Source organism: Neolamprologus multifasciatus, chromosome 22 (genome assembly GCF_963576455.1).
Source record: "Neolamprologus multifasciatus chromosome 22, fNeoMul1.2, whole genome shotgun sequence".
In the NCBI taxonomy this organism is placed as follows: domain Eukaryota; kingdom Metazoa; phylum Chordata; class Actinopteri; order Cichliformes; family Cichlidae; genus Neolamprologus; species Neolamprologus multifasciatus.
In genome coordinates, this window is record NC_140459.1 from 15,943,131 (window position 1) to 16,067,063 (window position 123,933).

Consider the following 123,933-nt stretch of genomic DNA (forward strand, 5'->3'; position numbering starts at 1 on the left):
TTTCATGTTGTTTATGCCAAATTCTGTTTCCAACTCCTGAATGTTCCAGTAGGAACTTTACATAGCAACTTCTGTAAATCCTTGAGATGGTTATGAGAGAAAATCCCAGTAGATCAGCAGTTTGGGAAATACTCAGACCACTCTGTCTGTCCCCAACAGGCAGGTCACAATCAAAATCACTTAAGTAACCTTTCTTCTCCATTTCTGTAGGTTATCTTGAGTATGTCCATCCATTCATTTTCATCTGCTTATCCAATTCAGGGTCTCAAGTTCTCCACCCTGTACAGGCCAACAGTCTATCACAGGACTGTGTGTGTATGTAAATGTAGTACATCCATATTAGCGATCGCTTTGTTCTATTATGGTCCATATGAACGTAGGTGCTTTAATGTTGTTTTTTGTGCATGTGCTCTAAGCTTTATCAGATATCCGTTTAATTTATTAACTAAAGAAGCTTGGTGAATCTGCATTTCCTGAGGCATTGTGAGTGAATTTAGCATTCCATTAACTGCTACATTTTACAGCTGTCATTCAGATTTACCTGTGGTTATGAACAAATATGCTGCTGCTATTGTAAGCCTTATCCCAAAGCAATAAACTGTATGTTCATGCAAATTCAGAGGCGTTCAGTGGTGATTATGATAAGTGCAGTAATCTCCTTATCTCATCACAGTCTCTTTGGTTACTGAAATGTGCTATGAAATGCATCAATACACACAGAAATTGAGCAAAACTGCAACTAATGCCACAGTCTTTCTTCCTTATGTTCTCCTTACAGCGTTATGCTGATGGTGTGGAACTACACCAACTACATCAATCACAAAGTTGGAAATCTGCTAAAAGTGCAGTTACCGGTGCAGTTATTTTTCGCAGATGCAAAAGAAATGTGGAAGCCTTGTTTCACACTTGTTTTACCAGCTGGCTGCCGTACCTTTCCATACGGCATCAGATTTGACAAAGACTTGCAGGTCACGTTTCACCAACCGAAGGAGCCCTTTGTTCAGAGTCGGTCATTCCCGGTATTGCGTGATGAAGACAACAACAGCAGATCTGCCCGGCAACAAACAGGTCAACATCAATATTTCACAGCATTTCAGTCACAAACTTCATATTTAATAGCCTGTCAGTCAGTGCTAATTACATGGTGAAGTAACTCTGGCCTGTTGTTCCAACAAAAGGTTGTGATACATTCTGTTGTTTGCTAGTAAAGCACAGCAGTGACCCTGATGACCTTGCAATAAATTACACCTTTACTTCAATATGAGCAGATATCTGTTATATCATCTGCGCAAGGACACGGGCTACAATAGCAGCAGAGTGACAGACACAATAAATAACATTTAAGGACTCAACATGTCACCTGTAAATACCCATAAATGCCATTACCTCACTTCATAGCATGTAGCCATAAACGGGTGATGAATAGAGTCTTCCAGTGCATCAGTACAACAGGTTTCTAAGAGCCCATTGATTTTGGATTTGAAAGTGAGCGTTAACGCTGAGCACTTACAGCAACTTGCTGACAGTACAGCAAGCACTCCCACAAAAGCTATTAGCACCTTGTTAATGCTTTCAGCGCCTTTTCACATAAGCCAAGGTCACATAGCCTTTTCAGTTTTGTCACGCGTCACAAACAGTCTGAGATTATATAAATAAAAGCATATGGAGATGGGCGGGGGGAGAAAAAAATAGAAAAGTTTTGTGGTTAATTATGCCACATAATTCAATTTTGATTAATAATTAATGTCTCCTTTCCTAACTAAATATCTATAATTAATCAACAAGTCATAGCAAGAGAGTAGGCTAATTGGTTTGAAAACACAAACCTGAATACTTAATTCATAGAGGAGGCTGACATCGCTAATTGCTGGAGTAATCAAAGCTCCACCCTTTGGGATTTGACGAAGAGATTGGTAAATGGGGGTTAGCGTGATCCTTCATAGCATTATCATGACAGCTCCATTTATAACCAGATGAATATCATAGATGACAAATACAGTAAATGGCGAAAGGCTTGCTGCATTAGGCTGTCTGAATGATAAACTCGACTGATTGAACCATTCGAGGGGTTTCACTTAAGACTGACTTGTAGCTGTTACACACACGCCTCCTAAGTAGCACGCGGTGTAATAACTCAGTCAACGCGAGAGGACCTGTGTCTCGCTGTTAGTAAAAGGGCAAAAAGATGGCTTCGGAGTTCAAAGCGACACCGGGACGAGACAAACATGTTTGCTGGAAACTCGTCTGCATATAAGGTAAAAATGTAAAGGCATCATTTCGAACGTATAAAAATCAATTCCATGAAAAGCCTGAAATAAGAACTTCACTATCAGATCGTTATCAGAAACTATAAATGAGACAACATAACATGTCAGTTGAAGATCAATTAAAAGAAGCCAAAGTACTGAGATAACATGTTGGCCTTGAATAAGTTCAGAATTTCCTCCACATGTATATAAATGTGTCATGCAATCTGGCAACTCAACTGTTAGGACCACTGAGGTATAATCATAAATAATAAATCAATCAATAAAGGAGCGGTTTCCTTCCAGGATTTCCTTTTAACGGACAAATTGTTTATACTAAGTTTTATATTTGTACCAGCTGTAAAAACTTGGGATTGGGCTCAGACCACAGATGGGAAAAATTACAGATGATACAGAATAAAATACAGTATAATGAGTGAATGATGAATAGTTGCAAGTCCAGTAGAAATGGTAAGAGGTAAGAAGAAAGCCCAACAAGGAGTCTTTGATGATGAAACACACTAGGAATATCTGCTAAACACACTTTTTTTTTTATCCAAGTGAAACGTGGTGTAAAACAAGAACTAGATTTGTCTTGAAAACTTAGAGTTGAAATAACACATGACTCCTGCTAAAGGCTCATTTGCATGGAGTGTGTCTCGCAAAGTTTGAAGATGGGACTGTCATACTCCATTATGTATTGTTATCGCACTAAAACGCTGCTATCCGTTGCACATGACCTCCAATGAGGATACACATGAATGATAACAAAGCTTCAAACAAAGAAATGTTGCAGAGTTGAGACTTTTGGTGTGATCTCAGTTTGAGGTGAAAGCTGATTTAGAGGTGCGGCGTGACCTGCTGGATCGCAGATTACCGATTTGGAAAGTAATGTGTCAAACTTTGCTGACAATCTCAGGACCGTTACTTCACAGGAGACCGGTCGTGCCTCGGTTTATTTTTATTGAGCCTGATTTTCTAAGGGCATTGGCGCAGAGACTTTGTGCAAATTCCTGCCACCTCCAACCACCTCTGGCACTGTTAAAATCATCAAACCTAAAAGGCACTGTTGCCTCCTTAACGACTTGTGGCACACCTTTTCTTATGATCCTGATTTGCTTAATTCTAATTTTCAACATCTCACACTATTCTTTTTAGAAAAGGTATTCTTTCTTCATCTGCTGATTTGGTTTAATGTCAATTTCTACTTAAAATGGGCATCTATTTTTGTCACCAGACAAGATTTATTACCACCACACAGGTGACAGCGAACTTGGCTGAAATTAGAATACGTTTTGTCCATGACATGGGCACATCCATGGAGGGGCTGCAACCTTGTAGGCTGTTTCCTGCTCAAGGGAAAGGCGCCTGTGAGTGTGTGTGCATGCTCTGAAGGATACTGTATGCAGACATATATAGTATATAGAAGAAGCGAAAACCCGTAAGAGAAGAAGTCAGAATGGGAAATGCAGGTGAGCTGGGGAATTAGGGATATTCTTGGGCAGAGTTTAGGGGACACTTCACTGATGTATCTCCACTGGCCTGAATTCACAGTTGGGGTGTTTTATCTGCTTAACGGTGTCACCTTCAGAACCTGGCAAACTAAATTTCCAGTGAAATGTAGCAGTAACATTAATACGCTAGCCTTGCTTGATTTAATGCTCCTGGGTTAGACATACAAATCAGTTCAAAGCAATCTTAAGAATTTCACTACTAAAGCGTCTTTTTGTCCTTTGATTAGTAAGTGCTGAAAGGGCTAAAGTGGTAGCATTGCTGAGCTACTAATGCACAAAAACTGGCTGAGAGTTGTCCATCATTGGTCATGATGCCCATGGGTTGCACTTAACATATCATACTAATAGAAGACAAAGTATAGTTGCTGCAAATTGTTTACGAGGTAGTAAAATCTTTCCCTTGAGAAGTGATCTGTAAGAGATAACGGCGATATATTTTGAGGTGACATGCTTTGCGTACCTAGTCTTTTGCAGGCGAGCCAGGAAACCTTTTCACACTCTTTCACGTTTCCTCGCAGGCTTCTACAAAATAAAAGCGACAATCTTTGGAGATGTTTCCTCTCTCACCTCCTCCGCAGGGGTCAGATTGCTTTCCTTCACACTGCTCGCGGAGCGCTTCCTGGGGGTCAAGAGGCTTATTTTGTTAATTGATTGTAAGCGTTGTATGACAGCTCCCTTGATACTGGTGAACAAGTCTGACAAAGAGCCTGGTCACCAGCAGCAGTGATTGATCTGTGGGATCGATAGCTAGCGGTTAGTGCAAATACAGAAAAGGTTCACGTTGGCTGCTAATGGTGATGTTTGCGGGTTTCCACCTGGCCTAATTATTTTCGAAGGCACTGACAGCTGGTAATCCTTTGCTGTTTATCTTTTTTTGTCGCTTATGGGTAAAAAATGGCACTTGGACTCATCAGAGAGATAAAATTTCCCCTAAATTACATAAAAAAAGGTTGTTTGTTCTGGGGAATTGGTTTTGTTAATGCAACTTTTGTCCCCTTCGCAAACCGGTCTGTTTTCAGCTATGCTGTTTACAACCTGTAACCTTCCATCAGGGCTGTGAGAGGAAGTTGATAAAAGGACAATGAAGGAGGATGGTATTACGATGGAATGTAACAACGCCATAGAGTAACCATTAATCCGCTCCCCTTTTTCCCCCTTCACACTCGACTCATTTGACCATTTCCCCATCACTGCCAACTTCAGGAGCATCAAATTACAAACAAAAAAATCAGCCTTCGTCACAGCTGAGGCTCACACGCGCCAAGTTGGCAGGCTTTGGCGGCGGGCATCATTCGAATGTGTCTGCTTTGATATTTCCCCTTTATCTCCCATGACCTGATAATGTGAACCCTCTAATGAAGCTATTGTGTGCCTGTCCAAAGCCATTGTCTTCCAGAGGGAACTTTCTTTTCTCTATTCGACATGTGCTACCCTCACTGATGAGCACACCTGTAATGGCCACATCTCTGGCTTCTGACTTTGTATGCCTTATCATTGTTCTCAGTTTTGGTCAGTCTCCTACTATCTGCACAGGCAATTTATTCTTCTCTTCCGACGCATTTTCTCAGTTTATCTTTGTAATTGTGGTTGTTTGATGCCCAAACCTGCTAGGACAAAAAGGTTACAAACGCTGATTGAAGTGTTAATAGTCAATGTTTACCTAAAAACAGGAAGTTTATGCATCTATTAACACCTTCATTGTGCAGTAGATTTGTTGTGTACACACTTGGGATAAGAAATTATCACGAGATAGAGCTCACTCTGAAATATCGTGCATACAGTACAGCATATTTACAAGTTGATCAATTCTAGCATGTTGGTTAGATGTCCTGCCTCTGGCATGCTCTGCCCATATCTACACAAAACGGATTATTTTCAGCAGTATGACTGAACCAGACTACTCCTATGGTTTGCAGTATGTTACAAAGGCTAATTTCAGACAATGGCTGATTGTTCTGACATTATCCAGAGTGTGAAAATGGTGAAACAAAGCTCGCATATAATATATTTGGTTGAGATGTCTGTTGTGCTTTAGCCACTCAAAATGCTGGGCTGACTGTGACATACTTTAAACTGGACAGTGTTTTGATCATTGTGATGAAACCAGCTGATTTATTTTTGTCTCCAGAATGTAAAAGAATGTACTTTACCTCCACCGGCACTCATTTGAGTCGGTGTCTGTGATGCTGTTATCGCTCTGCGTACTTTTTGTTACCCTGTTATTGCATGCACAAGGAAAACGTATGTGAAGGTGATTTACATTTATGTCTAACACACTTGTCAGAGACTGAACTGACTGCTCACGTTCATGTTTAAATGTCATATTCCACCGCATTCCCCCTGACAAAGTCAGAGATATTTCTTCTTTATCCATAAGAAAAATAAAACACAGGAGCGTGGATGAGTATGTGACTGCCTTCTTTCATTTTTCATTTCCTTATGTAAACATTGTTGTGTTAGAGGAATATCATTTTTCTAAGATGCAAGAGTAAATTTTTCTTTCATGCCAAGATTTCCTGAAACTCATACCAAGAGTGACACACTCAGTGTGCTCGCAGACAGTGAGAGCCAAGCAACGAAGACACCTTTGATGAAGCAAGCAGAAAAGCCTTTGATGTAGTGTGAGTTTATGAGGCTGATTCCAGCTGCTTTGTGCTCCTCAAGGCCGTCCTCCTACGACTTCTCCCACCAAATTAGAAATGGCACCTGTACACCTCCCTTATTCTTAAACAATCAGCGTTCGCTGTTTTCCTCTTGTTTGTCTGCTGCATTGCCACATAACATATTTGTTCTATTATGTACAGCTCACCGTGGAGGTTGTACAGAATTAAGCAGTGGCAAAAAGAGAACCACGTTAAAAGCAAGTATGGGACAAACATTCGTCTGTCTCTTTTCTTCTATTTTCTTTTCATAAATAGCTTCTAGCTAAATATAAATAATATTGGGAAATATTCTGGGTCAAATTTGACCTTTATCTTAGCCCAGGAATTCTAGGCCCCCCCAAAAAATCCCTTATAATAAGTTTCACTATCAAATTTGGTACCACTGATCTATTCAGAATGCATAAACAGCCTGTCTGACTTTGATAACGGGATGATTAATCCTCAAATAATGCTTCAGAGATCTATAGTGATCAATATTCATTAATATTAGTTGGTACTCAGAACACAAAACATAAAAATGGGTTATTGCTAAACACTCTGTCTATTAAAAGCAGTGGTGGGCAACCTTGCATGTGTGGGACTTGCACATGTGTACTCCACACCCACTGAAATGGCAGCTCAGATGCCTTTATTATTTTCAGCGATTTAACATACAGATAAATAGATAAAAGTCAAATTCAACATAGGGCAGCGTCAATATTTTTTATTTATGTGTGTTTTGGATCGCTTTGAGGAAACATTCTAAGTATATAAGCGTCAACCACTTACCCACCTCTGGGTGCTGGGTGGATGTGTCGATGACCAGCTGTCTCAGTGTGAGAGGCGGGCACACAGTAGACAGACCACTGTCCATCACACGGCCAGTTTAATTATGATATAATTGACCAAGTGGATATATTTAAATTACAGTGATGATACCAAAGTTTAACTAATACGTGTCAACTTAAGCCCTTTTCAGTATTTCATATAGATATGAACTATAATGTTTAGCCATTATGGAATGAGAAACTTTAATTTTTTCATAACATGACATAATTATCATATTTAATTTATCAATATTTATATTCAGTGAAATGCATATGATAGTCTTTTTTGTATTCTAAGTCTTGTCAAAACAATATTAAACAATAAAAGGTTTAATATTGGCCCCTAGATATATAAGACTAAATGCATATAGAACATAAATTTGGCATTTAGTACTTACATAAATGTAGTTTGCATTTGCCACTGATTATATTTTACATCCTTATTAAATGACAGAACTCTGTGTATTTAATACTGTAATTTTCAAGCATGACAGTGCTGGTAAATATTTCTTAAAAGTATAATTGATGTTTCAAAAATGTCCCGTCTTACTTAGTCTATGCTGTTGTTTGTTTGCACAGCAGAACAACATAGTGCGTACAGCGTTGGAGCATTTTATATTTTTCAGGTGTGCCTGCTTATGATGAAGCCACTACAGAAGTCTCATACTATCAGGAAACAGCTGTCCAGCTCTAATCTTTTTATGAGCGATATGCTGTTTTTAATGAAAGCCCTCGCAGCTCTCCACAATCAGCTGGCCATATCAGAGCTTATATTTCATCCTGCTATTGTGATGTCATCACCAGGCGCAGGCATAATACATAATTCCCTGTGTTATGACAAACTGTGGCCTCAGGCCAGAGAGGTATATGAACGCTTTTGGGCCCATGTCAAGTCCATGCCATTTGTGCTGGAACAATCGCTCTCGGCTTGTTGGTTGATCATATGAAATAAGGGCTGGCATCAAACAACAAATAGGTCAGGGCCATTTGAATAAAAAAGTGAGGAAGTCAAACGAATACCTTCTCTCTGTCTCACTCCTTTCCTGCGTAAATGCAGTAGGCTTCATTCTCAAAATAATAAAAAGCAGTGGCATAGTTTTTCTTTCACAGATACCCTGAACAGCTTCAGTCAAAATATAAATATATATTGATATATTACAGGTATATGTAAGTTATATTTTAATTAAACATTATTTGGGTCAACATATACACCGCTACCATTTTTTGTATTTCTATATTCAAGCCTTTCAGAAACCTTGCATCAAAGCATCAGTGGAGCTTTGTCTGGAACAACAATATGCTTTTTATTCAGCAGTTATAGTATTTATTTTACTGTATATATCTTTGTTACTGTCAAGGCTTAAGAGACTGGAGGGAAAGTACTTAATTTTGACAATATGTACAAAAAACCAAAGTGAAAATGTGATTAATGCTTTCACTGTAATTACTGAAGTCATTTGGGGAACATAAATGTACCGAATGGGGTTCATTCCTTGGGCACCGTGAATGCCCAGGGAAACCATCAATTAGAAATACAGTTGTTATTTTTTTGTACTTGTGAATAACGACTGATCCACTAGCTAAAACCAGTGGGTAACTTGTTTCTCTATCTTATCTCAGGTTCTTTCCGTGGATAGAACTCAGCTTCCCCATCTCAGGCTACAGCTGGAGGATTCCCTTACAGCACCTACAACCAGAACCTGCACACGGACAGCTGGGTTGTGTATCACTGCTGAGCTCACAGAGACTACAGAGCTGAAGAAAACAGTGAAGCTGGAGTCCATCCATGAGAGGAGAGACAGGTGAATGATACCCAGGACCTCAACAAGTCTTGGACATATGTCCATACACTACTTTCATATGAAGATTAAATTATAGAACATGATTTTTCCAAACTGACTGCAATCCTAATGCTGAAGATTTGGGGTCCCGCCTTGTTTGCTAAAGCTCTTTTCACAAGCGGGCGAATTAATGCTGCATATGAAATTCTCACTATTGTGATAAAATAACAAAAAATCCTATTTTAAAAAATGAAATCTATCAAACTCTCAAATTACTGTTTGGAAACCTGAGCATAAACACAGGCTGGTAGTGAATTCAGGGAAGCAGAGTGTTTGCTGTTGTTTGCAGTGAGCCGGCCCCACCCTCCACTGGCTTGCTCTCAGCCCCCAAAATCTTTATCTGCTACATGATGCATGAAAGCGCAGTGCCTTCTCAAACAACTTTACATGACCCCTGACCCCATCTGCACAGATGCAATATGGCCTCGCTGCCACCATCCATTTCGGCCTGTGGAGTAGATTCAATGAATTTTTATTATGCTGCACGTGTATGTCACTCGGTTCGACTCTTTCTTTTGATCCTCATCGCCACCAATGTGTCTTGGAAATACATCACTTGAAGATGTTAGATGTTTGTGGCTTTTGCAAAAAAAAAAGAAGAAGAAAAAAAGAGCTCGAGTTTCACGTTCCATCTTTTCATTTGCTGAAATCTAAAGTAAAATCTGCACAGTAGGTAGTACATATTGGTTTTTTTATTTGTTTTCTTACTTCAGATGACAATTCCAGCAGGATTGTGACAGGCAGATTTCCAACCAGGCTTTCTGGCAAACACCAAACTGAAGATAGATTTGAAATTCTGTCCTTTATAAATTTTGGCTATCTCCGTTGAAAATCTGGCATTGTCGTTTATTAAAAGCTTACATGTGTTCAAATTGGTCCTGTCCAACAATTTTTGCTGTTCTGCTGCTTTTGGGCGCCCGGCGTTGGTTTTTGAGTTGGACTGATATTTCTCTGTGTTGAGAAACTTTTTTTTTTCCATGTGAATATTTGCGAATTGAATATATTTCAGGACTGCAACAGTTTGCTTTCTGCATCAGCAGCCTGCAAACTGAAAATGGTGATTTGGGGATCGTGTTTAAATGATGGTTTTTAGGGCTGTCACTCAGTCTGCACCACTGAGAAAAGCCTGTATGTTCATCTACCTTATTCAGTGTCTTTTTTTGTTTCCTTCTGAAGCCTCTCAAATTGTCAGTGCCAGGCAACAACTATATGTTCCCCAGAGGGAGCCCAAATATCCAGGGAATCAGGCGTCATTTAGCCTGTAAGAGCCTTTTTCTTTCCCTGACACTCTGTATTGCCTTTTATTTCTCCCCTCTCTTCTACTCTCGCTATCCTCTCTGCCTCCCAGCTGTACAAACATTCAATCTCATTAGGTGGTCTCATTCATTCTTCCCTCAGCCTCCTCACTTTCCAGCCCACTGTTTTTGATGAGTTTTTAATCTTTTGCGCTTTACTGGACGCTGATGTACAGTATACAGCTCTGTCTGTGTTTATTTTCACTGTTTTTTTAATTTTATAAAATCGGCTCGCAATGCATCTAGTTTTTGAGAAGGCAGAAATCTGAATATAATCTCCGTCCGCTTCTTCACGCCGCGTCTTTAATCGTCTTCCCTCTAATTGCACCATATAACACTTCCTACCTTCCTGACTGTCCTCATCCTCTTCAGCCTTCTCACTAAACTCATATCCATCTCTCTTACTACACTGTCCTCATTTACAGGGATCGAAATCAAAAAAAGAACTTTAAGTGTCACCCTGCTTTCTAGCCAGATTTCATAAGATTTCAGATTAAGTGCTATAGTAATGGAACACTAGCCCATTTATTTTACAGTGATACTATTTTTTAAGAATTAGAAATGATGGAGTTGTTGAGTTCGATTTTAGCGGTGTAATGAAACGCTTCTGAGTGAGTGCACTTTCATTTCGAGATCATATTGGACCATTTGCTCCCTTTACAATTCACAGCCCTGTGTTTTGGGAATGAAACCATTTATATCCTTGCTGGTGGGCCCCAAGCAGATACATTGTTTAACTGTCACAGATGACAGGGATAAAGCAGGGATAAGGACATAGTACTGTAACATGGTGCCGCTGTGCGTATGTGTGTCATTGTAAGCGTTTATACGGCTCTACTTATGAGAGTGACTGCATAGAGTACCGCAGATAAGACTGTCTTTTTACTGCACAGTCCCAGAGTTGTGCAATAATGCGCACAGGGACAATAAAGATTTAAACAAGCACACATGCTGTTTGTGCTTCTGTACCCACAGAACACTATGTGCACAAAGACTGAGTGAATTGAATTGGGGGATTTTTCTTTTAATATATGAACAATAATCTTTCTCAACTGTCCAATACATTTTTTTTTTACAAGAAAAGGGGAGAAAAAGGATTATTATTGTCTGGTAAGTTAAGAGTGAGCAGAGCACAAATAAATGCCATTGCATTGATGTGTGGAGGTAGTTTGAAGAGGATTTAGAGACATTTTAATCGAGAATTCACATCAAATTTACCTTAACTTTCAACGTTTGAAGAGCATAAATGATAGAGTGAGTCATAAGCTACTCGTTTAATTTTCTGGGGTAACTTTGTGGGCTCTTCTGAGCAGATGTCTATGTCTTCATTAGACTTTGTGTCTAATGACGTGCTTTGTCTCTGGGTCTGTGTTTCTACAACACTGTTCCATTATCACTAAAAATAAACTGCTAACATCCAGCAAGGACTATTTGTTTATCATACTATAAAAATGGCGTACTTTATATCCCTGTACATCTTTTTTTTATATCAGTGCTTATGTAATACATTCATACATGTCCTTTGTATAAGCGAGTGTGCGAGAGGAAAGCAGCAGCTGCCAGGATGTGATGACTCAATTTCTTGACAACCCTGGCACTGAGCAGCTATTTGGAAAAACTGAAGGAGATACTGGCTGATGAGGAACTGCAACTGCCTATTAATTTGAGCAAGGGGAGGGCGTGTGGGAAGAAGAGGTCGCACAAAAAAAAGTCTTTGCTAGCTTGAATGTAGAAATCTAACAGAGATAATATTCTATTGCTCCATTGTTTTTTGGTTTTGCTATGGTGTTTTTTGGGGTAATTAAATAAAAGCACCATTTGTTTGTCAGTTTTCCCACAGCAGTATTTTCGCCTACAGCCTTCCCTGATTATCTTAAACTTTGGGCGGCGGAACAAATTCTGTTAGCTAAAATGTGACGTGTAAAACAAATGACTAGCTCCAGGTTGTTCTTCTCCAGGAATGGTGTACCCACTGATGCAGAATGCTGTATTTACATTAAAAATGTATATCACTGTCCTTCAGCTGTTTGTTAACACAGATATCTACTTAGCCAATCACATGGCAGCACCTCGATGCATTTAGGTATGTAAACACGGTCAAGGCAACCTGCTTAGAATAAGGAAATAAGTACTCGACTTTGAGCATGGCATGATTGAGAATGGTCTGGGTGGAAACTCTTTGTTTGAGGTCAGAGGAGAATGATCTGACTGCTTTCAGCTGATAGGAAGGCAACAGTATCTCAAATAACTACCTGTTACAACCACAGTATGCAGAAAAGCGTCTATGAATGTACAACACTTCGATCCATACGGGCTTCAGCAGCAGATTCACATCTGCCAAGAATTGGAAACAATTTGCATGGGATCACTGAAATTGGACAACAGAAGATTTGAAAAACATCGCCTGGTTCAATGAGTCTGTTTCTGCTGTGACTTTCAGATGGTAGCGTCAGAACGAGCAAGCATGGAGCTGCTGCTTTTGTGACATGTGGGGCTGTTTCCATGGCATTCTTTGGGCTTCTTTGAAACAACCAAGCATTGTTTAAATGCCATGGCCTGGTTGAATATTGTTGCTGACCACGACCGTGCTTTTTTATACCGATCTTCTGATGGCTGGATAACACATCATTGGCACAAACTATCTCAAACTGGTTCCATGAACATGTCAATGAGTTCCCTGTACTCAAATGGTCTCCACGGTTACCAGATCTCAATCCAATGGAGCACCTTTGCAATGTGGTGAAACGGGGGATTCATATCATGGATTTTCATCCAAGGAATCTGTATCAACTGGGTGATGTTATCATGTCAACATGGACCAAAATCTCTGAGGAATATTTCAGGTACCTTGTCGAATCTATGCCACGAAGAATCAAAGCACTTCTGAAGGCAGAGTCCAACCCAGCACCTGCTAAATATAACTGATAAGGTGAGTGTATGTACATCTACATTATTGACTCCAAGCAAAAAAGTCCTATCATAGACTCCACTGAGAACTGTTTCAAGGTCATTCAGTGGACATAACAGCTTCCTCCATATGTAGCTTATCTTCATCCAATCCCTGTATCACATCTGACAGAGAGAAAATAGCCACGTTCTATGTACAGTACAACACACACTCGGTAATCTAGTCGCTATGAGATACAGATAACCCCAGAAACCACAGGTAACACACAAACAAATCACGAGAAGTTCACTTTATCAGCAGCCAAAGGAGACCTGGCAACCTGTCTCCGTGCTATTGTTAATCGTTCTTCCTCTCTCTCTTCAGCCTCCATCTGTCTTTCCCCCTTTTCTTCCTCCCATGATCTCTCTCGCTCTCCTCCTTCTCCTTCCCACTTACTCCTTCCCTCTCTCACTCCTTCGTTGAAGCCCACAATTTAATAACCTCAAGTGCTGTCAGAGGAGGCATTGAAAAATGGCTTCTATAAAACATAACGGCCTTAATCAGAGTGCGCCGAGGATTCTCCCTGCTGCTGCTGATTCCACCCCCCCCCCTCCCTCCCTCCCCCCCCAATCCCCGCCTCTAATGAATTAATGTTGAAATATGCAGGGGCTCAGTAGTCATTAGATGTGCGCCGTGAGACGTGATTTAAGATGGCTGCCTTTATGTGTCTGCCAGGCAAGATGGAGCGGGACGGGCCCGGCTGGACAGTGATTGTCTTGACTGACTGAGCCAAAAATGCTTAAGATCACCCTTTGTTGAGGGTGATAAGTTACCGCGTATGTTTTTCTCCCAGCCTTTTGTAGGCCCAAATTGTAGGCCCAACTTATGTGATCAAGAAAAAAAAAAGGCGTGTTCTTTTTGTGTGAATATGACCGTATATCAAGTGGGAAACAGCGATGTGGGCTGATATGTTGAGGAGATTCATTTTCTTTATCCAGCAGCCAGCCAGATAAAGTATCCTTTATCCAGTTAGTCAGGTCTCTCTTGAAGGAGAGACTTTTAATCTCGGTGAGGTTTTTTTTTTTTTTTACGTGGATAAATAAAGTAGCACAGTGTGACATGCTTTAGCTATAGCATACAATCCAGTAATTATATGGATTTCCACTCCTCCCTCAAAGCATAGATTAACCCTTGGATCTGCAATCTTATGGTCTGGTAGTAGCCAGACTGTGATGTTCCTGCTCATAGCTGGGCTAGATCAACACATCGATTAGCTCAGTTTGTGAGGTCATGCATTCACTGCCATTTCTCTTAGCAGAAAAAGCAGGGATGCTACTAAAACAGCTCATCTGTTGACGTGTCCCCAAAAGTTGCAGCCGAATGGAAATCTCGTGACCCTGAAACTGAGAAGGCGACGTGGAATTTCAGCCATCATTAAGGTTTTAAGCTACATCTGTGATTTTCCTTCAGTCAAAATCTTTTCTGCGTTTGCAAACTACTTTCAACTTGAAGCTCGTGTGTATCAAACTGTAAAGTGAGTGATTTTGTGCTGTTTTGCTTACGAAATCTTAATCAGTGTCATCTGATGCTGTAGGATGAGCTATTTTGGTTGAACACTTGATGCATCAACTTAACAGCTGTCAACTGTGTAGAAAAAACTATGTTTTGAAGGAGGATCAGTAATACAATCCAGAAGCGATAACAAAGGAAATTGCTGCCACAGTAAACTGATTTAATGAAGAGAGAAAACCAAAATAAAACACTTTTGCCACGTTGCCGTTGAAGATTCGGGTCATGAGTGACCACAAGTGACAACTTATGATGATTTTTTTTTCAATAAAATAATCTAAACATAACAACAGAACACCAAACCTTGTGAGGGAGAAACATTTCCAGGAGCCACCTCATAATCCCAACACTGATTCAGCAGGTTTAGGCTCGGTGTCGCTCACTGATGTGGACTGAATGTTTTTTCCTTCTCACCAGGTAACGAGCTAGAAAGCCAGCATATAGTTTGTTACACCCTGAGAAGTGAGTGATTTAACGATGGATTGATGTGCTGTGCTACAGTCATGTACACAAAAATCGAATAAGCCAGTCACATGGCAGCAACTCATCTAGGCACGTAGACGTGGTCAAAACAGTCTCTTGAACTTCAAACCGAGCATGAAAATGGGAAATAAAGTTAATTTAAATGACTGAACATGGCTTGGTTGTTGGTGCCAGCCATGCATGTCTGAGTATTTTCAAAACTACTGATCTGCTCTACAACCATCAGAGAGTAGTGAGAAAAGAGAAAATGTGAGTGACCTGCAGTTCTGTGAGTAAAAATGCCTCGTTAATGTCGGAGGGTAAGAGGAGAATACCTAGACTGCTTCAAGCTTATAGGAAGACAACAGTAAGTCAAAAAAACCACTTGTTACAACAAAAATATGCAGAAGAGCATCTCTGAATGCCCAACACGCCAGAAGGCCTACAGCAGCAGAGGACCACACTGGGTGCCACTCAGCTGTCAGCTATGAACAGGAAACTGAGGCTACAACTCACCAAAGTTGGACAACAGACAACTCTTACCTGGTGTGATGTGTCATGATTTCTACTGCGACATTCAGTTGATTTATTTCAGGCAGAAAGGGTGTAGGCAGCTTATACACCCCTACCTCTCATACTAATAATATATTTTTAGCCAACCACAAATTGGCAATACAACAGAACATAGTATTTCATAATTACTTTAATTTCAAAACTTTAAACATTTAAACATGATGAAAGTTCCATTTAACTTCAAAACATTACTGTTGTTATTCCATAAATTTACTCGCGTAACAGGAAGCAATGCCAAAGTCTACCTGAGTATAGTTGATGATTGCTTCCAGCAAATCTGCAGCAACTGCGTTATGCCATTATGACATTGTTTTCAGCACCCTGTTGAATCTGTGCCACATAAAATTAAAGCAGTTCTGAAGGTTAAATGGTGTCTGACTAGCAAGGTGTGTCTAACAGAATATCAGTGGAGTGTATTTGCACTTAATGCAGTTTTAGGATTCATACGACACTGTTCTGTTGACTCTTACCTAAGAGTCACTGCACCACAGGCTGCCTGGACCTTGATTTGATAATAAAAGAAGAAATACTTTTTGAGCAATGATATTTTTAATGTAAATAATTTGATTAATGTAATTAGCATTCTTTTGCAAGTCTTATGCACTTTGCACACCGTGAAAGCCTGTGTAATTTTACGACTACCTCGCCTAACGAGGTAATGGCAACATACTGATACCGTAACATGTTCTCGAGGAGAAAACTAAAGATGTTATAGCTGTTAGTCATACACCTCACCGCTGTGCTCCACAGAATTCATGAGAGCCACGATACGTCAAGACAAGCCTTACCATCAAACGCTCTTCAGACAGATATTAAAAAAGGAACATCAAAGTGAAGATGCTGTAACTTTTCTGAGCATTTTTTTTGACAATGTTTCATTACTGCTGGGCAGGTCTATAATCTATTTCCTTTGAGACTTCCTTCTTAAGTCAAGATCACACAATTATGAGAGCTCTCATTCTGACGGCGGGGCGGAAATTAATTAATAAATAAACACTGGATTTTTACATTCATCAACATGCGGTAAGAATAGCTCTAATTATCACAGGTGAATTAACACTTTCATATTTGTGTCAAAAAATTAATTGTATCCCTTAACAGCAATTCCCAGGGGAAGTTAAAGAAGAGAATGGGTAAGGTAAGAAGGGAAAAAAGAAAAACAGTGCGGACCACCTAGAGTGCTAATTGCTGCTTTCAAAGCCTTGCATCAGTGTTACCGTCTTTCTACGAGAGTGTACAGTGTCCCACAGAGAGATGATGTAGGTAGAACCTTGTTACAAATACATAGATGTCAAGTCTTGATCTACAGTACCTGGCAGGGAAGTTCTCTTCATCTTCACTTAACCAGGCAAGTTGACCGAGAGCGAGCTGTATTTAGAGCAGCAGCAGCTGTGTGGCAGGCTTCCCCTCATTTTGGGCAAGTTATAAATCTTAGCTTTGAACGTGATTTTGAGTGTGTGTTTATTCACGGGTATATGTATCAGTTATAGCAGAAGCTTCCTGTCCCTGCTCCTTTCACTCGTAATGTAGGGCTAACAAGCATGACAGGGAATACCGAGTCTCTCAGTAACGAGCTTCCTATGGGGAAGCAGAGAACCGATAAGGGTCAGAGACATTGTAAGGGAAAGATTCATCATTTGAATTCTGCAACACCAAAAATAGTGGCTATATAACACGTGCCCCACCTCTGTCCACCAAAAAACAGTTATCTCCAATGTAACAGCCAAACCAGCCAAATCAGTCAGTTGTGCTGTTGCACTGCCATAACAACAGGGTACGATTTGACCTTACTCTTCTGTGTCCAAAGAGTTACAAATGAGACTGGGAATTTTGTGTATATTAATTCCTCCACTGAACTAGTTGAAGTTCACTAACATTACAGTGGCAGCAGGACTAAAAGACCGATTTCAGACCATCTGCTTTAGGATCACTCTGGTTCCTGAATTATTTTGGTTGGGATGGAAAAAAGCTGTATGTAAACTTAAACCTTAATCTTTAACACGATGCTAAAATGATCTGTCACACATTTAGAAAAGTTCATTGTAAACAATACTTCAGTAACTACAGTTCCAGTCATTTGTTTCCTCATTAGTCTTTTGATTTTTGCTTTCAGGTTTTCTGAAAATCAGTTTCCAAATCAAAGTGAGATCTGAGTAAGTGTGTAAACAGCAGGTACACAGCTCCAGCTTCACATACTGTAAGTGGGCAGCTCCTCTCTCTCTCTCTCCTTTAAATCTTTCAGAACAGAAAAGATGACTAAAGAAGAAGCCTGAATAACTATTTGACAAAATGCTTCAGACTCACTCACCTCTTAATGTCCCACCTTATACTGTTTTTTGTGAGTGACAGAATTGCTGAGTGGACATGCCCTATGTGGGTGCTTTTGACCGTTTTCCTTTTTGAGTGTTAATGTCTGAGTGAATATCCGTGTACCTGCGCTGTGACTGAATGACAGAAGGGGTGAGAGTGAGTGAGGGATCACGTCATGCATATAGTCTGCTTGTGTATATGCATGAAGTGTGTACGTGGTCAACCCACTGGTGAATACCATTGCATTAGCTAGGCCATTAGCGCATTTAGCTGTCTGTAATGCCCGAGTGTTAGTGACACGTTTGGGTCCCCCTTCCACTTAGGCACTACTTTTGACAGACAGGACTGACATGCCAGATGACAGTAATACTACTGTGTGGTAGCGAGCATTTTTCTCGTTGACATAAAATCCTATGAAAAGACCAAAGCCTGTGTAGTGTATTTATACTGACTGAGAACTGTTAAAAATGAACAAATGAGCCACACAGATTACAAAGCACATTGGCTCTAGAGCATATTTTAAGCTAATTCCTTATACACCGTTCCTTTGCTATAAAAATATTTACTAAAGTGCAACGTTTGCCAATAAAAAAAATTCCTAAAAAAGCACTACTGGCTGCTGTTTAGTAAAAAATCTTTTAAGTAAAAAACATATTTGTGAGTTATGTTTCCAACAAGAGTAAATGGGAAGTTAAAATGCATTCATACAGTATAGCACTGAGAAACATAAGTAGGCACGACGTGTGAGAAATTACATGCACAAGACTATTAAAAAGTAATAGCTGTCTTCCTGATTTTATATCTTATTTGTCACATTCACGTGTTTCAGATCTTCACACTAATATTATAATTAGACAACGATAAAAGATAGCATGTCCAAAATTCAGTTTTTCATTCAGTCAGTCTATCCAAACCTGGCCCTGTGTGAAAAAGTAATTGTCCTTAAACCAAACTGGTTGTGCCACCCTTGGCAACAAGAGGTGCAATCAAGCGTTTGTGATATTTCGCCCACTCTTCTTTGCAAAATTGTCCACACTAACGTTTTCAGTCGCTTTCACAGAGTTGCACGTCCACATTGAAACAGCCGAAACGCTTACGTTCCAGTCCTGTGAATGTGTGAAACGCAAGAAGATTTGATCTGCCTCATTTCTGTTTGCCGCTTATTTACTTTGCGGCTCTTTGGAACGTTGCGGCAAAATGTTGAGGAAAAGGACCGAGTTTTATAAATGGACTAACAATGAGGTGGAGTTGTTGTTGCGAGTAACACAAAAGTACAAAGTTGCAAAAGCGAGTGAGAATTAAAGAATTTGAAGAAAAGCTATCTGGAGCATGTACTGATATTAATCTTTAATATGGCTGTCAAAATTCAAAGCAAACAAAACAACTGCTGTATAATGCCCTCTGCTATCTTAGTTTAATTGGTCACATGACTGCATCATATGACTAACATGCATCATCGTTTTAGAAAGTCTCCGTTTTCGCTGTCCACACTGCGACGCGAAAGCACCGTTTTGAAATGTAGGCGTTTTCGAGAGCGTTTCCAAAACGCTGCGCTTTCCTTCAGCGAAAACGCCGTCTCAGTGTGGATGGGAGGCCAAAACGGAGAGAAAACGATGCATTTTCAAATAAAAACGCATTAGTGTGCACGTAGTCTGAGTCTAAACTTTAACTGTATCCTGCTGCTGTAATGAATAAGTAAATGCCCAAATGTTAGACGTCTGTGTGAAGTACCATACATTGACCTGTGAACAAACAATTTCTTCCTTTTTTTGTTTATTAAGCTACCAACTCCAAGGACACACTTTATTTAAGCACGTGTTAAGTTAAACTGTAGCTACAGTGGGGCAAAAAAGTATTTAGTCAGCCACCGATTGTGCAAGTTCCCCCACTTAAAATGATGACAGAGGTCAGTAATTTGCACCAGAGGTATACTTCAACTGTGAGAGACAGAATGTGAAAAAAAAATCCATGAATTCACATGGTAGGATTTGTAAAGAATTTATTCGTAAATCAGGGTGGAAAATAAGTATTTGGTCACCTCAAACAAGGAAAATCCCTGGCTCTCACAGACCTGTAACGTCTTCTGTAAGAAGCTTTTCTGTCCCCCACTCGTTACCTGTATGAATGGCACCTGTTTGACCTCATCATCTGTATAAAAGACACCTGTCCACAGCCTCAACCAGTCAGACTCCAAACTCCGCCATGGCCAAGACCAAAGAGCTTTCGAAGGACACCAGGAAAGAATTGTAGACCTGCACCAGACTGGGAAGAGTGAATCTACAATAGGCAAGCAGCTTGGTGTGAAAAAATCAACTGTGGGAGCAATCATCAGAAAATGGAAGACATACAAGACCACTGATAATCTCCCTCGATCTGGGGCTCCACGCAAGATCTCATCCCGTGGGGTCAAAATGATCATGAGAACGGTGAGCAAAGATCCCAGAACCACACGGGGGGACCTGATGAATGACCTGCAGAGAGCTGGGACCAAAGTAACAAAGGTCACCATCAGTAACACACTACAACGGCAGGGAATCAAATCCCGCAGTGCCAGACGTGTTCCGCTGCTGAAGCCAGTGCATGTCCAGGCCCGTCTGAAGTTTGCCAGAGAGCACATTGATGATACAGCAGAGGATTGGGAGAATGTCATGTGGTCAGATGAAACCAAAGTAGAACTTTTTGGTATAAACTCAACTCGTCGTGTTTGGAGGAAGAAGAATACTGAGTTGCATCCCAAGAACACCATACCTACTGTGAAGCATGGGGGTGGAAACATCATGCTATGGGGCTGTTTTTTCTGCCAAGGGGACAGGACGACTGATCCGTGTTAAGGACAGAATGAATGGGGCCAAGTATCGTGAGATTTTGAGCCAAAACCTCCTTCCATCAGTGAGAACTTTGAAGATGAAACGAGGCTGGGTCTTCCAACATGACAATGATCCAAAACACACCGCCCGGGCAACAAAGGAGTGGCTCCGTAAGAAGCATTTGAAAGTCCTGGAGTGGCCTAGCCAGTCTCCAGACCTCAACCCCATAGAAAATCTGTGGCGGGAGTTGAAAGTCCGTGTTGCTCGGCGACAGCCCCAAAACATCACTGCTCTTGAGAAGATCTGCATGGAGGAATGGGCCAAAATACCAGCTACTGTGTGTGCAAACCTGGTAAAGACCTATAGTAAACGTTTGACCTCTGTTATTGCCAACAAGGTTATGTTACAAAGTATTGAGTTGTATTTTTGTTATTGACCAAATACTTATTTTCCACCCTGATTTACGAATAAATTCTTTACAAATCCTACCATGTGAATTCATGGATTTTTTTTTCACATTCTGTCTCTCACAGTTGAAGTGTACCTCTGGTGCAAATTACTGACCTCTGTCATCATTTTAAGTGGGGGAACTTGCACAATCGGTGGCTGACTAAATACTTTTTTGCCCCACTGTAGATTTAATGCTGCAATCTGATATTCTTAAAGGAAACAGTGGAAACGCACACAACATGGTATAATTAAATGCAGAGGACGTCACCATTAAATGTAATGTTGATAATGATCATGATAAATGCATGTAGGCCATTTGTGCATATAAGTTTGATAAATTAATTCTCTGGCAAGAGCCAAAGCCTGTGCCACACCACGACACCGACACATCTTGCAACATCCCCCTTCCCAAGCTGCTCGATTGTTGTTATAACTTCGGGTATAAGGTAAAAAGAAATCTACACCAATGCCTTACTTCATAACACAGAATAGTGGAAAAAAATGAAAAAGAAAACTTAATGGAATTAAAAAAGAAGAGGTGACAGAAGACACTGGGCCCAAACTGCAGTCTGCTGTCTAGCCTTTGAGCAGCAATGGTGACATGCATGTACATTCCATCCCAGAAACCCAGCTGGATGTTTCTGGGATCTCTGACGTCAAGTTTAGTCAAATCTTCGGCAATGTGGTTAAAAGAAATATCCACACCAAAAGAAGAAAAAGGTGCCTTACTTCACAACAGAATACCTTTTTAAAAGAAGGATAAAAGAGAGGGAGCAGTTGAAAGAACTGTTTCAGAGAAAGTGAGGGCAGGTGCGCACAAGTCTACACAAAGGGGATGCAAGCAAATACTAAAAGTTGAGAAAACAGAGGAAGCTCTAGGCAATCGAAGAGGACACAAACAATAGATTCCTCCAAAAGAACATAAGGAACCCCACTTTGAAGTAACATCTGAAATCTATCCCATAAACCCATCCACTCCAAAACAATGGTTGTCTCATGGCTTGAGTGACTCTGCAGGAAGAGAACTAAATTAATGAATGAAATTAAATATTCGAACTAGTACAGAATACTTAATAGAGAAAGCAATGTGTAAATGGATAATTGAGATCTTCACCATTAACATGTGACAAAGCCTTAAACAGACAAGTGCATCTACAAGCAAGGAGGATATAAAAAATAAAGTAGCTAAAGATGTCATTTAAAATTGGTTATCTGCTGAATTGTCTTTTATCTGTAGACACAACACTGGTTCATCTGATGAGTTCTGTGTTTTTTTAATGCTTGAATAAAGTCTGTGGTTTAACAAAAATAAATAAATTCTTTGTAAATGGTCAGGTATAAGAATAGGACTAAAAAATCCAAAGAAAAACATTTTTTAAGACCTTCAGAAAGCTTGGAGAACGCTCAAGCGTTCTCTGGACTCCTTTCTCTGGGCCGATTGCTGCCATTGCTACACCTCAGCAACTAGATGTACCTAGGGGATAAATTTGAAAATCCTTACTTCCTTCTTAAGTTATTAAAGTCACAAGATGTTTATAGACAGGGGTGCACATAAGTGGTCCGCAGGTGCGCATTCGCTGTCAAAATAAAAGACGCGCACCAGATAAAAAGTTGCAACGCGTGTTTGTGTACACATAAAAGGCACTGTTTTTGTCTGCTAGAGTGGGATTTTCATGGCATATTCTGCACCACATCTCTGTGCGTTCATCATTTGTTTGAAGCCAGCTCACCTCCTGCAACCACTTTTCCGAGAATACGCTGTTCTTTTGCGGTTCGGACTCCTCTGACATTTCTTTGGAGGTGGAGGAACACCAAAGTAATTGCTTAAAGGAGCTTGCTTCTTCGACATCTTTAAGAGTTCTAAACAAATGTCTGTCCTCCTGAAAATCTTATGTACGCGCACCTGTGGACCACTTATGTGCACCTCTTTTCATCGAGCTTCACATCAACAGAGTTCTCCAGTTATCATGTTCATAAAATCAGGTGTCCATACCACTCACCCAGCCAGGCTTCCAACTCCTTGGAAGCACAATATAAAGAAATCTGGGGTGACTAGATTTTTGTACAGTACTATTTAGTACTGGACTTCTTGTTTTTGTTTACTTGCACTCAGAAATGAAGTGAATAGAATATAGGGGTTAAAGACTTCGTAAAGCAGCTGTTTGTGGCCATAACTCAAGACAAAATTTACACAGGTCTGATGGCATTTTAAGTCTAGACCCGGCTGCGTTTGGCCATCATTTTATTTGGTCTATTTTAGCGACTTTCACACAGCTGCAAGCTTCATTTGGCCCATTCCAAACAGGCACATTTTGATCAGGCACTGCAGCAGTTTGTTCCCCTCTAATGAGGGAGCCTGAACATCAAACAGGCAATATGTGAAGGTTTCATCTGATCACAACCTGATGATCCATCACTCAAAACAGGATTCATCCCAAGAATCGTGCAAAGAGTAGTGAGAGTGCTGCACGAGAAAACCAGAGCAGATCAGGAGCAAAAAATCTCAAATCACTCTCAGTGGGAACTAAATAGTACACTTGGCACATAAACCATGGAAACTGTTTTCTGTGCTTATTGTTAGCACAGGTTATAGGCATAATAAATTAAATACTATATCTAGTTATTTTTTACACATTCATGGCAAGAAGCGGAAAAGACAGAAGATGCCAAATATGAATACCAGCAACAGATAACATGCTAGGAGAGTATATACAGTATCTGTGATTTAAAAAATTCGAAGTTCAGGTGTTACACAAAAATATGATCCTTGTAATTCTCCAGCATCTGACCACATGTTCGCAGTGTCACTGTCAGATTAATTCTAAAGTGTAAAGTAAAACCATGTGTAGATGATGTCAAGTGCTCCTCAGTCTTGGTTCAATATACTGCACACTGTCAGTTCACCATAAATGAGGCCATTTGATGAGCTAAGTTTGGACACAAGGGCGTAATGGCTGCATTAAAGAGGAGACTTGGGAGAATGGATGGCCAGACATCAGTCACTTTAATCACCTTTTTTATTATTCAGTGGATGGGTGCCACCTGGTCATACATGAAGGGTGTCAATGGGATCTGGAGTCTGAAGAAGGGTGAGACATACCTAACAGGGAGCCGTGGAGAGTCGGGTACACTGAAACCTTTTTATTTTCAGCAGAAGCAGGAATACGTTTGTTTTGCTGGGCGACTGTGTGTGCCTTTTTTTTTTTTAAAGATAATAAATACAAGAAAAGCATTGGATCTGTGTCAGTGTAACATCATTATGATCAAAATCCAAAGAACCTGAAGTAGAAATCTGTACCTTCAGTTTCTTTGCTTTATGTGTTTTGTTGACCGGGGTCAACCGTGCAAATTTAAGCCCTAGTTTCTGCAGAAGAGATCTAACTACCCTGGATTTAGTTAAAAATGACCAGCTATGATGTTAAGAGATTATCTGCTTTGTTTTTTTGAAAGGCAGTGCAAGTAAAACTCACTTATGCCCCAGTTTAAACATTTGAATTCTGGCTAAATGTCAGTATGCAAGAAAGGTAACTCATGCCTACAGGATGATCCACACCCTCACATTTCAATGCAGTCCTACCGTCCACTTTTCACAGACACACACCGCAGAGGAGATAAGAGAGAGAATAAGCTGTCAGCAGGCCGAGTTCACCAGTCCCCTCTATATTCTTCACATTACTACAGAGGGAACAATGTGTCTGCGGTGGCAGGTGGCCATAGTTCATAATGTGCTGATGCTGACCAAGTGTCAGTTTGATCCATGGGATCGGTGAGTGGGACGGGGCTGTGGCTCCTGAATCCTTAAGCAAGCAACTGTGTGGTACTCCTATGGGGACGGTCGGAGACATGATACAGATGAGACCGGCAACTATCTGCCTAATGGCAGACAGATACAAGGCGGAGAGAGAGGGAAGGAGGGATGAAGAAGGAGGAAGACAGCATGCAGGACAGATGAAAGGTTGAGTATCACATTTGAAAAAGGCACAAAGGCAGATGCTGCACTTGTCGTTCTGTATTATTTGTCTTCATAGGCTAGTAACCCTTAAACTAATGTACTGTATCCGTCCCACAAACAGCAAATGTCTGCAGACCATTCTGTTTAAGAACAGCCGTAGCAGTTGATGTTGTATGTTCGAGTGCACGGTTGAGGCTGATGCTTTACCTCAATTACCTACAAGTAATTTTTTGCAAAATCCGGCACACCAACATAAGCTAGCAATGGATGGCTAATTTTTCTTAGAGCACTTTACGTCATGTCAACTTTGAGGATGTTACTACACACAGGTTGCTAGTTTCCAAAAAGGAAAATAAATGAATGTTTTTAGTGATTCTGAATGGTCTAGTGGTTTAAAATGTTGACCATGCACCCCACGCCTGTCATATAACACACAACCACAGATCGTTGCTAAGTCCGCTACTTAGTAGCTACCTGTGCTATCAGACTAATAATACTTGGATTTCTTTCACAAAAACTGAAGCACAAACCTCTTGGGTTGTCCCACACAACAAATCACATTATTTGTCAGATAATTCAATTAAAAGACTCCAAAAGGAACCAGCAAGCACAGTCGAGAGATTCATTTTAGTTGCTTGAATTTCAGGAGGCGGGGCCTAGCGGACAGCTATCAGCTACAACTCCTTGGTTCAGCATATCAGGCCTGAACATTACCCAAATATATGAGTCATAATACATCTACACATATACCAGTTCTGAGAGGGAGGGGTGTGGACTTATCCCTAGAGAGACAAAGAAACATTTTGTTGCTGTTAAATTCAAAATGTGAAGTGGTTTGCTTTTAATGTGAGTTTCAAGTTGAAACTCTAGCATGGAGAATTTTTGCTGGCTTAATTTTTTGCCCCAGAGGTTGCTGCTAGGTTAAAGCATTGATTCCAATCTTAAACTATTAAAAGTGATGCAAACAGCTCACACTAGTGCTGAGCAGTGAAAATGAGATCGCTCTTCCCTGGCGGCAAAATATTAATGCCACAAGATTTACACAGTTCATATCAATGAGATAAATGATTGCTTTGTTTGTTTGTTTTTTGTATGCAATTCTTAATGGTCATGTCTAAAGAGCTATAATTTGGATAATAACAATGTATTAACTGGCAATTTGAAGGCAACAAATGACGGTATTGCCACCAGAATATGTGGTTCCCCCGTGACTCACTGACAGAAATGTACTGTTTCAACTCAAAGCTTAGCTGTCCATCCTGCACCTTTAGTGTTTTCTGAAGACTTAACATAGACAAAAAAAATTGGCTAAAATATATTTAATAAATAAAGAAGTAAACTAACTATAAAGTCATCAGTCAGTCATCAGCTTTATTTGCCACGTGCAGGTTGCCCTGCAGTGGAGTGGACCCGCTACTGCTAACTGCTTCCTTCCCATACCAGCCATAGCCAAGATCCGAATGAATGGTTGAGTCAGGGAGGGAATCCTGTGTAAAATCTTTGCCAAATATAATATTATCAACAAAGAGATTTCCATACCAGCCCAGGTTCTGGGCCTCGGTTTGAGTGGAAACTGAAGCAGCAGAAAAAGAAGCTATAACAACATGAATTAAATTCAAATTTAAATTTAAGGTCTGTTGACTGGGCAGTTTGACTGATTAGTGTCTGCAAAAATGACATCCATCAGAATACATTTTTTTAATACGTTTGTATTCTTTTGAATCTATGTGCACAAATCAAATGATATACATGAACACTGTGTCACAGAGACCGCAGCAGGTTAGGTAGGGAGATGTACTTTTTAGCGCTAACACAAATAAACTGAACTTGGAAGGGGGGAGAGGACGTAGTTAGGACACAGTTGTTTACACAAGCACACACACCTTAAGGCAACGTCTGCTGTGAGCAATGAGCTGAGTGAGCATGATCAAAGCAACAAAGTACAGCAGAAGAGACACACACATCCACATATCTTGAGCAAAAAAAAAAAAAGTGTAACTCACACACACATTGACAGAGCTACTTTATCAGTCCCAGGATCTGACTCAACAGCATTTACATATTCAACAAACTGTCACATCCACAAATGCACACAGGAGCTCTGGGCATTTATTTGAAATAGATTAATATATTAAGTGATGCATGAAGTATGTGCAGAGTGACAATAAATTCATCGTTGAGATGATTCATTGTCATCTAAACAACGCACGTGTGACTGTGGATCTTAGAAAATATGCATGTAAAGCTTGCTTGTGTGATTTTTTTTTTTTTTTTTTCATTCCAATCTCAATTGCTGGTCAATGAACCGGTAATGAACATCAGTGTCTTTAGTTAGTCAGCGCCGGGAAGGTCAGACGATGACGTTGATGGCGATAGATAACGGGAAAGGAGGAGGAAAATCCCACAAACATTTAATTTTTAAAGAATGTCTCTGTACTGTTGCTGTTTACCCTCCGCAACATCCCTGACCCAGCTCATCGCCTCTCATTGTCGCCACCCTCCACACCCCTCCCGCGCTCTTCTTTCATTTCCAAATGCGCTCTCCCTCGCTCTCCCTCTTTTGGTCTCGCCATGCGATTTATTGCGCAGGGCAGGCAGACAGCAGAGAAACCTCCCTGTATGGAACGATCTGTCATCTCAACATTATCAGCCAAACACACCGCCTTCCATATTGTGCTACAAGGGCTTGGGCAAATTGCTATTTTTATGGGACATGATAAAGGAAATGCTACCTTATGTTCACATTTTTTACTGCCCCGATGTTAGAGCAGGACATGCAATGATTCACTATATTGGAAAGTAGTTTGTGTACTTTGTAAGGTGTGTGTGTGTGTGTCGCTGCGTTGGTGGATTGGTGGGTGGGTAGAAAGAGAGAAAATGAGCATTAATATGGCTGTAAAATTGTCAGCCATTAGGCAGTTCTATAGTTTGATTGTCGTGTCAGTCATAACAGCAAAGAGGCGCACGAGTCTTGCACGGCTGGTTTTAATTAAAGGAAAAATCAAGAGTGATAGATTAATCTCATTTACAAATGGCAGCACTACTGTATTCGGATTGTTTAATCTCAGTTTCAAATAGATCACACGTTTGTATGTGTTTCTTTTTTTTTTGTCTCATCTATTTTGGTCAAGTCCGGGTTGTCGTATATCAGCAAGTCCAAAAGTCAGGATAGGCAAGATAAAGAGAGGGGGAAAAGCAAATCTGAAGGCAACAAGCAAACCTATTACCATGTTCTGTGGGCAAGATGAGCGCATGTTGACTTCATCTGTCTGCTCTTTTTCTCCTCTCTCTTCTCCTTCCCTGTCTTTTCCTCTCCTTCAATCCTTCTCTCCCCGAGCCCTCGGCATGCCTGACAGCCAGCGCTGCACCAAACTGACAGGCCCTCAAACCGTGGCCAAGAAAGCGAGCGTTAATTAAGTCATTGCCGGACTGTAATTTCCTTGAGAAGTAAAAAAATTTCTTCACACGCGAAAAGGTTACCAAGACCTTTTCTGTGTCAAAATTACCATGCGTCATGAATATTAATGTGCTTAATGAAGACAACCTTTGGTTCATCAAGAATGTTCCAGTAGCAGGTGCCAAGCTGATAAACTCACTTGGTGAAGGCTGCCCCCCCCCCACCCCCCCACATCTTTTTCACTTTTTTTCCCATTGCTTTCTTCTTTTTGCAGTTTTATGTCAGATCCTTAGAGAGTCAGTTATTTAAATCAACATCTTCCTATCAGAATTTTCTGGCTCACATGAAAACACATACACATTAACACACATATCTTTCTTTTTATTCACTTTCAGGTGTCCTTGGGCTCGTCTCTCTGGCCTGCTGACTTTGGTTGTCAGATTTCCAATACAAAGATCGGTCTCAAAATGTTTATTTCTCAGTCTCAGTTGATTTCACACATCCTCTTCTTTAGTCAAATGTCTGAGAGTTCAAATAAATTTGATGTTTTCTTTAGCTGCTCAAGTTCAGTCGGGCCTTGTAGCAAGATAATTATACTCCGTCCTTGACATGTTTCAGACTGGCTTTTGCTTTCATCACTAAAGAATGTTAAAATAGTTTAAAACACAAATGAAAATTATTATGAACCCAAATTTCAGTGTAATAAAGGTTCTGTTTTTAGTTTTGCGGATTTTTTAAGATTGAGTCAGACAAGCTCATGGACGCTTCTTGTCATTAGTATTTTGCTGATGTTCAGTTGTGATCTTACTAAATATTAGATACAAAAAGTATTTAATACTCAAAACTGATGGGACTATAACACACTTGTTTTGGTAAAAAAGAAATAGATGTATACACTGAGCTAAGCCAAAACGCTAAAAAAAACATGAAAAACCTATTATTACTTAGCAACTTAGCATTAACTTAGCATATGCTAATGGACCAAGTTACAGACTGGCCAAACAAATATTTCTTTTGCGTTTTTAAGGAGTTATATAAAACTGTTAAACATGTTACTTGCTGAAATGTGCAGTACTTTGTATCATGCGTAACACTGCAAACATGCTGACGTCACATTAGCTTTCATTCTGGCTAACCTTAGCAGTGCTAGCAACCGCAGCCGTTGTAAAACGTGATTTCATCTAGCTTTGGTATAAAAATTCAGTTTATTCTGACACTATATACAAAAATGTTACCATACACTTTCATAGGACCAGGAGGTTTTTGGGGGGTTTTTTTTGCAACCACAGCTATAGCCATCTGGCGGACTTTCCTGAAAGACTGCAGGTTAAAGGGTCTTCTGCATTGACTTTATTCTTTCTGACCTACTAAAAGATGTCGATGTTTTATTTGTCTTTGGTCCAGACCTTAACCCCTCTGAGCATCTTTAGGATGTGCTGGAGAAGCAGTCCAAAATGAACACTTGGAGATTTTGGCGAAACTTAACGTTTGTGACGCTGCATAAGCTTATCAAAATGATGCCACAGCAAATGCATGGCATCACCACAGCTAAATTGACTCTAATAAAATATAACCTGTGTGTGATGTTTTTCCCCATCCAGATATATGCACATATGAAAAAAGAAACAGTTTATGTGTTATTTTACTCATGTGTGCTACTAATGAAACTTAAAGGCTATTTGCCAACCAAAATTAAAGATTAAAAAGAAAAAAAAAGTAACTTCTAAAAGGTAAAACAAGCTATTGCAAGCAGCTTTCGAGAGTAGTTTGTGGGCTGTGATCAAATAGTCTACACTGAGTGTAAAACGGCATTTTTGCTATACTTACCATTACCGCCTCATGTTCTGATTTAAAATGGTTATTTGACTCAAATACAGTGATTTGCATGGGTTGTTGATTTTTATTCAAGATACATTTAAGATACATCTTAACACATAGCCAGACACATGCACTAGCTCGTGGACAGTGACTTATCACTGGCTTTCAGCATCTGTCATTGCCCACTTTATCACTGAGTTGTGCCTAGTCGCTGTATCAACACACATTTATTCTCGGTGATTTTAAAAATACCAGTGATTTATAAATAGTAATGGCCATGTTGCATCTTACTAAGCAAGAGGAAGTCACCAAGTGTCATCAAGAGAGCGTTTGATCTCGCAGCTCTGTGGATGAGCTGCCCCTGCACTCCTCCTCCTCCTCAGCCACGCCGCTGCCTATTATTTCAGTTGTGTAATTGAGATGCAGAAACATTGACAGAACTCATTTACTGCGATGGAGAACTGTGTAATGTGGAAAGGAACACAGATTATTACATCAACCCGCACACACACAACAGCAGACAGATACACATGGTTGTAAAAGTGAATGTAATTTGGCACCACGTTTGAAGAGCTTCTTAAATTGTTCTGCGAGGATGTGAACTTGTAGTCGTACGTGTAGCCGTGGAGGCAGAAGTGCCAACGCGCTGGGCCACTCCTTCCATGCACAGTTTGAACTTGTACACAGGTGTTTATTATGAGACTCCCGCATCAGTATGTGTGTTAGCGAGCGGCTATTGAAATGGGATTACATGTTTATCCATCTGGAAATATCAACAGCATCTTTTCAATCTTCTTTTTGTCTCTCTTGAACATCCTCTCTCCCCTCTTTCTCTATCAGGATGACAAAGACGGTGGTTCATCCTCTTGAGACAAAGGACCTCAGTCACACACATGTGGACACACACAGACACACACATACACCAGAGCACCGAGGTCTGCTGTCATACACCTCTCATTAATTCCTACCTGTCAGCCGGCTCCCCCTACCGTATCGGCCCCCCGAAAGGTGACAGCTTTCCAATGACTGACAAAGGCTCTTTAGGTGATACAGAAGATCCCTAGCAACCGCTGGCTTCTGTAAAGTGCCCCTCAAATGTCACTTTTGCTGCTCGGAGACGTGCACACTCACACACCCACACACAGTATTTTTAAAAAAGAGGCCTGCTCTCAAGTCTTCAACCATCTTTGACATCCCGAGGCTATGGATGTCACAGAGGCCTCAGCTCTTAAAGCTTTTAACATCCGAGAGAGATGGCGTTGTTTGACAGCGCTATTGGTGGATGCCATTGTTGCGTGTCGTTTTCTCCCCAAGTGCATGGGATTTGCTTGTTTTTTCTGTTGTAAGAGGCAGATAAGGAAGAGCGAGAAACAGAACCAAACTTTCCCTCTGTGTCCATTCAGCTGTCATGAGTTGAGTGGCAACAGCGAGCAATATTGGTGTCGGCTCACACTAGCTGGTAAGGGGTCAAGTACAGAGAAATGCTGGCTTCTCGTATTGACGTCATTCAGCTGTCGAGGCTGATTCCATAGAGCAGCAGTGCCTGTTTCCAGCATTGTCTGTATTGCAGAGCTGATGATAGTAGGCTGAGGCATTTGAAATATACGACTATTGTAAAACTTCACACCTGAGACACTTGGAGGAGGTGGGTGAGAATAACTAGCTTTCTCAATGCCCAGCAAGTGAAAACGTGTCATTGTAACAAACAGGGATTACTTATTTGTCCAACATAATATTCAAAATAGTTTCTGCCTGTTATAGTGATTGTAGTTGAATGGAGATTAATGTACAATACACATGAATGGCTTGTTATGGCTTTCAGAGCGGACAGTGTGTGCAGACTTTCTCTGTGGTCGAGCTTTCTGAAATAAATGTTCTTCTGCAAGACGCTAGAGTAAACCTGGACCCATAAGATTTCCATTATGATTACAGTCTTGTCTATACAGTCATATCTGATATTTGATACCTTAGACAGTTTTAGGTGATCAGTAGCCGGTGTGCTTGCAGTTCTTCCATGGAAGCATCAAATGCTGCCATTTTCTCTGTCATCACAGAGCTGCACACAGGGTGTCCTTTGGAAAAGGTGTCTTCATGAACTAGCTGCTGCAATATTTAGTGATGAGAGGCACCAGTTCTCTTTTAAAGAGCGACTAAGTCTGTGAAGAACGTGGAATTCTGAAAGGAAATGGCATTAATGGCAAGAAACCGTTCTTCTTTTTCCAGTTTGTCCCAACCATTCAGTCCTAAGTCCATTTTGGATGGTGCTTTTGATGTTGAGAAACAAAATCGTACAAGTAACATAAAAGCTCTTTTTGTGAATAAAATATTTCCTTTACTATAAAATAAAGGGAATTTGCCACAGTCACATTTTCCCCCTGATTTTTCCAGGTTAGTAGCTTTGTTAAAACTAATGGCTAAAATAACATAGTAAAAATAGCATTTTTGCATCCAGCAAACAATTGCAAATAGTTGCCCTGAGGTTGATCATGCAACACTTTCTTTGTGAGCACACAGGTTGCCTGGTGGGAGGCAACCCGTCTCCAAACAAACAGATTCAACAAATCATCCCATATGGAAAAGATATATATAAATCGTATAAAGTTTGTATCTGTCTTGTGTGAAACTTGTATGAAAAGCATACAAGAGTGAAAACAGATATAAGATCCTTGAAAAGTTATATAAATGAAACTTGTATGCTTTGGATACTTTACTAAAACAATATATGAAAGTAATGAGAAAGTGGCCACTTTCATGAGTAAATCATATAAGCCTTATATATGAAGTAGGCCACATCTTATGCAAGTCTTTGATAAGTTTTTACTATTTCTTTTCCATGGGATGATCCAATTAAGACTGACTGCAGTCATGTTGTCTTTCTCCATTGCCAACATTTTGCAATCACTTTGAGTCAGCATGCGCCAATAAACTGAACTTGTCTAGGACACCTCTTTCCAAAAGGGGACTGAACTCAACTGGTTGTATTGTGGTTATTTTCCTATATAAATGTAAGGTTGCTGAGCTCTTATTGCAGTTTACTGTCCTGTAGCAACTGTGTCATTATTTTTGGAAGAATTTTGTAGACCTGGTCTCCATCTTTAAAGCAGTGAGAATTCAATGCACAGGGTCACAATAATTTTGGTTATTCCGATGTCTCCAACCACTTCTCTAGTGTGACTTTAGCACAACACACCCTCCTTTAAAATTTACCTGAAGAGTCACCTTTCTTTACAAAGTATGTTTCATGCTAAGCCTTTGAGAATCTCCTTTTTTTAATAATCAGTTACTTAGTAAGCAGAATCAATCTGTTTCTAAAATCTACTCAGGAAAGGGATTTGGAAATGACCGCTGCAACAAAGCAATGGAAAGAATCTTTGGAAGCTTCTCACGTTTTCCAACAGTAAAGTCTCTAAAAGGTGAAGATCCAGTGTGTGATACATACAAACTGACTCCAGCCTCATTCTTTCCGACATTGCCCTGATTTGCCAGTTTTACTGGGATTCAGTATAACCGTCAACTGACTTCTTACAACACCTACCTCATGATAAGGATCACCGTGTATGTATGCAATATGCATGTATATCTATAGGTATGTTGTCTCCTCCAGGCGGGTCAGTCTGCATGAAACTGTGCATGAACGTCATCATCCATCCAGCAATTATTAGCATCTTTTTTTAAAAGAATTTAAATCCTAGTTCTTTAGATTTTTTTAAACGTTTTTTTACAGTTTCCATTTCCATTGTATCACGCTTAATGTATGTCACCCATACATCACTTAACAGTCCCTGCAACAGAATTTTGTTTGACTCCTCACTAAATACAGAAAGAATAATTTGGAAAAATAAACAAAAATTATAATATCACTGGAATTAAGCTGAAAATAACGCATTTTTAGCGCAGGGATTGAGTCTCCTAAATTGGCAGATCTCACCATGTTGGACTCGAGTGGTCGAGGGAGTTGATGAGACATCTTAAATTTAAGAAATGAAGATTCACTGTATGTGGGTCCTCTGATAAATTTGAGAAATCCTGACTATATAAAAATCAAACTTTAATGACAACTATCCTGTTTATATGTAAAAGCAAGCTTTTTCGTGACAACACTTTAAGCCTGCCTCTTTGCAAAATAAAAGGTTGCTGTGTTTGTGCAACCTGACTGTATAGAAGGCTGCAACAGTTCTCCTGTGGACTGATGGTTACTTAAAGATGGTTTTTTGGAGCTTGTGCAGGTGGTTTGTTCCCAGGACCAATGACAGAATGTATGAATTTGCTTTCATTTGCTACTATGACAGGTGTCTCGGGCATATAGAAGTGCCTGCAGAGGCTCATGGGTAGAGCAGTATGTAGAACAGTTTGTCACAACAGCTGGCAATAAAAAGTATGAGAAATTTAAAAAAAAAAGAAAAAGAAATAAGGGTGCAATAATTAAAAGCAATGACCTGGACATGAACCTACAGTGCTGTTACATGATCAAGTGGACCAGGAGTTTAGAGAAAGTATTTTGGAACCAGTGGTTAAGAGTCAAAGAGTGAAAGGCCTGAAAAATACCTGCATCTCATTTTAGCAATATGGTTCCTTAAAGCAAACAACCGAAAACATGTGAACTTTACTTTTAAATTGCACTTTTGAATTGTACTGATCAATTTAAAAATGGCAAGATTAAAAAAGTCGAACACAAGCAGTCACAAAACAGCTGGATCTAAAAGAATTTACTAATGATGTAGATAAGACAAGCATCAGTGTGGCATTCATTGATGAAGTTTAAAACGGGAAATATATGCGAGAGAGTGATTGAGGGAGCGAGCGTGAGCTTATCAAATTAACCAATCTGCCACACTGTGACTCAAATGAAAATCACAACAGGATGCCGGTGCTTAGAGCACCAAAGCCTCGGCTCTGTACGCTGTTCAGCGAAACTAAACTGGACGCTTTTGTGTGATTCAGTGTGGAAACCATGATGGTTACGAACTGTGAGAATGGTATTGTTTGAAATATGGAAGTAACAAGTATACTGGACCAAAGCGTTGACTTATTATTGTGATTTTTTTCAGGTTGAAGTTCTTGAATAAATTACTTTGCTCTCATAAAAGTCTTTGCTGGTCTAAAGCAATTTCTCATCTGCTGCGAACCTCAAATTGAACCGATATAAAACTGATTACTTAGGCTTTCCTAGTTCAGTGAAATTTAGCCAATAAAAGGTCGTATTTATGGCCTTTGTTGCACTGTGCGTTTGGCCACATCATCAAAGGCTTTTTCTGAGTGTATATATTATAGTAGCACCAAACTAATCTAGAACGATAGTCATATTCAGCATTTCATATGTTAACTGATATTTAGAGCTTGTTAAACATCTCGCATGGCTCTTAAAGCCTGACATTGTCATTCCTCAAGTGGAAATCTTAGCGAGGAATAAATGAGTAAAAGCAGGTGCTGCTAATAAGAAAAAGTGCACCACAAAGCAATTATCGCGAGAAATGAAGCAAAATGATTTCAGCGGATGTCACGAAGGTGGAAATTTACCCCATCAGTAAACCAGATGATTGCATTAGTACAACCGCACAACCACAAAGTGACAAGCGCTCAGAGCCAACAATCACCTTCTGCACCGACTGAGGTGGATTCATCATGTGGTTGTACGGTTTACAACTGAGTACAAATAGTGTGTGCAGGTGCACACATTTGTAAGGATGGTGAGTGTAACTTCATGATGTTTATGTATGCGTTAAAAATCTCTCATGGTGAAAACAAGCTCTTGATATGAAAAGAAATGACAACTTTAGCACCATTTGTTTTTCACAGCGTAAACTTATTCATCTTATATCTATTCTTTTATCTTTTTCTGTGGTGATTCTCTGCATAGGAGTCAGCAAAACTGAACTTTGAACCTCGTTACACGACGACCACGGTGATTCTCCCAGTTTTACAGTATCCCCCGTCTGTGGCAGCATCACCCTTTAAGCATAAGGGAAAAAAATGTTGAAATATATGGCTCAAGCTTTCCTGCAGAAATTAATTATGTAACCTATTGTAGCATACCTCCAAAGTTCACGGTGCATGAAAAACTTAATATGCATGGCCTTCACCTTTACAGGCTCATAAAACTGTAGAGTTGTGCTTAATTTTTTTTTTTTACTTATTTTACAGTGTGACAGAAATAATTTATTAAGACCGGCATATGATAATAACACTCTGCTTGGGAGAGATGTTAAAAAGTTGCGTTTGATGTCCACTCGCACAGCCACAGAAAGGTCAATAATATTTTTTAATACGCCTCTAATGATATTCATGTTCTTAGTCATCACCTTTAAATTAGATTTTGTGAGGAGCAATGGAATTAATTCCACCGTCTAAAAAAAATCTGAAGTTATGTGCGTCTGTGTAAAATACATTGCCATTATCAAGATATAACTGTCTGAGTAGACATATATATATATATATATATATATATGTGTGTATATATATATATATATATATGTATATGTGTATATATATATATATATGTATATGTATATATATATGTATATATATGTATATGTATATGTATATATATATATATATATATGTATATATATGTATATGTATATGTATATATATATATATATTAGGGGTGCAACGATACACAAAATTCACGGTTCGGTTCGGTTCGATACTTTGGTGTCACGGTTCGATATTTTTTCGATACAAAAAAATGTTCATGCCTTTTTAATTTGTCATTTATTAAAATTATAAATATATATTTTAACTCAAAAGTACAGTTTTTAAATTTAATGTTGCTGAAATAACAAAGTAATAAAAAAAATATATCTGATCGAGAAATCACTCATCTTTGGAAAAGAGAGTTTATTACAGAGAAATGGCTCTTTCCAAAATAAAAGCTATACTATACGCTTCTTCTGGGCTATATTCTCAGCAGCATATTAAACATATCAGGTCCCCATAAGGAGAATCATGTGCTAACGGCTGTCTAAATGACTCGGGTAAAGTTTGTAGCATGCGTGCTTGTTGTTTTTTGTCTGCTTCCACTTGTCTTTGCACTAGGATGATGTCGGAGTAAATGTGCAGTCATATTCGTTGTGTTCCCACTAGTGCTGTCAGCGTTAATCTCGTTGAAATGACGTTAACGCCACAACACGGCAAATCTCCGTTAACGAGCTACCGCGGATCGCCCCATGCGTGGGGCTGGACGGCCAACACGTTAACGAGCTATCTGCGCTAACACACTAGTTCCCACCAATGTAATTGTGTGGCACATCCGACATACTGTCTTACTTTTGTCCATGACGCGCTTACCTTCAGGGTCATACGTCACATGAAAACCAAAATAGTTCCATACGCCAGATCTGAATTAGGGTGGGGGAGTTTCAATTTGCCATGTTGCAAGGAGAGCTTAACTTCTGTCTCGCTAGCTTGCCCTGCGCTCAGTGAATCTGCGTTCGACTACTCCGCCTAGGCTGCACTGTCGAGCGCAGATCCACTGAACGCTCAACACAGACAGCACCGTCAGAAGGAAAGTTGATAAAATAAATTAAAAATGTTGTATTGTTCGATACATATGCGTACCGAACCGAAAGCACTGTATCGAACGGTTCAATATCGATACGAGTATCGTTGCACCCCTAATATATATATATATATATATGGATAGATAGATAAAGGCTTATGGGTTAAAAAAGACTGCATGCACTTTTGTGTTAGAGAGAGTTTGATTTCGCTCAGCCCTGCAGTTCTTTTTCTCAGTTGGAGTGAAATGTAGCAAAAACAGTATAACACAATGTGTAAAGGCAAAACTCTTTATTTATCAAGTGGCTCTCTGGCACATCAAGTATTGTATTTAATACTCTGTAGTACTTTACTGTCACTCTGGATGTGTATGCTGTTGCTGTTTGACCTACATCTCAGCTGTGATGTTTGTGTGAAAATGAAAAAAGGTAAAAATGCCACTTTTAAACGCTCCCTCACGCATGTATCACAGACTGGACTCATCAAGTCAGGGTTGTGCGTGTTCTCCGACCAGGGCAGGTCTGGCGGCCCTGCCTACTACTTGATTAGGCCACTCTGACAACCCAGCAGCCTGGTAAGGTCAAGCCCTACAGAGTGTCAGAGAGGTGGGATGATGATGTATCTCTCTGATGTCTCCGTTTTTACCCTCTTGACTTTGTTGTTTTTCTCTTTACTCTTTTTGCCCATCTGTTGGGGACGCGTCTCCCATCAGAGCTGGACATCTAGAATGTTAACCGTCTGCGTGCCTGCAACAGAGCATTGCTTTGTATCGTCTGCAAGGAACAAACCGAAAAGAGACTTGGTGGATTCTCCGCCTGCTTCACCCTACTACACCTGTTGGTTTGTCTGACACACAATAGTTCTTGTAGCATTTTTTTTCATGTTTCAGAGGCTGGTTGTACAAAAACAAAGTAGTCACTTAACTGTTGCTATGTGGTTAATGTCTTACTAGATGTCTCACGTGTTTCATGTGAAAATAGAGATATGATTTTTCACATATCTTGGACAGACTTTTCTTTGCATATTGTCAAAAAATGTTTTAGCAAAATGTTAAAATAACCTAATTGCATTTTTTCTAACATGTGACATCCTTTGTATTAGTTTTATACCAGAGAAAACTGGGTCTACACATGGTAATGAAAGGCTGTTTGGGATGCTAGCCCAGTGGTTGGGCTTGCAAAGGTATGTTGTCTCTTTTCATTCACGTTATTTATTCACTGAATTAGAAACAGGCTGCGTTTTTAGAATTTAAACAATATAATTATATGAATATATACATGTAGGTCTATAATTTAATGGTCAAGGACACAGTTCAAATCTCACTCACCTCCACACAGCAGACCAAATACTGTGTCACGTAAGCGTTAGTGTTGGATTGTTGCTTACCCCCAAATGACAGATGTGTAATCCACAATCGGAAAGAGATTTTTTTGATTTTCACAGGGTAGAGAATTATAATTTTGATTGTTATATTTAATTTTTTATTGAATAGACTGGATACTGAATAGACTGAATACAGCAGCGCAAAGATTTTCGTCTTTAAATGCAAGGTTTGACGCTTGGACACTGCTAGCATAATGGACAGGTTTTTGACGGGGTGCCCACACAAACGCAAAGCAGGAGATGAAGCATAGCTGAATATGTTTCCAAACTAACTTCATTCTAAGCCAAAGACTAGAAAATATGGTGAAGCAAATCTTCCCTTTGGCTTCACCTGCACAAGTGCCAAGGTAGGTCTCCCTGCAGAATTGGTTTTCCCTGTGTCAGGAGCAGCGCTGGGCTGTTCAAATCACAGACAAACAGTATCCCACATTCTTGATTTTTAGTTCACAAACACTTGTTGTAATGACTAACTACTCCTGACATGTTGGAGATGTTAGCTCTTTATACAGTAAAGTTACAGTGGGATACAAATAATATCAGGCTGATCCTGCCACGATTTGTACCCCCTGTCTAAATCATGGACAAACAGTATCCCACAGCTGTTTATGTTTTTAAACCCATTTTGCACAGAGAGGCATTTTTTAAGAAATGTATTGATAGCAATTTTGAATATTATTACACAGGAAAAAAACAACTACACGTAAAATAATTACACCGTGACGTCTCTGCCTTTCTAAATAGTAACTGAGTGCGTGTAAAACCTGAAGATAGAGACAAAATACTGTCACTGTTAATCTGAATATCTGCCATTCTGCAATTCATCTCATGTAAACAACAACGTGGTGCACAGCGTGACGTGAATAAAGGCACATACCTTTGACGTTGCGTGCGTTTACGTGTGGACGAAACAGCTGCGTTTTCAAAAACACCCGAGTAGGTGCGGACGTAGCGTAAAAGAGTTAGTAGATTATTTTCTTACTACCTGTAAATTATGGCAGATTACTTGTATTTACTTATTTACTTAATTGTTTACAAAATGTTTGAGGCGTAAAATAAACCGCAATGGAGCAAAATATGGGTGTGTGTGGTTGGAGGATGTGTTTGGGCCTAGCAAAAAAAGTTTGGGAACCACTGCATTATGCCATGCACAGGCTTAGTACTTTACATGCCCACAGGATGTTCACACCGTGTATGTATGAACTTACATGAACTGCATTTTATCCCCAAAACAAAGAGGTGTTCTTTTCTCCCGGGTGACTGCAAGCGGTTTGTAGGTGACAACAGCTGCTGTGATCCAGATGTTTCGCCCTAAGCCATTCATCCTACACGCTGCTTCTTCTGTAGGAGCGTCTCTTCCTGTTAGAATGTAAGCGGGCGTTTCACCTGCTAATTTTGCTGATGGCGCTAGTTGAGCAAGTGGTTGGGGGATTGGCTATTGTCAGTGTGACCTCAGCAATAGTTTGCATCATATCTGAAAGCAAATGGGTGTAAATCACTAAATAAGAATTCAAACTGCATCTCAACATATCCACACGCCTCAGATATTCAGTGAGTAAGGATACAAAAGGATGCCGCTGTGCCAGATTTCTCTCGTTTCCCCTCTTGGTTTTGGTTTGCGCCTTTGCGTCAGCGTCTCCATATGAACAGTGAGAGAGGGTAGAAGTTTGTGCTGTGTGTGTGTAGCAGCAGGTGTATATGTGGGGAGCCGTGCATGGGTGTGTGTGACTGTGCTCAGGTGGCAGATACCCTCGGTAAATCATTTCAAATCCATTTATTCAGAAGCCTGTGTGCAGACGACACCTGCACAACGCTGCCAAAGATGTGCCACAATGTCAGCCACTCCGTTTGCAGCTCTGACCCCACCGGCTGGCGTGTGCATGAATGTGCACGTGTTTGTGTGTATGCATGCTATGTGCTGTGTCTAGTAGTATTCAGTGTTTGTCTATTTATGTTAGGGTAGGTGACTCTGTCAAATGTGTCTTATTCTAAAAGAGAGAGGGAGAAAGGAAAAGCAGCAGGGGAAGACTTTCTGAGTGGTTGTGTTATTGCTGTGTTGCTTTCAATGACTGCCGCCTTATATCTAGCATCAATCCCGAGGATAAGTAGTTAATTTAATTACTTTAATGAACAAACTGATGCTAAAAAGGAGGAAGCTTTGGTTCCTAAATAGCAAATTAATTTTTAAAAAACGCCAGAGATCAAATTAATGTTATTTTTAGCTCGGATTTATACATCTTTTTTTTTTGATATGACAGCTGTCTTAATCTGTGTTCAAAATGAGTTCGTTTGCGTGTGTCGTTTGCACGGTGACAGTCAGTTGTGACAGTTGTAAAGTGTTCTTGAAAAAGTGCCCGACGTGGACACTCAAGGCAGCCAGACGAAAGATTTGCGGGCTGTGATGTCTGTGTGTCAAATTACTTATCTCGCTAAGCATATGCTGGCACTTCAGAATCATATACTTCAAACCGGGATCCTTCAAAAGCATCAAAACGGACTGTCTTATTCAACACATCAGTCATGTAGCCAACAGCAAAATGAGCGAGATGTCATTTGCACTCGACAAAAAAAAAGAAAAAGAAAGCTTCCGGAGACATTTTAAAGACGCTCTCGATGACTGTTTCAATTTGGAAAGAGCGGTAATGATATCGTCTCAGCTGCCTTTTGTGCTTTTTTTTTTTTTTCTGAAGATACAAGTCCACGACAAAGACTACTTAGATGTGCACTTCAGCTAAAGCTTTGTCAATTATTAATCTGAGTCCGGAAGACAATTAGTAAATCACTGCAGCACCCATTATCCAGCTGTTGCCCTAGATTTCAGGATTTTGTTGGGGTTTTTTGAAGAGTGAGGCAATCTCAGGGTCAATTTAGCCTGCCGCTAATGACAAAACACGAAATAATGATCCATGCTTTCAAACTTTGCACACACTTTGTGCCAATAACAAAGTCGTCTTTTGTTTTGAAAGTCTGAAATAAAATTATACAAACAATAATGACCCTCCTGCTAGATTATAAAAAGGAAAAACAACAAAAATGTCTTTGCCAAATGCTACTGTAGCGATCCCCCTCCTTACACCTCAGCTCTCACAGCGCACCGGTCCTTGAGCCCGGTGCAAATATCTCACTTGGTTTGTACTGTTCCAAGTGTTGCAGAGGGCTAAACTATTTCATACTGCGTTAATTGGCCAGTGTCATTCCTGACGTTTGAATAAACAGAGAAAAAGAGGGAAAGCTGAGACAAATGGTGGCTAATTAAAGTGGTGTGTGTGTGTGTGTGTGTGTGTGTGTGTGAGAGAGAGAGAGAGAGAAAGAGAGAGTGTATTACAGAGTGAGAAACCAGCTGACAAAAAAAAAAAAGGAGTGACGAAACACCCCGTCTGACAAAAGCAACTACTTTTTTTGTGATGGAAACTTAAGATGAATAGGGTAAAAAAAAAAAAGAAATCATTCTGCTTTCTTTGAAATCCTCTGCCTCTCTAATTGGGTTTTATTTAACGCTGACTGAGGGAGAAAGGAAAGTAATGATTTGCCACGTATTAAGAACAGGCGATTTTTAAGCCTTTGGCTGGAAGTATTTTTGAGAATTGTCATTAAAGAAAACAGAAAAACGTGTATAGTAGAGCCATCTCTCTTCTCCTGACCCTCGCCGCTGCAAGCAATCTGATAAAACTCCCAGGAAAACTAATCTTAAAGAAGAGAGAAGAAAAATAAAGAGAAAGTAGGAAGTAGGTAGAGAAATGTTTGAACTCCCACCCAAGGGGGGACTCTTGTTTTCAGAGGTAGTGGGTTGGTCCACCACATCATCCCCTGGGGGAATTCTCCTCCTCACCATTTCTCTGCTACTCTACAGTAGCCTCAGCTTATGTTACAGTCCCTCTCCATCTCTCCTTGTCTGTGTCTGAAAGGGGTGTGGGTGCGCACATATATACAAACCCTCAAACACTCGCCCAGCCCCCCCATCTCGCTTTTCTCACATTTGACCACTTGTCAGTTGATGTTTATGGGCCATTGTTTGCAGTGCTGATGATCATTGTCACCAGTTGATTCCATTACACGTTGCTCTCTGATGGATGGGGCCTACCCTGGCGTCCACTGATACGGGTGTCCTTGACCACCGGGGCAGACGCAATGAAGAAAGCAGGCATAGAAGAGGAGACTTGATCCTTTATTTTATTTTTTATTGTGTATCTCACGATCCGATTTTATGAGTGATTTCCAGGTGGGAGAAAACAATTCTATAAACATGTTTTATTAAATGATTTCAAAAACTGTGGGCAAAACACAAAACGTGACAAAGTTCAACGCTTTAATGGCTGATTGGTAAACATACCAAAGAGGAAATGGTTGAAAACACAGAGAAAATACAGAACAAATCACACATCAAAGCATTTTCTGATCTGATGACAGCCCTTTTCCTTTGGCAGTGGAGTAGCTGAGGTTTGGTTTACAGTTTGTACACAAAAACAACCTGGAATTCGGGGTTTGGGTTAAAACAAAAGAAAAAAAGAGCATGTAGTGAAACGGGAAAAGCACTGTTTTGGATTTGCATGAGTACTTCAGTAAGCATTCACAGACATTGTTATTTTAATCAGAAACACAAATGCTAATGGTAGAGAGCAAAGCCTTTGATTGTATTTGCAGTTTTTACAGTTTTAGGAAAAGATGGTGAAACGGATTGCCGCACACCTTTTCTATAACATAAACCAGGTTTATGCTTTGCTCAGAAAAGAAATATATTATTATATAATATATTAATGTATATATTTAATAAAGTTTGGGTCCATGCCAACATCACAGGATCCTGCTATTTGTCTTGGGAGACCTGCATACTGCATGCATGAAGTGCCAGTGCCAGCACGTACGACGTCACACCACACGAGCACATGTGAAACCAGTATACAGTATACTCCAGCACACAATGAGTCAAAGCACCAGTCAGTCAAGATCTTAGAACAGCTGTCCCCAACCCCCGGGCCACGGACCGGTACTGATCTGTGATTCGTTTGGTACCGGGCCGCGAGAGTTGAGGCTCGGGTGTGAAATTTATGGTTTTCAGGATTTTTATCAGTTTTTATCTTTATTTATTTATTGTTTTTATCATTAACTCAGTTTCCCTGGATCTTTTCCCGTTTTATGAATAAATCTTCTTTTTTTTGGTACCGGTACTGGTTTTATTTTTTTGTATTTATCCGCAACACCTTAGATGCCGGTCCGTGAAAATATTGTCGGACATAATCCAGTCCGTGGTGCAAAAAAGGAGGTTATACACAGAGGTTATACACACACAATACGGTAATATTATGTTGAAGCACAGTACGTATCACTCCGCGAGGCTCCTGCTTACGATAGCCGTAATGCTCCGACAATCCATCAAGCGGTGCGGCTTCGTGGCTTCCCATATGGAAAAGATATATATATATATATAAATCTTATCAAGTTTGTATCTGTCTTGTGTGAAACTTGTATGAAAAGCATACAAGAGTGAAAACAGATATAAGATCCCTTGAAAAATTATATACTGAAACTTGTATGTTTTGGATACTTACTAAAACAATATATGAAAGTAATGAGAAAGTGGCCACTTTCATGAGTGAATCATATAGGTTTTTACTGTTTCTTTTCCATATGGGTTAGCAAAGTCGTACTAAAACATTTTTGAGCGCCTTGTACCACATAAAATAGTTTCGAGGTCAGTAAACACAACCAGAATTCATACATAAGCAACATGGGATTATAAGCAGGGGTGCACATAAGTGGTCCGGAGGTACGCATTCGCTGTCAAAATAAAAGACTGGCACCAGAAAAGAAGTTGCAACGCGCTTCCGTACATATACAATATAAAAGGCACTGTTGTTGTCCGCTAGAGTGGGATTTTCACGGTATATTCTGCAACACATCTCTGTGCGTTCATCATTTGTTTGAAGCCAGCTCACGTCCTGCAACCACTTTTCCGAGAATACACGCTTCTTTTGTGGTTCGGACTCCTTCTGACATTTCTTTGGAGGTGGAGGAACACCAAAGTAATTGCTTAAAGGATTTTGCTTCTTCTACATCTTTAAGAGTTCTAAACAAATGTCTGTCCTCCTCCAGAAAATCTTATGTACGCAAATGCGCGTTGCACCTTCTTCGGTGCGCCTCTTTTATTTTGACAGGGAATATGCACCTGCAGACCACTTATGTGCACCCCTGATTATAAGGGGCACTGTTGATTTTCAGAAAAATCAAAGGATTGATTTTAACTGTGCCGTATTTTCCAAAAAACACGGTAATAACGACGGCCCGGTAGCATGCGCTACCAAAAATAGTGCTTTATTGTGTATCATACGGACGATAGCTAAACCAGTTCCACACCACTGAAGTTGCAGCATTTTTACAAACCAATCCTGGTTCATCCGTTTCATTCAACGATCCACTTTCGCCCTTCTCGTTCTCCGTCGCCGCCATGCTTTTTCCGCCATGTGCGTATGAAAACAAAGGCACCGTGCATGCGTGTTTTACCCATATTCTATCGTGATATTTCATTTTCTTACCGTTGCCCAACATTATACCGGTATTACAGTGAACGGTATGATATGGCCCAGCCCTAATAGCATCTCTGTTTGGGAATTTCTGCTTGAGTGGAAGACGCATGAACTGCATGGACATGAACAGCATTAAGGTTTTGCATGCAGAAAAATTGTATTCAATAATTTAATTGTATAAAAGACACATTGTATTTGTTTTCTTGGTGTGCATTTGTGGCATTTCCATTATTTTAGGGTTAAATGCACATTAAAGAGCTGGGTATGCTTAATGATACCCACTGGTTGTGCCTACAGTAGCTGCAGTTTTAAACAAGCAGTATATTTACACATATATCAGTGACTAATGCACGGCCACTGTACGTCACTGCAGAACAATATGGCTAGTCTGTGAATTGTCAGATTGCTAAGCCCAAGAAGCAAAATGTTGGCTCTTTTCCCAAGAATCCTTGCATCGCTTTAAACAAACTGCTTTCCTTGGCTTAATAAAGACTTAAACTGACATGAGTGATGGAAGAGACTGACATGCAATCGAGCTCACTTAATTGAGTTTGATGCTCCCTGATTATGACTTTAATTCATATAATTAAAAAAAAGTTCACATGTTAGTTGTAGTAATTTGTGTTGCTTTACTCTGGTCTTAATTACATTATCGAAGTGAGTGTAAACAAACTGTCTGTGGTCTGGCCTCTTGCGGTGCTCCAGTGTCACAAAATTATTAGAAAATTTCTCCGCCACCTCGCTGAATTAGCGCTCGCAACTCACCGAAACCGATGAGCCAGGAGCGACGCGATCGCTCAGGAGCCACACATCACCGGCTGACGACTGCAATCACTGATGGGAGAAGACGGGCTTGGATTCAACCAGGCTGCCGCCAGGATGTAGTGTCAGTGAGGGATTGGCCATGAAGGAGTGTTGATAGCTAAAACATTTACCGTGAATCCAGCTATAGTCATTTTTCACACGGGCGAGGCATCATTGATCAGGACGATATCTCGCGCAGGGGAAAGTGTAGTTAAAGGCACATGTTTAACAAGCTTCACCGGCATTTTCCAAAAACGGTCACAGAAAGACTTACCATTAATATTCCGAGCAAAGACAGAGCCCCTTTCCATTTCTCAGATCTGTCTTTTGTCGGAGCGCTTTTCTTATAAAACACCTTCCTCGTATCGGACGACGTTATCATGCGAGATTCTGCTCTTTGATGTAGAAATTAGCTCCGCTTTGAGTCCTAATGATTCTTATCTTTTACTATCATCCTGCCCGTGTCCCTTTAAGACAATGCCACTGTGCAATAAGAAGGAAAGCCCAAGCCTCCAATAACACTACCACTAATGGAATTGCAATATGCAAAGCTATGCTAATTTTATGCATACTGTCAACCTACATAGTGGCCGTTCTTCATCCGTTTCAAAAGATGCGACTGCAATTAGACGACAGCTGATTGAAATCATTTGCCTTTTTATGATTCCGTTACTTTTGAGAGCTGACAGTGTGTTGTACAATTCACTGACAGTATGTTTTCACCGCACGCACAGATTAACTGCTAATATTGACCCTGACGCAAACCAACGGGTTGTACATTTCAAACGAAATGCTCGCTATCGTGGCGTTTGCGTGCGGTGTGTCATTTACCGTAGTCCCTGATTACCTGATGATTTATGCTTTATATAAGGCTCGGGGAGCTTTCAAAGACACACGCGTACCATACCTTTACAGTGACTTAACATGTCTGAGACAGAGGAATTGAAATGATAGTTTAAGGGCTGCAGGGAAAAGAGAAGACTTATCAGTTAAGACTTGCTTTGTATGTAGGATATTTTTTCCCCTTCTCTCCTTGGAAGGCAGGGTGCAGTTGATGAATTCTTAAGCAGATCTTGCTGATAATTGTATTTCATAACTGTCACGCGGAGAGGGACTGTCCGCTGAGAAGCTATTTGTGTCACTGCATCTCTCTCTCGCTCTGTCTCTCCCCCTCTCTCTCTCTCTGCAGCCTCTTCAATAAAACTCAAATCACGACAGAGATTGTTAAGTCTACCTCCAAGATTATTAAATCCAAATGGAGAATTTATGGGTGACACTTCATAACAATTAATCTGAGATGCTTGATTAATAAAGTTCGCCCACCCCGGGCCCCCCCTCTCATTCTCTTCTTCTTCTACTTCTTCTTTCTCGCCCTCCCCATCACTAAAGTTGTCCTGTTTGAGTGGGATGGAGGAGGAGGGGAAGAGACGTACGGGTGGCAGGATGGTTGTCACGGACGACATGAGTGTCATTCTTTTTGATTAATGGAGCATTGTGACCCCGCCCCTAACCCCCCACCACCACCAACACACACTCACACACGCCTCTTTCCCGAGCATGCCCACTCTCACCTCTGCTAAGGCCCCCCACACATCCACCTTCAATAACAGGTAAAAATAGATGTGGGCCAAGTTATGCTCTCCCATTTACTCCTTTGCAGAGATAGGAAGGACAGAAAGAGACAAAAACTACACAAAGGGCAGGAAGATGGAAAGAAGGATGGAAGTGAAAAGGACAAAAAAAAATTTAAAAAGATGGACCTGTTTAAAAAAAATCTGAGAGAAGGGGTGAAACGGTTAATAAATAAGGCTAAAAAGGAAAAAAGCAACAGAGGAGACAGAAAGACAGGATTTTTTGGAGAATGTCACCTACCTAACCTTGTCACCATGTTAAGTCAGCTGTGATTAATTAGTTGAATGAGACTGAGCAATTAGGTCAGGAGTTTGGGTGTGTATGAGTATGCGTGTGTGTGTGTGTTCATGCATAACTTTTATTTATTTATTTATATCAAGACCATTTTATTGCCAAACGACAGAATCTGGGAACAGAAACACTTTTTCTCCTTTATTTGCCTCCCTGACAGCCTGTTTCCACTGCTCACACGCTCCGCTTGAATCGCAGACACGTTTAAGTAGCGAAAGCGCATGTAGAATTTCAGGCACTTTCAAAAACACAACGTAGATGTTTTTGCATTAATAATCTTTGAGATTTGTACGTCTCCACGTGCAGGTTTGCCAAGATTTCAGGTTTTGCTGTAGATTTATTTACAGCTGGTGCTTTGTTTGCGATACATAAAACCGAGGCAAAAATCTCGATGCGCAAAGGTTCTGTGACGTATTACGGCTAAACTGTGGCCCCAGATTCGTTTAAACGAATGTGAGGATAAGAAAACCCTGGGACAAATCCTCGAACCAGTAAAGGCTTACAAAAGATCATATTTAACAATGATGGCTATATATTTTCCTTTTTGCAATTAAAGAGTCCCTCTGTGTAATTTAATGCTTCTTTTCAAGTGTCGGCTCCCCTGAGACTTGGCCTGTAGCTATGCCATCGCTCTTGGTGATTATCATTAATGAATGTCGGCGAGGACCATCCCTCAATGTGACTAGGGAGGAAACACAAGCCCTAATTAAAGGTTCCTATTCATAAATATATGCCTCAAACTACACAGATCGACCGGCGCTATGCACACAAGTCATGTTAATGTCAGAAAAGCACCTTTTTAAGAGCATTTTCTCCCTTAATGTACGACACACCAGCTGCGGTGACAGATTTTAGCAGCCGAAAGCCCCGCTGCGAGGGATGTGTGCAATATGAGATTCGCAGATTTAAATTCAAGAGTAAAAGGAAAAGATTAGGACGCCCTAATTTGACACACGAGAGGACCTGATGACAAAAAGGCTCGATTTCTATCTATCTATCTATCGTCTTACTGCCCGAGTTAGCATTAAGATGTAGTTCTTGCAGACTGCTTTAGGTTTTACCGCACGCGGTTGAAAGGAGCTCATTGTGCTCAGAAGTCAAAATATAAAAAGATTCATAAAACGAAATGTTATACAGGTTTACATGACGTCACTGGAGATGAAAGTGATCCCGACTGCTTGTGTACTCTCGCTGAAAATCATTTTAAATTGCTCTAAATGTGGACTGACGACTGCTCTCGTAAACCCAATTGGTTGCGTTGTCACACCAGTTTCCCAGACAAAGCTACTGGTAATTGTTATGTGAAGAAGATAATGTTAACACTGAGGATAATATTCCACATTCTGTCTGAATGTTCTTTTTTCTCCCCCCTCCCTAACTGACATTCGAAAACTCTTGTCGGAAAAAGAGCTGGGAGAGACAAACATTTGGCTGCTTCTCTTTCCTCCTTAATGGCTGAAAAATGCTAATTGGCGCACACGTGTCAAGGAAAACAAAAGGCAAGGGAGGAGGAGAGGGAAGGAATGTGCGTGTCAGAGAGGCTGGTATTTTGAAACGTGAAATATGTCACTTTATTCAGCCAAGTTGGGACGGATTTTTAGCAAGGTTGTTTGAGGAAGCGGGAAATCTCGTCGTTTACACCGTTTGCCTGAGTAACGTTTGACCCGTGGTGGTGTGTAGTGTTTAAATAGTTTTTTTTCCTTTTTTTGGGCGGGGGGATCTACCATATTGCATCCTGATGCTCTGCATTTACTTTGCTCATACTTTGTTTCCGCCACAGCTAATGTAAACAAGCTGAAGCGGCTCAGTTCAGGTTCTGCGTGCTGTAAAATAACACCTCGAATCCCTCCGAGACTCCAATCCTTTAATAAACTTGCATCTGTCACCGCTGCACCGCACTTCACCACGTTCTTCGTCCAAACTGACAGAATCCCAAAAAAAAGCCCAGGTGGGGATTACAAACCTTTAATTGCATTGTCAAAACTACAGCAACACATTTTTTTAAACTCTTCACTTTAAACAAGTCATGGAAAAAGTAAATCTCTATATCAAAAATATAAAAAAAAAAAAAACCCTCTCCTTCACTCCATACTCACACTTGGCATTTTAATTATGCAGTCTTATCTGATAGATGTGGAGATATATCTCGTGTCAAAGTTAGAGCCTGTTCTTTATTAATTTTTTATTATATATTCTTATATTCGGGCTGTCAATGATTGTCGGGAATCTGATAGGACCCTTCATTGATTGAAGATTATTCGAGATTATGAGGAGAGGTATTATCATAAGCCGTGAGCTTTCAACATTCGAAATCTTAACTTATTTGAACGATTCTAAAAGCAAAGATTACACCCTATTTCAGTCCACTATAAATGCGTTTATGAGTCCAGCAGTGTGCCCTGCAGACGGTAACAACACCCCCAACAGCAAGTCTGCGGTGCACTTATCATACTTGTATGCCAGCAGAGCCCAAACCTTTTGACATCAGAGGTCTTTGGCTGCAAAAAGCTTGAACGGTTAGCCACAGGCCAAAAATATGCAACGCCGCATTAATTATTTATAAATATTAAGAGGAAGGCATTAAATTCATGCTTTTTTCCAGCAGGATTTTTTTTTCCAATAATCTTCGCTATTAGCATGATTACATAAAATAGATCCTTAAACTGAAATGATAAGCATAGATTTTTCAGAATAAAAGCACAAATGGATGCCTTCAAGGGTAACAGATATGTTTCTAAAATGTGAATAAAGCAATCCTGCAGATTATGTTAGTCTCAAAACCATTTTAGTATTAATAATTTATCCGCTGATATACATTTATAGTTCTGGTGTGTTAACTATCATTTAGCTTATTATTAAACTAACTGTTGGTGTGGTCCATTGTGTAATTCATCAAATGGGAAAAAATTACAACAATTCCTTCTTAACGTACTAAAGACATTTACATTTTTTTTTATCTCTCAGATATATAAAAGTTATACATTTTGTATAAAAGTTTCCCATTTAAAACAAAAATCAAACAAACTGTAAATTAAAGTGGTAGAATTAACAGAACGTCACAGTTTGCGTAGCCTCAATACAAACTGACACTGCCCACACTCCCCAAAGTAAAATGTAAACAAACCGTGTGTGGCCTAAACACGTATTTTTATTTATTTATTTTATTTAGATTTTTTCCCCCCAACAATGCTCTCTAAGATGCTGACTACGATGACGAAGATGACAACAAATGGAGCACGAGAGTTGAAATAGTACTGAAGGAAAAAATAAAAGAGGAAGAAACTAAAAAAGGATAAGTGGAAGACAATGGATGGATGAATGGATGTTTACTGTGTTGTGTGTTTGAGTGCCAAGTACGAGGGTACTGTGCACAAATTTGATCAAAATGTGAAAGCACAAACCTCGAGGCGTAAGTGGATTTATTCACTTTTTTAACAACTTTAGATTCTACAAAAGTTTATTAGACGGCGTCCAAAACTAGGTCTAAATAGTAACAGAGCCCTGCTGTTGAGCTCTCTTATCATTAGTATAAACTGAATTTAAAAATGATCATTACACTACCTGGAAACAGTAAACAAATACACATATAATTTCCTACTTTTTCCTCAGTGTTCTTTATGTATACGCCAGTCCGGCATATAATTCACAGATTACTTATGACTGCAGCTAGAGCAACAACACAGTCGTTATTAAAAGTAACAGCATTTGCTCGGCAAAATAATTGCGTTTGGCATTATTTGGTCATCTGAGACTATCGGTGTTTTCAAAGTGCCTCACCTGATTTGACAACCCGCAGGACTTGTTTGCATTGTGATCCGCTAGACTGTATAAACAGCTTTGCTTTGCATCATCATGTCAGACCTAGAAAGAGGAAAAGGAAGGAGACAAAAGGAAGCAAAAACTATGTAGATATACACAGAGGCTGCATGAATGTTCTCACAGCTCTGAGAGGCTATCTCCATGCAGAAAACGCGTGACATGTCATCGTGCTGTCAGTGAGCGGTAGTTAAGTGGAGGAAGGTGCTTTGTGTGTACAAGTTGGGGGTGGGAGGCGGGAAACAACTGTTTCTGTGTTTGGCAATTCTCGTTCGCACACATGGACACGAGTGGCTGAATCACAGTTAGAGGATCTACTATAGCGAGCAGTTTGGATCACAATCTCCAAATCGCAAGACACCGACTTTCACTTGTACACCTAACACCCTATATGTTAGGTGAGAGGTTACACGGAGAAGGACATTTATTAAAACGTGTGTGTGTGTGTGTGTGTGTGTGTGTGTGTGTGTGTGTGTGTGTGTGTGTGTGTGTGTGTGTTTCAACAGGCTGTTGAAATTCAGTTCCAAGGTCACTAACGTATACGCGTCCTCTAACAAGATGAGGGAATAAGAGAAAAAGATGGGATAAGAAACAATACTGCAGCGTCTCAGTGCATGTGCAGGGATGTTTTAAGTGCTGAGATGGCTCTCTGCCCTTTTCCCTGAACCACACGTCCCCACCCCGGCCTCAGATCAGCTCTTGCATGGCCGTCTCCTCTCTAAGCCTTTTGCTGCCCCTCCGCAAAATTCTTACAGATGCAAAAGATCAAAAGTTAATGTCAATTAATCTATATAAAAAAATCTATATAAAAAAAAACAAAAACTATTACATTCTTTCTATTTAATATTTCAACATTATTGACTCAATTCAGATTAGATTTCCGTGACTTCTTTGTAGCATTTTAAAGTTCAGCATATATCTGAAAGTGTAAAACTAATCAAACTTTTTTTTCATTATACTGGTATTGATGCTTATTAGTGTTTTTTAGCAGTGAATTAGTTTGTGGCGGTGGCTATGCAGCCAAACTGGCTCTATATTACTGCATTAATAGCTTCATCACAAAACACAGCAATGCAGCATAAACATATATAAGAATAAGCAAAGGTAAGATGTTTACTAGTTAGTTAATGGCAACAATCAGAATTATTATAATGAGGATAACATATACTACAAAACAATAGATATTAAATCGTTACATTTGTTTTCCAGTAAATGTGTGTTCACGTTCAAAAATGTAGGAAATGAAACCTACTAATCAGTCTAAATAAACGGAAATGTGTGTGTGTGTATTTATATTCCACAGCTGTGTTAGCTTTATATGAGAAGCACCATAAGATGGAGAAACGCAGCTCTCCTGTCTGTCCGCAGACTCTGAGATGGAAATATTAGTGACGTAAGTCTGTTCCATCAATCAGCAGCCAGGCAGGGACAGACAGATGTTGGGGCGGTACTTGGTATTTCTTTTACCATATAATAAGCCACCTCAGACGTGTTCCCTGCGCAGATTAGGAGTTCTGCAGACAGATAGGAGGCTTGCTCCAAAATAAACTCGTCAGTCGAGAAGCAGAAAACTTCTCTGCTGTTCGTGATCCATACTTACTACCCGGTCACTGTGAAAACGCCAAATTACCTGAAGGATAAATTAGGAAACTCACCCGGAATTAGTCAAAGCGGGAGTGGAACGGCTGGGAGATTTGTTTTGGCTTTTTTTTTAAATCCAGTTTCTTCCTTGATCCGGTCCAAACCCTCTGCTTTACAGCCTGAACTGAAGCCGGTGTAGTTGGATGAATAATAAGTCCGACGCCTGGCTGCAGACGGAGCGCACACAGTCTGTGCCAGATTTCATGGCATCCAAGTTATGCTGTGATTATCACCGCACCCTCTATCGGGCTCAGTGTAAAGCAAATTTCAGACTTTTCCCCCTCTCCTTCACCGTGCTCCTCGGCGCTTGCCGCATCAGTCGGCTATACCATGATGCCTCATTAGAAATAACACTAGCCGAGATTGTGTGCTCTTTATAAACACTTTATGGTGGATAATAGTTAGGATGGAGTGTAGGCTATTAATGGAGCCTCTTGCGGATTCAGAGCCCCTCCCCTTCCCTCACCAGAAGCCCCACTTTAAAAAGGTGTAACGAATCGATCTTCAACCTTCTTTGTCCCCCTAAAGAGGTCACCAAAAATATCCACATTTTTTGGTTTTGTTTTTGCAAAACTTTGAGAACAAAAACTGACAAAGGAAATGCTGCAGCAGCATCTTATCTAGCTGAAAACTCAAGTGCAAACATATTTTTTTCCTGTTCTCCAAGTAAAACGTTGAAAGAAATTTATATTCTTATACATTATTAGAAAAAAACCCTCCAGATTCCAAGCTGTTTGTAGTTGAATTATTGTGTGTTTGATGCTTGAAGTTGCAAATCCAACAGTTAGCCTGGCCTGGCAAATATCTTCTTTATTATGTAGGATCAATAACATCTGCCTGGTGCTTCAAAAAATAATCAACAAATGTATTTTCTGTAGGTAAAAGATGTGCCCCGAGTCCTCATTTCACTTAAAACTTTATTTGGCTGTACGTTTGTGTAGCAGTGACTGTTACATCAAATATCTCTCTCACACAAACATACACACACACACACTTTTCTTACTTTTCCGGGCACCTCTCATTTCTATTGTCTGGAAACAAGGTTGCACATCGCCTCCTCGTGTGTCCAGGAACAGGACGCACCTTTCTTGGGGACAGCAAGCCGTTGAAATGAAAGCCGTCCCAGTGAACAATTAACAGCCGCAGATTGACAGGTGGGCTCTGACTGTCAGGGTGACGCTTGTGGAGGGGTGGAGTAAAGGAGAGGCCGGAAAGGCAGCTGGATGTGTCTGTCTATCAGTGGGAGCTGTCGGAACGCACCACGCATCACCAATGTGCGCACATTTCACTGCGGAGAAATATCCGGGGACGCTCCTCCTTGCGCCTTTAAAATAAATAATAACAATAAATAAAATAATCAGGGAATAATAACAGCTGAGACCCGGAATCTGCTCGCTTTTTTCCCGCTTTCTATCTTTTTTTTCTGTGATGACTTTGTGACAAATTCGTCAAGTGTCCGTGTTGACAGTCGGGCGGTAAGCGTATGTGAGTAGCCTGTTTCTTTATCCAGTGGGTGCTTTCAGGGAGATGGGATGTGAGTTGATTGCTCCGGGGTTTCCACACGCTCACACTTGACTGATTGACATACACCCAGCCCGCCTAACGTGTCACTCTTTCCTCTCCTTTTTTCTCCCCTCCTGATTTCCTCCTGTAGCTGGAGGAGACCGGAGCTGTGGCACCTGGACGGAGGGAGAGATCACAGTTTTGGACTCATCTTCACCGCGGAGTGTGAGTTAATACGCACGAGCCGGATCTCCGTTTTCTTCACTCTTGCTGTTTACCGGGGGATGAAATTGTCCAGCCAGCGGGGCGAACGTATTTTTGATGGAAACGAGGCGACGGGCTTCAGGCAGCTCTCCCATATAATCCCTGCCCGACAGACTGAGATCCGCACGGAGCTTTCTGCTAGTTTTCAGCACGCCAGCCTGCGATGAGTTCTTCTGGCAGAAGTTAAAGGACGAGCCCCCATTTTTTCCTTTTGATTTTCTTTCTCTTTTCTTCTCTAAACGATCCGCATCGTTTTCCTCGTCGGACAGCCCGATAATAACAACGACCAAAATAAATCTCAGAAACATTTCTTCAGCATCCTCCCCAGCCGAAGAGCCCAATGAACCGCTGCTGGCTCTGATTTCGTCGCCTTGCGCCGGTTTCCTCTCCAGCTCGTCCGCTATTTTGATCTCTGCATGAAAAGTCCAGCGGAAAGTCTCGCAGCAGCATGCCGAGGAGAAAGCAGCAAGCACCGCGGCGGTCAGCAGGTAAGCCCCGGCTCTGCAACCGAACACTCCCACCCCCCCACATCAGAAAGGCTCCAGCACGCACACTTCGCTCCCTCCCCGGGTAGGATACAAAGCCAGGGATCAGCACAGATGTGTCTACCCCGGACAAGTTCACGCAGTAGCTCCAAAGGCCTGATGCAGGACACGATATAAGCGCTCAAAGACCAGACGTCCGTGGCTTGTAGCTCAGAGTGAAACAAAACAAATGTGAAGTTTAATCTGCGCAGTTTTCAACACTCAACCCAAAATAAAGTTTATTTAAATAACCTAGAGCGTAATCTCCGATCTCTATTGGGAACGGTAGCGTGTCCTTAGTTTAAGCAGCCATTATTCAGTGCCAACTTTTCCCGTTAGAAGCAAATGCGCTGAGCTGCACTTTAGTTTCAAGCTTTAAATCTGATCCTCCACTAGGTTGCCAGCATCCAAGTTCTCCAAACAAAAGCTCATCTTATCTCATTTTTACAGGCTTACGTGCTTGATGCGTTAGAGTCAGAAAAAAAAAAAAAAACAAGAAAGAAAAGAAAAAGAAAGAAAGAGAGGGGAAAGGGAAAGTAGCGTATTTTCAGCTTGTGTTCCGCTCTGGGATTGCCATCCTTGATTTGATGCTTGATTGATCGCCTGTCATGCGACTGCCTTTGATCTATTCATTCCTGATAAACATCAGTAAATCATTCACCATAGAGACACGCATGCGCCCGGCAGCTGGACTCCCTCAAAGGATAACTTTTTGGCCCCCGCAGAGGAGCAAAGAAAAGACAAATTGAAAGAAAAGTTCTCAAGCGGGATAAATACTTTGCGTTTAATACCCCAAGGGGGAGGGAACAAGGGAGGAGGGGTGCTGGGGCGTAGCAAGATCACAGGGTGAACTCCTATGGTCACTTCAGACCTGACCTCTGTGTTCATCCTGCAGAAACAGGAAATGCTGTTTAACTTGAGTGCATCTGATATTACGCATGGATAGAAAAGTGAGGAGAAGTTGTTCTGGAAGTCATTAGAGGAATCTGATTGATTCAGTGTGATATAAAAATGCAAGTTTAGTATAATCAAACTAACAATTACTAATTAACTTTTCCAGTTTTGGCAGGCTGTTAGCTTCCTAAATATGAGATGGAAAACTGTAATCGCACTCTATAAACATAGCTTAATGTAATTTAGAGGAAGGTGTACTGTGACGTGTCAAAAGTCCTGTTTTCATTTGAGAAAAGGGAAAGATCAGTGAAGTAAATTCCACTTTAACAGCCTGACTTTTGACAGTCCGGCCTACGTGTTGTCATTAAGTTGACCAGACGTGAGCTGCTCTGCGAGAGAGTCGCATGTTTGCCTGATTCCATTTGATGTCCCTGCGACAGACGGCTGTGATTGACATGCATTTCCAAATGACGGGGGAAAGAGGAGCCTTTGAAGTTCATGCAGTAATGACCAAAGCCGAATAAAACAGCTGTAGAATGTTAAGCAGGCAGTGGAAATGTGAGGTTAAGCAGACTTAATCAAGGTTGTGACGGGAAGACTTTGAACTCGGTGGGGCTGTAATTTCTAATTGACGCGAGGCTTTAGTGATGATAGAGAGAAATGTGTTTGAAGAACAAGCCTGCATGGTGAAAATGAATAGTGGCGGTTTATATACCTCTGCCACAGCTTTGCTAGCGAAAACCCCCCATAGGAGAGCAGAAAACATGGGGGGGTATGTTTTGTTTTTTTCCAGACTCTTCTGGTCATTTGGCTGAGCTCTGAAGTGGCCCCATTCCTGCTCAGCTTTTGAATATTGATTCAATTGTCTGCTTTTTCTGACAGACACATACATCACAGGCAGTAATGGTCAATCCTAACTTGGCGGGCTTTGTCTCGACATTATTTCCAGTACTTGACATACGGTCAATCCAAAAACTTTTAACACCTCCGCTGATGTGCGTGTGCCTGCGTGAGACTGTTTCCTCAGTAAAACGGTGTACACACCTATAAACACAGGCTGTTTTTATAATGCATTACCAGATATTTCCACAACCCAGATTTGTCACTTTGGAGTTGCACTGAAACAAAATGTTGCATATGCTCCTCAAAGAGAGAGAGAGAGAGAGCGGGAGACAGGGTTTCAATAGCTCTTTGTATGCCATTTCAAATGGGCTCTGTTTCATCAGTCACAGTGATGATTTTAGACCCTGTAATGGCGCTGTACCCTATCTAGTTTATGACCAGTGACAATACATCAGTGTTCTTTCATTTGGAACCGCATTACTGCATCTGTTAGTTTTGGCAGTTGAGTTCAGTGCAGAGCAATTTGAGCAGTAGAGACTTTTGCTGCAGTCATTTGTCGTCATTTTCATTCTTTCTTTCTTTTTCCCTTTTCTTTTTTCCGTCTCCCTTCACCAAAGTGCAGCTATGTACATGCATTCCTCGAGTAATTAATGGAAGCTAAACAATGCAGCGATGTGAAGTAACAATAATCAAGGATGAGAATAAACAAGTGTGGTGAGAGATTGATTTGTAAAAATAAACCACACTAAAAGAGCAACCTGTGTGTGTTTTTTTTTTTTATCTCTATACGAACAGTTTGCTGACTGAGCCCATGCTAGCTTAAGGTAAAACAGCTGCAAAGAGTGCATGTGTTGCCATTGTGCCAGTGTTGCCTTAATTTAAGTGCAATTAAAGTCGGGCCTGAAACCATTACCCAACAATTTAAACGTCACCAGCGAGTTTAGTTGCTTATCAAACAAGAAAAATATCCAAGACTGACCGGATCTTGACTCTTGTTTATCACAGGAAATCCAACATCTTTGGGTTTTGCCTCGTTTGGTCGCATTTTCCTTTGTATTTTTGGACATGCGGATTAACCGATGAGTCGAGATGGTTAGCTAAACCATAAAAGGTTTAAAAGCACACAATCAATGCTACAGACTCTGACATTAACTTGAGCTCGTGCCACTTTTTAAAGAAAAGGACCTCTTAGACTGTTCAGTAGCAAGGTCGTCTTCAAAAATGACAGCACGTCCTATATACTAGACCAAGCTAACCAGTGTTTAGTTTAATTAGCAGATAGGCGATACTTTATATAACATTTACAGAGCCATAGCCATAACTCCAGATTTGCCTCGATGCAGAGGTCACAGGTTTGATTGCTGCTTGAAAATTAATGGTATTGCCGCATGTCTCATCCTGCTTCTAGTTTGCCAACCGCGATATCTTAAATCAAACACTGTCACTCTAAGTAATGAATCTGTCAACTAATCATTCAACACGTGAGCGTGATTACAGTGTGACACCGTGTTAAATGTATTCCTCGGGATTTAAAAAGGTCTAGCTTCGAAAAAAAGAAAAAATAAGGACGAAAGGATCGTCTTGATTACGTACCCCGCACCACGCTCACTTTTACTGGCTGAAGTAAAAGAGAAAGAGGAAGAGGGAGCACACTGTGAAGTGACCAATCCACTGTGAGCTGAGCAGGATGCAGCTCCATAAATGTCTATATACTCACGCGTGCCCTGTTTTCAGTTCCTGTTCGCTGTTAAAAGCCCAAGTTTCGAAATATTTGATCCTGATCCTGATCCTGATCTCCTCTGACAGCCGAGCGATCAGTTCCTGTGCTGACAGAATTAGTGCAGGTCACGATGAGAGAGAAAGATGCTGCTGCGCTGTTAAACATGGCTGCGTGGCCCTTTCAGAAGACAGTAATTGGTTTTCCTTTCCTGCTCTCCTGATAAATTTGTAAGGTAACTGAGTAGGTTTGACTGACTAATTAGAAGTTTAGCACTCTAAACATAAATCACTCAGGTTATAATCACAGACTGTGAATGCTGTTCTTTTTTTTCCCTTTTTTTAAATATGCATCATTCGTCGTGCGCTGTAAACTAACTTCACTGCTACATTTTAATGATTTCTTTGTAGCTTAGCTCTACACATGTTTAATTAAAGCACCGTGCAGCATTCGGCTACACCGAAGCCACAACAAGCCAGGATGCACACACATTGCCTAGCCCTGTGAGCGTCTTCACTGACATCAGCGGCTGCCTTCTTCTCTCCTAAATAGATTGCCCTATGCTGCCACTATCTCTGCCTCAAAAGGAGTCTCTTAATTATGACTCGGGGGGTGGGGGGTGGGGCTTCCCTTCTCCTTGACGGCATCGTTAGCTGTGGTCCCTAATTATCCAGGTAGCTGACAGATCAGTGACAGGTCCACCGATTACTGCTGACAAATTCAGCAAGGTGTCACGTCTGCAAGCTGCCTTGATAAAAATCAACTCTGTATCACCCGCTTCTCATGTGCCCACCTCAGTTGTTCAAGTGTAAACTCAACAACAGCTGAGGTGGCTCCGAGTTTGCCTGCAGCATCACGTGACTATCAAAAACGCGCCGGTGACAAATAAGCCGTTGCTCTGATCGTGGGTAACTCGACTCAAGTAGCCATGCGGTAGGCGCTAGAGGCCTTTTAATAGTTTAATGTGCATGCGGCTTTCCGCGAGTGTGAGAAGATTTTCTTAATGCTCTGCCTTTCCCTCTGATCTTTCTGCTAACAGCCTTTTGGTTTGTTTGACAGAGCAGGAACAAAGTTCCTAGCCGAGCAGTGTTAATACATTTTGTTGTTGCTACTTGGCATTGTATTCCTCTGCAGGAATTTAGCTCGCGGCGTCTGTCAGCTGAGAAACAAGCACAAAATGATGACTATTAGAACCCTATGTTAGTTTTATCAGGATGCTTCTGATAATGGATTTAATGACATTTGTCAGGGTTTGAAGCAGTGCTGAGAGGGGAAAAAAACATATGTGGAGTGAAAAGTGTGTTTCTTGCTGTGAATGTGTGTGTGTGAACCAATCTGCATCACTGGGCAAGATGAGGAGTTTGCTCAGCCCTGTGTGTGTGTGTGTGTGTGTGTGTGTGTGTGTGTGTGTGTGTGTGTGTGTGATATTCAGATCCTGTGATAATGCAGTGTAGGTAAAGTGTCATTAACAGGTGACATTGACTGAAGGAGTCGGTGGATATATTTGCTATCCCGCACTCTAGTTTCATTTGCATGTGGTGTCAGGAAATCAAAGACACACACTAATGCGCACACTCACACAACTCCGCTCTCTGTCCTCATCTTCGTGGAGGTTAAGTGACAAATGAAGATCGATGACTGCTCTTATGGAAAAGAGGGTTGAATTGAAAATATGTGGGAATTAGACTCGCCAACCGAGTGAAGACGTAAAGGCATTCAGAGCCGCGGGCGCGAGGTAAAACCATCCCCGAGCTTAATGAGGTTCAGAGGAAGCAGGAAAACCTGGGTTCTCGCTCAAGCGCAAACACGAGGAGCCGTGACAAAGAAATAAAAGGAAAACAAAGTCGTCTTTACAAGAATGAAACCCCCTCTGCCTCGCCGAAACACATCCTGCGCTTATTTGTTGTTTCGGCGCCTGTTTTGGATTCGTAAAGATACCTTGGCTACGATTCAAAACAGCTGCAAAACAAAAAGCCACAATTTACAGTAGGGATATAAAACATTAGGAGGAGGAATAATAAGAAGGAATCCGTTCACATGACTGGACCCGAGGGGGTTTTAGGGCACCGGTTGCTAATTATTGTGAAGCATACATATGAAGGAAGCGTTTTCCTGCTAAGTGAGAAAAAGGGAAAAAAGCTGAGTGAGTGGACAAGCAGAGATAACGTCTGTGTATATCCTCAGAAGCAACCAGTGAATCCAAAAACAGCTGATGCAAGATGGGAGTCCTGGAGGCACAGATCAAACATATGACTTTCACACAAGAGAATAGGTGTAGCTATTAATATTTTTCTTCCTTTGGTCGTTTGGTTTAGGAAATCAAACCTATCCAGATGAATCTAGCCTTTTACCAAGTTAACCCAAGATTCTCTGTCTTGTTTATCAGGGTGTCATTCCCATCCCATCTATACATGATTGGCTGCTAAATATTATAGTGATGACGCCGCCATCTTTCAGTTCAGAGACTTAACGGCCGCTTTTTCAAACCATCGCAAGAAATCTCCAGGCCATTCAAAACCTCTGCTTCACTGTGACAATCAGGATTTATGGACAGAGCTGCAACGTACTTGAATTGCTCTTATTGCCCACTATTTTCTTTCCCCTGTTACTAATTTTCTCTCAGAAAATAGTCAGTATAATTTCAAGATTACATCTTCTGGTACATTTATTCAATCAGCAATGCAGAACATTCAGTGAACTCTCGTGTATCAGAAAGAGAACCCACCACCAGCGACTGAAAACAACGCTTTTTTTTTGCATTTGTTTGAAATTAAAATCATTCCCTAATTTATTCATTTGACACAATCGGTTCTTTTATTTGCACATTTTCTATAAGAAACTAGGAGATCCAGTTAGTAAATGTAACTGAGGCCAACTGAAAATAACCACAGCAAAGCACTGAAGAACTGGTGGGTTGTCAAACCCCCAGAGAGAGGCCAGCTGCACTTACTTTGTTCTACACAAACACCAAACTCAGTTGTGCTCTGTCACTACCTCCGATAACGCTGATAATTAAAGAATCAGGCAAAAAAGAATTATTAGGCCGAGCGTAGACGACGCAAAATGGATGCGAAACAAAAAAACTGAAAGAAAAATGGCCAGTCGTGACTAAATACAGGATGATGGGAGGTCCAGGGTACACTCAGAGGTCAGTGTGGACTCTGGGGAGCACCTGTCTGCCTCCACGATAGTATACACATTGTGATTTGTGTGCTTTGTGTGTCTGTTTCTCTGTTTCCTCATATTTTCTAGCTCACAGCAGAACTGCTTTAGCATGAACGCATGTTGCATCAGTGATTGATTGATAATGCTTGCTGGAACACTGGAGTGACGAGGCTTTATAGATCTGATTCGTCTTTTGCATTTTTCTACGACGATCTTGGAAATTGCTTTGCAACAACGTTTTCCTTTCATCTCTCCTTAATATACTGGAAATTGCCACGATGGCGGTGCCTGTTGCTGTAATTAGGCGATCGCGTGAGAGATAAAACTGGAGATACATGACCGCAGTGAAAACTATTCTTAGTACTCAGTCAGCTGTGGTAAGAGTGAAAAACTGATGTAATCCAGAGATCTTATAAGAGAATTTGACAATAGCACAGTACAAGGTGTTTTGGGGGTGATTCTATGCAGGCAGTTTTATGTCTCCGTAACCACTAAAATGTTACATACATATGTTATGTAATGCTTCAAAATAACTGTCCCGAAGAGTTTCAATATGGCTGCCAAGGCTAGCTTCTGTAAGGGCTTTGTCTAAGTCGCAACATTCAAAAAAACAACAGTGTTTAGGGGAGAGAGCGACCACCGGACGGCTGTGCTGTGTGGCCTTGAAGTAGAGTTGCTTCTGTTAAGCAGCGTTAAACATCTGGGTTTAAGAGGGGCGGGTGGGAGAGGGGAAGAAGACAACAGAGGGTCTGAAGAAAAGGTATTAAAAGTGACAGATGAACAAGACTTGGGGAGACGCTCTCCTGCAGCAGCAGCTGTGACTGCTGCCATCGCTCTGACAGGTGTCAATTAAGAATTACTGCAGAGGCCCTGTAGTCATTTTTTTCCTGCCCGGCTGTCCGTCCGTGCGCCTTTTTGAGAAATAGCGCTTTACCCTTGTCACTGCGTTAGCGCTTAGCCACAGTCGCCCCAGAAAATGAATGCATTGGCTGGCACTCTAATCAATACCCAGTGTATTAGCAATTATTTTGCCCATTGATTTATGTTGGGGCAGCGACTCCCAATGTGTTGTTATTAGCTGCTGATTATATGTGCCTCCACTATACTGCAAGACATGCACGTCAGCACATACGCCTACTCTGCTGCTGTTAGGCAGATGCATTTTAACCTTAGAGGCAAGTACGCGTTTAAGAATAAAATAGACAAACGAACGCTTTTAATCCTTTCACGTATTTCAAGATATTTAGCAGGTCAGTATAACTGTGCTTGCATTGCCTTCTTATGGATGGGCAATAAGCACGGTTTTGGTTTTCGGCTGATAGAGCGATGACACCATCGGCACTTTGGTTGGTTGCTCATCAGTCTCAATGCCTTTCACTGCATATGAAACAACTTGGGGGCTTGACTCTACAGCTAAAACAGGAAAAGAGTCTCTTTGGCAGGGAAGCGACGGAGGTGAAAAGGGACAGGGACAATAAGCAGAAGCTAAAAAACACAGAAAAGACTGAACCTCAGACGGGCATTTACTAACTAAAGAGAGCTCTGGGACATGAGAAGGTTCAAAAGCAACATTCAGTTGGAAATAACAAAAATATATCAATTTATTAGCGTAATGCAAGTGGCAGTCCTGCCTTTGCAATAGTTGCATGAATTTGGCTGCATGGCTTTTCCATCATTCTAGCTCAGTTTGGAAAGAAAGCACATGAATAAAACCTTACTGCAAACGTAATTCACTGTTCTTTTCATAAATGACTTTCTCTCTGGTGTAGATGTTTTTAGTCTAAAAGTATTTCAAGAGTCCTAATATGAGAATGATAGAAAACTGCTTTGTTCTCAGATACCCCAGGGTGTAGTAAAAATACTAAACATATCCTGCTCCAGCACAGTGGGAGCACTTGTGCCTCCTCTCTTTGATATATAACTGTAAAGTAAATACATTGTGGTATTTACAGACATTTGAAGCCAACTAAATAATAATAGTGAGTTATATTTCCATCTTGCTGTTTAACTTTGCCACACAGCAGTGTGCTGCTGTTTCAGAGGCTGCTGTTAGCACCGGCTATATCAGTATGTTTCAAGGTGTTAGCCATTCCAGGAAAGGCAAAGAAAACTCCATGTAAAGCAAAAATGCAACCACAGCTGCAAAGCGTAGTGGAATCAGTTCTTCAAAGCGAACAATAAAGGCCGGCAGAAGATTGGTCAGGAGTGGGAGCATAATCAGACCCCCCCCTGTAAAAATCACTACATCAAATAAACATATGAGCACAAGCTTGTGGTTAGGTTTCTCGTTTCCTCTGTCAGGTAAAGCTGGCAAGACCCAGTGCTGTATATCACCAGAAGGCAGGTTACTTGTTTTTATAGCAGTAGATAAACGCTGGCCTCAGCATGTCCAAGCGGCAGCCAGTGCAAGTGGACAACAGTCAGGAGGCGGAAATTTCTATCCCCCCAAGGAGAGTTTATGTAACTGATAACGTGGGTTGAGAAGCAATGAATGTGATTTTTTTTGGACACTAGTTTACTGCAGATAAGCCATCTGGGTAAGGATACAGTTAACAGATGACACTTTGTCCTTGAGAGCGGGCGCTGAGGAAGGTCACGCCGTAGCCTTGTGCGGTGTCACTGCCATCCCTCTTTCCTCCCCTTTACCTCTTCATCTTTATCTCAGCTACTCCCTTCGTCTTTCCGTCTATCTGCTGTGTGGGACTTTTTTGGGGGGGAAGGGAGAGGGGGTTACTGGCCCTCTTCTCTCTCTCCCTATAAGCCTTTCTCATCTTCCTATCTGTCATCAATCTCTATCTTACTGACTCAATTCTCCTCTACCCCGCTCATATTTTCTTTCATCTTCCTCCCTGTCTCTCGCCCTCATCTATCGCTCTCTCTCACCGGATGCTCAAGAGTCAGTGAACTGGTTACAAGAACATGAACTCGACATCTGAAAAGGAGAGTGTAATACTTTCCTCTTTCAGGCCCGCTGGCCTTGTTCTCATATTTCAAGAGGCTGTTTTTTTTTTATACGTCTTCTTCTCAATATTCTAATTCCAGCAACATCCTGCAGTCACACTTGTGAGTTACAAAAATCCAAAAGTCACAGGGCAGCGAAGACTTGTGTCATGTTCTTTGAAGTCTAAACACATGACTATCACATAGAGAGCGGTTCTTATTAAGCAGACAGTTTTTCCATAAAGCATGTTGTTCAGGGAAGAAGGGGGAAAAAAAATCAAAGCGTATTTTGTTGGTTTGGTACAATTCGTTTTTATCTGTTCCTTTCATTTAAAAGGATCCCGGTGACCACAAATTGCTTGGGGTCACGCAAAGTAATCGCTTAACAGTCATCAGCTTCAGCGCAACACTTGACGGGCAGTTGAAAGGGGATATAATGTTTCAGTATCCCGGTCGATTCAACAACACCACATGTTACCTCCAGAAAATTCCTCCCAAATCTTCCCAGAGCCGCTGTGCTGTCTCAGACGGTGACAGTCGCAGGGGGTATAAGCTGTCCCTCTAAGTCGTCTGTCTCAAAAAGAACAGCGGGAGGCCTCTCGCACAGCCTCCCGTGTCACTGTGTCTCTTTCGTCAGTCACTCCCTCACGCGCCAGACCGACTGTCTGTCTAGCTCACTGGCTGGATGTCCACCCGAGCATCTGTTTCTGATCACCCGTCTCCGCGCGCGAGCCCGCTCGAGCGATGATCCCAGCGTTGACCTGTTTACCTGTCTGTCTCTGGTCCATCTGCCTCTCGTCTCTCTCGTCACGATGGTGCACGATGACAGGACTTGCCGCTATGTCAGAGTAACAAGCCAGAGAACATGTTGACATTGAGCAACGCTTGTGTGGTGCGTCTGCACCGACACTGAACTTTGGCATAAACACAGAAAAATGACCGACGTGCTGTCTGCTGGAGTTGCTTCTGAAACTTATTTATGAAGTACTAACCCGAGGCACCGAACATGAGGATTATATAATGTTACTTTATTGAATGTTATGAGAAGATGTTTCCATTTTTTTTATCAGGTACACCAGGCTGACTTCCCCTTTACCCCATTTTGTTGTTGTTTTTTAATATATATATAAATATATATTTTCTTGACTGGGGAATAAATAAATCTCACACCAGGAGTGCATAAATATAAAAACTGTGAATTTCATGAGAAAATAAAGAATAACAGAGACTGTTGGATTCCATCAACAAAAGTTTCAATTAATTTTTTTTTTGCCTCTTAAATTTTTGCATGACTCTGATTTTACTCTTATTTTAATATCATCGCTGTTATTTTTGCTTCCACTGTTACATGCTGTGTATTCCTTCTGTGAAGCTCTTCCTGGCATTAACCTGTAAATCGTGTCATATAAATAAATATTGCGTGTTTATTTGCTAGTGCGTTTGTTGCAGACACACAGACTGAATTATAAGTGAGGTTAGTTTTGTTCCCAATTTTTAAAAGAAGTCAAAGTCTTTCTCTCAACCACAAAATGTCCCCTCACACACATTTGGACGAACTCTTCAGAACTTTCAGGCTGGGACGATGTCGCGACTAACTTTTTTTTTTTACCCTCGAGTAACACATCTGGTTAGCAGTGTGTGTGTGGTAAACTGATGTGCATACTGGATGTTGAGTCCTCAGTGTTTTGTGGGTTAACTGATGTGTTACAAAGTTACTTGTGAGTACAGAGGGGGGCTAACTTGATGTTTGAACATAACATTTTAGCTAATATCCATAAGCCTGGGCGCAAACTCAAAACTCCTGGATGTCTGCACATTATTCACCTTATAGCTGACTGCAAGTTTTTTATTTGCTGGAATTTGGTAACATAATAAATGTATGTGGGATTTTTCCTGAGTATTTCAAATTTTCATAAAAGCATATTTAGCCTTTTTGGACGTTGCTTACACAAGTGTAATATGTTTGCCACATGGCAATTTAAAGTTCTTTCCCTTTTAATTGATATCTAAGTTAATTTGATTTAACAGAATCAAATTCTGTCTTCCGTCTTCCCGTATGATTTGGCTGCTGCCTGCTGTTTCACCTTTGTGAAGGTCTGTGTAATATAGCTGTCATCTTCCTGAATAATTACAGTATTTTTGGCGCTCGAATCCAAAAGTCCAAGAATGGCCACATTCCCAGTTTTATAGTGTCTGTGAGTGTGAGTCATTTCTAGGTAAATGTGACACACTTTTTTCCTCTCCATCTTCTAAGTCTATCACTCCATTCCTCATATTTTGCACCTTCTATTTTTTTCTGAACTGAGCTGAAAATAGACCGAGCGCTGTAAGAAAATACCGTCGTATTAACTGGGATCAAAGTCCCAACAATAAGACATCTGAGTGGACGGCAGCCATCAGCTTAAATATACTTCACAAACCAGAATACTTGATTGCTGAAAATGTAGCACATTGTAAATCTAATACTAGAAGCTAAATTGAATTTGGGTTGAGAAATGGAAAATTTGGATTCAGTACGCTGCACACTCAGATTTTCAGTATTGATTAATTTGGCCTCTAGTTTCTTTGTCAGTCGGCGCAAAAATGTCCTTTCTAAGTCCAAAAAGGAAAAAGGGATGAATTTTTTAAAATCTTTTATAGCAAATGTGTGCTTCTTTTGGTTGTATGAGTCTGAAATAAGTTACTCAAGACTGCAAAGGTGAAATGACCACAGTGCAGTTGGTGTAAAACTTAAACATTAGATCCTTTTTTTGTGCCAGTCGAGAGAATAGAAACATCTCTTCTTAGTAGAGTGCGGTACTGTGCGTGTCCAGGATGTTTAATTAAACTTCCTCAAACTAAACAGGATCATGGAGCAGAATGGCCTGAGCTGATTAACATCACGTACATCAAGGTCAGTCAATTACCCCGTTACCTCATTAGACTCTCCCCTCCCCTCAGTATTTATATAGTCAGCCAGCCAGACAGACAGACGTGATTAGCTGGCTGTTGGGGAAACCACTGAATTTCAGTTAAGGAGATTTGTACTTGGATACTGACTCCCTGTTTTTTTTTTTTAAAGAGAAAATAGTGCATTTGCAAAACCCATTTTCACTGATCTTCAGTGAGCTCAGACTTTTACTGAGCAACACACCAGTCTCTGCTGATTTCATAAAAACAAAATAAAAAGGTGCAAGTCATGTCGAGGTAGCATGTGTCCATGTCTATTTCGGAGTGAAATCTACTGTTAAAACATCACAGCAGTTGCAGGAGCGTATTTAATGCTAAAATACACGACGTGACGCTCGTGCTGGTTATCGTATGTCTAAACTTTCACTTTGAGAGGGAAGCCTGTCTTTGGAGGACTTAGCTTAAAACAATATTTGTATTCATGCTTTAAACTGTGCTTTAAAAAGATAGCATTAGCTTTACAATGCCACACAGTAGACCTACTTTTGAAGCACTTCTGATGGCACAATCCTGAGCGGGTGGAAATGTGCACCCCTCCTCTGGATATTTGGGATCTATTATGTATGGAGGAGCTGAGTGTCTACAAGACCATGGCCAGAGAGCTAGACAGGACAGAGCGAGGCACTATTGTGCATGTGCTTGTGTGTCTGTGTGTGTGTGGGGAAAGGGAGGGGGGACAGAAAAAGAAGCAATAGCAGGAGGGGCATAAAGGGGTGAAAAAAAGAGGAGAAAAGGAGACTGACAGTAGACAAAAAAGAACCAGAGAGGAAAGAGGGGGGAGGGATATGAGGGAGTGGAAAAAGAGGAGGCAAAGCAACAGAGGAGTGAAAGAGAAATGACTTGAGGGGTTGAGGGATGGAGAGAGGTGAATAAAGCGAGAGAGAAAAGTATCAAGGCAATGAAGAAGAAAAAACAGAGACGGAGAGACAGTGAAAGCAGTTGGGTAGCGGAGGGGAGAGAAAGAGGGGAGGATGTCACCCATGGCTGCCACTCATCACTCACTGCTTAATGACGCAGTTTTTTTTCTCTTCTCCTTCTTCTTCTCCTCCCGCTTCTTTTCTGTGGGAGAGAGGGGGAGGACAGAGTTTGGCCCGCACCCTATCAAACAGGGTCATACAGAGTTCACAACCTCCAGGTGGGACCGTCCTCCTCCTCCTCCAGGGAAATGTTTGCGTGCCTGTGTGACCGCCTAGTGCGTAGTTTCGAAGATTATCTCAGGATCCAAAGACATTTTGAGGATAAAATCTAGACGGACGGGGAATTACAGTGAAAGTTAAGGATGCTTTACATTAAAAACCGAGAACTGGAGTGAAATTCCGATTTTTTTGCTTACCCGACAGTCGCGAATGCCTTGTGCAAAGTTTGTCTTCGTGTGTTTATATGTGTGTATATGGGCATGTTTGTTTGCACCAGAAGCCTCTCTTGACTGTCTGCCGCTTCCTGCTGGGACCGGCTTGAGTTTTGATTCAGTTTGTGTGTTGGGCGTGTGTGTGTGTATGTGCGCTTAGCTCCACTTGTCCTCTCACTCATTCCCGTTTCTGGGAAGCATCAGCCGTTTAAAACTCAAATGGCAGGATTTTTTTTCCCCCTCTCCCCTCGCTCTCCTCCTCACACCAAATTTGGGGAACAGCTGGGGCGGCCATGCCGATGATTTGTCTCCTTCTACCCGTCCTCTTGACAGGTTGAGAGCATGCACACACTATTAGGCGCGCACACACACATACAATTAAACATGCTTTCAGTATCACAGACAGACAGGCACAAACACACATAAACACACTCGCACAGACACAAAAGTAGACTCAGTATAAGAGGCCGTGTTCTCAGGGTGCTGCCAAAACACTCTGATTTCCTTTAGCCTAGGCGGCCATACATCAGCTTGGGGCCTCCCAGCCCGGATGGCAGGGGCTGACAGAATGACATGTGTCATTTATCAAACGAGGGGCGCCAGACCTCAGGAAAAGAACAGACCGCCTCATGACAAAGCCCCCCCAAGAGCTCTCCTCCACTCGCAACGAGGGGAGTGTGTCACGGGGTAGACACTGACAAATCTACGGAGATAGAACACACATGGATGCATGCTGACACCAATACGCAAGCGGAGGAAACGCACACTGAGAGGCACTTCCAGCTCAGATGCAAACCCACTGATCGCATATTATACTCAAGCTGCTTTGTGGATTTTAAACACATTGTTTGGTCGTCTTTAAAGAACGACAAGACTTTGAAAACACAAGTAAAAGAAACGGGGGGGAGAGAATCTATATTTTATAGCGTGTTTGGAAGCGAATGTACAAACACACATACCCACACATACTCCCACATATATGTTTTCCTCGCAGCCAAAGAAGCCCCAGCCAAAGCTTCTCCTGTTTTCAGCAGCAGACCCGTTCTTCTTAATGAACGCTCATTGGCTGCCGAAAGGAACTCTCTTAGCTGGCAATGCAGCTTCATCTCCTTCCTTTCATATCTGTGCCACCGCATACACACAATAACCCATTTTTTCTCCTTCATTATGTCTCCCTCTCCACTCCTTCCCTTTTCCCTTCCCTCTCTCTCTCTCTATCTATCCTGATCCCCCTCCACCTCCTTTTACTCTTTCCATAGCCTGTTCATTTGTCTTCATAAGCCTAATTTATTTTCTTTGCCAGATGCAAGCTGACAGCCATCAGTCACTCTCCCACACATACTGACGCACACACCTGACCTCCTGACACGCAGACAAATACACTATGTGCAAATGCACAGCTCTTTTCTCACTTTTTTTTCATTTGCCCTGTTACACACACACACACATACAGACACACATACAGACACACAAACACAGGCCATATTACCTCACGCTGCTCTGAGGTAAGCTCTGCAGTCACATACCCTCTGTTTTACCCCTGTCCTCCACCCCCTCCAACCCCCAAAACCCTCCCATTAACATTACTGAAGATGGATGCGTCTTCATAGCGGAGATTGATTGCGGATATAGAGTTATGGTGCCATTTATGTGTGTGTGTATGAGTGTGTTAGTGTTAGATGGAGGGCACTTTGGGAGGCGGCGCTGGGAGCTGAAATGCGAGGGAGGCAGGCTTTTCTCTCCTTTCCAGAACCTTCCAGCCGTTCGTTGTCTGTCCGCAGTCTGATATTGTGCTCTGTTGAAGGATTGCTTCCTCTCTTCCTGCTTCTCTCTCTCTCTGACTGTGAAGCCGTTCATAACCATTGTACACACACACACACACACACAGACACACACACACGGGCATGCATGCATACTCGCACAGGCACAATTAGGGTGAGATGGCTACTAATACTAGTCCACTTTGAAAGCCCACTACATAATTTACTGACTTTCTCCAGGGAGCCTTTCTCTACCCCTAATGCCTTCCCCCCCCCCCCATATCATTTTGTCTTTTGTCGCTTTATTGCTATGGTCATCAGGAAGTGGGGGGGAGTCCACACATACACCCTGTAAACTGCTGTGTGCTTCAGCTTTTTCTTTTGTTATATATTTTTTGTTACGCGTCTATGCTATTCATCATGCTTAAGTCCTAAACTAGTGTTGAAATGAAACAGTGGAACTTTGTTTAATGGAGCGCCAGACTTCAGCACTAACTCGTCACTCGAGCAGACAGAACGAAGAAAAAAATGTGGCGATGCATAAAGGATAACGGTTTTGATGGTGCACAATTGCTGGAATTTCCCTGGTGACACATGCAGTTAAAAGCACTAAAATGTTTGGGGACATTTGGCTGTCCTGAGCAGCCTCCTGCCCTGAGGGTTTGCCGTCCTAATTAAATTCCCTAAAGTGACTTTAGGGGTTTTTAAAGTTATAATTTCTTTGTCTGTCTGTTCGCATGTTGGGAAGGGATATGTAAGTCAGGTCTCTGAGGTCTGGTTCTTACAAAGCCCTCTGCATTATTGTGTTCTGAGCGCGTTGCAGAGACGTAGACAAGGGCAGAAAAGAGCTGATGAAATATTGTGATGCAGGCAGACAAAATAAAATCTGTGTGAGTCGCCTCACTGTCTTATACTAGACTGTTAAAAAGTTTCACGCTCAGCTCACACAGCACTATAAAAGACAAATTGAGTTATTTTCAATATATTGGTCACAATTAGGGGGGTTTGCTTTCTACTATTTCTGTGTCCAATTTTACTTTATGCATCAAACGCAATGAGAATTTAAAATTTTAGAGATGTACAGATTCAATTTTTTCTGAATTGCCATTATTGACTTTTGCTCAACTAGTTTTTCAACTAAATTAATAAACTTTACAAATCAAGTCAAACAAATCAAACAAGGTGCAGGATCTCCTGTTAGGGAAACTGGGGAAAAAAGTGCTCTGCAGCTGGAAAGAGGTCCAGACGATTAACTGAAAATTAGTCGCTGTGCGCCACCTTTATCTGACACATTTCACCTTATCAAACAAAAGCAGGTGCAACACATTTATAGAACAAAACCAATGTCAAACAGTTGAGCATGCATGAATCAGACCAGCTCATAATCGGACATATGAAAGGTTATCACCGGTCCTGGCTGAGAAGTCACTGACCAATCAAGTAATTAAATGCATTCATTTGGCATTCAAATAATGCTAAAAAGTTCCCAATTGGGAAATTTCATGTGAATTCTCTGTTAAGTCATGTAGTAAAACAAATAAAAATTTGGTGCATGACCTGCTAGGATCTCACTTATAAATTACAAACTTTAGATTAATGGTGCAAATTCACATACAGCACGTGCGTTCTTTTGCTAACATTTAATTTCTAATCAATTCTAATCTAACGGCCTTAGCTTAGCCCCTTTTCTGCTGCTCACACACCTTTACATAGATTATACAAAATACATTTGTTTATCATGTACCTATTATAGCTTTTATGTGTTGATCTTCTTTCTTGAATCCATAACATCCCAACTCAGAACCATCCAAAGAGTACCATTGATGGGTGTCTAACCCGTAGATACTTTATATTTCAAATAAACTGCTTTGGCATTTTGTCTCTCTTAGGCTAGAGTAATTGTGAAATAAGTGCTAGCATGTTAGCAGTGTGCTACCTGTGTACGGTTAGCTTATTGGCTACATTAAATCACCAACTACCCCTGCAGGTTTGTCACTTCCCCACATATCTTTGAGAACATGTTTTTGTGTTACTGAGCCATTAGGGTGCTTCTTCTCCTTTATTCTCTGCAGAGACTGAAAGATCAGATTCATGGAAGTGTGTGTGCATTTTTTCCTCTGTGTTTCTGTTCCTTCTTCGTGTTTTGTTTCTTAGCAGTGTACAAAGTGGATGGCCTCTGTAAATTGAGGGGAGGGCTGACAGCACAGCGAAGGTTGATTGATGGCATATTGTGCAACCGGACTCAGCTAGACCAAACTGGTTAGGTGGTGACCCTGTTTTGGCCCTGTGCCCTTTTGGTTTCTTTCATTTTTTTTTTAAATTCTAGCTGTTTTTCTCCCTCTCCCTGTGCCTCACTGTCTACCTCTGTCACTTGCACACACTCAGATATACAGAATACATAAATAAAGACTTCCTCCTCTTGCTTCTTCTCCTCGAGCTCCCCTCATCTTCATTGTTGCACTTAAACTCGCCGTTGCTATCATTCTTTGTCCGCTGTTTCCTTTCTTCCTTCCTCAGCCCACTTTGTTTGTCAGCGCTCTTTCAGGACAGGTTTTGTCCCGTGAGTCATATCGTCAGGGTTCATTTTACAGCCCTTATTCATATATTGTCTGTCAAAAAAAAAAAAAACTTTCAAGAAGCACACCAGAGCCAGTGCTGCCTCTGATTTGGTGAAACTTCCCAGTTGCCAACCAGTTCTTGCCCGCAGAAAAGCTCATCAACAACCTTGTTTGACAAATTTAGGAGAGTTAACCTAAACACTGGGCACACTACTTTAAACTGTGTTTCATCCTGTTTTTTTCCTGCAGTGATTTTCTGCCTCTGTTCTCCACACAACCATAGTGATTTATGGTAATTATCCATCTTTGGGGTCATCCATCAACTGGTTGTTGCTAGGCAATGGTAGCAGCTGTTGTTTAGTCGGGGGAAGCTTTGCTGTCAGGGGCAATGCAGGTGAATTCAAAAGACGGCATCTATGAGGAAAAGACGGAGCTCTGTTATTTCACGAGCCTGTTGGTTTTGTGCTTCATTCCTTCGTTTTAGATTTAAACAGAACACCTCTTTGTCAAAGCAGCGGCCACCCCCGATTAAACAAAAATTGAACAACTGCAGGAGATTAAAGATATTGTGCGTTCCCCAGAGGTGTGCACTGCAACAGAAGATTAAGACAATACAGGTATTTTCATTTTCACGAGGTTACAATTTAAAATGAAGCTTGTTTATGTGAAGAGAATAAAAATGGCAGAGGGGAAAAAAACGGTAGAGGAATTGATAATGTTTTCTCAAAAAGAGTCTGTTTAGCAAACGGCATCTGTCTGATACAGCCTACATTAAAACAGTTCTTGGCATACGTGGAGTAAATCTCACTCACATCATCTTTAATTAGCATTAGTAATGCTTTATCCGTACTTTGCCTGAAAACAAACCAGATGGTTCGAAATGTGTATGTAGCACCGGAGCAGTGTTCGATGGTTAGGTGTGTGTAGGGTTTGGAGGGAGGGGGTTGGCAGAAAACTTGAGCACAGAGGGCTTTAATCTGTGGCGGCAATGATCTAATGGCTGTTGTTTCCTCTTAGAACAAGCAGGCACTGACAGTCCGAGGAAAAGGTGATTTATAGACCACAGTCGGTGTCGCGGCGTGTCAAAAAACTGGCTCTCGGAAGAGCTGAACAAATAAGGAGCACAAAATGAAAACAAAGATGGGTGTAGAAATTCAAGAAAACTGGCAATGTTGTTCTTTACATTTGTTTCCTTTTTTTTTTCTTTTAATCCATCACTGATCTATTATGTCAAATGAGTAAAACTCTAGTTAAAAGGCACTGGCTATGATTTAAAAATGCTTTTAGCATCGTGAGTAACTGCAAACTGTTTGGAAAGGGTTAGGTTCATCATGCAGGGTCAGGGAGCTGTCTTATCAGTCGACTAGTCATGCTGCAGAAGTGGCGACCCCCCAAAAACATCCATAACTGCAAGAAGAGCACAGACACCTGCAACAGATGGTCTGGCCCCTGTAGAAGCTGATCTCAACATCACTGTGTTGGTCTCAGATTACATTAAGAGAAACAGAAGACAGAAGCTCGCCTGTATCTACAGAAGCAAAGTGGCAAGTTCTTTGAGATCCTGGGTTCAGCATACCCTGAAAACCAAGCACTGATTTAATTTAGTTATTACCTTTTTTGGGAAAGTTAGTGGCCGAGAAAAATACGCGGGGCATCATTTTTGAAAGCATCCATTCAGGCTTAAATCTTTTGAGACATGTGAAAGCCAAGCTAGAAGTGTTCATTTATTTTTTTAGGACTGTAGCTCATCTGATATTGCTGTGGCTGACAACAACAACAATTGCCGTTTGCCCATACGGCCATCAGCGTGAAGAGCAGACCGGATGGGTTGCTTTGTTTTCCCCAACCAGCAGAGCTGTGGAAGCTGAGAAGGTGGATTTGTACAACACATGAGCTATTAGAAGCCCCCGAGCTTTTGTGCCATATGGTGGACTATTCTATGTGGGTTAGGGGAGGGTGGAACCGAGGGGTGCTGTTAGGTAAGCTTTTTACGTGCCTGGCTGAGGAAGCTGTGGGTTATATTACGGCCCGCGCCTGGACCTGGTGTCACGAACTGGCTGTAATGTCAAACATGCCCTTGAGTTTAACCCGGTGAAGTTTCCTTTATCACATGTACAAAGGAGATATAATCATCAGAGAGAAACAGGTTACTACGCAGAAAGTTAATGTGACGATTTGACGATCAACTCGTTTTTGGGTTCCACCTTTTTGTGAAAATTGTATAAAGAAATTTAAGTACGTTGACAGAAACCAAGTTGGGCTGAGAGAGACTTTTGGTCTGTGCGAGTTTACCGCAGCATTGTCCGCAGGCTAGTCCACAGAGAGTGTCAGGTCCTATGAAACCACAGCGGCAGCTACCCCAGACAGAAAAAAAATCTCAGGAATGAACAAGGATGGGAGAGAGCCGAGAGAGAGACAGAGATTGCCTGACATACTAAGCATTACCATAATTGGCTTTTCTACATGATAGGACAGAGGAAATAATAATGTCATTTTATTTACAGCCTTCTTTCTGCTGAAACACGCACACACTCATGCACACCGTACAGGTCAATGACACACACTGATCAGGCCTGTCCAAAGCCATCAGAGGTGAGTGGCAGGGAATGGAGGGGCTGGTGACAAAGCGAAACGGGAGAGAGAAATAAGACTGCCACGCCAGAGCTCCTGTTTTGAAGGGCCGCTAGACGCTGTGAGGGAGACTCAGCGGCCGCCCTGCTGCGGGTGCAGCACTCCGCCACGTAGGGTAAATCAGGAGGCTGAAAGCTGGCGGAATTGGACATTAGCACTGCAAATGAGAGCCGGGATTGCCCTCTTCTCTGAGACAACATGAATAAATGAAGAAGGTTTAGAGGGAAAGTGTGTGCAGCGTGTGTTGTGTGTATGTACAAGTGACTGAGGAGGGAAAGAAGAGCTACGCTGGCTGTGGCAGTGTTGTGTCGCACTCAAGTTACTTAACAGCCGGTTAGGGAGTTAGTTTTATTATAGATTGATAAATAGATAAAAAACTAAGATTTTTTTTAAACTATGAGGTTAAGTTAAAGAAGAGTAAAAAGTAAGACTACGTTAAGTTTAGTATCAAAATTGTTTAACTTTTAGCATGAAGCTTCTTTAGCCATAGCTGTAAGGCTTATGTGTGCACAGTCTTGGATGTATGCAAACATGGCAACGATCACCAAAACTATACTTTAGTGTTTATTCAGCCTTGTTATAACTTTGTGTTTCAAACTTGCATTAAAAAATATGAGGTTTTTCAATTGTGGACCTCACACGAGGTTATTGGCTTTAGGCAGGCATGTAGTTTTGGCAGAGGAGTGCAGGTTTGCATTGTGTGTGTGTGTGTTTGTGAGACTGGGGGATGTCCTACTGTGGTGTCACCTGTCTACAGCAGGAAATCCTGGATTTCGGGCACAACAATAGTGACAGGCTCCTCTCCAGACACAGATGGCTTCGCTTTCCCCCCACTAGCCACATTGCATCTCTGCTTGCACCTGACACACTGTGACACTTGTGACACACACAAACACGCGCGCACACATAAAACTGATCAGCCACACCTAGCTTAGGCAAACACGCACACGCAATGACAGAAATGGCAGAAGCTGATTTCTCACACCTCTCTCACCTATCTGCTTTGCTGTTAACTTGTTTCGCTGTCATTTTTTTCCCCTGTCAGATATGCACACGCATAAATGCACGTACACACACACACACAAACACACACACCTCTTGTTCGCTGGCCTAAACACATCTTTTTTTTTTCTCCTCTCTTTTCAAAACTTCCCCTCTTTTCCCTATCCTCCCTGACAGCACAAAGTGGGCTTACGTTTTTGACTGACAACCACAACAGACACTCTCCCCCACCTTCCCCTCCCCTCCACCCCCCCCCCCCACCCCCCGTTTTAATCTCCTCCCTATCCCTCTCTCCCTCCCTCCCCGTTTCCTCTTTTGTTCTGAGTGACGCTCGAAAGCCGCCATGTCAGCATCTTTCCATCTCTGATTGCCTTATTAGCCGGCGGTGGCACCCGCAGCTTTACTGACACAGATGGTGAAGGAGCAGGCTTGAGCAAGGGGGGGGGGGGAGAAAAAAAATGGCTGACTTGTGTTTGTTGTTGTTACTTTCCCCTCCCACCTCTTCTCAGGCTTGTTTGTGTGGACACTGACACCTCAGGCTGACACTGACACACTCCTGACACTGATGCCTGTCAAGGCAACATACGGGGGATAGCAGGGAAAGGGAAGAATTTAGTGGTGTGCCTTCTATGTGTGTGTGTGTGTGTGTGTACTGCTGTCAGGTTTCTCTCACTTGGTCTGCTGATTTGTCTTTAACTACTTTCACAACTTTGAATGGGTTCACTTTTGCATTTATTTCAATGCAGCAGGCTGCAGCTTGTTAGGGAGAAAAGGAAGAGTTCAAAGAAGTCCATGCAGCTGCTTTGGGAAAATGTTTAACTCTTCTTTTAGTAATTAAATTAAAAAAAATACTTCAGTATATCCTGTGGACAATTAAGAGCACACAGTTGGGAGCAAGAGGAAGAATGTATTTTGATCATGCACTGTTTCTCTCTCTCTCACACACACACACACACACACACACACATACCGGGCAGCTGTAGGACCTCCAGCTTTTCCCAGGCAGCAGTAACTGGCACCTCACAAACATCAGGTATTATGTCCATTCCGATTATGGGATAGAGAGCTACACACTGTTTGAAGCTGACAGCACATCTGCCTCCTCACTGGAGACTGACTCTGGCATCTCAGACAAGCATCTTACGAGCGACGGATTGGAAAAGGTGCCTTAGCATATTTAACCCTAGATTCTTCCCTGCCTCGGTGTAATGTTCCCCTTTTAATCTACCTCCCTGTTCACATTTAAACCTTCTTTTCCTTATTATTTTTTTAGACAAAGACAATAAAAAGTGATTTTTAATTCACACATCACTTTTTTCCCCCTCCAAGCTGAGTTATGGGCAGTTATTTGGCGGGAGAAGGCAGCCATTTCCATTGATACTATAATTTTTTCTTTCCTCTTTTAAAATGGCACACTTGATGCTGTGAGTACTCAGGGAGCACAGGCAGTAACAACATGGCTTGTCATGTCCACTGGCCGTTTCCTAGCATCACGCTGTGAGGACTTCCACAGCCGATGCCAAGTTGACTTCAGCCAACCATGGCTTGGCAAGGCTGATGCAGCTGGCATTTTACTCCACTATCTCTTACTTGTGAATCCATAGTATGTGCGGCATGTTGAAAGAACTGAACAAATTAAAGTCAGGAATAGATCTGTGGTTGCTGAACAGCAACAAAATAGACAATGAAGACTATGTTGCTGTGCGCTTTGTGCTGTTTGGCATCTAAATTAAGTGGATAAGCTGTAATGTTTGCACGAATGCTGTAATGTTTCTTAAAAAGAACTTCTAAATGAACATTCACTAAAAAGTCATTTATCTATCTTAGTTTATTTTCCCTGTTTTGTTTTAAACTTGAATATGTCACTCTCTCCATTCCTTGAATTACTGTGGTTTTGTAATTATGGAAATAGATCATTTCCATAATTCATTGTCATTGTAGCAAATAAATGATGGACCCCTACTCGTGTGACTGCACTGACCTGGGGGTATTCCCCTCTCAAACGGAGAAGTTTACTGGAAAAGGATCAAAAATAATTTGTTGTGGACTTTTATAAGTAAAAATCAGATCAAACATTGGAAATATTGGAATTTCTGATTGTTCTTGATTGCATCGTTGCTTGGCTGTTTTTATGCATAGTCGAGATTCTCCGCCTCTTTGCTCAGTTTTTCCCTCACATATTTTCTTTTAACCGTGCTAGACTAACTTTGGTGCGCACCCTGTTTTGATTCGCTCTCTAAAATAAGTGATATTGGCTCCTTTCCCCACCCTCTTTAAGTAAGCGTTCTTATTATTGGCTGCCACTCACAAACAGAAGTATATATATGTATTTATAGAGAGCCAAATCGCAAGAGTCACCTCAAGGTTCGATGTCACCTCGTCATTGTAAACTTTGTTCATGTTTGGTATGATTAGCCACCATTGTACCAGTGTGTGTTTATGTAAGACATATAATAAAGAAAAGAACAGAATACTTTAAATCTTAAACTGTGAGGCCTTGCACACTTTTTCCTTTCGTTTGTTATATGATTAGCAAAAGCATGTCTTTTCCATTGTGGAGTAATACCACAGAATATATATAATCTTCTCTGCCTAATTCACTTTCTTTTCTATGTTTTTGCTATTTTTAAACTTGGTGGATAAATTTCTTGAGTCGTGTCTGCTCCTTATCTAAGATAAGTTGTAGTGTTCAACAGTTCCATTTGGCAGTGCAATGAAGAGGACTATCTGTCATTGTCAAGACATGGATGTTTGCCACTTTATTATATCTTTGTCCTCTACAGGGACTATTGACAAAAATCTCTTAAGGATTATTGCATTCACCACCTGCACATAGGGAGGGCCAGAGGTGTATTCTTGTGTTCAAGTGTATTGATTTGCTAAGACATTTGTATCTAATCTTGGTTTTCCTCCTTGCTTTGTTTTCCAGCTTATGGACCTGAGGATGAATTCAAGGGTGGCAAAGCCGATGAAGAGGAACATCTTCTGGATGATGGCCTTTCCCTGGATGGTCAAGATGCAGACTATTTTTTCAATGATGAGGAAGACGCAAGAGATCGTTATAGCTGCCAGAACTCTCCACTCAGCAATGGCACTAACCCAGATGCTGGGTATGCTTCTCCCCTCAGCACTACCAGTGATCAGCTGGTGGACCTTAAGACTACCCCCTCCTTAAGTGATCCGGACAGGGTGGAGGAGAAGCTTGGGGAAGGTAGTGAATCCATCAATGGCCTTTCACTACAGGACAGTCTGGAAAAAATGAAAGCCGTCTATGCAAACCTGATCTCGGATGCCTCTTGGTCCAATGTTGCTCTGGACATGCTTAAAAATAAACAAGGAAACAATATTTCAGCAAGCAATGGCAGTGGGAGCAATCACAAAGGGAGCAATGGGTTCCTGAACAGTCATAGCCCAGGAAATGTCCATGTAAAGACCAGATGTAGCAGTAACAACACTTCAGTCACAACAAATATTACCACCAGCAGTACCAGTGCAAGAACAGTGTCGAGTAACGGCAACAGTGGCATCACTGTAAGCTCTGGCAGTACAGGAGTAGCATATGATTGGCATCAAGCAGCCTTGGCTAAAACTTTGCAGTATAATCCATATCAACTCCTTCCTGAGCCCAGCCTTTTCAGCACCGTGCAGCTTTATAGACAAAACAACAAGCTGTATGGCCCAGTGTTTACTGGAGCTAGCAAGTTTAGGTGTAAGGACTGTAGTGCTGCCTATGATACTTTGGTAGGCCTAACTGTACATATGAACGAGACTGGCCACTACCGCGATGACAACAAAGATGCAGAGGATGATCGAAGCAAGAAGTGGTCCAAACCACGAAAACGTTCCTTGCTGGAGATGGAAGGCAAAGAAGATGCCCAGAAAGTTCTGAAATGCATGTACTGTGGCCACTCTTTTGAATCATTGCAAGACCTTAGTGTTCACATGATCAAAACAAAACACTATCAAAAAGTGCCTCTAAAAGAACCAATGCCAGCCCTCACCTCAAAACTGGTCCCCCCAACCAAAAAAAGAGCGTTTCAAGACTTGATGTCGCCGAGCTCACCAGAGTCCGTCTCATCTGGCATACACCTGGGAGAATCTCCAAAAGACCAAAAACTGGCCAATCCTTATGTCACTCCTAATAATCGATACGGTTACCAAAATGGTGCTAGTTATACTTGGCAGTTTGAGGCACGAAAGGCACAAATTCTCAAATGCATGGAATGTGGCAGTTCGCATGACACCTTGCAACAACTGACAGCCCACATGATGGTCACAGGACACTTTCTTAAAGTCACAAATACAGCATCTAAAAAGGGGAAGCAGCTAGTTTTTGATCCTGTGATTGAAGAGAAAATACAGTCGATTCCCTTGCCTCCCACTACCACACGGCTCCCGCCACCCAATGGTAAGCCACACCCTGACTCCCCATTGCAGCCCTCCAGCCCTGAGGAGAAACACGAAGAAAAGAAAGATGAAGATACAGAGGACGAGAAAACTGAAGTTAGGGAACCAGAGAGACAAATAAAAGAAGAAAAAGAAGACCTCCCTGAAAAATCAGACAAACCTGAAAGGGCCAGGTCATACCAGTACCTTACAGAAGAAGATTTAGAAGAAACACCTAAAGGTGGGCTGGACATCCTGAAGTCTTTAGAGAACACAGTTTCAAGTGCTATCAGTAAGGCCCAAACAGGAACACCAACCTGGGGTGGATACCCCAGCATTCACGCTGCCTATCAGCTCCATGGATCTCTGAAGCCTTTGCCCTCATGTGCACAGGTTCAACCTTTGTTCAGTAGCACTAGTTTGAAGGTAATGTCCTCTGAGTTAGGCTCTCTGATCCATTCCCCAAATAGCCCCTCTCCACCCCCAAGTCACAAGAGCAATGTGCTGGCCATGGAAGAGCTAGTGGAAAAAGTTACAGGGAAAAGCTTAGTGAAGAATGAGAAAGAGGAAAGACCTGTAGAGAATAAGTGTAGATCTGCAAAGTCACCAGTGCTAAATCCTAAGGACAAACAGGCTTCACCGTATCCTGAAAACCTCTCAAAGGTACTGAAGGACAGTGAATTGAAGGATCGGAATGAGCTAAAGGGCAAAGAAAGAGAGCAAACAGAGAGTAAAACAAATATAAAAATAAAAACTGAAGCGGATTCGCCCAAAAAGACAGTAAGCAATGGCTGCAGTAACCTGAGCATCATCACTGATCATTCACCAGAACAATCACTTGTTAACCCTCTTAGTGCTTTGCAGTCCGTCATGAACAACCACTTGGGGAAAGCAGCAAAAGTGTCCACACCCTTTGTAGACCCATTTGCAATGCTTTATAAGATCAACAATTCTGCCCAGATTAAGCAAACAGATCCTATGAGTCACTACCACAATGATGACGACGTCAATGATGATCAGCCCATCGACTTGACAAAATCCAAAAACAGCAATGGAAGCACAGCTAAGGGGACTCTTGCGACACCAAACAGCAATGTAAACAACACCAAGCCGGTCTTCAAAGATTTCTCTCAGACATCATCGCCACCTCTAAGAGAGAATGCTTTGATGGACATTTCAGACATGGTGAAAAATCTGACGGGTCGTTTAACACCAAAGTCTACAACCCCATCTTCCATCTCAGAGAAATCCGATATCGATGGCTGTACTTTGGAGGATGGCATGGAAGAGCTATCTCCCATTCAAAGACGGAAAGGCAGACAGTCAAACTGGAATCCCCAACACCTCCTGATTCTTCAGGCCCAGTTTGCCTCCAGTCTGAGAGAAACCCCGGAAGGAAAGTTTGTAATTAGTGACTTAGGACCCCAGGAACGGGTCCACATCTGTAAATTCACTGGTCTCTCAATGACTACTATCTCACATTGGCTGGCCAATGTAAAATACCAGTTAAAGCGGACAGGGGGAACAAAGTTCCTAAAAAACATGGACTCTGGCCAGCCTCTGTTTTTGTGCAGTGACTGTGCTTCCCAATTCAGGACTCCTTCATCCTATATTCACCATTTGGAGTCCCACCTTGGTTTTACCCTAAAAGACCTTTCGAAGCTCTCCATAGACTTAATAGAGCAGCAGGCCGTCAGCAGAATAGAGGACAAGACTTTTGGTTCACCTGGACTCACAGAAGAGGACACTGGCTCAATATATCAGTGCAAACTTTGCAATCGGACATTTGTGAGCAAACATGCAATCAAATTGCATCTTTGCAAAACACATGGAAAATCACCAGAGGCTCATCTCATCTTCGTGAAAGAGCTGGAGAAGTTCGATAAACAATGAAGTCAAATAAAGCCGATAGCATGACAGATAACTGTTGCACTATGACTCTAAGCTACAATCTGTCATAACAGATAGTGCCAAAGCTGTATTTTTACAAAACATGAAAATCGCAGGAGCTTTAATACCATACACGGTAATTTTTCAGCTAATAAAACATGGCAGGAGCCTGCACTACAGAGGCTCTAGGCCATACAGTAAACAGTGAATTTTTTGGGTGACAAATTAAAGTAGCCATGGCACTACATAGTCACTGACAGATTGTTGCTTTCCTAATGCACTGCATCTTATCTGAGCCTTTAAAAATGGTCCACCTGTTGTTTTACAACTAAACCATGCTCTTATTTCGATCACTGTTTCAGAATCATTTTCTAAGATGAATATATTTCAACACGACTTGCATATTATTTATGAGACAGTTTGTGCATGTTTTCATGTAAACCAGTGAGTGTATTATGTCTTATGAAAATTTCAGTCATGACAACAAAACTGAAATACCCGTTTAGCAAATTTCGGATACAGCTGTTTATGTAAAGGTATATCGGGAAAGAATAAGAGTGTTTTAAAATGTTAAGGTGATTTCAGCACTTTAAGTGTCAACTGATGAAGAAATGTACGAGTAAAAAGGACAACACATTACCCTTTTTACTTTTTATGCCCTCGACAAACATTTTGGGGAGCTGATCATAAAATTGTTCTGTTTGCCATCAAATCACAGTAAGTTTTGCAAAATATTTAGGATATTTGTTTATCTAGTAAATATAATTTCCTGGTTGTTTCAATGTGTACAGTATTTGCTTTTGAAGGCTACCAATTTTATCATTGTGAAGCTACAGTTGTAAAGTTAATGAAGTTTAAAACTTACTGTATAAATAATCAGCAAGTATGTATACATGTATGTCAGCATATCTTGCTCTTTAAAGTTCTGCATTATTTGTACTGTGTGCATTTTTACAATGTTATTTTCTACACAAATGTGAGGCAGGGAGGCTGTATAAAGCTACAGGATCGTGTTGGACCACGACGTCCTTTTTTCAGTAACCAGTAGGTCCCTAGGTGTGGTCTACATAACGTGACAGAACTTACTGGCATCTGTTCTGATGCTTGGAACTGTATATAACATTTAAAAAACATTCTTCAGTGACTAATTTCCAGGTTTTGTCATCAACCCAGTTATTCAGAATGGCATTCTTTTATTCTCAGTTGTAAAATAAATTCCATGTCCTGGAATAAGATGCAGTGTTGTCTGAGTGATTTTCAGAAGAGTATAACACAGATAAACATGACTCTACAAACATTTTTTCACTATTTTTGCTGAACTTATATATTGAAGTTCCATCAATTTATTTTTTTAAAACCTAAAATGCTCATCAAAATGATCATTGCTTCAGTTTTCTATACAAAAATATCTCTACCCGCGTATTAAACTATAGTTTACACTATAGTAGTGTTTGGGTTAGAGTTAATACTAATGTGGTAAAATACTTTTCATTCCCCTGAAGGGAATTTTGAGCAGGACAAAATCCAAATAAGACCTTTGTTATGGCTTCAAAATAAAAGCTCTATGATAAGAGAGGTTGAAAGTTGGCTTTTGTAACAGACTTGCAACCAAAGATAGGAACAAAATTCTAACTACGGTGTCTAAAAGTAGTATGACTGGTGTTATAGCTTACATATTCTCACCAACCAATACAAATGCAGCAAAGCAGCTCAAAAACAGCAATTGTTTAAAATCAAAATAGATGGATAGATGGAAATTTAAAAAAATATTGGCGATTCCAATAAAAATGAAAATCTAGTTGTGGTGAGTTAGCAAAAGCTAAAGTAAAGTCCAAGGACTGGAAATGGGTCATTTTTAGTATTTAGGCCCAGACCATTCAGCCTCACTTATGTCCTGTTACAAGCTGGAAACAGTAGCGAAAGCTAATAGTTATGTTAACAAATAGTTCATCAATGTAATGTAGGGAATATTTGTAACAACAGACCTACTCATATACTTCAATAAGCTAAACATGTACATTTTAAAGACGCTAACCAAGGCTAAAGCTATTCAGAGCTCAGAGCCAGATGTTTGGAATGAGCCACTGATCAAACCAGTTGTTTTGTTATATAAATATTTTTCATCTGCTTTTTGTTTGTAAGGGTAAAATATGTCACCTATAGCAAAGGCGGGTGTACAGCAACTCATTTTCATTTAATTATTTATACTTCTTTCCAGTAGCACAGAATTGCATTTTCATTTTCTTTCAGTGAAAGAAGCTCCTGTGGTGTCCTGTAGTTTGGTTCATTTCTTTTATTGAAAAAACTAATAAAAACCCACCCTCTTTTTCACATTGACACTTAAACGTGATCCCTGGGGAATGAAAATGAGAATTGAAAAAAGTGGAATTTATAATAAATCTGTTTTATACATACACTGCCACACATACAGGGATCATTAACATCTATACGTCTATACGTTTTATTCAGATTGGCTCTCCTGTTAAGGAGGAGATAAGTTAGACATGTTTATTAGGTCTGTGTCGCACAGCGTGGCTTACAATAAACTTATAAGGCTTCTGAAATCTTGCTCCAGACATCTTAAGCTCTCTACAACAGGTTTCAAGGATGGAGTGTCATCAATCATGTTGCAGGGTCAATATTTTTTTATGCTCAGTTCCTGATTTTTAAAGATGGCGCCAGACTGAATTGGGTAAGCAGTGTAGATTATGTCCGCTGCTGATTCAAACTGAAGAAAGTGAGCCACTTTTTTTTTTTTCAGTGATACGGTTTTTGACAAATCTTCAAAAGTTTGTTTAAGTTAGTTTTTTTTTTTGTAACCTTTGGACATTGTTTTGGTTAACTTAGAACTACTATAACAACAAAAAAGCAGGTTTCTAACATTCTGTGTCAATAATTACCAAACTTCTCCTTTAACATAACTTTCCATATTCTTGCTGAGCCCATCCATTACAGTATATACAAGCAGCTGTTCAGAGAATTAAACCAAATGTAAATGAAAATCTTGTTTGTCACCAAAGAAAAATATATTGTTTACCACTTTACACACTGTTGGTCCAAAAAGCCACTGAATAAAAACTTGCATACAAATTTAATACATGCCTTGTTACGATGGTATACTTCATATAGGATTAAATTGATGTAATGTTTTTCAATTCAAGTCAGTAAATGTCTATGAGGAATTTCAAACAGAATAATCCTTTTCACAAGCAAGTGAATAAAACATTGTCATAGAAAACAGGATTTAACTTAATGGTTTAACACAGAGCCGAGCTTTATAGTTCAGCTAGTGAGACACCTGATAAAAGAGGCCATGACATGTCTTCACTGAAGGTATTTAAGTCGACACGCTCCCACCCTGCGCTGCTCTTGAACACTAGCCCGAGGCATTTCTCCCAAGAAACAATAGCGTTCCAGTGCCTTGCAGCGTGTTCTGTGTGGCGGCGAAACATAAGACGCAGCAGTGATAAATACGGAGCAGAGTCACAAGCAATAAAGTCTCACGTAACAGCAATGTGCTGAAGTACAATTCTCAAAAGATCAGCTAATGTGCGTAGATACGACTGACTCGACAGAAATGTGCAGGAAACTTTATGCACTGAAGTTTCCTCTGGGTTAAAAAAAAAAGTCAATATTTCAAAAAAGAGAAAAAATAACTTCTTAAACATTTCACTGTTACTATTTGACAAATCCCGCAATGCAATAAACAGTCCCATGTGTCATTTGATCAAGCAGCTTATATCAAATAATAGCTTAATGTTTAATTGTAACGTGAACTGTTACCAGTTCCAGTGACAAAGATGTCTTCTGTTTGTAGTGACGACATTTAAAGCAAAAAAGTCTGCATAACAGTGAATTTATGCTTCTGCGTTCAATCTGTGCTGTCATAGTTGCATCATAAACACAAACACTCTGAAATGCTATTACCTGACATGTCCTACCCTTGAAATGTCATTACAGCTTGCATAGGTTTAAATGCTGGCAACAGTGTCAACCACTTGCATAAGCTACATTGTGAATTCTAGATCAGCGGTCCCCAACCCCCGGGCCTCGGACTGGTCGTGAGTCGTTTGGTACCGGGCCACGAGAGTTGAGGCTCAGGTGTGAAATGTATAGTTTTCAGGGGTTTTATCGGTTTTCAGCGTTATTTTGTTATCGTTTTTATCATTTACTCGGTTTCACGTGTGTTATGAATAAATTTTATTTTTTTCGGTACCAGTACTAGTTTTATTTTGTTGTATTTATCCGTGACACCTTAAAGGCCGGTCCATGAAAATTTTGTCGGGCATAAACCGGTCCGTGGCGCAAAAAAGGTTGGGGACCGCTGCTCTAGATAGCTTCAACAGGGAAGTCTAAATTAAGTTTAAGAAGGGGAGGAGGTTGGGGTGGATGGATGAGTCAATCAAACACTGCATTTTTTTTAAAGGGAGATCACCCTGTCAGAATGATTAGTTATGAGATGATATCTATATCTGTAGATCTGTACATAATACATTTGATAGTTTACAACAGATGGTACAGACCTACAGAGAGCTGATGTGATGCCTGATGAACTTCAATCACAAAAATTGTATTATTGAACGCTACAGAATAATTATAATAAATAAAAGTAGATGAATAGGTGTAAAAAAAAAACTCTTCTTTTATGTAACTCAGAGAATGAAATCCTTTTAAAGCTACATATGCACATATAACTCAATAAGAGATTTGTGAAATGATAGTTACATTGTATAATTATAAATAAAATACACACTATGCTTCCATAATTTTAATCTAAACTTCCTTAGGAGATCAGTAGTAGAGCAACTTGTGAAAACTGTCCTCTCCAGCATCACTCACTCAGTACATTCATTATTATGTTGTCAACATACAGCTCTGACATGTCGCTTCGTATATGTCCTCTCACACAAACCGTCTTTCTCTTGTCACAACTTACACAAAAGCTCCACGTATGACTTTGCCAGGCAGTCAGTGTTCTGTTTGTTCTTGCATGACTCTTGTTTGCTTAAAAAAAAAAAAAAGACACAAAATAAATTGGCTCCGTGTCATCACCATTATCAGACGAACAGAGGCTCACAAGACAGCAGCGCAAATCTGATGTTAAACAAAAGGCTGTTTATGACAACAGGCGTCATGATGCAGGCTGTTATCCATTTATAATAATCGAAACAGAACGCTTCAAGTCGCAGTAAGCTGTTCTGGTACTGAGTAGCAACATCTGTACATCCATGAAGAATTACATGTCAGGGAGCGACGGCGCGGGCGGCCTTTGAATCCTTGTGACACGCATACATGTGTACTCGTGCCGACAGCAAGGGTTTGGCGAATTAACCTCGTCCTCTTCCATCCCCTCTCGGTGCTCCCTGAGCAACCTGTACAGCAGCACCTCGCTTTCAAAACGCACGCTCGCTATAATGAAACATAGGTGGGAAAATCTCTCTGCTACAGCACCGTGGCAAAGCGGACAATGTGCTTTCATGTAAGCAGTTTCTGCTGTGAGACTACAGTTAGTAAAACAACATGATTTTTTATTTTCTTTAATTTTAGGATTATAAACAGCAGTAGTTTTGTTTTATTTCATATATATATATATATATATATATATATATATATATATATATATATATATATATATATATATATATATATACATTCATTACATATATATATATAACAACTTATAATATCTTAATTAAAAGCACACAAAGAGGAGAGAAAATCCATCAAGTTTATTCTGCCTGTGCTCCTAAATGCTGTAAGAATTCTAATAATTAAAGGAGACCTATACTAGCATGTCCCATTTTTGGATAACATTTGAAGGTAACCGTGTTTAAAGAGGTTTTAATGAGAAGTTGAAACCGTTTATATAACTTTTTATAATTCATTACTAATATATTTATTAAATACAGAAAACAATTTGGTTACCTTGCAGCTAAGTATGTTTTTTTCTTATAGTTTTTCCTTCTCGTTGGTAAAAATGATAAATATTGGTAATGGATCAATAAGTATTTGATCATTCTTGTCAATCTAGCCCCTAAAAAACTGTACTCATAAATACACACTGAGCCACCCTTTAAATTGCAGAGTGTCCCTTAAAAATATTGTTTGTTAAAGTCGTTTCAGGTGTTGCACTCTATCTTAGTAGCCTAAAAATGTATTACTTACAGCCTAAGCGATGAACCAAACTCAACTTGAAAGTTGTAAGATGTCAATCAAAACCAAACTATTTTTCTCAAGTAACAAATACATACACCTGAGGTGTCAGACTTATTTCTTTCCGCCGCAGCTATCCTGACAGCAGAACAATATAGCACCTTAAATTTTTTGTAAAAACATTAAGTCTCGATGCCAAATTTGAAGTGAAGCTGAAGGTTTAAAATCACCAGAGACATCTCATCATGGACAGAGAGTTGAATCTTGATTGCTTGTTGACAAGTTTGTCCCCGCTGAGATCTGCAGGCAGTCAAAAGCATCTTGTAAAGTGTTGTGTACCTGTCAGGAATGAGCCTTGTTTTGGAAGATACAGACGACATAATTCATCAGGCCAAGCGAGAGGCTCTTGAAGAATGGAGAAGTGACAAAGTCGATTCTTTTGAGAATAATGACGGCTGCCAGCGTTCTGAATGGATGGAGTGTCTTTTAGGATCTATCAAAGCTTTTTTTCCAGTGATGTAAAGCCCACAGGTGTGATGCACCGCACCATCGCTAAAGATATTTATATATAGGTGTGTCACTAAGGGGGAATCCTATCATTTCTCCACTCCATAGTTTAATTTTTGAGCGAGTGCTCCACAGGAACTTTCCAGTTTTTGAGATGTCTTTGTGACCAGAGATAGTGCGCGTCTACCTGCTTTATATTTATTACAGTGTCATTTTTTTCAGCATATTAAAAATTACTTTATATTATGTAATTAAAGACCTGAGTCTGTGCCAAAGTATGTGAATAAAGGGTGAATCTGTGTAAGTGTTTTTCTCAGAGAAATCTCGGGGCAGCAGATTGTGCGCGTGTTTGTGCTGGAATTTAAATACGTGCCATTTAGCACCTCAGAAAAAGTAAATAGGTTACACTCGCGGTGCTGTGGTTGCTCTCACAAATTCCTCATTATTTTGAACTATTCCTGGGTTGGGTTGCCCGGTTTGGATGTCAAATGTCGTATTTATTTCATCTTGAGTTGAGCGGGAAACCACTGTCATGCGGTTGGGTTTAGACCCTTGGACAGTGTGATGAGTCTCATTCACATTCTGTCCAAACCTGACATCATTTGCATGAGAATAAGAGCAAACTCTGCAAACGTGACATGTCCCAGACAAGGGATCACAACTTGGCTGTCATATTAGGCCGGTAAATTCAGGTGACACGGATCCTGTGTCCTCATCTGGGCCAACCTGACAGTGGTTCATGTTCCCTGCTGTCTTTTTCTGAGGAGCTTTGTGAGGGGGGGGTTGCTTTTAATCAGCATGACGAACCCTGCCACCCCCTGCGCGCACGCACACTCAAACACACAAGTGAGAGTGGGCATATACTGAGGGGCAGTGGGCTGGCCGTTGTGCCATCATTAGTCCAAGCGTACACGGTAAGCTTCTGACACATGTCGAAGGAGCTTCATTCGACCTACAGACAATGCATCCACATTATGCAAAGGCAGCAGTGTCTATATGTGCAGCGCTACTGTCAGAGGCTTGAAGAACTGAGGGAGGAAGTGCAGGAAACTGGGGGAAGAGAGAGGGGAGGCGCAGATCTGGGGAGAGAGAAGCCACAAATCAATAAGAGAAGTGCAAGAATCAGCTTCAAGTAATGATTATGAGCTACAAAGTCATCTTTCTCAGACTAAAAAAAGATAATCTTTTATGTTTTGCATGCAAATTAAATATTCTTTTTGCATAAAATTACAAAGCAAAGGATATTTGTGTTTCGGGAATGTTCAAAAACATACATGTTAATGAAAAAGAGGTTCCCTTGCTTTAAGTAAGTAAGATTATGATTCGACTGCAGCTTTTTTTGTCATCATGTGAGATTTGTTTGAGCATTTTTATCAAAAATAACAGTGTTTTTTTCACCTGTGGCCTCTGGCATTTTAATGACTCACTCTGAGCTGGACTGCTTTCAAGTTAGAGACACAGTAGGGCGTGTGTCAGCACTGATCACGTTCTGGAGTGCTGGAGTGCTATTGTCACTGACTCGGTGACGCCTGCCCTGCTCAGTCACTGGAAAACCTCGAAGTTGTTGTTATTGGTATATTTGGGGGAGTTAGTTTGATGTATCTACAATCGTTTTATGTGTCAGAACATAAGAAGAAAAATCATCCAGTCCATGCCAGGTCTTAAAATGATGTAAATATAAGATCAGATAAACAGAAGTACTGGACACGTTATACCATGACACTATTTAATTAACAAAAATTAAGTCAAAATGCAGAAGTAATTTGTGAAAAATTAGGATAGTAGCAATGTCCTGCTATCAAATGCACTTCAAGAGTGTGCATCTCTATAAAAGTAGATTATTTTATCTGTATTATATCTTTTAACACAATGCCAAGGAGAAAAGAACTTCTCAGTGATTGCAGAAAAGAAATTGTTACTACCCATCTATCTGGGAGCCATATTTTACAAACAATTTAAAGTCCATCATTCATCACTGCAAGCATCACTGACAGCTGTCAATTATCCCAGTAGCTGTCCCAGCAAAGTCACCTCAGGGTCAGAATGTGCAATGCTCAGAAAAACTGCAAAAAACCCAAGACATACATCTCAGACTCTACAGGCCTCAGTTACGTTCATGTTTCACATTCTTGAAAGTACAATTAGAAAGAGACTGAACAAGCAGAGCTTCTTTTGAAAGGTTGTTAAGAGAAAGCCTCTTCTCCCTAAAAAGAAAATGGCAGCACTGTTTGGGTTTGCAAAGCTTCATCGATATAAACTACAAGACTTCGGGAACAAGGTCCTTTGGACGGATGGGACCAAAGTGGGGATGTTTGGTGATAATGCACACGGCAACGTCTGCAGAAAACCAAACAGTCAACTGTCAAGCATGGTGGTGGAGTGGTGATGATTTGGGCATTTTGTTGGGGTTTTTTGTTGCCACCAGACCTGGGCACCTTCCCATCATTGAGTCTGGAATCAAATGTGAGGCATTCTTTCTGAGGGCTAAAGCAAAGTCATGACACACGACAGTGATCCCAAGAAAAGCAGCAAATCTACAACAGAAACGCTGAAAAAAAGCGATTTGAGGTTTTCCAGTGACCCAGTCAAAGCCCAGACCTCAACCTGATTGAAAGTCAGATGTGCATTAACGAATCCCCACAAACCCGAATGAACCAAAGCAAAGTTGTAAAGAAGAGTTGGTCAACATTTCATTCAAGTCATACAGAAAACTTTAGTTCAAGTTATTGCTGCTAAAGGTGGTGCAAGCTACTGAATTATGGGGGTGACCAGAGGATTTTTATTTATTACGTCTTGACACATAAACCTTATAACACTGAGCTGAATATACATATATATTTATCTTTTGTATTTTTCCAAATGTTACTGCAGTCTTTTTCTCCTAATAGTCTTTTCTATTTTAAAAGCAACAACTATATTTAGTTTTTTTTTCTTCTTCCTATCTTCCTCTTGACTGGGTACAGCTGAGTTGGTGCTTCAAACGCAGCTTTAGCATTTCCTCTGTGTTACAGATGTCAGGCTGCCTTTTATTCCAGCAGACACTGATAATTTGAAAGTCTTAGTTTTGCTGTGTTTTAAAATTATTGGCTGACTTAAAGGTTAACAGTCATCTCATCAGATGAATATGCACTCTGTTCTCAAGACAGACTGCTCCTGTCTGTAGCGACACGGAGGTAAAAGTTTGAAAGAGTCTTGAAGCACAGGGGTCATAATAAATTATCATGTCATCTGTGTTCCTCTCCCCTGTCTTCAAAACGCTGCCCAAAGACTTACAAGTCTTTAGAAGATGTGTTAATAGAATAAGTAACAGTCCACTTAATGCCCAAAGTGATACTGAGGCATTTTTGCAAGTCCACAGTTGAGATTCTGCTTTCATTGCCCACGTCAATATCATGATTTAGTACCAGGCCCTGCCAGTCCTTTGTCACTTGGGCACTGCAATCTTTCTCTGTCAGTTGCCAGGGGGAAGGACTGAGATTCAGTTTTTCCAATAAAGCTAAATGCATCGCCAACAGCGCATGGTCCAATAGCTCATGAATATGAATATACATATAAATAGACAAGTTGAGGAGGCGGATGGATGTTGGCCTGTCACTTTTGCCTTGCCTAACATCTCCACCGAGGGTAACTCATGTCCTGGATCCGCAACACAACCGACTTCCTGCAAAGTCACACCAGGCCTCCCCCATTCTCTCTTTTACTCTTTTAAAGGCACTACATATGTTATATCTCTGTTTTTATTTTCTAGCCCCAAATTAAGTTGCTATCACTGGCAAGTGTTTGACATCTCTTTAATTAACAGTTATCCAACAACCATGATCGCAGCAGAAATGAGAGTGACAGGGAACTGAAGGGAGGGGGTGGGCGGTGGAAGAGCGGTGACGAGCGTGGACATTGCACTAAACTGAATTATACGATGAGCTAGTTTGGTGAGCTGAGCACACCCACATAGCTGTTTTAGCAAAGAGGACTGGCTGCATAAGGGCAGATTTAATCTGAGGCCATTACAAGTCAGACGAGAGATCGAATTTGAGATGTCTATCATGTGATATGAACTCTATAAACAGCACTGCTGCAATCTGGGGACACTGTGACTGTAAACATATCAGTGTGGTTTCCATTTTTAAGCGAGTTTGCAGTTTCATGGCTCGCTTTTACCTCGTTTAAATCAAATTAAGTGATTAGCTTAACTGTTGATGTGTTTGACTCTCACACCACTTATTTTTGCTTCTTATTTTTTAGTGGTTTCTATGCAACAATAGCCTCCGCAAGATGTAACCATTGTAACATCACCTATTGGTTTGTGGACTAAAGACGTGTGTTTGGCATTTTAGCCATCACCACCTTGTTTTTTCTATTTTTTTTTTTACTGGATAAAGTGCTGTGAGTGGGTGGATTTGGCCTGGAGAGGGAAGCACTTTAAGTAGCTAGCAGAGAAGGACAATATAAATGCCTCGCTATTTCATTCTACATTTGGTTTAATTCTGCTTTATTTATATAGCACCTAATCACAGCAGCAGTCACCTCAAGGCCTTTATAATTTAAGGTAAATGTCCTACAACACTACAGAGAAAACCCCAACAATCAAACAGACCCCTTTGAGCAAGCACTTGGCGACAGTGGGAAGGAAAAACTTTCTTATAACAGGAAGAAACCGGGCTTAGGGAGCGGCAGCCATCTGCTGCGGCCAGTTGGGTGTGAGAGAAGGAAGACACGCTGTAGAAGAGAGACAGAGATAAATAATATAATAAGATCTGTGGAGTTGTCACAATAGAAAATGAACAGGATGGCAACCTCCTCACAGCTATCACAAATCAGTGGTTGCTCTGTGATTTTATTCAATTTCTTGCATTCAGGGACCAGCTACAAGTAGTCGAGGTGACTAACTAGTTAGTTGAGGTTGAGCTTGCCTCGCCCTCAACCTTTTTGTGACCACTATTTACAAGGTGCTTGCACTGGTCACTGGCGGGATGTCTCCACACAATCGTGCTCCGATTGACTGTAATCACAATCAGACAGATTGGCGAAGGTTTGCAAATTATTGCAAAAACATCCAATTATAAATGGAGACAGACAGCCAACACATCACATTCAGGCAGTGCCGAGCACAAATCTTCTATAGTGCGTGTCTTTGCAATAGCGGACTCCTCTCAACTTGTTGTTTTCTGCTTTATTTGGGGAAGCTGTGGCTCAGGCGGTAGAGTGGGTCATCCACCAATCGGAAGGTCAGATACTGAACCCCGAGTTCCTCCCAAAGCATCCATCAGAGTGCAAGCGAGCGAATGTTAGTCAAAGTGTTTATATGTAGAATAAAGTGCTCGCACAAAAGTGTGTGTGAATGAGGAATGAGGTTTGTAGTTAAAAAGTCCTCTGAGTGGTCAGTTATAGTAGAAAAGTCGTAGTCAATTTACCATTTATATTCCTATATAAAAGCAAGGTTTATTTGCTGGTGCAATTTTGCAGCAACTACGTCACTATTTGTGGAGTAATTTCTATGAGGTTCTGGCCGGACTCTGAATGTAAGTATAAATGTGAATTTGTGTGCATGTACACATCAGCACATTTGCAATTTTTTCATCACAAATAATTGCCAAATTATTACAGATGTTAAGTAATGATGCATAACATAATACAGTTTTGTGGATCAGATCTCTTTTTTATTAATACTCCAGAGTTAGCCACATTAACAGAGGACTGTGGACCCTTAAGAGGCATTTGCAGTAAGTGAAAGATCCACATTGCCTTCAACCACTCCTGATCAGAGATGGGCAGTAACGCGTTACAAGTAACGTGTTACAAGTAACGCGTTACTGTAATCCGATTACTTTTTTCAAGTAACGAGTAAAGTAAGGGATTACTATTGCAAAAAGGTAATTAGATTACTGTTACTTTCCCGTAAGCACGCTGCGTTACTTCGTTACTATGACGTAAACGAGTGCAACGTTCATGGCAACAGCTGTGTGCAGATCAACAATGGATAATATATCGAGTGCGGGAGAGAGTATGACTGTGCAGCGTTTAATGCGTGGAAGTACTGATCTTACTTTGAGTTTGATTCCGTAAAAAGTGACAAAAACATCAGTGTCCGCTGTACAGTGCGTGGGAAGAAAACTTCTTTTTACAGCGAAAAAACCCCTAAACTTCCAAGCAAACACCCAGTGCGCAACGACGTAATGGGAAATTCACAGAGAAACTCGTGGATTCTTCCACTGACCGCTGTGGCACACCTGCACCAGGGTAAACCTCCGCCTGCCCTACTCCTGCTTTACAGGTGAAAATAGAGCAAAAGGACCACTGAGTCTTTGACTTTATTTATTTTCTGCTGTGTTTTACTTGCATTTATTTAAAAGACTGAGTGTAAACACAAAAAGCTATTTTATTTTATGTGCTGGGATGTGCAGAAAATAGGTTTAAATGTTAAACAAATCTAGGGGATAAATCATGTTTTAAAAAGTAACTAAGTAACTAATTACTTCTGAAAATAAGTCATCAGTAAAGTAACGGGATTACGTTTGGGGGAAGTAATCAGTAATTAGTTACTGATTACTTTTTTTCAAGTAACTTGACCAACACTGCTCCTGATACAGAATATATATATATATATATATATATATATATATATATATTTATATATATATATATATTTAAATTATAATATATATAATTATATATTATATATATAATTAGATTATATATATAATTATTTAATTATAATTTTAACACATTTAATGATCAGTGCTCAGTTAATACAATAAAAAGTGAATCTTGCACTTTTATCAAAATGAATGCAGATGTAACTGATACGCTATCTGTATACTTACCTGTGAATAAATCTTTTTTAAAATTTTATTTTAATAATTTGTTGGTATATTAGGACTGTTGTGTATTGTTGCTTCCAGTCAGGTCAGCTGCAGTCATGAGCCGTTCTTTTTTATTTCACTCAGCTTCTCAAACATGACTCCTTCTCAGCCTCATGCGCTGTGGAAAATGTAATTTTGATGACACAGCTTAATTCAAAGCTTTTTGATCTAATATGAGACCCACACTTTTTTGAAACTGATCAATTCTCACTTGAACTTTGCCTTTATGCATAATGCAAACATTATTTCAATTCAGTGTTCAGGAAATACGCTCTGTGTAACACAGATAAACAAATTCTTGTTCTTAAAACGAAATCAAAGTCTTGCTGCACGCAAGATAAAGTCCTGTTACTTTTGTGGGTTTTCATTTTGGAGATTCATCTTGTCTTATCTTCTAACTAAAATATGAAGGTTATTAAAAAATGTATCTGCTGGTGCATAATTTGAAGAGTGTGCTTTCAAGCATTCTTCTTGGGGAAACTACAGTTATTGCTCTTGTCACACCTGTCCAAGACACAATGCACGGAGCAGCTCTGCTTTGTTTGTCAAGATACTCACCAAACTCTGCTCTCCAACTCCTGGTTTAACTCCCACACTGTCAGGTATCTGGCTTCCTTCTCCACCGCCGTGGGAGTATTAACGTATGACATCTACAATGGCCCTAACACAACACGCAGAGATTGAGTTCCTCATGCTGCCTGTACGCAACTCTTCTTACCTTCACTCTGAGTTAAGCCAACCCCAGTGCTGGGAAAGAGATGTGACAAAACCAGGGGGAAGGGAAGTGGGAAATAAGGCAGAGCCAAAGCCGATCTGCCACTCAGCGACAGGCGTTTTGACAATCATAGGCTGTCATCACGTTCTGATCAGACCTGTCAGCAAGAAATGCGGCAACAAGACAGCACCGCAGAAGGAACATCCACATGCCCCCCACCACCCCACCTCCTCCCCACAGCCCTCCTTACTGCACACAGATATTCAGAGTTGTGTTATTTATGTACACACACATCATACAGAGACATGCAAACACATCAAATGTGTCAGAAAGTGCTAGGTACCCTAAGAATAAAACAGGTTTGGTTACCGAGCGTAGAGTGAAGTGGCTGCGCTCTGCCAGTGCCGCAGGGATGTCCAGAAAACCCAACGTGATGCCACACTGTGTCTTTCCACAGTGACAGCTGGGGAAGGAAAAGTTTTTTTTGTTGCCTTTTTTCCCTTCCTCAGCTAGTTAAATAATTTCAGCACTGAACGGCGCACAGGTAAAATTCTGACAAACACTCGGGCCCTATCCATCTTTTTAGCTGCATCGTCCTGCTGTAGAAATATTAAAGTGAGAGTAAATTACATTTAAACATTTAAGTCGCTTATTAAAGTAGTCCGCCTCCTGCCAGCGGCGTAGTGTTTACTGCTAAAAAGCAAGAAATCGGCAGCAGTTTGAAAACAAAATGGAGCTATAACGGAGAAAAATTGAGAGACTGCCATTAAACAGATCCAATTATTATTCTCTGTCCAAACAGAAACAGAGAAATGAAATAACATCTGTCATGTCATCTGCCAGTCAGGGAAGCCAGGCTGCCATCTGTGTGAGTGATGGGAAAGGAAAGTGATCTCAAATCGTTTTTCATTTTTCATTTTGAATTATTTAAAGACACAAAGTGGGAGGACAATGTATCGCTTGTTTTAAGGAAATGTGATTTTGGATTTCTGTTCACTATTGTCCCAGATATATTTTTAAGTTTTAGTCAGAGATCGTTTTATCTAAGATTTCAAATATTTAATACGAATGTAATGTGTTTTTGTTTGTAAAGAATTAAATATGGACCAAAAGACAATCTAACTGGATTCTTACTTATTTGTTCCTAAACCTCTCTGAAAAATGCAGAACCCAGACTGAAATATGAGCTAACCACAATGATGCTAAGAGGTGTAATAGTGCATATACAGCATGGGAGCTACTCTTGATTATATGTTGTTTCTTAAAGATCAAAAAGTTTTTTTGCCTTTGGGAGGAAAGTTTGCAACTGAGAATGAAGGAAGTGCCTTAAAGAATCGTTTTGAACACAGTCGCTGCCCAGCTGCATTTGGCTGTAAGCATGCCTAACTTGCCTTTCTTTGCCAGTTTAGCGGCGGGTATCAATTTGCAGTGAGTCCGGCATCACATTACATTACTTTGTTTAACATCAAGGGAGAGTCTGTCCGAACACCCCATTCATTAGCTGTACATCTGTTACTGCTTATGATCAGCAGAACGCCAACAGCCACTAAAGCTGCAGTACTGAGAGACATCAGAGAGGCTTGACTGGCAGCTGTCAGCTTCACAATGACTGAAAGTAAATGTTAACGCCAGCTTCTTCTTCAGTGCAGTGGATTCACTGATGATGATGATGATGCACTAGATTTAGTGTGTAAATCTTTTACCTTTATAGTTTTATTTATTCATTGATTGAGCCAACAGTCAAAATGATTATGTTGCTAAATTACGTATGTATTCACCTGGATATCAGCTGTTGTTTTCTGATTCTTACTGTGTTTGTTTTTTTACTCACACATGACCGTATTTGGACACAAGGGTAGAGCAGATAAGTTAGTTTATCTTATCTCCAAAGTGCATCTTTTACTGATGCCACTTCTGACTGGTTAAAAACAGACTCAAAACGAAATGTGGCAGGTCCTGAGACTTGTCAGCCACCCTCTTGGAGGCTCTATTCTGCTCCGGAAACCTCTGTGATTGTTTAGGTCACCACCAGTTTGGTGTGGCTCCCTGCAGTTTGTATGGACGACACCAACTTGTCTGCCGCATTAACCAACTGCTCACAGAGTGATGGTGAAATGTGAAAAAATGCAAACAAGAAACATCGAGTGTTCATCTTCAGCGTAAAATTTGTGATTTCCTGGTACAACAAACACAATTTACATCACACAGCTTTTACATTCTCTGGTTTGTCTCATTTTTCTCAAAGCTATTGGGTCTTCTGTGCAAACTAAAGGCTAAGTGTTTAGCAGAAACACTGAACAGCTGTCTCCTTTAAGTACAACAGAATATTGAACAAGTGAGAGGTGGATCTCACTGAGGACACTGTGCTCTCACAAGCTTGCTGAGTAAGCACTTAGGGTTTGGGTAAATGTGAAAAAAAAACCCAATAAATAAATCCTCCTGTGTTGAAAAGTGTTGAATCTTACACTTAATAATTGTTTTACTGAGGTAATAAGTAAACCTAGAACTTTGAACTTGCCAACGGTGGGATATTAGAAAGAACACCCTCCGGTCCCTCTTCTTGAAGATGGGAACCACCACCACGGTCTGCCAGTCCAGAGGTCCTGATATCCATGCAACAATGTCCAAAGTTTCCTTCGAAATGCTATTGAAACTCTTCTGATGGTAGGAGTTGAAGATCTTGTGGACTGGGGCCTCTGCCAGGCGTTCCACCAGGTGGTGATCAGTTGACAGCTCAGTACCTCTTTTCACCCAACTGTCCAGAAGACGGATCTGATGATACGATTACAACATCGATCATCGTCTTCCACTTATCCAGTTCAGGGTCTCATTGGTGTTGAAGCGTATCCCAACAGTCATCGGGTGAGAGGAAAGATACCTGGACAGATCACCAATCTGTTGCAGGGCTAACACATTGAGACAAACAACCATTTATGCTCACATTCTCACCTGATCATTGTTGCTAATAAAGTTCAATAACTATGAAGGCTTCAATAATTTTACAGTTTTTGATCTTTTTATAGATTTAAATGTTATTATAGTATCTCTTTTGACCTCTGCCTCTTCTTCCAAGTCTTCTTTCAATGAAGGATGAAAGTGAGATTAAATAGAGAGTCAATTTTACGCAGAGGTTAACAGTTTTAAAAGTAAATGAGAACAAATGGAAGCAAATAGCAATAATGAGTTTGCTATTCAAGTTTTTTTTTAATGTAAGTAGATTTGTTTAAGTGCTTGTGTTGGGCTTTTGCATAAAAATCAAAGTGTGACTGAATTTTCTATAAGAAGAACAGGTGCAGAGTGAAGAGTTAATGTGTCTGCTTTAATCCAACAGACACATTCAAGAAGCAAGGGAAGAATACATGAATGCACGCAGACATTAAGATGCTTCTTAAAGGGAAACTTGACCCTCTCATATCTCTTTGCATTACTTAAGAGATATTTGAAAGCTCCGATCTTTAAAAAATAACTTCTTTTACATTTTCACTTTGCCATTTGAAGGCATCATACGATTGTTCAGTCTCACACATTTTTCTTGCTTGTTTTTTCCTTTAGCTGTGATCGAGCATCGTGATGGAAAAAAATAAAATAAAGAATTCTTCATGTCATCTTCACATAATTAGAAATATCTGCACACAATGGTCAGTTCTCAGAGTCGCACCCCCATCATTCTCCAGGTAATTATGACAAGAGGGAACCAAAGACAGCAGCGGTGTGGCAGGCGCACGCATAAGAAGGCCCTCTGTGTCATCCTCTGAAGACCCTGCCTGCTGGAAAACCAACAAAAATAACAACCAACAAGACAACACACTCGGCTGATTTGACTCGGTGCTCTCGGTACAACTTTCTGTTCAGAAGCTTTTTTCTCTTACTCCTTCTTCTTTCTTTTTTTTTTTTTTAAGTTAAACAGCAAAACAAACAAGCACAGCTCCCACAACCTTGAGAGTGACTGTTAGCCTTCATCTCATTGACTTTTATTTTTTCCTCTCTTTTTCATTTCTTTTCCTCCCACTCAGGCATCACTCGAACAGACACCAGCCCGCTGTTTGATGATCCCGCGTTAAGCGCTCGGCAGCTGAGGACGTTTGTTTGCGGTGGCTCTCCGTGTCAAGGTGTTTGCAGATATTAAGTGATTGTTACACACAGACTAATTAAAAAGGTGAATTTCAAAAGCAGTAAATGAATATGCAAATGGTCTGTGTCTGCGCCTCGTTTTCTGAAGTGGTGATAACAATGTGGCTCTAAGCTCTTCTCTTAACTCTAATTTTCCTGATCCACCGTGACAAACAAACAGAAACGATAATCCTATTATATTTTTAATGGCACAGTTTTGTTTTCTCAAGGCAGTTGGTGAGAGATGTTGTTTTTTCCGCGCGCGGTTTTCTTTGCCGTCACTGACAGAACTTGAAATCAATTTTCAGCCATTTCTCTTTCAGTCTTCACAGTTTTTCATACTAATTCTGCCTTTCTCTTTGTCTTCATTGTGATGCGTGTACGTACGTCCTTGCAGCGGTCAACTAGAGAGAGCACTGTTTCCTTCTCCAGGGCAGAATTTACATTAAGTAGCTTAGCTTTACTCTGGGTTATTATATGCTGCCATTTTTCATTACTGTAGGAGAGATATGTCCATTTGTTCTGGAAGGTTTTTCCAAAACCTTGACATTTGGAATATTCTGTTGTCTTTCTTATTAAAGCATTTAAATTAATGTCTCCCGTGAATTGTTTTGGGGCTTTATTCGCATAGAGCACTCTGTTTTATTAACCTCAAACACAACAGGAGTGTGTTTGTACTTGTGGCTGACAAGAAAGTCAAAGCAAATATAATTCAACGGCTTCTCACAGCTAGGCATTGCAGGCAGCAATGTGCCATCTGCATTAGAGGTTGAGTAATTGTTTTTAAACCTGCATGGGCTGTGAGTGATCTGCCGAGGCCACATAGCAGCTCTGTTCCAGATGTGTCAGAAGAATTTGAATTATAGTATTGGAAGCGTAAGATTACAACAAATTATTGTGTGCAAGAAAGTTACATGAAAGAGGAGACTTTGTGTTGAGGCAGGCGGTGGTAAAAGCTGCCCAATATGCACTTTATGATTGCCATAGCAACAATCTAGGCAGTGGATATTTGCTCAAAGAAAGAGGAACGTGTTTTCGAAATCAGATGTAAGTCACTGCAAGTCAGAACTGCATTCTTTTAAGTCTGGCTTTCCAAATAAATACCGAACTAACATTCGTAAGAATTTATTTTCCTACCAGTTTTTTCTTAATCGACGCCACTGTCTGCAAAGGCTGAGCATTGGCTATGTTGCATGTTTTGCTTTTTGGGTGATGTTTGGTAGCTTACAAGACTTCAGCTTTTTTCCTGTGAAACCAGCTCCCAGTTTACATTGGGAGACAGTCTCTGCTTTTAAGAAGCTTTCCTTTTTGATAAAACTTGTAGTTACAGCTGGATCAGATGGCCCTGAATAAGCTCAGTCTGCTGCAGGACTTCCTATGAAATGTTCTTTTCTTCCCCTATGTGCTTATAATGACAACCCTTTATCTCACATAGTTTGTGTTTTCTCCTCTGTCTTGTTTTCTCTTTCCCCTTTCCAGAGAGCTGCTGGAGGCCTCCTCCTAGTAAAAGGGAGTTTTTCTTCACTACCATCGCCAACTACTTGCTCAAAGGGGAACTGCAGATTTTCTTTTTTTTTCTTTGAATATTGCAGAGATTATACCTTGCAATGTTTAGCGCCTTGTGCTAGTTGTTGTTATGAATGGGTGCTATATAAATAAAATGGATTTAAACTGAACTGAATGATTGGAGGGAGAGTATCGTGCAGTTTAGTCGGATACAGTCCACAATGCATGAACTTAATACTCAATACCAACTCAAAGCCAGGTTTCTTGAACCTTTCCTAAAGTGCTGTTACAGTCACAGATTCTCAGTGTTGGGACTAACGCGTTATTAAGTAACGCGTTACAGTAACTACGTTATTATTGTGGTAACGAGCACGGTAACTAGTTATTATGCCAAAATCAGGAACGCGTTAGTTGTTACTGGGATTTAGATAGGGTCGTTACTCGTTAGTTCGTGTGGTGGCTATCGCGGAGCTTCCACAGATTCAATAACATTAGCAAGTGTTGGAGGCCAGCAGGTGGAAGAGAAGGAAAAGAGACCCGAGGCGGCCGCCGGTCCAAGTGTGAACTGAACTTCAGGTAAGAAGTTATCACCTGCAGTCTATCTGGGTCAGATATAAACCAAGTTTAGGTGGAGTTTATTTTCGTTATTCTGACTTTTTCCGTACTGCGTACTAGCTAGCATGACGGAGTTTCTATACAGCTGGGTGGGTGCTATGATGTTAACGATGTTAAACTTTATTTTGTTCATAAGTTATTAGAGTTGCCAACTGTCCCGTCTGGTATTCAGAGAAAATATTACGCATTTCTTATTGAGGTGAAAAGGAACAGTTTCTCCCGTAATTCGGCTACATTGAAAAAGACACAAAGCTGGAGTTATTCTGTGTCTTTGCTGCACCGCTGCCTCTTCCTCTCTCATTCTCCCCCCTCCCTCTCCCGTTTCTACTTCAATCATGAAAACTGATCAATGATCAACTGATCGGCTCTCTTGTTTGTTTATCGCCCACTTTGCGCCAGAAAGAGGAAACCAGCCGATGTCGCGTTAAACAACAGCAGCACGTTTAAGCTTGATCAGCTGTTGTTAGGATTTATTTAATATTAATTCCTAGTATCAGCTGATGTTTGCTGGAGCCACAGCTGCAAAAAAGCTGCTGGTCATGATGTCGGTTTGGTTATCTGGTGAGAGGGAAACATGAAACCAGGAGATGTCCTTACTGAATCATCAGAGCTGAACAGGTGATGGAGATACAGGTTTACCTTTTAGGTGACATAAATGAGTTGAAGGGAAGTTATGAACTGTTTCTGAGAGACAGATAACCCCAGGATCCTTTTTAGGTAGCTGACAGCTGGTAACTGTGCAGGTGCGGATCTAGCAAAGTTTTGCCAGGGGCGCCAGGTGGGGCATTAACAGGGAGAGGTGGGCACAAAGAAATACTTTTCTTTCTTATTCTCATTTAAAATGTCTAGCTTTTAAAAAATAATTATCTGAATCTTACAACAAACGATTGATGCATATATACCATCAAAACAGTGAACATCACTGTCACAACAGCGTTTGTTTTCATTCAAAGGCTTTATGATTTTTCCTATAATGGTGGGCCAGTCTCTAGTCAAAATGCCCGGGCCGATTTTTTGTCCCCGTCCAGCCCTGTATGCAGCTCATCTGCAGTCTGGTGTTACCTACATCTTCCTATTCAGAAGGCAGAATTTCCGAGTTCTGAGTACAATCAAAGCACCACGACTGCAGTTTTTTGTGTTGGATGTAAAAGGCGCACATGACGCTGTGACGTAGGCTAGAATCATGGCAGCAGTCAATGACGGTCCAGGCGTGGGATTTCTCTTGTGGAAAAATGCACATTATCTTTTCCTTTCTATTGGTAGGTGGCACAGTGCACTTGTGGCAAGTAAGCAAGCTAGAAGACTGGCAAAGTTATGGAAGCAACACATTAACAAGAGAATTCTGAGTAAAACCAAAGTTACTTTCCCTAGTAACTAGTTACTTTGAAAGTAACGAGTAACTTGAAGTAACTGAGTTACTTTTGATAGAAGTAACTAGTAATGTAACTAAGTTACTATTTTAAAGTAACTTACCCAACACTGCAGATTCTGGATGTAAACCTTGCTCTGTGCTTTGTTTACTGACTGTCATAAATGTGACACTCTAAAATTGGTTTAAAAAAAAATACAGCAAGTCTGTATTTTACTATGGAATCATAGCTGAGAAAGAATTTAGCTGTGCAAAACACTACAAATGTATTTTCGAGAGAGGCTCGCCTCAGAAACAAACATCTGCTCATTAAGGTGTTTCGAAGCTTCAGTGGTGTCGCATAGTTGTATTCAGTTTGCTCAGGATGTAATGTGGTTGAAGGCTCTAGATCAAGCGAGCAAATGGACACCGGGTTCATACCGCTTTGTCAAACTCCCGTTTCGAGGGTCGAGACACTGTCAAAATATTTTGACATTCAATCAGGATTTCTTAGCATTTCTTTACAAAGAACTTTCCTCCACTGGTAAGACAGGTACCACATGTGTCTACACACAGTTTTGACAGTCACATCTCAGCCTGCCAAATTCATACAAATGGCCACTCATGTTTGCATTCAGCAGCACCGGTCACAGCTGCTTGAATGTCTGACAGGCACATCTAGAGTTCAGCCACCCTGTCTGTGTTGACAGCTACTGCTATTAAGAACACCAGCAGTCCACGGCTTCCAGCCGGGCTCCTCACTGGTTTAGAGAACACGGGGTGAATGTGTTTTGCTTTAAAATGCCACAGATTTTAAAGTGTTCGTTTACTAATTTCCAGCTGAATGTCGGAGGTAATGGCCAGATGAAGGCTTTGGTGTGAGACAAGAGGCAAGAAACAGCAGCGTGACAGCTTCTTCGGGTGTATAGTTCAGTATAAGTAACTTCTAGGACATTTGTGCATGTATTAAACCATAAAAGAGCTAAAAAAAATATGCAATATGAGCGCAAAATGTCAACCCTCGAGGATACCGTCAAGAAAGAGTTTTGGCATGGCTGCCTGTTTCCTGATGACAACCAATGGCACATTCATTTCCTAACTAATACCTGAACTAAATGACTTATTCCTCCTGAACTCTCAAAAGGCTTGTAACTGTGATGGCATTATTTTACGATTTTCTCTGCCATGTGCCCTAATCAGTGAATAATAGCGTTAAGAATTCTCAGCTTGAATAAACACCAGCGAGTGCTTATGCTGACAATGTAGGAGTTTCATTTTAAAATGTTTTACCTTCTCTGCTGGAAACGAAGAAAAGTCAACATGTAATTATTGTGGAAGTGTTTGTTTGAATCTTAGTCGACAGAGGTATTTAAGAGTCTGAGCCAAATCCTTATGCAGTCTCCCCTGAACCCGACAGAAGACACCGAGACCCCTTTAATCTTGGAGGTAATGCACTGACAAGCTCTTCTGACGCACCTTTCATTTGAAATGTTTTAATGTCTCTTCACATTCTGCTCCTGTCGTCTCCTTCTCCTTTGCTTCTCCGGGCTCCTCGCCCCTCTTTCAGGAGGTAGGCGTTGTCAAACGTATTTTAAAAAAAAAAGAAAAAAAAAAGAGGGAGCTTGAACTAACTTCTGAGGAACATCAGTCCAACCTTAATCAGAATGTTAGTGCGGCTTTTTAGAGAAGTTCATTTAATAAAGTGATGGCATTTGGAGGAAAGTGCTCAACACCTGCATTCCCGAGGGGGGGGGACGATGACAGACCCAGCCACTTCTCGTCTCGTCCATTAGTGGCTGGTGTGTACAGTATTGCATGAACCCCACTAACATCCCCTAAACTAGGCTAGATGCTGTGCACGGATAGATCGAACCACTCATACTGGTGTAAAACCGATGCAAAGACGTGGCTTTTTTGTGTCCTCTCTGGCTTTATTGCCTGCCTATTGCTACCATTTATCTTTTTCTTGTCCATGGATGGATGGATCTATGTCTTACATTTCTTTGTGGTAATTTTGTTTGCAGTCTCGTACTGTGTGATTTTGCAGATGGGTTTTGACTACTTGGGTCCTTTCCCAGTGGGCCCGCTTAGAAGTTCATCAATCTGGCTGAAAGTTCTAAATGAAGCCTAAACAGCCACATTCGTTTTCTCTTTTCAGGTATCTTCTCTTGCATTAATAAGCTAAAATAAATAAACCTATGATGTTATTTATCCATGTCTCTTTCATCACTGAGTCTGTATAACAGACTTTACCAAGAGCGATCCTTAATCTCATGCACTTTGTTAATTGGAACCTCTTAACTGTCTGTTTCTTTTCAGACATCAGACTAGTGTAAGAGGATTGAAATGCTTCACATACTCTTCCTTTGAGACTGATTTGTCTTAATACCAAATGAGACATGAGAAAGATTTTTAGGCGTGTTTAGTACAGTGGGAACGAGGGTTGATGTTGACGAAACCGCTCTGCTTCCCACTGTGTCCACCACAGGGGTTCGCCACTTACCATATGGTCCTGAGACATTCAGATTTGGCTCTGATCCAAAGCACGGTACATTTTTTATATCGTAATATAGGTTGTAATAAAAGAATCCATAGCCGCAAGCAGTAGATCGTGTTTTTTTTTCACCAATTACTCTGAGCTGTGTGTGAGTTTTAATTTTATGCTGACCATAAAGCGCTCCTCCTCTAAGTGTCAGTAATTTAAAGGCCCTTAATTTTAAAATACCTCGAAAATTAGGCAATGCTGAAATCATAAACAAGGCCATAAACCCTCTTTCGATTATACGTAAAGTTTAACATATTAGAAAAGAATCATCTGGTTCTTACATGGACAAAAATTAAGTCAAAATGTGGAAGCATTGTATAAAAAACGCATTTACTGCTTCCACAGGAGTTGAGATGGTAAGTAGCTGCTAATCAAATGTACTTGATAACCTGATTGTCAGTGTTGTTTCTTTCCTGGTCTGGAGTATTCATGTGTGTGTTAAGAAAATGCCAAGCAGGAACATTTGGAATAATCTGAGAAAAGAAATCATTGCTGTCTGTCAGTCAAAGAAGGGTTATCTGGTCATTTCCAAATCATTTGAAGTCCATTATTCTACAGATTATTCACAAGTGGGGCATTCAAGTCAGTTACCGATCTTCCCAGGAGTGGACGTCCCAGCAAATCCAACCCAAGGTCAGACCGTGCAATGAAATATTGTTAAAATCAGCCCAAGAGCTACTTCTCAGACTCCACAGACCTGAATTATCATGTTAAATGTTCCAGTTCATGACAGAACAATTAGAAAAAGACTGAACAGGTATGGCTTGTTTGAAAGGATTACCAGGAGGAGTGATGATTTGGACTGGTTTTTTTTACCTGGGCGCCTTGTAATAATGGATTGGATTTATATAGCGCTTTTCAAGGCACCCAAAGCGCTTTACAATGCCACTATTCATTCACTCTCGCACTCACACACTGGTGGAAGCAAGCTACGGTTGTAGCCACAGCTGCCCTGGGGCAGACTGACAGAAGCGAGGCTGCCATATCGCGCCATCGGCCCCTCTGGCCAACACCAGTAGGCGGTAGGTGAAGTGTCTTGCCCAAGGACGCAACGACCAGGACAGAGAGCCCAGGGATCAAACCGGCGGCCTCCCGGTTACAGATACACTTCCCAACCCCCTGAGCCACAGTCGCCCGTAGTTGTAGTCACCGTGTCAACCGTTAACTCCTCTGTATACCAGAGTAGAGTCACATATGAGGCCATTGTAAAGAATAGTGTCCTAAATTCCTCTGTAATGGTGTGAGAGACTGACGAAGATATAGAGAAAACCATTACAGCAGTAACGATGAAGTTATTGCTCCTGAAGATGGTTCTACATGCTATCGAATCATAGGGTGTACTTAATTTTTTTAAGTACACCCTAGATTTTTATATTACCTGTAAGTCTGTATTTTCCCTTCATCGTGACTGTACATCGCTATTGAGTGGTTTTTTTAATTATTTTTTTAATGAGGAACATAATCAGTGCCTCCCACAGTCCAAAGACATGCATGGGTTTAGGTTAAGTGGTGATTCACAGTTGACCATAGGTGTGACTGTGAGAGTGGATGGTTGTCTGGCTTGTTATGTTAGCCCTCAGGTTAAGCCTGAGGTGTACCCTGCCTGTTGCCCTATAACAGCTGGGATAGCCTTTAGTCCTCCAGAGACCCTGGACTGGATAAGATGGCTTGGATGGATGGATAAACAGTACCTGTGTTATGTTCACAGCCTTTTTTTTTCTCTTCATTTTTTTAAAGTGGAAAAATAAAATTTTCTACATGAGACAGAGTCTGTGGATTTAGTCAGATTCAGGGGAAATATTATTGCTTCATGTACAAATATTATACAGTTCAGTGGCCATACAGGCCTAAACCTGTGACCCTCTTCTGTAAATGCAAACAGATACAAATGCACATCACGGAAACACACACACACACACGCACACACACAGATCATTAATGTATTTCACTTCAAAGTCTTGGCAATTTTTTGATGACATTCACACTCCTCCAGGGTCAAACAGCATCTCACTGCCTCCGTATCAATTATTAAATATTTTAAGAAGCATCCCACCTCCACCTCCGTCACCCCCTCGAGACCAATGCTGTTATCATTTTTGTCAGAGTCAGTTTCCATCTGCATTTGTCATCCCCACACACATTTACGAGTTATCAATCGCTGTGTCAGGATGCAAAATAACTGATGTTCTTTGGGGCAGGATTGGATGGGACTATCTCGGGCTTTCAATCAATGCATATTCTCTCTCCTCCTCCTTTCTCTTTCTCTATCTCCCTCTCTCTCGCTCCTGTGCCACAACTCCCTCATAAATCTCAAAGCATTGTGGGGCTGTAATATATTTGTGGGGGGTGGAGGCTCTGCTGTGGGTGTGGATGGGGTTGGGGGGTTCTGGGTGACAGAAGCAGTAGTTATATTATCAAACATTACACCTTAGGGCGAACACGGTATCAAGGGCTTTCAGACTGTGTAAGCTCAGCGCAGAGGCAAAGAAGGAGGCACGACTATAGCGCGCAGGACGAGAAGGGATTACTTTCTGTCGTCCATAAATCAACTCTCCAGCTAAACTAATCTTTCTGGCTGGATGGCAGAATAAATACACAGGGTACAGGGATGTAATGTGTGCTTGATGCATCTGGTTATTGCTGCCTGGCTGCTCACAAGAAGGGTGAGAGGCACTCTGCCAGCAGTTACGAGTTTGTTACTGTATGCTCCTCTGCCTGCTATATCCTTCTCTATCTTGTTTCAGATGGCTGTGATGGGTCAGCCAGCTGCACAGCTCTTCATCATATGTATGTACAGGTGTGCGGATATTATCACAGGCACACAAAAAGAATTTAAGCTCTACAATAGGAGCAGTGGTCATTCTTTTCACAGACAAATGAGAGGCAGAGAATCAAGTCCAGAGAAAAGTTAACATGCATGCATTAAATGATTTCCCTTGGATACCTACTTAAGACTATTTGCTTTCTTTTTTCCTTCCCCAAGGCACGAACCAAGGTGGAGATATGCGATAGGTGCTGTTTGTCTGTCAGCAAGACTAAAGAGGAAATAGCAAGCTGGGTTTTATGAAACTTGGCAGAGCCTAAGCAAAGAAAAAACAACATTAAATGTAACCGCGGGTGTGGTTAATGGGCAGAGGATGCACTCCCAGAGCTCCATTACATTTTATTAAATACAATATTTAACATAGTGGTTTATGTGCTTTTCAGGTGGACCAACTTCCGTTTCTATCCAAGGAAAAGTCCAGCACGTGGAAAATGTGTTCATTTAAAACTTTTCAGAATCAGATTCAGAGTACATTATTAATACAAAAATACAAAAAAGTATAAATATAACTTTTAAAAAGCAATACAGTATGAATGTGAAATTTAGAAAAATATGAACTGTAATACGGTAAAATAAATATTCCAAAGTTTAACAAAGTTAAACAATGGAATGTAAAAATGATTGTTACTTTTGCTACTTGTGTTGACACAAGTAGCAATTAAGCAGTTACATGTTTGTGTTCACTTATATATGGATAATGCTGATAGAAGCTTGCTGGTTTCATTTCAATGAGCATTGAGATTGGCGTTTGGACGGGTCTGAAGGTGAAAACCTGTGCTCATTGACTAACCGCCTTGTCAATTACAAGATGACTGGAGAATTTTATTAGTAGGACCAAGATTTCCACAGCATGTCTTTTATCCGTGTCTCTCACCCCAACCGGTCGCAGCAGATGGCCCCGCCCCTCCCTGAGCCTGGTTCTGCTGGAGGTTTCTTCCTGTTAAAAGGGAGTTTTTCCTTCCCACTGTTGCCAAGGTACTTGCTCATAGGGGATCATTTGATTTGGGTTTTTTTTTCTCTGTATGTATTTTGTAAGGTCTATCTTAAAATATAAAGCGCCTTGAGATGACTGTTGTTGTGATTTGGCGCTATATAAATATTGAATTGAAGATTTACAACATATACTTAATTATGTTGTTGTTGTTTATGACCCCAAATAAGTGACTGAACACATAAATTCAGCACGAAAGTGTTTGTAGAAGTCTACACAGGAGTGTAAGTCATTTTGTAACTATAGCTATCGACGCCTGTTGACTTCAGACAGAATGAAAATTTAAGGTGCTTCCATATTGGCTCAGTTTTTCCAACCCAGAAACCACATCCATGTTTTATGCTATGATATTGCATAGCGTGCACTGCTGCTCCAGCCAGGCAGCAACTTTTTTTTATCTGTGCAAGCTTCCTAGCTGTTCAAATTTCAGAAAACCAACGAATTTTAGAACATCCATTGACTTTCATCAGTCATGCCTACAGCAGCTGAAAAACACCATATTACCGCAATTTTCATCCAAAATAGCAGTCCTAATTATTTTATTAGCCTGTGTCACTTGGGTCAGTAGCATCATTCTGAGGAATTGTTTGGAGAAAACACAAAAATTATATAATATAATTATAGTCTTTTCATTATTAATTTCTGGTAGGTGATTTTTTTAGCTTTGGACAGAGTCAGGGTGTTTATCAGTCTTCTCCAGATGTTGATTTTTAATTAATCAACATATTAAGCAGACAGATATGAATGATATTGATCTGGGAAGAAACTGTAAATGGTATAAGCATATTTATCAAAATGTTATATATTAAATTAAAGGTTTTAATATTTTTAAATATAATATTAATATAGGCATCATATTTTAATATTTGACATTTAAACTGTAATATTTAATTATTAAAAATCTAAAAAAAAAAAATTATCCTAAGAGGCAGCGTTCGACCGTGTCTGTGGATAGGTCCTTATTATAGGGTGGGAAAAATGACCTAAATTACATTTAGCTTATTCTTATTTTTAATTGTGTAAAATGTTTCTAACATATGCAATAACATGTTTTCAGTTATAAAGAACTGAGTTTCTCTCTTCTTTCTTGTGTGTTTGTTACTTGGAAAACAAGACTTTAAAAACCCTCCACAGCAGTTTGACAGATGGTTATACAGTACCATTTGAGAACACAGTACACCGCAGCACATGGGGCTCCCTAATGTTAGAGCAGTAGGAGGGGCAATGTAATGAGAAGCCAAGCCAGGTCTTCACAGAAGCAATTTAAGTTCAAATCAGACCTCAGGGAAACAAAGAAAGCCCTGGTGACATGTAGCCTGCTCAGACTAAATCACCTCTTACATTGTGTCTGGGTTCACCTGATAAGTTGTTGGGTTTTTACATTTCCTTGTGAAAAGGATTTTGTCACTGCGGTTGAGAACACCACGAGGGACTCGGGACCTAAATGACTATCTGGAATAGCAGCACGGACAATCCTGCATCCCTATGGAAAACAATAATTGACCCAGAAGATGCATAAATGGCTGTGGAAATTCTAACAAGGCGTATTTCTGTTAAAAATGATCTCAGCAGAGTACTATTTCATTGTACAGTTTGGCTGGAAGTGCTCACTGAAAAAAAATCTGCAAAATCGCAGTTACCTCCTGTGCCAAAGTGTCGTGGCTGTACTAGTCATTATTTAACAATTTAAATCAAAAATTAGAAAATATGCGACACTGACAACCTCCGAGTTCTTAGGACTTGTCAAATATCAGTAAACTGAGCATCCTTTAATATAATCTCCCCCATTTTTCACTATTTTCTCAAATCTGACACATTAAATAATTATTTTGATTGACTTAAAAATATCTAGGTTGCAAATTTCAACTGATCTTAATCAGATTTAATACATTTCTTAAATTGTTATTGTTTTTTCCACAGGTTCCTTTTCCTGTCTCGTTGTGTGAATAAGTCTGAGGAGTTTCTGGTGATAAGTGAAGAACAGATTATTGACAAAGGTGGAGATCAGCCATCGTGCACGTCAAGCTAAATGACAAATCAGTAGCTGTGGGAAGGAAAAACATGAAGGAAGGAAATGTTTACAGCTCTATGCTTCAATCTTGATCCTTTCAATCTTCAGATCACGTAATGTTTTTGTTTTTTTACTCAAATCCACAAAATTACAGCTAAATAAAGCTGTTACAATACAAGTAGCTAACAGCAACCTTTTCACCTCAGTAAAACTGAATCTTTAAAGGTAAAGGTGCTGCTCCAGTGAAATACTGGAAGCCTTTTGTTCAGATTACCTCTAAAACTGTAGGTGTGAATTTTAACTGTTAGCTTAAACCTTTCGCTCTACTTGACTTGAATTCCTGCAGGCCAGGAAGATGGTATGTTGGAAAAGAGTGACATAGCAAAACTTGAGATACACTGGAAAATGATCTAAAGGACAGCAACAGCATTTAAAAGCATGTGGAAACCGCTGCGACAACTCTTGAGTCATAATTTTAAACTAGCATAAACTAGCACATTAACTTTTTTTTCTCATTGACTGATTCTTTGTTCCTTTCATCTTGATTTCTCTTTTAAAGTTTAGTATTCATTGTTATTATGTTTATGCATGTATGTACATTTAAGAAAAATATGATGAAAATGCTAAAGTCTGCTTTAAAAGATGTGATGTGGCTTGTAGAAAAACCTTTTTGATCTGATTTAACACCTAAAGCCAGTTATAAGCTGAAATTCCCCAACGTTTATAAATCCCATAATTTTAACTGATTTAAAACTTACTGGACATGCCCATCCTGGGAATGTTAACGTTAAGGCTCTCAGCCAGGTACTTCTGATCCACAATCCTCACTTATTCTCATCAAACTCTTTAGTCGTTTTCCTGCAGTGCTGCTTTAGTGGAGTCTCTTTGGAGGAAGATACTGAGAATTACAAGCTGTTTACTTCAAGTTCAACAGTGCCTTCATATATGAAAACCACCAAAAGAGCAAAAAAGTGGAAATAAACTAGAAAAAGATTAAAAACATAACAAAACAAATTAGATGGAAGTAGAATGGGCAGGCTGGTTGTAACTATATCTCCAGGAGACGTGGATCATGTATCACACAGAGTAAAACCCCAACAGGATCTGTTGACCTTCCTCCTGAATGCTAACGTGCACTCACCTCCTTTTCATTCCAGCAAACAGAGCTGTTTGCCTCCACGTCGACTTCTATGTGTCTGAACGTCATTGCCTAGATCCAACTGGCCAGCTGCAATATTGCATTATTCATAAAACATAAACACGCAAAATGGATTCCTCTGGTCCACTCCCCACCAAAGTCAGAAGATTAATGAGTCACTCTTTAGGTTATAATTCAAAGTTCATCCTCACATACATCATATTTTGAAGCACATAGATTATAAGAGAGAGAACATTTATCATGCGACAGGGCATACACAAGCTCCCCTGCACACATAACACACACACACGCACACATGAGTCCCGTCTACAGTCACACACACACACGCGCGCAATTTGTTTTAAGCAGCAGGCACCACCAGAGTGAACCTCCTCTTTCACATCCAGTTATTCTAATTTTATTCAGACACATCTCTGAAGCATTAAAGGGCCATTTGCACAAACAGATGAAAGATAATAGTCTAAGAAACTGGTCATTCCTATACTCTGCTGCCCTGTGAGAACAAGACAGATGATAATCATTCATCACAATAATCAAACCGTGAGGCACAGCGCAGGATCTTCAGCGGCTTCCTAAAATATCTGAGTCGTAAAACTGGTGCTTTGAAACAGGAGAAGGTTCAGGCAAACAGCAGATGGCCGGTTAGAGAATTTGAAATGAAGTGATTTATACGATTTTAACTCATTCCCCTAATTAGAAAATGCTTTCGAATAGACGATATCGCCTGTGAGGTTTTTCTTCTTTTGAGCATATTGAGCACCATTTATGTATTAATGAGAGAAGGCTAAATAATAGAAACACCTCACATTATAATGCAATAAACCTTAATAGCACCACATGGATTTTTAATTATAGTTCTAAAGAAATATTACTTATTATGTTTTCTGTTTTTTGTTTAACTGATATTATTCTTTTTTGAGAGGTGCCTTTAAGAACCAGTGCAAAGCCATATTTGTGGAAGGAGCAGTCTGACCTTCTGGGAAGTAGACTTATTTACTTTCTTGCTTAAAATTAGGGGATGCTGATGATCTGTCTCATAAAAGACTGTCATTTTGCTTTTTGAAATACTGGGTAAAAACTGGTAAAGGTGACTAAAAATGTGATTTCTAAGGTATAAGCAGAAACTGTCCGAGAGCTTCCAATAGTCTTGAACATCTTGTAAAACACCAGGATGTGGTTAAATTCTATTTATGCAGATCACATAAAGACTATAGTTAGAAATAATGGGAAACACATTTTGTTACCTCTAGGCCAGTGGAAGCAGTTGTTTTATTGCTTACTCAGTTGAATCCAGTTTTGCCTTCAGAACTGCCTCAAAACTTTGTGGCACAGATTCAGCAAGGTGCTGGAAACATTCCTCTGCGATTTTGGTGCATATTGGCATGATAGCATCACACCGTTGCTGCAGATTTGTCGGCTAAACATTCATGATTTGAATCTTCCATTTCACCACATCCCAAAGGTGGATTGCAGGTGTGGAGGTTATTTGAATACAGTGAACTCATTGTAATGTTCAAGAAACCAGTTTGAGATGATCTGAGTTTTGTGACAGGGAGCAGGCAGGCGTGCTGGATGCAGGCATCAGAAGACGGGTACACTGGTTATAGAGGGATGTACATGCTAGGTATACAATACTCAGTAGGCTGAGATATTTGGACGATACTCAGACGATACTAATTTGTGCCAAGTGAATATGGCCACACTATTCCACCCCCAGCAGCAGCCAGAAGTATTGATATAAGGCAGGATGGATCCATATATTCATGTTCTTCACAGCAAATTCTGACTACCATTGTAATCAGATCAGACCAGGTAAAATGAATCAAGTCTTCTCTTGTCCAACTTGGCAGCGGTGTGGTCCTGGTGTGGTCTTCTGCTGCTGGAGACCATCTGTTTCAAAGTCATGGTTATTAGAGTTACTGTTACTCCTTTGAGCATGAAGCAGTCTGACCATTCACCCATGACCTCTGAGATCAACAAGGCCCTTTGCCGCTCCCTGGATATTTTCTGTTTGTCAGTTTTGGAAAAACCTCGAGAGGGCGGGAAAATTCCAGAACATCATCAGTTTCTGAAATATTGGCACCATCCAGAAACCGCAGCCACTTAAATCACCTTTCTTCCCCATTCATTTTGACCATTAATGGGAAGGATGATGTTATATTTCATCATAGTTTGGTTAAATCTACATACTTAAATGAGTTGCTAGTAAATGGGGCGATCGTGGCTCAAGAGTTGGGTGTTCGTCTTGTAATCGGAAGGTTGCCGGTTCGAGCCCCGGCTCAGACAGTCTCGGTCGTTGTGTCCTTGGGCAAGACACTTCACCTACTGGTGATGGCCAGAGGGGCCGATGGCGCAATATGGCAGCCTTGCCTCTGTCAGTCTGCCCCAGGGCAGCTGTGGCTACAACTGTAGCTTGCCTCCACCAGTGTGTGAATGAATAGTGGAATTGTACAGCGCTTTGAGGGGTCCCGAAAAGCACTATATAAATGCAATCCATTATTATTAAATGATCAACCGATTAGAAATTTGCACTAAACGTGCAGTTACTGTAAAGAGGTGTAGCTAATAAATTGTAAATATAAATTTATTTTAAAAAAATCAAACGTGTAACAAAATTATGATGGTGTTTAGCATCAATGATGAGGAAAACGTGCTGTAAAGAAAACTCTCAAGCAGAACCCTTCAGGACAAGTCGGAAAAACTTGCGCAGTGACAGTTACATTATGGACTGTATAAACATGCATGAAATTGACAAAAAAAAGGAATGGCAGCCTCATCAAAAATAATTCATCCCAGAATACAAGTCTGGTACATTGGATTAGCTGCTGGTCACAAATGAAACACAGACTTCATCAACTTTCTAGCAATTTGTACTGACAGCTGATAACCTCTCAAACATCCCGGCAAACATTAACCCTGCCTCTCAAAATGATAGACTGTATTATGTTCTAATCTTCCCTCAAATACTTGATAAGAAAGGCTAATTTGAGTGCTGATGGAGTTGAGAATACAGCTGAAGCTCAAGAATAGATACAGATATGGTATCGTAATCACAAAGAGGCCTGACTGCACATATTTAGAAACAAATTGGGCTCTTCACAAGTCCAATCACACTTTTGGAGAGTTGATGCCAGAAGATTGAATTCTCTCTAAATTGGCATGCCAATGTCACAGATGCCACTTCAAATGAGGTTTGAACATATATTCATTCTGTAGCTCATTGGCTTATGCTAATCCTCTCCATTTGCCACTTGTCAGAGGCAAGTGTCTTTTAGCGTCGCCATCCTCTCCCAGTCTTTCTGTAACTCACACAAGATGTGTCAGTCTCTCAATCAAGCAAAGGGCTTTGAGATCAGCTTAAACTTTTCTAGCCACTGATTAGATAATAAATTATGCCAGAAATGTATCCAATTTAGCAAAATTTAAGCGCTTTGTAGAATGATTTATAGACCAGGGGCTATGTGGAAGCAGTGGATGTGTCCACCCAGCATTAAGTATAGAACCAAGACCAAACATCGTAAGCAGCTACAGGCTACAAGGCAGATGGAGCCATGAAACTCTACACCCTGCTTCCTATACCTCATGACTGCTGTAGAGTTGCATTACTGTTAGTTTGGTATCTAAAACTGCAAGCAATGCAGTGTGGATTTGTAATCAAAACACAACCACGGATACTGCTTTTTAAAATTGCATTGTGTGGTTTTCAGATATTTCACTTAATTTTTTTTAAAAAACTTAAAACAGAAAAATATCTTTATACCTTTTTAATGTATTTTTTTAAAGGTTCAGTCAAACTGTTGTAAAAACTGCACAGCAACGTACTTGCAAGCAGTAAAAATCTGTGGTTTTCCAGTGATTGCAGTGAATTTTTTCCTGCCATAGGCCAACTGCAAGTAGTCATGGCAACCAATTGCCCACACGCAACCTCTGAGCACCACTTTTGATCACTGGTTGCCTGGTTGGAGGCGACCAGAAATTGGCAAAAGTGAATAATTACTGTCTAATTTATAAACGCATTGCAGTAAATCTATTTTCAGAAGACTCAACTCTCCTGGTTGCCGACTGGTTATAGTCTGGTTATATTCCTGTGTTAAAGCAAGGTTTGCAGTTAAATTCCGATCCTGCAGCAACTACGTAAATTTTTGTGGAGGAATTTCTAAATTTCTGTTTCAACATTCAAGCTGGACTGTGAATGTAAGCTCTAAATAGGAATTTCTGTGTATGTAGACAGTGACAGATTTGCACAAAGATTTATTACAGTTCCTGTCACACCTCAGATAGATTTAATTTATTCAACCATACAAACTGTTAGCAGACTGACTTCATCCAGCTGCCATTTTTTCACCATGTTGATGCACTAAAGAAGGCGATATCTGACGACGCATGGTTGTAAACTTTATCCCAGCAACAGGATTACAACTTCATTGCGCATCGTTGCAATAATTTTGGTTGTGCCACAGTCTCCAACCACTATGTGGCCGTCATAATCCGATTACTTTTTTTAAGTCACGAGTAAAGTAAGGGATTACTATTGCAAAAAAGTAATTAGATTACCCTTAGTTTTCCGTAAGCATGCTGCATTACTAAACTGTGATTTTGTTTGTGAGAGTGTCTCATGACAATGACTTAAGCACATGCAACGTCCGTGGCAGCAACAAACGTGTGCAGATCAACAATGGATAATATGGAGTGCAGGAGAGAGTACGACTATACAGTGTTTAAAGCTTGGAAGTGCTGACGTTTCTTTGAGTTTCATTCCGTAAAAAGTGACAAAAACATTAGTGTCCGCTGTACACTCTGCGTGTGAAAAATTACGCTTCAAATCTGAGCAAGCACCGAGCACGCTGCCACGGGAATGTGAAACTCACAGAGAAACCCCCGGATCCCCGCACTGACATGACCGTTGCGGCACCGAGCGAACCTCCACCGGCCCCACTGCTGCGAAACAGATGAAAATAGACTTAAGAGCGACAGGACTTAGTGCTGCTGAATCTTTGATTTTATTTATTTTTTGCTGTCAAAGGAGCTTGCAAAGAAAAGCGTCTGGACTTCTTTAAGTTACTTGAAGACGTTTCACCTCTCATCCGAGAGGCTTCTTCAGTTCTGAGGTCAAATGGTGGAGAGTCCCAGATATAACCCTAGTGGGAGTGTCCCCCCACAGAGGGACAAAAGGACTCCCTGATGATCCTCTAATCGCCTGAGCCATACGATGACCTGGATGACTGAGAACCTTCACAGACATATTTTTTGCTGTGTTTTATTTGCATCTATTTGTTAAAGTGAGTGTAAACAGAAAAAAATATTTTATTTTATATGTTGGAATATGAAGAAAATAGGTTTAAATGTTAAACAAATTTCTTCAAGTTAAAGACAGTTGCATATAATTTAATCTTTGCTTGATGCAATGTGAATAAAGTTAAAAGATTAAAACTAATAAAACAATTTTTAAAAACAGACTTTTCCATTTGATTCAGTTTTATATGATGAATTATGCAGAAAAATAGAACTGGGCTGAACGGTCTGTTACTTTATTACGTATTCAGGTTGTGTACCATGTTTTTAAAAAGAAACTAAGTAATAAAGTAACTAATTACTTTTGAAAATAAGTAATAAGTAAAGTAACGGGATTACTTTCTTGGAGTACTAATCAGTAATTAGTAACTAATAACTTCCTTGAAGTAACTTGACCAACACTGGTGGCCATCGCATAATCAACCCTGTGCTGCTCACTCACGTCACATTCAAGCTGAAATGTTGGTGATAAAGATTCAAACAAGAACAAAGATGCAGTTGAGAATTCATTGTTTTATTACTTTACACCCGACCATATTTGAACATTTCTGCTCACATTGAAGCATCAACAAGAATTTAGTTGAAACGTGAAAAAATTAGCATATCAATGCTACGGTGCAGTTAGGTAGACAACTAGATTGATCACCTAACAATGTCTCCAGGCTGTAACATATATTGAACGCACCTTTGGCTGCCATGTCAAAGCTCCGCCCACTCCTTTGCCTTGTGCACTTTCTAAACTGCTGTGTGTGCTGAATCTGAAATGTAGCACTCTTAAACAAATCTACCACCAAACAGGATGACATCCCTTAAGGTTTATTCTGGGTTTCTATTTATGAAATCACCCAATGGCCTCAGTGAGCACTTCATGCCAGATGTAGAGTTTTACTGCAAATTGGGATATCTCGTCTTGTCAGATCACCTTGCAGGATTTACTGCACTGCTTCTCCTCATCAAGGTACGTGTTTGTTGCTTGGTGACGTCATGTCTAGGCCTCGGTCAGATAGCGCTTGTTTGCAGTAACATAAAGCTTTGGGGCTGGTGACAAAGGTACAGTACACTCTTTAAGATCTGCACATGGGATGTGTTTGTCTTTGATGTCTGCGCGCTGTGTGTAATATTTGCGTTTGTATTATGTTCTTGTGGCGCACACAGTTATCTGTCCCTGCTGTTTGGAACTTTTTCTTTATTTTATGTGGCTTTTTAGTGCATACTAGCTTTGGGGATGTGAACATGAATATTGCAGTCAACCGTATGTGATCATGTTCCATTAGTATTTGTTTCCTGGGAAGTTAGCAAAGTATTCTCAAAACACAGGTCATGAGTCAGTTTGTTTATTATTCATAATAACTAACAGACAAGCTGTTTTATCCTTCAGACTGCTGCTGCAGCTGTCTTCAGTTTTATAAGTACTTATGGTCATCTGCTGCTTATTTAGAGCTCATCAAGCTTTTAGTCATCTTCTGCATACTAATGTGTCTGACTTTCTGATGTGTACTATATCAATTACAATTATCAGTAATGATTTCCCTTCATTTGTATGTATGGTAATTATAGTGGGGGAATGTCCAAGGACCAGACCATATTTGTTAGAAACACACACCTGTTGCCGATTATTTATAGTAGTACTACAGGTACTAATAGACGTACGGTAGGGTCCATAGTTTGTTGGACAATTACACAACTTTGTACTTTTTTTTTCTTTTTTGTTTGTTTGTTTTGTACACCATTACAGTAGATTTTCAATCAAACAATCAACATGCGATCCAAGTTCAGACTTTCAGCTTAGTTTTCAGTTTCAAGTGTTTTAAAATAATCTTCATTTTTATACACACTCCTTTTTACGAGGCTCAATTAGTGGACAAGCCATCATAATTCTAATGATCAGGACTGTTTTTAATACTTAAGTAAAAAGTGTTTGCAGCCAGTGACTGCCTGAAGTCTGGAACCCAGAGACATCACCAGATGCTGCGTTTCCTCTCGTGAGAGGCTCTGCTAGCCTTTACTGCCGCCACCTTCAGTTGTTGCTTGTTTGTGGGTTTCTCTGCTTTCAGTTTTATCATCATTAACTGAAAAGCGGAGGTACTGAGGTGAGATCACGTGACTGACTTGGCCATTAAGTCCCATTTCTTTGCTTTGAGAAACTTTTGCATGCTTTGGGTCATTATCCATTTGCACTGAAGTGCCATCTGATCTGATTTAGCCGATTTCTGTCTGAACAGAGAGTATAGCCCTGTACACTTCATAATTGATCCTCCCACTTTTATCATCATATCATTGATAAACAGTCGTGGCTTTGTTCCACTGACAGTCATACATGCCCATGCCATACTTCAATTCAATTCAGTTTTATTCGTACAGCACCAAATCCCAACAACAGTCGCCTCAAGGTGCTTTATATTTTAAGGTAGACCCTACAATAATACATACAGAGAAAAACCAGCAATCATATGACCCCCTATGAGCTTTGGCAGCGGTGGGAAGGGAAAACTCCCTTTTAACAGGAAGACTGGCCATTACATTACCTCCACTATGTTAATGCACTGCTTTAAATCATGAGCTGTTTCTCCTTCTCCATACTTTTTTCTTTCATTTCATTTGGCCACACGTTCACCTTGGTTTCATCTGTCCAATCTGTTCTTGATTATACACCTTGACATTGTCAATGACACACCTACTTCCTTGAAAGTGTTCTTGACTTGGTTAGGTGCTGTTACGTCTTTTTGTTACCAGAGAAATAATTCTGTCCGG

The 123,933-nt window shown here is 40.6% G+C and overlaps 1 protein-coding gene and 1 long non-coding RNA gene across 2 annotated transcripts; one reads left to right on the plus strand and one right to left on the minus strand.

The window, feature by feature from the left end:
- Positions 1–8,852: 8,852 nt before the first annotated feature.
- Positions 8,853–84,920, plus strand: LOC146493198 (teashirt homolog 1-like). The gene is made up of 3 exons (XM_085148460.1): positions 8,853–9,031; positions 55,827–56,427; positions 81,200–84,920. Exons 2-3 carry the CDS (start codon positions 56,388–56,390, stop codon positions 84,547–84,549), a joined length of 3,390 nt encoding a protein of 1,129 aa, XP_085004586.1. The 5' UTR covers positions 8,853–9,031; positions 55,827–56,387; the 3' UTR covers positions 84,550–84,920.
- On the minus strand, positions 37,168–54,833 carry LOC146493199 (uncharacterized). The gene is made up of 2 exons (XR_014871921.1): positions 54,187–54,833; positions 37,168–52,576 (listed from the first exon to the last, which is right to left on the minus strand). It is a non-coding gene; the product is annotated as an uncharacterized LOC146493199 (long non-coding RNA).
- Positions 84,921–123,933: the final 39,013 nt, after the last annotated feature.

Bases quoted from the DNA above. Each gene is read 5' to 3' on its own strand.
- LOC146493198 (XM_085148460.1), top strand. From the start codon at position 56,388: ATGCCGAGGAGAAAGCAGCAAGCACCGCGGCGGTCAGCAG. The intron at 56,428-81,199 runs GTAAGCCCCGGC...TTTGTTTTCCAG, and splicing joins AGCACCGCGGCGGTCAGCAG to CTTATGGACCTGAGGATGAA.